Raw genomic sequence first — 144179 nt, forward strand, 5'->3', positions numbered from 1 at the left:
CACTTGAGACGCCTCGATTCCCCTTAACAAGGTGCAAATCTGGGAGACGATGCTCCACTCGTTGGCGGGGCTGCAAAGTCCTCTCTGAGACTGTGGGGCTGTGAGCTCAGGTGTGTTGGAAGGAGGCATGGGCAGTCACACAAGTCAGCACCACCTCCAGCCAATGACGCCACTTGACAATCATGTCTCTTTCCCACCTGTGCACCATCAGATTGGCTCATTGTTTTCAGGTTAATTTGAGGGTTTCAGGTAAGTCACAGACAAAAAATATTCTTTTCAGCTGCCAGGGTACCTTCAGCATTTGACAAAAACTGGATAACAATGATAAACGGCCTCGGCCCAGTATACCTGAAGGAGTGTCTCCACTCTCTTCATTCAGCCCGGACATTGAGGTCCAGCTCCAAGGGCCTTCTGGTGGTTCCCTCACTATGAGAAGTGAGGTTACAGGGAACCAGGCAGGCAGAGGGCCTTCTCGGTGGTGACCCCCGCCCTGTGGAACGTCCTCCCATCAGATGTCAAGGAAATAAACAACTATCTGACTTTTAGAAGACATCTGAAGGCAGCCCTGTTTAGGGAAGTTTTTGATGTTTGATGTTTTAATGTGCTTTAAATTCTGTTGGGAGCTGCCCAGAGTGGCTGGGTAAACCCAACCAGATGGGCGGGGTATTAATAATAATAATAATAATAATAATAATAATAATAATAAAAACCAGCACAGCTGCCTTTGAACAGGGGCTGTATGTGTTCTGGATGTCACCCCAGCCAGTAGCCTGGCTGCTGCATTCTGGATCAGTTGAAGCAGGCACACATTGCATAGAGCGCATTGCAGGAGTCAGTTCTGGAAGATTCTAGAGCAGTGGCCAAGTCTGACGATAGCTTTCAATGGATTAATAGAGCATAAATTTAAATTGCACAAATATGAACAGGTTTTTACTAATTATTATTATTAGTTATTGAATTTGCAAACCGCCCTAAACCTGCAGGTCTCAGGACGGTTCACAAGATAAAATCACAACATAAAAACACAAAATGCGTAATCAAACCAAAACAACCCAATAATGCCCCCCCCCATTTTAAAAGGGACAAATTTGATCAGGATCAAATGCATGCTCAAATTTCATATTATTTTCTTGGAGCATAAGACTCCCATTGTTTTAATGAAAGACCACATAATGTATTTTGATTTTTTTTAAAAAAAATACACCCAAGGGTTTGAATTCTGCTCAGTTACACCCATGCAAACCCATTGAAGCCATACATTGCCACATATGTATGCCTAGCCAGGATCTCTTCCAAAAGCCTGGAGAAATTAAAAATTAAGGAAGGGAACACAGCATGCTTAGCGAAACTGGCTATTGGCCAGAGGAAGGCAAGGCATGAACACCTATCAGATCCTTGGCTTGTTTGGAGGAATTCAACAAGGCAGAGTGGCATAAACAAGTATTTCTCCTAGCGAGGCATGAAATAATTGCCTAGCCAAAACAGGAAGGAATTAGAGTGGAAGGGTGGTAGCTGTTAAAACAAGAGTAACACACCCAAGCCCAGATGGCGAGCTTCCTTAATGTGATGAAAATAAATAGAGCATGCAGCTAATAAATGCCAAGCACAGAAGCACATTAGCTTAAATGTATATTCCATACCAAAACACATTAAAAAAACATGAAGGTCAGGCAAAAATAAAGCCTGGAAAAATTAGGAATTTAAAGTAGCAAGGGAGTCTTATTAAACATTAACTATGTACTTGGGGCTGGACAAGCCAAATATTACCTTGGCTGAAAGAGCTTTAGTATAGCGTGTGTGTGTGTATTATATATGTGTGGTTTACTCCCATGCAGTCTGTGGTTAGATGTGCATAGAAGCCCAGGCATATGAATCTTGCCAGTTTTTTTCCTGGACCCAATCAGGCTGTTTAAAGCCCTAAATGACCTGGGTCCGAAATCTCTGAAGGACCACCTCTTTTCCTACATAGTGCAGACCCTCTCGTACGTTAAGATCATGAGAGGGGCCCCCTCTTGGTGTCTCCACTGCCCTCAGAGATTCGAGGGGTGATGGCCTGGGAAAGAGCTTTTTCTGTGGCAGCCCCTATTGTTGTTGTTGTTGTTTAATCGTTTAGTCGTGTCCGACTCTTCGTGACCCCATGGACCAGAGCACGCCAGGCACCTCTGTCCTCCACTACTTCCCGCAGTTTGGTCAGACTCATGCTGGTAACCTCGAAAACACTATCCAACCATCTCGTCCTCTGTCGCCCCCTTCTCCTTGTGCCCTCCATCTTTCCCAACATCAGTGTCTTATCCAGGGAGTCTTCTCTTCTCATGAGGTGGCCAAAGTACTGGAGCCTCAGCTTCACAATCTGTCCTTCCAGTGAGCACTCAGGGCAGCCCCTAAGCTGTGGAATTTCCTTTGACCAAAGGTGCATCTGGCTCCTTCATTATGTAGTTTTCGAGCCTTTAATGCTCGAGAGAGAGATTTTTTTTAGAACCCACTCTATTCCCTGTCAATTCTTTTATACTAATTTCATTATTTTATTTTTAAATGGCTGTAACCCACCCTGAGATATTACAGTGAAGGTCAGGGAGTGGCACCGCTGCTTACACAAATGGGAAAGTGGGGTAGATCATCTGCTTTGCATGCAGAAGGTCCCAAGTTCAAGCCTGGCGTCGCCAGGGAAGGGACCGCTGTCTGAGATCTTGGAGAGCTGCTGCTAGATGGGCCAATGGCCTGACTCAGTGTAAGGCATGAAGCTAGGGAGTTCCTTATCTTTTGAAGTGAATGGACTGTCCTCTGAAGGTGAATTTCCATGTATACATTGAAACTATTAGGTGAATGATTCTTACACCGGGTTGTAAGGTGTTTTGATTCAGTTCTCTGATGACCATCACATTTTCATAGGTAATTGTTCCAGCTCCTTAAAAATCGAGGTCCTTCTGCCCACTGGCTCCCTCAAAAAGAAAGGGGAATGTAAAAGAAAAAGCCAGGTGGAAGGTAGGTAGGTAGGTATTGCTAGGTGTACACAGGCTCCTGGTATGTCAATCAGGCAAGGCCCATTGGGGTTTATCTAGCAACACTTCTCCCTTCCCCTCGGGAAACTGTAATCACTTATATTTCATCATCGGTTCTTACACGTTAGAAATTAAAACATATTTATGATAATCCTCTTGGACGAAAGCCTGAAATACTGAGAGCTTAATCCCTCACTGCCAAACAAAGGCTTGCAGTGAATAAATAGCATTAAGCACTTTCTGAGTCAAGTGCTAACCGTTATGCTCTGAAAAATGACTCCTTATAAAGAAGGAATTAGGGATTCCGTATTCATTTTGTCTTAGTCATTTTCTCTCACAGTTTGAATGCCTTTTCGGAACCAGGAAATACTACCCAAAGGAAAGTTTTGCGGATTTTCACTGTAATCAAATATCTTGCTCGTAAGACATAAATCAGAAACAATCCAGCTCAGTAGTGGATTTCCAGTAGTGGATTTGTGCACTGGCTTGAATCACTCCCTGCCCCCTCTCACACACAAACACACTTCCCTCAGGGATTATTAGCAATGGCCACTGTCTAACAATCCAATGCAGACTCTTGAGGCCTGCTTGCGGACTTCTCATAGGCTTCTGACCAGCCACTGTGAGAATAGGATGCTGGACTAGATGGGCCATTGGCTTGTCTTCCTAAATTCAAGTGACTGTGACTTCTAGTCCAGAAGAACTTTCACACCTGCAGCCTTACATTCAAGCCATTCTACAACTGTGGGTAACTGTTCACCACACTACACAGCCAGTGTGGTGTAGTGGTTAAGAGCGGTGGACTCGTAATCTGGGGAACCGGGTTCGCTTCCCCGCTCCTGCACATGCAGCTGCTGGGTGACCTTGGGCTAGTCACACTTCTCTGAAGTCTCTCAGCCTCACTCACCTCACTGAGTGTTTGTTGTGGGGGAGGAAGGGAAAGGAGAATGTTAGCCGCTTTGAGACTCCTTAGGGTAGTGATAAAGCGGGATATCAAATCCATACTACTACTACTCCTCCTCCTCCTCTTCTTCTTCTTCTTCTTCTTCTTCTTCTTCATTTAATTCAATGGGAATTGTACCAATAAACTTCCAGGTATTCGTGTTTGGCAGCTAGTATCATGTTTAAGGCAGCACTAGAGGTAAAGGTTATCAACTTCTTAATTGGGTTTGTTCCTGTGCCTTTAAGAGCAGCCCATCATGCAGAAATTTGGCAGGTGATGCTTTTCCTGTCATGGAAACAGAGTGCCGGGGAACAATTTACCTGCTTTATTTCATGCCGTTGCAGAAGTTTAGGGATTCTGAAAGTGTTCCAGACCACAGGTGATCTTTTCCTGCAGAGTGCCAATACGTTTAGTTATTATAAGGCATAAATAGTAACCACAAGCAATGCTCTTAAAAGATAATGACTTTTTTGCATTTTAATTTTGAATATATCCAAGAGTAGGCTTTTGAATCTAAATGCCACACCCCACCCACTTCCAGATTAGAGACACAGGAGTGGGGCCAGTAAAAAATATATGTTTGTAACACTATACAAAACCAGGTGTAAAAACCATGAATGGAAAGCAAGATGGCCATACAGCGGCACATGCTGTTTTTGCAAAAGAATAAAAATAAGAACGAACTTCGCCTTTCCCATGTACTCCCTGATTCACCAGTGGCAAGAGTTTGCTTCCTGCAGCAACTCCCAGCAAGAAGTCCATTAGCTGTAATGTGGCTAGTTCCAAAATGACCCCTATTTTGCCACTACATTTGTTTCACGATGTATGTATCCCTTCAAGTAACGAGGAAGCCATGTTTCCTTGCTTGATCTCGTATTCTGTTTTGCAGACCGAAAAGCCGAATTTCTTTTTAAAAATGCAGACTCAGGTGATATTAGCAAAACATGCAACCCTGTGCGAAAAACTGGCATAAACTGCTCTAGCTTGATAAAGTTGTTGCCCTGGATTCATGCCGGTGCGCATAAAAGAAGTATGCCTTCTTTCCATGCGCGAGGCATTTCCGATTCTGAAACTATCGGACCCAGTTAACGCTCTTGGTGAACTTGTCCTGCTGGTGATCATTCTTGCATTTTCCATGCAATCTAATTCCCACCCAAGGCAATCACAGCCTGCAAATTGCACATTCTGTGCTTGGCGGAGGGCAGGGTGAGTCTTGGGTCACGGAAGGAGTATTCAGGAGAGAGAACAGCCCCGCACCTCCAGACCTGCCTGTGGTTTTAATGAGGACATTGAGTTCTGCATGAGTCTTTAAAAAGTGATAGCTTGATAAATAATAGATCTTAATTTGGGCTTGTTCAAACAGGGCTCACTCTTTAGCCCTGTATTGACATTCATTGGAGGTCTTTTCATACGTTTGGAGAATGCATGGCAGCAGGGAAAAATCAGGATTGTACCTGTTGTTCTTACACCCAACCTCTTAGCTGAGCTGTCTGCTTAAATAGAGACAATCATACAAATTATATGTAGGGCATCGGTTCACTATCAGTAATTCTGCACACATGCAAAAAGCAGGGAGCCAATGGGTGAGTTTCTGCTTCCTCTCCCACATACTCACTGAATAGCACTTTGCAGATGCGTGATGTCACACGCAGAAGCCTGCATGTAGTGCACATGTCGCCGCATGGTTGCGTTGTGGCGGATGGAGGTGACTCCTCTTCCTCCTCCTCTCTGAAGCAAGCAAGGCACACTTTTCCGTGGGGAGGGGCTCAGACTTGAAGGCAGAGAGTGTCTGCCTCTGTGTCTGAGGCCCCCACCCCCTGAAACAGGGTGCCTCGCTGGCAGGCTTTGAAGGGCGGAGCTGAACTGCTTCTCTCTCAGAGGTTGTGCCGCTGCCATCTGCCTTTCATTGACTTTGTGGGTGCCTGATCCCCACAGTTATATTATTGTGGGTGCCCAGGCACCCACTGCCCCCTGGAGTTGGCTCCTATGGATATTGGCATGAGCACATGTTTAGATATTAGAGTCTTGGGCAAATTAAACTGAGCTATCTTGTAAGTGAACACTGATGGTGGTGCCCCAATTGTCCTCAGTGGTCTTCCATTACCCCTAGCTGTGCTTCTGCTCTTGGATAAAGTGTGAGATGCTCACCATTTCATGTTCACTGACTTCCTTTGCTGTTTCAACATGTGCCTTGCAAAGCCTCCTTCCTTCCTTACTTCCTTCATCTCTAGTACCTTCTGATTTGTGTGCTTCAATTAGCAGAAGAGGTGCTGTTGGTTGGAGTAGTGAGCAGGACAGGATCTTCTCAGTGGTGGTGCCCCATTTATAGAACTCTCTGCTAGGAGACATTTGGCTGCCCCCAACATTAGAAGTCTTCCAGCACAAGCTGAAGAGATTCTCACTTACTGAGTCCTTGGACCCAAGTAGGAGTAGTCCTGAGAGTTATGTTTGTTGCTGCTGAGTTATATTAGCTGACTACAATTCTGTGATTTTAAGTTAGCTGTATCCGACTAAATCGTTGTGCATGCAGGATGACTTCTGCTTGCAAAATGGGACTTTATCCCCTTTCCTCTCCTCGCAGATATCCTGTGCAGAAAAAATAGGGGGGGGGGGATAGAGGGGGAGAAGACCATTGTGCAAGTGGAAGTCATTCCACACACACAAGGATTTACTTACCGCTAAGCTGAGGGACGCGGGTGGCGCTGTGGGTTAAACCACAGAGCCTAGACCTTGCCGATCAGAAGGTCGGCGGTTCGAATCCCCGCGATGCAGTGAGCTCCTGTTGCTCAGTCCCAGCTCCTGCCCACCTAGCAGTTCGAAAGCATTTCAAAGTGCAAGTAGATAATTAGGTACCGCTCTGGTGGGAAGGTAAACGGCGTTTCCGTGCACTGCTCTGGTTCGCCAGAAGCGGCTTTGTCATGCTGGCCACATGACCTAGAGCTGTACGCCAGCTCCCTCGGCCAATAAAGTGAGATGAGCGCTGCAACCCCAGAGTCGGTCACGACTGGACCTAATGGTCAGGGGTCCCTTTACCTTTAAGCTGAATACAAACCCATGTTTTTATTATATTGCCACCATTATCAGCAATAATAATAATAATGTTCTACCCTTCTCTCTTTTTAGAGCGTTCAGAGAGACTTAAGTGGAGCTCCCAGCAGTGCTCGATCTAAACTCTCCTCATTAGGTCTATGCCCACCTCCTTCGCTTTGAGATTGTGTGCTTCCATCCCAGAGCCTTCGTACTCATTTTAAATGCTGACTGCTGAATACATACAGGTGAGGCAGCTCGTGGCAAAACAGTCCAAGTCTCCACAGTTTCTGTATTAAAAAAAGATTTAAGAACTAGGAACCTTCACTAACTTTTCACTGATTACGGAAACTTTCCAATAAGTCACTACATATTGTCTTTGGGAAACAAGCAAATGAATATCTAGAATTTAATCAATCAGGGATATAATATTTGTCAGAAAGGAAGGACTCTTTTTCTTTCTATTTCACAAGTCCGCCAGCAGGGATGTCTTAATCTCATTTTGTTTTATTTTGCTCTAATCTGCATCTGGGTTAAACCACATAAACCTCCCTATCCTTAAGAGCTCTGTTGTGCTCATGTTCCTGGCACTTTGACAGCACGGGGTGGCACACAACCTTTGGAACTCCCTGCCTATTGACATCAGGCAGGTACGTTCACGGTACTCTTTTCAGCACCTACTAAAAGTAGAATGTTGACACGTATTTTAATCTGGCTTTGGGTTTATTGTCAACATCAATCAGTGCTTTTTTTGGAGGTGGGGAAACTCACCATGAAGTTTGTTTATTGTGGGCCCAGTCACAGTGCCACCCCCCCCCCCCGGCAGTGGCCAAAGATGTGATTAATAAACTCAAGCAATGATCTGGATTGGAAATGGCCACAACTTTATTGATTACAGATATAGGTGGATTTTTGACTCAGTTCCCCCAGATTCCTGCTCAAAAAACACCCTGACTTCAATTATTTTTCAAAGTTTTACATTGTTGTTTTTACTGAAAATTTCATTGTTTTATTCTTTTCGTAAACCACTTTGAGATCCCTCCCCCAATAATCAAGTGGTACATAAATTCTATCAAATAACATAAATAAATAAACCGAGGCATCTGTAAATACTAAATAAAGGGGCAGGGCTGAGCAAATTCTCTCCCTCCACTTGATTAAGCGATAATAATTCCACCCCTTTATTCACAGCAGCCCTCCCATGGTGGTAAAAATATCATCCTATACCAGACAGACAATTTGCTGCCCTTTGTGTGTACCCCATAACATAAGGTTACCAGATTTTTTTCAATGAATCCGGGGACACTTTTCAACTTCAGTAGGAATGATAGGATTTTGTCAGGGGACTGATTTGTAAATCCAGGGACTGTCCCCAGGAAACGGGAACGTCTGGTAACCTTACCATAACATGCCCCTTGGGGCAAGCCACTTTTCCATGCCCAATTGAGAGCTTGTTTCCCCCTGCCAGTAGTTGGTGCTTAGACATACCCAGCTCACGGACACTTCCAGTTGTGGTCTGCAGCAGCTGGCTGAGTTGTGGGCTTTGAGAAATTGCATTAAAAATGTTAGAATGTAGTTTCAGCAGTACAATCAGCCACCTGTATCACTCAACCTGATCGGGGTTTCTTTTTCATTGTGGGGGTAAGATCAGACATGTAATTGCCTTTTCTTCTGACACACAGTTGTAAACTCTAAACAAATCTGGGCGAAGCCAAGTAAATGGAGTCCTTGGAAGAATTTCAGGTTACCTAGATTGCGCTCCCACCCTTTTCTCCCTTTTTGTATCTTTTCTTTTATATGGTTTGCAAGGTGACCTGCAATCCCATGCACACCCATCTGGAACTGATTCCCACTGTATTTATCTCAGCTTACTGGCAAGTAAACACATATAGAATAGTATCTGTGTCCTCCCACCCTCTGACTCAGACCCTCACCTGAAAGCTTTATTCAAGAAATCAGTGCATGGTCTCAACATCAGTTCAAAGCATCAGATGCACACGTAAAAAAAGTCTATAGGCAGAGCTCTAAGATACATTGTTGGGCATTAGCTAAGACCTTGTCCCAACACACCAGTCCTGGTCCACTTTTAAAGAGTGGCATGGGACTTATGATTCGCATGCTTCTCTTCCCAAGCAAGAAGACTGTGCTTGCAAATGTGTGCTCCTGCAGGGAGGACACCATAGAAACATAGAAACACGGAATTATAGAGTTGGAAGGGACCATGAGTCTCATCTAGTCCAAGTCCCTGGAATGCAGGAATCTTTTGCCCAATGAGTCTGTTCACTCCAGTGCAGATAGTGGCGCATCCTTGGAGACGGATCCTGAGTGTCCAACCCTCTGGCTGTCCCTACACCTCTGATTGGCTGGCCCTGCCAATGGGCCAGCCACCCACTCATCCACTAGGGTGGGATTCACTAGGATCGTCACCATCAGGAGGAGGGCTAAGGACTGACTCAGATGGCTGCCCCCTCTGCCTGTGATGTCCAGCAACAAAGGGGTGGAATCATTTCCCAAGTCACCACTGGAGGTCTCCCCACCTCTAGCCTCCACCCTGCGCTCTGTCCATGAGCATTTCACCAATGCAATTTCTTTTCTTCTTAATTGATGGTGAATGGACAGGGGAGAAAATGCAAGAAGATGTTTTGTCACGGCACGAGTCAGCGCTGCTGCATCTAGCTGTTTTTTTCTGTAGCTACTGGACGTCGACTCTGTTTCTGGGAGAACATAACATTGTGACTATGTTATGCCATCATTTGCCCCGGTGAAATAGCTGCCCAACATATGATCACCCTGGCTGGCTGCAATCCTATGTACACTTCATTGTTTTATTTAACTAGAAAAAATTATAAACACTTACTAATTTAAAAAAACCTATCCAAGTAGTGCACATTAAATAATACAAACTATTATCAATTATACCAAGGTATATTGGTAAATATTAAAAAGAAGTATATATAACTAAATAATGTGTCTGACGAAGCTTGCTGAAATAATGAAAAACAAACGTTTAGCAGGTATTTCAAACAGTACAGAAAGGGTGCTTGCATAGGATTAATAGACTGGGAGTTCCAACCTAGCTGCTTACTTGGGAGTAAGTTTGATGGAAGTCAGTTGTCTCTAAGTAAACATCTATAGGTGTGGGATTCAAATCTTAGCTAAGATTCCAATCCTACAGAAGAACACAATGAAGCAGAAACTTTGGCCTACCAAATTCTGCAACCTTCCTTCAGCATTCACTAAATCTCAATCCCTGTTATTTCTCAGAATCTTAATCTATTTAAGGATAAGAATATCTCATTCCTGCACAATCAATACTGTGCTTCCCCTCCTGTCTTTGATGACTGTTACAGTGCACTTGATGGGTCATCAACATTTAATTTTCTGGCTAATTGAAAACTGTGCAGTGATGTCAAATTAATGGGAAAGCATTCAAACTGAGAGCTTTTGGCTTAATTAGATAATTAACACAATCAGTACAGCATCAATTGTTATTCATATTAATATTTTAACTGTAGGTGGTTTTCTTTCAAAGCACACAGTTGGCTTGGAATATCGTTTATCTTGTCCCCGTTCGTAAAACCACAATGCCTGGGCTGAACCAGAAGGTTGTGTCAACTCCACTCCCAAGACAAGACCCTCCATGTCAGATAAATGAAAAAGAAGACGCTTTAATTTCCTCCAGAAAACAAAAGAAAAGAAAAATCTGCTAAAAGGGAGAGATAGGTTTGACCAAACTGTGGGAGGCAGTGGAAGACAGGAGTGCCTGGCGTGCTCTGGTCCATGGGGTCACGAAGAGTCGGACACGACTAAACAACAACAACTTTGTTTCTGATTTTCTCTCAGTACAGCTCCATCTGTTAGTCACTGATTGCTTTGTAGGAGTAAAGTTCTCTTTCCCCATTACAATGATCACCAACATGACATCCATGACTGCCAATGCACCTATCAGTTCCTCCTATGTCACCCACAAAAGGTCTATAAAATCCAGAATACTCAGTTCCTGTTTGCACGGGCTCAACCTCTTCCTCTTCTACACTGAACACCTCCCCTCCTTAAATGTGCCCACATTTCAGCGTATGCCAGGACAGGTCAGCCACCTTTCCATCCATTCTGAAGGGATACAAAGAGCTTCTCTCTGTGAGCTGATATATGTGCCCTTTCCTCCATTGATAGGGTGGCTGATGACACATGCCTGCCTCATTTTGCAATTCTGTCTCTTTTTCTGTTCTGACGGATGTGGCAGCCATTTTGTATTGTGCCATATCCTCCCCCATTGCAGCCATTTTGTGACTGGTGCCCACAACTCTATATCAGTTTTTTGGATGTGCCCAATGGCCTGCGTTTGGCAATCCCCACCCTATTAGCTACTCAAATCCTCTTCCAGGATCCCCATAAAACAAGGAGAGCATTGGATCTAAACAAATAACATTGTGGCACTGTGATCTATACCAAGGTTGTTGTTGTTTCCCTATCCCTTCATATTATTTTCTTTTTAGAAAAAAAATTATTTTTAGAAAAAAATACACTTTATGTTTTCTAAGAGTTACAAAAACGAGAAAATCAAGGCAACCATGATACATTTCACAACTTGAGTCTGATATATGCCAATCCACGCAATCAAGCTGCAGCCCTCCCAAATTGTCTTTCTGTAAATGATTGCGAATTGTGGGCAGTTTAGCTCCTTCTTTTCCTTTACGCAGCACTCTCACTTTATGTGTGAGTTTCTCCATTCACAACAAGCTCTGCGTTTTATGGTACCGGCTGTCTAGCAGGTTGGTGCCTAGTACCTTCTAGTTTTGGCAATTATAAACCTGCAACAACTATCGACATTTTTATGAGCTCTTTAGGCAGTACATTTTCTAATAGACTATCAAGTAACATTACTAGAGTCAATTGAGGACCAAGGTATGTTAACTGATTAATGATTTTGGTTTTTTGTTTCCTGAAAGATTAAGTTCTGGAATGGTGCCTTCTCATCACATGTCCACAACATGCGAAGTAATGTGCTTCACTTCTCACAACCTCTCCAGCAAATTTGGGAAGACAAATCGATTATCCTGGTGAGAATGTGGGGAGTCAGATACTAGTGGAATACCGCCAATAGTCTTCCTTCTAGGAGGAAGGGGAGAGGGATCGGAAGAAATCATTATATACTAGAGGAGACACTTGGCAGGGGAATGCTCTCAGGAAATGAATTTCCTCAATTCCCCATTTTAGCTATGAATTGGAGAGATACATGAAGAACAAACATGCCTGCCCTATCAATGGGTGGTTTGGTGCTTAGACCTGCTTGGCTATGGTTACCAGTATCATGCTAAAGGAAACCTGTAACACGTGGAGTACTGCTTGAATGGAGGGACAGGGGGAATCTCAGTTCAACAGCCAGTCTACCGGAGGACAAATAAGTTATTGCTCTCCCTGCTCTCAAATGCAGTGACCAGTTGGACTGGAGGTAGAGTATATTTTTTTCTGTCCAGGGCTGAATTCTCTGAGGTGTAATTCTGTTTGGGGCTGCAAGATAGCAGTGGGCAGGGCCAAAAGTGGTCTGCTTGCATAGCTCCCTCTCTTTCCCCACCTCTCTCACACCTCTGGTGATTGTCTGAAGAACCATCTCAAGGAAATTATACCGGTGGCTGTAAATTGGAACTTTAATGTAAAAAGAAACCTCACATATGGGTTCTCCATAGGAGAATGCTTTTTCTAAGTGCTTTTCTGCCGCTTACATTCCGTACAACTGTAGTTCACTGTTATTAGAGGGGAGGGGGGGGAAGCCCTAATTGAATTTTGTAGGTCAGATTTGAAATTCTAAATGAAACCATACAATGGAATTCAAAATGTAGGCAGCCCCTCCGCCCCTTCACTGAACATCAACCTCAGGGCTATTGACTTGCTAAAGGTGATATATAATTCTTACCTTATGTGGTCTATCTACAAGTAATTTCTTTTTAGGTTGTGGAGATAAGAGTAAACAGGTTCAACTCAAAATAAGAAATTCTCCTAATAAAACCAATATTAATATTCTAAACCATTCAGCCACATATGCATGTAAATAATTGAGAATCTTAATTAATGTGAAGTGTACATCTGCCTCCTCTTAAAACCAATCCTGTGCATAAAATCCAGCTCTGGGATTTCACCAGAGGAAGAACAACAACAACAACAGCAATTGTATTTAGAGTGCAAACATTTTAAGACTTAAACTCTTAAGCAAATCTGTCACAGGACTTGATTAGGATCTTTTTGGGGAACCCACTTTTCTTGGGTAAACCAATCAGCAGATGCTAATTAATGCATTAAAATGTGTGCCTTTCCTTGAAGGTTTGATACGATGTAAGCAATTAGGAGGGTTTGCTTATTTTTGCAATGGAAGCTGCATCTCATTATGAACTCTTCAAGAGACACATTATTCTTTCATAAAGAAAGCAGTTATCTTGTTTATGGATTCTTGAATTCAGAAAGCTGAGAAGCATTAAGTATTTATGCAGGCACTTGAAAGCAAACTGCTATGAAGTTGAGCTCATTTTTAGGGGTCTCTCATCTTGTTGGTTTTTAAGCAAATATCGGTCATGCATACGCTGCCATACAAATTGCTGCGATAAAAGCGAACTAATGCTTCGTTTAGAAAAAAATCACAGAGTGCCAAATTTGTAACGAGGTTTTGCTTAGACATGGTGCACATTGTGCGGCTTACACGTGGCGCCATCTTTCAACTGCTCTCTGTGGCAGTTGCCTCCATTTGGAAAGTCAGTCACACACAGTGGTCTGCCATGCAGATTGGACCAATTTCTCTGCACCCCTGATTCTTTGGTAGTATGGAGAGAAAAATAAGTTAATGTCCAGTCCATGTAGTGAAATGGGTACATGCAAACGTATTTCCCAAAATCATGACATTGGGAATGATTTAAAAAGCATCTCTATATCAGCTGTATCCTGTACAGTGGTACCTCGGGTTACAGACGCTTCAGGTTACAGATGCTTCAGGTTACAGACTCTGCTAACCCAGAAATAGTACCTCGGGTTAAGAACTTTGCTGCAGGATGAGAACTGAAATGGTGCTCTGGCGGCAGCTGGAGGCTCCATTAGCTAAAGTGGTACCTCAGGTTAAGAACAGTTTTAGGTTAAGAACGGACCTCCAGAACGAATTAAGTTCTTAACCTGAGGTACCACTGTACAACAGTCCTTAGGCATCATGCCTCTGAAACGCTCTTATTGTATGTCAACATGGTGACAACTCAGAGCCAGCTGGGTCCCCTGGAACTTTTTATGGAAGTTGACATTGCCATAGGAATATTCTAGATATAGTACAATGGGTGGCTGAGAGCGATAATCATGGAACATCACAGGCACTGAGTTGCACCCAACATGGGGGGGTGACGTCATGTGCGCAATGCGTGACATGTGCGTGTGATGCCATGTGCATTGCAACATGTTGTGTGTTGTATGCATGACGACTGTCACATCAGGAGAGGCTGACATTTGCGCATCTGGACGGGAGACTCTGCGTGTTCTGGGGTGACATCCTGCCAGGTCACGCCCTGTCTCCCAGTGCTGTGTGGCATATGGCGGCATCCCACCAGGCCTCCTCTGCTCCCTCAAGGTTGAGGGGGGAGTTGAGCACCATCCTAGTGAACATAGGAGGGGGCTGTAGAGGCCTTGGCCAGCCTGTGGGACATTATTAGCTACATATCAATTCTTTCACTCTAAGGTTTACAAAAGGTACCCTGGAGTACAAGCGTATTTCCCTCTCCCCGTGCCTTCAGGCAAAGGGTGGGGTTGGAGTCTGCCATTGCAATGTTGCACCTACCCACTTACACTTTCATTTTAGGGCAGATAATGCCTATAGTATTAAAGTTGCAACTCAGAACCAAAATATCCAAAAATCTGTGCGCCTTTCTCTCTCAGTCCCACAGATTAAGAAGTTAGGACTTTGAGACTGCAATCATATCCCTATCTGGGAGTAAGTCTCATTAAACCCATTGAACTCAATAGGACTTACTTTTGAACAGGCGTACAATTGTACCTGTACTGTAAACCAGGGCTTTTTTCTGAGGGAACTCACAGAAACTCAGATCCAGCACCTCCAGCACCATTGCCGTTCTAAGAAAACGAGGGAGGTGTTCATTATGAGTCCTGGCACCTCTTTTTCTAGAAAAACAGCACTGCTGGAAACTAATGAAGTCTTGCACCATGTCTGTGTGCACACACACATATAGCAGAGACCCCAAACATAAGCTCTAGAAAGAGGAACCACTGTCTCAAGGCTGAGTTTACATATTACAGTGTAGCAGTGAATGAAAAATTGCTTTCTTTTTCAGGTTGCCATTTCTCCCCCCCCCCCCAAAAAAAATTTCTGGTGCAGTTCCCTTCTCAGTTATTGACTCAGCACTTCCCTGCTGCTAAAGCATTCACATCTGGGACTTGAGTTCAATAAACCTGTTCAATCAAACAGATTAAGTGCATTTGTAACAAGCTGTTCATTTGAACAATAAATGGAGCTGCCCATCTCTCTCTCCTGAAGAAAGAACTACTCTTCTGTTTACGTACCCCAGATTCTCAACCAGCAACTATCCAATTGTACTCCTGTAAATAAACTTTATGCAAATGTATTTATTTTTAAAACTATTCAAATTTTTAAAGAAATATTAAAGAAATATAACAAGATACATTGCTAAACATGTATCAAGCCACACACAGGAGTTCTGCATCATATGTCATGCCATAATCTGGAGGACAGGACTGAGACAAAAATGTAATATACCCGGTGGTGTAGGAAGGGGGGCGCGGTGGGTGTGGTCTGCCCCAGGTGTCATCACTGAGGGGGGTGACAATGGCAAAAATATGTGTTTTTAAAATACAGTGGTACCTCTAGTTACGAACTTAATTCGTTCCAGAGGTCCGTTCTTAACCCGAAATTGTTGTTAACTAGAGGCATGCTTTCACTAATGGGGCCTCTTGCTGCTGCTGCATTGCCGGCACACAATTTCCGTTCTCATCCTGGGGCAAAGTTCTCAACTCGAGGTAACTCTTCCAGGTTGGCAGAGTTTGTAACCTGAAGCGTTTGTAACCTGAGGCATTTGTAACTCGAGGTACCACTGTAATTTTTTTTTTTTTGGAGGGGTGCTCACAACACTTTTTTTTTTAAAAAAAATATTATTTAAAACGAGTTTAGCTACTTTGTCTGACAATTAATTAACCTCAAGAAGTCAACACAATACGTATTGAACCTTTTTAGTTCAGTCAACAAACACTATGAAATGCAGATGCATAGCAGAGGCTGCGCTGCCCCTCTCCAATGGTGGGATCCAAGGCTGCGAGCTGGCCGCGCCTCCAAGCATTGTGAGGTGGCACTGCCCCTCTCTACAATGCTGGGATGATCCCGGGCAAAAGCAGTGCGGGGTTGGCGCATGGAGCTGCTGCGTCCCTCCGCATGAGAAGGACGCAGTTGCTTCAGCGGTGCCCCCCACCCCCACAGCGCCCCCTGCCTCCCTGGCATGGCGCTCTCTCTCTGGCGTGTGCCCACCTGTCCCGGGCACCGGCAGGGCATGCTCCGCCACTGAATATACCTTCAGAGAAGTTGCTCTAGAGTCAAAATTGTGTGGCTGGAAGACAACTTTATTATGAATAGATTTTTTTTAAAAAGGAATGTTGTCATATACATTGCCAGCCGTGTACTTGACTGAGAGATCGGGACAGATCTTTGGCATATCTGCCGTCTTTTTACTTCGAGCAGCATATGAGCAGATTGGCTTTGTAACAGGAACAGACAGAAACACGCCCAACAGGCACAGGAGAAACTGGCAAGCTGTTCCGCCTCTGTTATATTTAGAGAGAGGCTGCCCTGCATGTCGCAGGCTGAGTGCATAATGGTCAGCTGGCCACAAGGGAGTGGATTGTAGCTAACATGTTTGGCTGGCCTGGGCTCTGGGGATTGTGATGACCCTTCCCAGCAACTGGTGTTTATGAACTCAAAGTACTATTGTTTTCCTCACATATGTTCTAGCCACTGACCTGGGTGACCGGGGAAAATAGAAAGCAAACGCTAAAGTTAAAACTAACCATTTGCTCTTTAAATAGAGACCTTTAGAAAGACTTGCAAAGTGATCAGACCTTGACTTGAAACCCCCTTTGTCTGAAGGAACGTGGGTAGGAAAAACAAAACAAAAAAGCCATCTCCAGCAGCCAGTCTGCTGACAACACTGATGCAAACTGCACCGTCACGTAATTTTATTAAACCAATTGCTTACTGGGGTCCTTAGCCGTGGTTTGTAGCATGAAAAATGCAGTGCGCTTAGAGTACATCCCATGTCTCCAGGGGAGAGTGAGGAAAGGTAGCAACCCAGGCCTTGACTTTATGCGGCCTCCATCCTTCACTAGCCAAGTCCAAATACCCTTGGCGCCAAGTCCTTCATAATAAAAGGGATTCATCACTTTCCTGGAGAGCCCTTCCAAAAGCCTACTTAGCTCAGCTGCTGTAGGATAGGGCTGGAACAGAATCGATGCTTCCATAAGAGGGGCTGTTATCTTATGGTTATCTTGAAGGAAGGAAGTGGGTGGGGAGGCAAGTGACAAGCGAAAGGTCTTTCATACCTGGGGTGGGCATTTCTCCCGCTCTCCATGGCCATATAACATTTCTGCATTTGCTTCTGAGTTACGACTTCCTTTTGACATTCAAAGGCACAACCCTGATCTCGCTGAGAGGGAATATTAAAGGTGCCTTCATTATACATCTTTAGGTGCCAGGCAAAAACATTCTGCTTCAACCAGGCCTTTGGCCAGTGCTTTTTTCTGGGAGGACGCAAGGATATGCATAAAGGTAAAGGGACCCCTTACCATTAGGTCCAGTTGTGGCTGACTCTGGGGTTGCAGCGCTCATCTCGCTTTATTGGCCAAGGGAGCCAGCGTACAGCTTCCGGGTCATGTGACCAGCATGACTAAGCCGCTTCTGGCGAACCAGAGCAGCGCACGGAAACGCCGTTTACCTTCCCACCAGAGTGGTACCTATTTATGTACTTGCACTTTGACGTACTTTTGAACTGCTAGGTTGGCAGGAGCAGGGACCGAGCAATGGGAGATCACCCCATCACAGGCTTTCAAATTGCCGACCTTCTGATCAGCAAATCCTAGGCTCTGTGGTTTAACCCACAGCGCCACCTGCATCAGGATATGCATACCCCTAAACATTTTGTGAATCTAAGTTTGGCCTCATTGAGGGGCAGTATTTTAATACAAGTAGGAAAATGAGAGTACCCCAAAACGTTTTTTTAAAAGAAAAAAAAGCACTGCCTTTGGCTGATTAGCATCTTCTTCCCCTTTTAAATGTGTTTGTGGGAAGGGGTGGGAGGTTATTGGTTTGTGTGGGGTTTTTTTGTTCTTTTTTGTGTGTCATGTACTTTGTGTTTTTATATTGTACATTTATGTTGTGAACTGCCCTGAGATCTATGGATGAAGGTGGTATACAAATTTAATGAATGAATGAATGAAAACACAGCTTGGGGAAAAGGAGGAAATAGCAACAACAGCAGGTCGGAGGAAAGATTTGCACTCAACTAATACTTATTTTGCAGTGTCTCCATATTTCCAAAGAAGATATCACCCTATTTGAAAAACCTGCTGGAGCCATAGCTTGAACTCCCAACCATGTATAAAGAGCATTTTGCAGAACAGTGAAGGAAATAGGACTTAATGGTGTGCAAGAAAATCCTATTTTGCTTCCGCAGAACTCTGTTGTGCTCTGTGGTTTAGATGGCAGGGAGAGATTCCCAGCTCGGCTTTCTGTATGAATAAAATAGGAGATGGTCAATTACATTTCAAACGATACAGCACTGGCTATATTTTTCCTGATGAAAACAAGCTGACTCCTGTTTTCAGCACTCATGCATAAACGAGGCTTGCACTGTTCATTTCAGAGGAATTGCTTGTGATGTGTCCTTGGTTATGGTGTGTGGGGTGGGAGCTATGGAACAGTAACCAAATTTTCAAAGCCTTGCCAAACTATAATTCCAATGAACCTTTGGGGGAAGCCATGGCCATAGGTATAAAACCTGCATGCATCTATAGTGGCATGTGCCCACTGTTGTTTTAGTGATGCAACCAAGAGCATAAGACAGAGATGGGGGACCTGTGGTCCTCCAGGTGTTGCTGGACTCCAACTACCATCAGCCCCAGCTAGTATGTTTGATGAAACGGAATGATGGGAGCTGGAATCCAGTAGCATTTGGAGGACCACAAACTCCCTATCCTTGGAAAAAGAAATGCTGTGCTTTCATTGGGCATTATTTTTTCAGCACTGGCCAATCAGGTATCCTGGATGCTCATTTGTTCCAAGGAAATCTTGAAGATGATAGCCATCTTTGTCAGCTGCAAATTGGTACTCAAAGGCCTAGCCCAGGCTTCCTCAACCTCAGCCCTCCAGATGTTTTGAGACTACAATTCCCATCATCCCTGACCACTGGTCCTGCTCGCTAGGGATCATGGGAGTTGTAGGCCAAAAACATCTGGAGCGCCGAGGTTGAGGAAGCCTGGCCAAGCCTAACCATTTACAGTGCAATCCTACCCATGCCTACTCAGAAGTAAATCCTACGAGTTCAATAGGGCTTACTCCTGACAGATAAGTGAGGACCGTATTACGGGCATTGGACAGGATCCACCTAAGGAGCCCCATAAACAGAAGCCCTGTGCAAGGACGTCTGCTTGTGCAATGGGACTTCCCCCTACTTTGGTATTCCTGGCTCAGGGTTGTTTCCCAGACCAGTGGGCAGGAAGAGATGGGATAGATCGGTTTGGCAAGCTAAAATGCTTGCACAAATGGAAAGATCATTATAGCGCAATGTTGAATTCCAGCTTTTGTTATCTTTGCTAATTGCCACGCATGGTCCTGTCCTCCACGAATGTGTCTAATCCTTTTATTAAAAGGCCACCAAACCTAGTGGACGTTACCACGTCTTGTAGTAACGAAACCCACAAATTAGTTACTTCTGATTCTGTTCTGAAACCTGGCCTGAATCCAAATGGATGTGGATCCAGATAATCAGTGCCATCCGGGAACACTTGCTGTTTCTGTGCCACCCTGCTCTCCACCATTCCCAAGAACGACCCTGTTACTTTGGACGACCCTGTTACTAGGTAACTGCTGACTGTGTCAGTCTCTATCCTTCTAGCAGTGAATTTGCTCTTTTCACTGCTGCAGCACACTGAGCTGATTTTTCAGATGTTCAGTATGAGTGCAGGATCTCTTTAGGGGGTAGTCACAGCCAATTTAGACCCCATCAGCACCTCTTTGAAATTAGGGCTTCTTTCCACCCTGGCTTGTGTTACTTGGCATTGCTTACATTTCCGCAGCAGCTTAAAGCGCATCTTTTCACCCCCAGGGAGGTGGAGTGCAAACCCTGTTACATGCATTTTTATATCTGCTGCTGAATTGTTGGTATGGTGCAATATTCCCAGTGAATTTTAGTGGTTTTAAACTGTTGTAATTCTCAGTGCTTATGTTGTTGGCTAGGGTTTTGCGTTTGCTTTGGTTGTTCTGCACATCACCCCAGGATCCCAAGGGATGAAGGGAGCCATCAATAAACATGTAATAAAAATTGAAGCTCATCAGCAGGGGCTGACACCTGTGGACCTGCCTTCATGGCTAGTCACTGCAATTCATCACCCCCCCCCCCCCGCTTCCTGGGACCCTGAGAGACTATGCAGAGAAGTGTGAAAAAGGGAAGTCTGAGTCTTCTGCCTTTGCAGCTGGCGAAACCAATATCTTTCTACTTCTACAAAATTCCAGCAACAAAGGGAGCAGGGAAGCAACTGATCCTTCCCTTCCCTCAGCTTTAAATGAATTATAGAGAACTCAGGCTGTGAGAAGTCATGCCTGATTTTGTTGGCGCCAAAGCATGCAAAGAAGCCAGCCAAGTTCTCTATAGATCATAGAGAATTTACAGGTAAGGTAAAGATAAAGGACCCCTGGATGGTTAAGTCCAGTCAAAGGTGACTATGGGGTGTGGCGCTCACCTCGCTTTTCAGGCCGAGGGAGCTGACGTTTGTCCACAGACAGCTTTCCGGGTCATGTGGCCAGCATGACTAAACCGCTTCTGGTGCAACGGAACACCATGACAGAAGTCAGAGTGCACGAAAACGCCGTTTATCTTCCCGACGCATTGATACCTATTTATCTACTTGCACTGGCATGCTTTCGAACTGCTAGGTTGGCAGAATCATAGAGTTGCAAAGGACCCTGGGGGCCATCTCATCCTCCCCAACCCCTGCTCAATGTAGGATCTCCAGTGAAGGATGCAAGGTCCCTCTCAACCATGAAGCAAGGTCAGGCAACTGCCTCGGGTGGCAGAATTCACAGGGGCAGCAGATTCAACCTCCAAGGAATGCATTGCCTGCTGCTGCCGGTGCCACAATGGCTGTGGTGAGCTCTTGGAGGCTGGCTCTGCCACTGCCCCGGCAAACCCTCCCAATGTTGCCTCGAAAGTGGCCTCTTGGCGAATAGGAAGTGCAGCTCCCCTAGTGGTCAGGCTTCAGGGAATTCTATCCCTCCCCCAGTGGCAGCAAGAAGCAGAGAAAAACAAAGAAGAGTTCTTGCTAATGCATTTATTCAATCATCACAGTGAGAAACAAAGGAATGCAGTCAGTCTCCCGTTAATGGCAGTGCTCCAACCCCCGCTCCTAGCAACAGCACTTCCCCTTACGGTGGCCGCCAGGGGCTAATTGTCTCTCTTTGTTCTTGCACTCTCAACGAACACTGAGTTCTGGGAGAAGGGGGATCAGAAATACTCTCCAGTGATAAAGTGTCAGCTAGCTGCTCTGGCTCTGCCTTCTCTTTATCTTCTCCCAACATCTCCCAACTCTTCTGTTCGCCTGTCTCTGAGCTGTGACCTTCCTCAAACCACTGCTGTAACTCAATATTGCCTTCCTCTTCTCTGGAAGCTTCAGGAAGAGAGAGGGGGCGATTTTCACCATTCCTCTTCAATCTCTTCCCCTTCAGTCCAGTCCCTGACTCCCAATGATGGGAGCTGCCCATTGGGGTCTCCTGGGCTCTGCATCCACCAGGCGACATTCACAGCAGGTCTCTCCCTCATCCCCGATGGCCTTTGAATCCCACTTCAGCTGTCAGGTAAGGTTGATTTGATTCCCCCTCTTGTTTCCAATGTACACCTTCAGTCCCCTCCCCTTGTCACCAGTGTAGATCTTTATTTGCCATTTGTGCTTGATGTAGATCTTCACCCACCTGGCTGGGTGACTCACCATTTTGTGGTTCGCCTCAGGCGCCAAAATATATTGGGCTGGCCCTGGGTGCATCCTTAACAGATGTCTCTTTAAATCCGTTCAGCAAAGATGAGCCCACCTCTTTCCAAGAAAGTTTGTTCCACTGTCTAACAGCTCCTGCCACTAGGTTTCGCTGAGCATTTAGCCAAATTTTCTTTTCCTTCCGCTTTTCCCCATTAGTTCAAGTCTTGCCTTCTGGAGCAGTGGAGAATAACTCTGCACTATCTCTGGTGTGGCAGCCTGTCAGTATCTGAAGACTGCTATCATGTCTTCCCCTTAATCTCCTCTTCTCCAGGCCAAACATATTCAGCGCTTTCTTCATGGGACTTGGTTTCCAGACTCCTCATCAGTCTGGTCACACTTCCCTGGCCATGTACCAGTTTTTTAATGTGCTTCTTGAAATGTGGTGCCTTAGATGTGGAGATAGCACTCAAGATGTGGTCTGCCGAGTTCAAACTAGACTGGGATTATTACTTCTTGTCATGTGGACGCTATGATTCAGTTAATGCAGTGTAAAGATTGCATTAGCATTTTTTTTTTTTAAGCAGCCATATCACCCTGCTGACTCATGTCCAGCTCAGGAGATAATCTTGGTGCTGAGTAGAGAGATGTTTTGTCCAGTCCATATTTTAAAGCAAAATGACCTAATTCATTGTTTCCAGATTTATACACAGATCAAAACACAGTTAACAACTGAATTTCACACTTCTCTGAGTTTTGTACTGCAGTTTTGCTTAAACAAATTGTAGAATAATGTTTATTTTATGGGGAAGTTACTGTCAGTTTGCATTTCTTAGTACAGAAAATATTGATCTGATGTGTAGAGATCTTTCTTATTCTAGTTAATTCAAGAGGGTTCTGGAAGCTTCTGGAAGCTTCTCTGTGTGAAAGAAGGTTCATTATGTTTGGGTTGTTCCTTCAGAGAAGATGAGTACAGCTAGTTTAAACTGGTTCTGCTATCTCTTCTGTCAAGGTCATGCTGACTATAATAATGGGCCAGAAAGAACCTGAGTTTCACACTCTTTATCTCTTTTCCTTCTGGTGTGATGTTCTGTATATAGTGTTAAGTCTGCTGCAACTGGATTCCTTATGGACAGTGCTAATCCTGAATGCACAGTACAGTGGTATTTTGGGTTAAATACTTAATTTGTTCTGGAGGTCCGTTCTTAACCTGAAACTGTTCTTAACCTGAAGCACCACTTTAGCTAATGGGGCCTCCTGCTGCTGCCATGCCGCTGGAGCATGATTTCTGTTCTCATCCTGAAGCAAAGTTCTTAACCTGAAGCACTATTTCTGGGTTAGCGAAGTCTGTAACCTGAAGCATATGTAACCTGAAGCATATGTAACCCGAAGTACCACTGTATTGGATTTGTGACCATTATGCTCATTTGCCTTCAGTAGCAGTAAAGCTCTGCTGGATGAAATACAATTGCCTCTGGTCTATTTTATGGGAATCCTGCAACGTGTTTAAGTTGTTACTCTGCTAACTATACATTGGAATCTATTCTGGATCAATGGAATTGTGTGATATATACATACAAATTACCTAGAAAAAGTATAGAAAATACATAGAAAGACAATAAATAAAAAGCTATTTTGCAGGTAAAATGCATACGTTTGGAAAAATGTGTAGAAAAATGAGCACAATTTTAATGGGAGTTTTCTGTGGTTTTAAAAACCCCACACAGAAAACAGGATGAAATGGGGTTATGATTGAAGATATGTAAAACTGACATGAAATGAAAATAACCCGATCCATCTATAGCGCTGGTTGTGTGTGGAAGAGGCAGGGGCAGTTGCCACTGGAGACTTGACAGGTATAAATCTGTGGTAGCTATCTTCCAGTACTTTCCCCATTCACATAGTCTACAGAAACCTGTTTGCACAGATTTGTACCCACATTTCATTCCTGCCTCGAAATCATTTATGTATAAGTTAAATCCACAAATCCCGCAATGCCTACTCATTTCCTAGTAGCATTTCCTCATTCATCTAATTGAAATATGTAGTACAGCTGTACTGGACCTGAATATTAATTCAAGTGGCTTCCTAACATGGTGACTGCAATGTTGGTATTTGCTCATATGCCAGAACAGTGGCCCAAAATACACTAAAGACATTTAAGGATCAAAGACATTAGCAAATCGTTTCAACACAAACAATGAAAAAAGAAAACTTTCCAGGATGAAAACAAAATGTCATAAAATGCAAAGCCAAACAATATACGTACGGCACAATTATATTTTCCCAAACCCCAATGATCACCACCACCCATTTAATTAATGTCATTTGCTTGGAACACTCTCCAGAATTAAAATGAATCATGACTAAGACTAGCATATTGGTTTTTATTTTATTTTATTTCACAGAACCTTAATAAATGCTCAGATTTTTCATTTAAATGGGCAAATATCAGTAAAGCCATGAGAAATATAATTTATGCCAATTAAATCCCATGCAAAAAAAAATTAAGAGACTCAGGAATTGTGAGCCATTTCTTTTAATGAATAGTTAAAGTTAATATTTTGAAAGATATCAGCACAATGCAATCAAAGTTAAACATTTTGAAGTCCTACTTATTTCAGAGGGAGATAGTTAAACAGGTGCTGTATTTTTGTCCACTTGAGACCAGATTGAGATCAATGGAACTTAAAAATGCTTAATCTGTTTGAGAGCTTATGTATGATTATAGGCGAGTGAGTAGTAGGCGAGTGGAGGACTCCCTGGTCCTGAATGGGGTAACTGTGCCCCTGAAGGACCAGGTGCGCAGCCTGGGAGTCATTTTGGACTCACAGCTCTCCATGGAGGCGCAGGTCAATTCTGTGTCCAGTGCAGCTGTCTACCAGTTCCATCTGGTACGCCTGCTGAGACCCTACCTGCCTGTGGACTGTCTCGCCAGAGTGGTGCATGCTCTGGTTAAGTCTCGCTTGGACTACTACAATGTGCTCTAGGTGGGGCTACCTTTGAAGGTGACCTGAAAACTGCAATTAATCCAGAATGCGGTAGCTAGACTGGTGACTGGAAGTGGCCGTCAAGACCATATAACACTGGTCCTGAAAGACCTACATTGGCTCCCACTACGTTTTCGAGCACACTTCAAAGTGTTGGTGCTGACCTTTAAAGCTTTAAACAGCCTTGGCCTAGTATACCTGAAGGAGTATCTCCATCCGCGTCGTTTAGCCCAGACACTGAGGTCTGGCTCCGAGGGCCGTTTAGTGGTTCCCTCACTGCGAGAAGTGAGGTTACAGGGAACCAGGCAGAGGGCCTTCTCGGTGGTGGTGCCTGCCCTGTGGAACACCCTACCATCAGATGTCAAGGAAATAAACAATTATCTGACTTTTAGAAGACATCTGAAGGCAGCCCTGTTTAGGGAAGTTTTTAATGTTTGATGTTTTATTGTGTATTTAGTATTCTGTTGGGAGCTGTGCAGATGGGCAGGATATACGTAATGAATTCTTCTTCTTCTTCTTCTTCTTCTTCTTCTTCTTCTTCTTCGTTCTATACTCTGCTTTTGATGGCGATCTGGGGGGCTCACATCAGGCAAAGTGCTTAGTACCCAGGTCATCTGTCTGCCCCTGCATATATCTGCGTGGGGGCAAGCCATTGAAGCGACAGCAGGTCAGCGTATTTCTCTCATACCCCGGGAGGTTGCAGGGAATGATTTAACCCCTTTCATTCCCTTCTCCTTCAACTGTGCCTCTCTCTGGTGTTGAGAGAGCCGACGCTATGGTGTGGGAAAGGAACTGGAAACCAAAAGTGCTCTACTATTGGTCATATTGCACTACTGGGAATCCATGGCCAAGATGTCTTAATGGAACCAACAGAAACTTAACACTGAATGAAGAGAAGTGTGAGCAGATAGAAGGAATAAGTTTGTGCTGGGAATGAGAGGCCTGAACATGCAGGAGGCATAATTTTGTGTCAGAGTTTGTTGTTTTCTTGGGGGTAGGGGTAGGAAACACGACTTTATAAACCACTTTATAAAACATTCAGGTTGACACAGTTGGATGTCAGGGGGATATGCAAATGCCGTTTTGCTGCTAACGCTGCTGAACCAGGCAAATAAAACTGTCAAAGTCACTTACAATTAAGGTATCAAAAGAGCACCTAAATCGAATCCAAAGCGATGTAACAGCTTAGCTGCTCGCCCCAATTTATTACTAGAAGTGTACTTCTGAGCCAATTTCCATTTGTGAACATTGCTAATGGTGCACCGGAGGATGTCTGAAGGTTTATTGATAAATGACAGTTGAGATAAAAAAGAAAGAAAGAAAGACGAATCTATCAACAGGATTCAATGAGGCTGCAGCTCTTAAACATTCAAAACAATCTGAATATTTCTTTAGCTAAAACAGGAGAGCCTTGGGGTTTGTTGCTGGATTTTTTTAATTTTTTTTACTTTTAGTCAATACTAAGGTAATAAGCTTGAATATTTCCTAATACAGAAAGTACAGTTAGTAGTGTAATATATGGCTGAGGTTTAAAGGCCATCCCTTTCTTTCTTAATAGACTTTAGAGCACATAAAATGTAATTAATTGGTTATGGGGAAAAGTCATTTTACTGCCTGGCTTAAGAAGCGTTAAACCAAAACCTACCAAAAGCTAATTAAATCAAAAGGAAGAAGAATTAGGAAACTACAAAATGAAGCTGAGACAGCTGTATAAATCTTTTGATTGTACAAGATTAAAAGTAGTAATCTAGAGGTTTTTTGTCAGCTGTTGACCAACTTATCCAGCAGGAACATGTACTATAACTGAATAATTCTTTTCCATTCAAATACCCTGCCCCATAAGTCATTTCCAGGGCAGGATTCTAATGCTATTACCACCACGCCAAGACCTAGTGCAGTAGCAATTCATGAATGACTATATATACTTTTAAGGGTCCAGTGGCTGGAATGCTAAAATTCCCAGATTAAATGCTCCTGCTCTACTCAGAAGCTGTTTTGCAGCTATTCTGAAGCTTTTCTCCATCATGTCACATTTCCCCATTTTTATTCCCTTCTGTTGAATGTGCTACACTGTGTTAGGCTGCAAAAAAAGGTCCAATGAGAAACTTACTGTAATTGGTTGCCTTGTTCCTCCTGCCAAACTTGAGAGCAAGCCCACTGTTTCTTTAACTTTTTGAATTTGGGTCCTCCTTTTATACTTACTCTGGGTTCTCCTTTTATAATTACGATATGCTCTGTGCCTCCCACGGTGCCTTCTATATGTTCAGTATGAACCTTCTTCCTGACAGACCCTCTTGGGTGCTAAGATCAGCAAAGGATTCTCTTGGTTGCTCCACTGCCCTAAGAAGTGGGGTAGCAGCCAGGAAGAGGACATTCTCTGTGGCAGCTCCTCAGTTGTGGAACTCCCTCCCCACAGAACTGCACCGAGTGCCTTCATTATACTGTTTGGGTTTCCCCCCCTAAAAACACTTTATTGTGGATTTTGACACCTATTTAGGACACAGCCTATTTCTGCGATTACTTGTCATTTTAAACTGGTACCCTGGGATGAAGGGAAGGTAATACGTCATCAGCAGCAACAGCACCACCACCACAGAGAGATTGTTGTGCTTGCAAGTGCACTGAGGACCCATGAGCAACAAGACCCTTTTCTTCCCAGTCACTTTCACTCTTTCACACATACCAAGTTCACCTTGAGAGGAAGCAGTGGATCACATTTATCTGGGACTGGTCTGATACCAGGTGAGCTCAGCCCATTCCCTTGGAAAGCCATGACACTACGGTGAGGTGTTTTATCACCTCTCCTGGTCCCAAGGACCCCAGACCCCAGGTTAAGAACCTAGGAGAGAGGAAAAGACCATTCAACCATGATACGTAGTCTTTAGGAGACCTCTCTGTAAGATACATGGATTTTGGTGTGTGTGTGTGTGTGTGTGTGTGTGTGTGTGTGTGTGTGTGTGTTGGCATCTGGAAAGAAACTCTTCCCTCAGGTGTGCAACTAAATCCGAAACCTTGAGTTTCGATGAAACTGACGGTTTTATCATGTAGTCAGTTTTGGTTGGCATGAAAATGCACTTCTCACCTCATTCCAAATCCCCAAAGGGTCTATCTGGAAAGGGAGGGGAAGTTAGGGATACAACCTGGTGTAGCTGAATTAAAGAAACTTGTATGTGAGTCTTTAATTTCTGAAATGGGCCTCAAGCTTACCTAATGTAATGCACAGTGCACCTTACCTCAGATGTACACTTGGCGTGAGCTGTCAACTGATCAGTAGTGAGGAAAAATGACCATGTGCATGCTTGTGTAGTGCTCTCTGTTCATTTTGTTACTTCACATATGACTTTATTTGAAGCATTATTTGAAACTTGGGAAATGCCACTCATCTGTTAATAGGGTTGAGTATTACCAGCTGTAATATTTTGTATTTCAAGGCAAGTAAATACAAATAGCATGAATCCTTGCTTGCCAGAATGAGGGGCATTTTGTGAGTAACAAGGGAATGCAAGACTTACTAAGAGCCAGTTTGTAAGGAGAGATGAAGACTCCAAAAGCACTCCAAAGAGAGGAGATATCTAATCTACACTGTCCTTCCATTGGTTTTGTTCCAGGCCTCGATTAAATTACAAGTCATGTCTCAAGTTTACCTGGAAATAATAGCAATTGACTTGGGAATGTTTCCTCCAATGAATGGCTGTTTATTGGGATTATTTGGTGGTGAGGGATTAGGGAAGGACGAATCTGTTGATTTCATTTTCTCTCAATTTCTCATTTTTTCTCCTCTTGAGTTCAGTCTTCCACATTTCCACATCAGTTTGTGAATTAAAAAAGAAAACAAAACTCATGAAAATTCTTCAGCATTTCAGTGAGACTTTCTCTTAACATACACAATCTTGTATGCAATTTTGCCACACACACACACACACACACACACACACACAAAACATCCCCTAATAAAATGCATATTTGTATGCTATTTTCACCAATATATGTTTACTTAACCCCAGCGCTATTTTCCTAGAAAAAGAGGTGCCAGAACTCACCACGAGCGCCTCCCTTTTTCTCTTATAATGGCAACGGTACCGATCTGAGAGGTGCCAGAACTAAGTTCCTGTGAGTTCCAACTGAAAAAAGCCCTGCTTAATCCTAGTATATGCATTTTTAACATATTGCTTGGCTTACTTGGCTGGAGAGCCGCACTGCAAAATTTTGTGAATTGCGAATTTTGACGGGAGTTCTGTGTTTCAGTTTGCACATTGTTTCTGAAAATGCTAATTTGGTAGGTTCACCTTTAAAAGCAAACGGAGTCAAATATATCCCCCATCCCTACTCCTGACCTAGATATTCTTATTAGTACTGTTGCATACCTTCAAGAGATGAGTTCTACCATGGAAAGGACCTATGGTTCTAGAATTTGGTCTGTGTTCTGGGGATTAACCCTCCGGTTCTGCTGGGTGTTGTGCCCAGAAGCAAGCCAGCTAGGGAATTGGAGAAAGAGCCATCAGGGATTCCTGTGATGATACAGACCCCAGATTCCAGTAGGGACTAGGGGTCCACCAGATTCACCTAGCAGTAAGGGTCATTCTGGGGATCTGAAGGCTCCCCTAAGGAGGTGGTATGCAACACCTTCATTTTTCAGATTAATTATAGGTCAGTGTCCAGTGTTCTATTCTTGGCTAAAGTAGTTGAGTAGGTGATGGCTGAGTAGCTCCATGCACTACTGGATGAAATAGATAGATAGATAGATAGATAGATAGATAGATAGATAGATAGATAGATATAAATAAATGAGTTGTGTTCAACTAAATTTTATTCAGAGGAGACTGATTTAAATTAATGGATGTCACCTAGTCATGCTCATTAATTTCAGCAGGCCTACTTTGAGGAAAACTTAGTTGAATGCCACCCATTTTCTAGATCTATTTTCAGGGAGGCATCAAACAAGTCTGCTTTGGTTACTCCGGTGGTAACCAAAAGAGGTACTGAGATTGGTTTCTGTGGTCTATGACCCATGCCTGGAGAGATATATGGAGAATTTGATGTGAGTTTTCTTGGAGGCTTTTCAATACTGTTCTTCTGGGGAAATTCATGGGCGCCGTGTTCTAGTGGTTCTGCTATTTTTCAAGGTGGTTCCAGAAGATGGTTTTTGGGAAGTGTGGCTTTTTTATTTGGGAGCTTCCTCATCAGTTGCCTCAAGAGACCATCTGCTGTGGAGTGGTAGGAATTCCTACTCTGGATGGGGCCAAACTCCCATAGAATAAACAGGCAAACAGCTTTGTAATATATCCTAGTCTCCAATGGTTGACTGGTTGGGTTGTGATTAGGAGCATGTCTTATGAATGTCAGATTAATTGTCAGCTTCCCCACTTATTCAGAAGAGCAACACTGAATAGTGTACTGTGATGTATGTACGTCACACCTGGACGGTAATACTTTATGTGTGGGGCTGCCCTGAAAACTGTAATTGCAAATAGTTACTTGTCTCTCTCGGGGACGCGGGTGGCGCTGTGGGTAAAAGCCTCAGCGCCTAGGGCTTGCTGATCGAAAGGTCGGCGGTTCGAATCCCCGCGGCGGGGTGCGCTCCCGTCGTTCGGTCCCAGCGCCTGCCAACCTAGCAGTTCAAAAGCACCTCCGGGTGCAAGTAGATAAATAGGGACCGCTTACTGGCGGGAAGGTAAACGGCGTTCTGTGTGCTGCGCTGGCTCGCCAGATGCAGCTTGTCACGCTGGCCACGTGACCCGGAAGTGTCTGCGGACAGCGCTGGCTCCAGGCCTATAGAGTGAGATGGGTGCACAACCCTAGAGTCTGTCAAGACTGGCCCGTACGGGCAGGGGTACCTTTACCTTTACCTTACTTGTCTCAAGTGCAACTTACCTCAACTTTCAAAAGTATGCTGTCAGAGATAAAGGCATTTTTATTACTATAAGACCTCAAGACTAATCAGCAACACAGAGAGATGACAGGATAGAACTGAAGAAATGCTAAAAGGGCAAAAAATTGCTGCAAGAAATGCACTTGCTAAAACTGATATGAATAAAAGGGGCAATGCTTTAACTTTCAGGTGATTCTTAGAGCACTGAAAGGCCTTGCCATCTTCAGCTATAATGATCCTGAATATTACTATTGAACTAAGTGGGGAAGCTAACCAATAATTCAAAATTCATAAGAAATGCCCTTGGTCACAGCCCGACCACATAATCCATTGGATGCTAGGATATATTACAAATCTGTGTTCCTTTCTCTAAACAGCAGTTTCAAGAAAGGCATTGGTATAAAAAGATGGATAGGCAGGTAGACAGAGACTGTAGATGTGGAGAATTTTTTTAAAAAAAATACCCTGCACACATGATGTAACTAAAGAGGTTTTGAAACTCAGTCTTATTCTCCGTCCCTTCATCATTGATCCAAAGAAAGGCACCTGAAGATGGCAACTGAGAAGTACCCTCCAGGGGTTAAATAAACAGTACGGCCCTTATGTTGAGATGTGGATTAGATACTTGAACTGCCTGTGACTTTCAGGGGAAAATAAAGTAAACTCCATTGTATGTTGTTGTGGAAGCTGTCCAGCTTCCGATAGGGCAGTGCTGTGAGATATCAGGCAGCTGCAGATTTCAGCCTCACACGGTTACAATTGAAAGAAAGGTTTCTTTGTTTGACTTCGATAATTAAAATCAAGATTAATGTGTTCCCAGCCTGATCAGTGACAGCCACATTTGGAACATAAATATAAATGTAAATGTCTTACCAGTTTATCCAGATCATAAAATGGAAATGGAAGGATTTATTGGAGCTGCAAAAACCAGGGTACATGTATCTCAATACCGTTATAGTCATTGTTACTTAAAAATTGGATAGTTCCTAATATAATAGGTTTTTATGAAATCAATGCTAATGCAAAGTGGCTGCATATATGGAGCGTTATGATTATAATTAATTGAATTTATAATGTTAAGCATGCTTAGCAAAGATTTATTGCAATTTAGCAGTGAACAATAAAGAGACACGGTTATTTTGGAGAGAAACTTTCTCCCCATTCACTAATGATTTAAAAACATTTTCTTACACTCTGGCTGCAAGGCTACAATCCTTGTGGAATAGGCCCTGGAGTCAACTCAGGTTTAGACTGGGAGAAATCCTTGTCTGAACCCCTGGAGTCAGTGTAGACTAGGAGTTCCCCAACTGTGGTCCATGCACCATCAGAGGTCCAGGAGCCTCATTCAGGTCTGTAAAAATATACAGTAAAAAACCATACAGCATCTAGCTCAAGATATTAAAATTGCTACAACAGGCAGAAAAATAATAAAGTGTTCTGCCAGGAGCTCCAGCAATTTTTCTAGTGGTAAATGGGAACCACTGGTGTAGATAATATTGAGCTAGATGGACCAATGAATTGACTCAGGTGTGAAGATCAGCCTTGACAAACCTGAAGAAAAAGTGCATAAAAAAACCCACAAGTTATCATTAAAACCAAAGTGTTTCCCTAACAGTATGTCTTTTATGTTTTAAGGTGACACTGTGTTGCTTTGATAGAACCGCAGAATTAGCTTTTGAAATAAGCTAATTGAGACAATGGGAATTATTGGCCAAATATGACTAGGCTTCTACTAGCTGTTGAATAATGCTTTGTGGCTTTGAACTGTTTAATTAAAATAAGCAGGAGAGCTGACACGGCAAAATTCTTTGTGTGTCTGTGTGTGCAGAGGCAAGACAATGATGGGGTTTAGAAGAGATTTGTTTTGTTTAGTTATGGCTCCATTAGATCGAAAGGGGTAGCTTTATCTTCTCCATCTCCTGTGAATAAGATATATGAAAGGATGGAGATTTCTTCTTCAATAGGAAGGTGAACAACAAGCTAAAACGTTTGCTGTGTTTTAAAAACTATTGAGAGATACAGTGGCACCAGCGGTCGATAATAGCTTGCAAAATGTAATGTGGGGGTGAGTGAAGCGGAAGACAGGCAATCCATGGGGGAGGGGGAAAGTTCAACTAACTTTCACAAGACCTGACAAAATGTCTCACAAGACTGAATAAAAATAAATGCAGAAAACCTATTGGCCTGGAAAACACACCATTAATGTTGTCAGTTTCCCATAGGAGAATGAAAAGGCTAATCTCTTTGGATTTATTTAGCCCTTTCATTAGGTCATGTTAGAAGAGATTGTGTTCATTTTGAGTATGGCTAATTCACAGTTACATTCGTTAAGATGAAAGCAAAAACTGGAAAGACAATAGATGGTCATATTTCGGATGATAGGCCAGCTTCTCCATTTTGGAGTAGAGTCCAAAGTTGTCACTAAGGGGATTTGCATCTGGTAGTAACCATGATGGAAGTCAGTGTCTGATGTTGGTTAGCCTTTTCACCAGGTAGGATGAAGACTCACCTTTCAGAATATAGATCAGCAGCTCCACTTTGAGAAAGATTCTCCATGATTTGTCATTGTGGGATTTACATCTGGTACTAGCACATTGGAAATCAACTTCTGAACTTTTTCAGCAGATATATCTTCTTTTATTTTTCTGTGAATATTTTATACAGGGTGTACTTTATTTGGAGCCACTGAAACCCCGAGGACTTTCATCCAAGAAAACAATTAATCATCAGGGTACTAGGAGTTGCTGTATTCTAGAAAGCCAGGGTAATTTCTGTTCTTCTGATTCTGTGTACAACCAGGATATTACCTGTAATGGGAGGGGTTCATTCAGAGAGTGGGAGAGAATATGGTCTAATGGTTAGAGAACTACTGCCTTTGATCAGGGAGACTTGGGTACACACCCAATATGGCCTTGAATAAGTCACTATCTTTCAATGCAAATGCATCTGAAAAATGGAAGCAAAACTAACTATTCCAAAAATTCTTTAGTGGGGAGCTGACAATTAGATATGTAAGCTTTGGGAGATGCCCAAAATGAGTAGTTGATTGGCCCAATTATCAGAATACTTGGTATTTTTTTCTACTTTGACCACATTTGTATATTTTCACATTGCATTAAAGTGATACCTTATTTTCCTGTAATATTTAGATGCATTTTGCTTTTGCTTTTCTACTCAAATTAGTTTTTGAGTCAAGCTGTGCAGGTGAACATATCCTTTCTTGTGTTGTATAGGAGCAGCTGTATTCATTCAGACAATGCTTTTTTCTGGGGGCACACAGGGGTACGCATACCCCTAAACATTTTGTGAATCTTTGTACTTTTGTCCATTTACTGTATTTATTTTTCCTGATTTGAACTATAAAATGGTGATTTTCTTGAGTCATATTGAGATCACCCCTAAACATTTTTTTAGAAAAAAAAGCACTGCATTCAGAAGAAAAACTGGTTGAGACAATACTGCTGGAGTAAAATTGATTAGAAAAAGCCTGGTGGCCAACCACTCTGGGCTCTTATGAGAAGATGGGCAGGAGACAAGTAATATCACCACCATCACAATAATTTCAGATGCCGATTGGAACTTTACACAGGTTGGACATGGCCCAAAGTCAGTGGCGTAGCGTGGGGGATGCAGGGGGGCCCGGCTGCACCGGGTGCAACATCTGGGGTTAGGGCAAATCCACAAGTTAGGGGGCGCAAATCCACGGGTTAGGGGGCGCAAATTACTTGCCTTGCCCCGGGTGCTGACAACCCACGCTACGCCACTGCCCAAAGTAAGTGGTATTGGTGATAGATCGCAAGTATAATGAGTTATAGATCGCAAGTATAATGCCATGTGTAAAATAAATCAACATAATGAAGTTCATGGAAGGAGAATTTCCAGGCTCCCCACCCCCTGCTGCCCTGCTACAGTTGTCCACTGTGCACCCTGAAGAAGAAGAAGAAGAGTTTGGATTTGATATCCCGCCTTTCACTCCCTTTAAGGAGTCTCAAAGCGGCTAACATTCTCCTTTCCCTTCCTCCCCCACAACAAACACTCTGTGAGGTGAGTGGGGCTGAGAGACTTCAAAGAAGTGTGACTAGCCCCAGGTCATCCAGCAGCTGCATGTGGAGGAGCAGAGACGCGAACCCGGTTCCCCAGATTAGGAGACTACCGCTCTTAACCACTACACCACACTGGCCTACTCATCTGTGGAATGAGGTCTGGGGAACTACTGGGGGACAGACAAAAATACAATTCCTCATGTCTACCAGCAGTCCCCTACACCTCATTTCATTTTTGCCCTTCTGAGCCTCTGGAGAAGCTTTTTGGTAGCTGTAGGGGAGAGGAGGAGGAATGGAGATTTTCCCTCTGTGAACTTTCTAAAGGCTGCAGTCCTATATCCACTTACTTGTGAGTAAGCTTCACTGAACTTATGTCCAAGTAATCATATATAGGATTGCAAAATTTAGTTGGCTTCCCTTAGGAGCCAAACCATTGATATGTTTTATTAGCAAACACAGAAATTAGAAGGGGTCAAGACAGAGAAGTCGTGGCATATATGTTTGTTGCTGCCAAGTGCTGGAAGCAAAAACCATTTGCCAACAACTGAGGAGAAATTGAATAAACAACGGGATTAGACTGCTGTGTCGGAAACAACAAATGCTGCCAAACAGAGCCAACCAAAGATAGATGCATTTTGTTTCAAAGCTGGTCTTTTTAGACTGCTGCATTTTGTAAATGAGAATTGCACATGGATGGTACGATTAAAAATGCCTTTCACACATTCTGCAATGAACAGCTGTAAAAAACGAATTGCTCACTTTTACAATGAAATACATTCACTGTCTTTTGAATAGAAACACACAAGTTCCCCAAATTGTTCTCTTCTGGTTAAGTGGGCCAGTGTGGAGCTGTGGTTCAAATTCAAATCTCTGCATGAAGGCTACTCATTCTCTTTCGGTTTCACCTACCTCTCAGGGTTGTTGTGAGATTAAAATGAGATCATGTGCACTGCCCTGTGCTCCTTGGAAGAAGAATGGGATGAAAATATCATAAATGACAATGTCAACTGATGTGCTAAATTAACTGCAATATAACTTTTCTTTGCCTGCTATTAATGTATTTTATATTCATACAATGAAATAGATCAGCGATGCTAAAGGTGTCCCCTCTTTTTAAGAGAGAATGTTTTGCTTACAGATATGAAGCTTTAAAATGCTTGATTTCTTCTATAGGCTAACATATATAAAGCAAGAATAGGTGTGGGAATGGTACCTTCACAGGAGTTACAGCCTAGGAAATGCTATGACTTGGAGATGTCCGACTGGAGTCAATTTCTGACTATAATATGATTCTTTACTGAGCTGTATGCTGTAAGGTCCGTATAGTTAAAGCCATGGTTTTCCCAGTAGTGATGTATGGAAGTGAGAGCTGGACCATAAAGAAGGCTGATCGCCGAAGAATTGATGCTTTTGAATTATGGTGCTGGAGGAGACTCTTGAGAGTCCCATGGACTGCAAGAAGATCAAACGCATCCATTCTTAAGGAAATCAGACCTGAGTGCTCACTGGAAGGACAGATCGTGAAGTTGAGGCTCCAATACTTTGGCCATCTCATGAGAAGAGAAGACTCCCTGGAAAAGACCCTGATGTTGGGAAAGATGGAGGGCACAAGGAAAAGGGGACGACAGAGGATGAGATGGTTGGATAGTGTTCTCGAAGCTACAAACATGAGCCTGACCAAACTGCGGGAGGTGGTGGAAGACAGGAGTGCCTGGCGTGCTCTGGTCCATGGGGTCACGAAGAGTCGGACACGACTAAACGACTAAACAATGCTGTAAGAAGAGTTTGGATTTGATATCCTGCTTTATCACTCACACAGGACCTTCACTGCCTTCACTGGTTCCAATTTAAAAGAGAAGTAGAGCTGGGTATCATCCGCATATTGATAGACACCCAGCCCAAACTTCCTGATGATCTCTCCCAGCAGCTTCATGTAGATATTAAAAAGCATGGGGGAGAGGACGGTGCCCTGAGGCACCCCATAAGTGAGGGCCCAAGGGTCTGAACACTCATCACCCACCACCACTTTCTGGACATGGCCCAGGAGGAAGGAGTGGAACCCAGTGGTATAACAGTGCTCCCAGCTCCTCTAGACAGTCCAGAAGGATGTTATGATCGATTGTATCAAAAGCCGCTGAGAGATCCAGCAGAACTAGGAAAGCTTTCACCATTGTCCCTAGCCCACCGGAGATCATCAACCAGCGCGACCAAGGCAGTTTCAGTCCCATGATAAGGCCTGAATCCCGACTGGAAGGGATCCAAATGGTCTGCATCCTCCAGGCATGCCTGGAGTTGTTCAGCAACCACCCGCTCAATCACCTTGCCCAAGAATGGAAGATTTGAGACTGGGTGATAGTTGGCCATACTGGCCGGGTCTAAATTTTATTTTTAAGAAGCGGTTTAATGACTGCCTCTTTCAGCGGGTCTGGGAATGCTCCCTCACAGAGGGAAGCATTCACCACCCCGCAGAGTCCATTGCCCAGCCCTTCCCGGCTTGCTTTTATTAGCCAGGATGGGCAAGGATCAAGGAGACAGGTGGTTCGTTTCATGTGTCCAAGCAGCTTGTCCACATCCTCAGGGGTAACGGATTGAAATTGATTCCATGCAACTCAACCAGACAGGGCTCTAGCACTCTCCCACCCCGGCCCTGCTCCCACGGTGGTGTCTACCTCCTTCCGAATCTGAGCGACTTTATCTGCAAAAAACTTTGCAAAATCGTTGCCGGAGATCTTGGGGTCTTTACAAGGATTTGGATTGCTGGTACTGTATAAACTAAAAGTAGCTAAAAGGCAAAGCTCAGATGACCATATTTTTTTTGTCCCCTCATTCTCAGGATGCATTGGAATTCATTCGCATGATTGTAGGGTTGAGTTTATCTCCTTACAAGGCCATGGCTGAGTGTGGTGCTTCCCCCCCACCTCCTCCCTCCCCCCCCATCAAACATTTCTCCAGTGCTCTGTAGCTGTCCTGGCTGCTTCCTGATCTGAAAAAGTATCATGCAAGGAGTCACTTGGTGACATCTTTCACCAGATTTCAGCTGAAGCACAGGAAGCTGGGGAAGCTGGCGTCCAAATGTTAGGAATGTTCAAATGGGCGTCAATCCATTCTGAGATTCCTTTGAACATTCCACCAAATGGTATTTTCCTTTCCATTCCAACTAGTTTGTTTTGCACAAGACTTTCTTCCACTTTGTCGCCCTGTGATTCAGCAAGATACATTTGCTTGTTTATATTATAGTGTAGGATAGGCATGTCTCATAGGACTGGCATATCTCAGCCATCAACTAATATTTACAAATCAATTACCTTCTCTTTCAAAGTTAATGAATTTCAATGAGTAGCCCTGTTAGTCTTCGGCAGCAAAACCAACAAAGAGTCTTGTGGCACCTTAAAGAGAAAGTTAATGAAGTGGCTAATGGCCCATCACAAAGCCATCTATCTCACTTTCTTGATTTCACACTTCAGCATAAACTTGCCAACCTGTCCCATTTCCTTCACTTAGGTATCAGAGAAGAACCGTTTAGCACCTTGTTGACATTTTGACCTTTGTGTCCTGGATTATATGAATTCCTGTGGGCATATTAAACATTTTATAGGTGCTCCAATGCCCGTGCAGAGCCACTTATATAAATCCTTTTTGTAATGCAACGTTCTGTTTAATAAATGACTAATTTATACAGAAAATGGCCATATATGTTCATCTGCAATTCCCTTACTCAAAAGAAAGCTTCGCACATACAAAAACTCTGCATCCCTTCTGTGAGAATTTTGCAGAAATTTTCTCTCCCCTTTCATAATTTTGAAATATAATTTCTTTTCTTGAAATTTGATGGAAAATGGTTGGAAAAAATAAGAGATACAGTGCTACCATTGTTCTATGCGTCATTCTTCCAACTTGGCAATGTCTATCGCAGGTCAGCACAACTTGTGACCCACCAAATTAAATGCACTCCAGTAACCAGATGTAGCTCTGCCAAATGTTCATTATTCTTCTGAGTTTTGCGGACCAAATAATCCCAACTTTGAAGATAAATTTATAACATTAAATGCATTTTAAAAAGTTAGAATAAACTCTTAGGTAGGGAGGTGGATTTATCTTAAAGGTAAATAACATATTCCAGGCATCTATACCAGTTGGCAATGAACTGGCTGCTCTGGCTTCTGTAATTTATCATGCCTTGTCATTGTCTGTTGGAAAGAACATGTCACCTGATTTGCTGTGTCTCAGTGTGCCATTTTTTTTTAAATGAGACTTTAATTTGTTATTCCTCTTCCTCTGTTTATTTAGTGAACACATAAAGACTTTACTTCCTGCTGTCTTCCCATAGTTGAAAATTTGTGGCCTTGGTAATAAAATCAGCAGTTTGTCAAGAGGGGGGAGTGTGTACAAGTGGCAGACAAGTGCTTTCCTTAGACTACTGTCGCCCTTCCTGTTTATTTCCAGAACTTCGACATCAACAGGAAGTTGTAAAGCTGTGAGGAAATGCCTGAGTTATGTAGGAACATGATGAGGAATGTTATGAGAATCTGGGTAGCTAACTAAGGTATTTTCATGATTTGTGTGACTTTTGGGAAAAACTTTAAAAACAAATTCAGGCCAAGTAGCTTGTGAAAATATAGGGTGAAGTTAAGAGGGAAGCAACTTAACACCCTCCCCCCCATATTTTTAGGCAGGGATAAAGTGTTTGTGTGTGTGTGTGTGAGAGAGAGAGAGAGAGAGAGAGAGCGCGAGAGAGAGTGAGAGCGCACAAGGATTCCTTGGAGCTGGGGGCAGCTAATATTTGTATGGTGTTTGTCAAATTAGAGATACAGTTTTCTGTGGCTACACCTGATTTACACAGGTGTTTGTGGCATTTAGACTTTATATTTGCAGATGTTCTCTTAAAATGTCTCAGGTGCACACTTAAAAGGTATAATAATAATAATAATAATAATAATAATAATAATAATAATACCTTTATTGTCAATGTACAATGTACAGTTATGGCTTGGATCATGATATCCCAAGAGCAAAACTTTACTCATAGGATGCTTGTTGTTTCCCTTATAGTCCTCTGAAAATCTGCTCTGGAGATTACCAGGTCAATGTTCCAGGACAGTGTGTCAAAAATGGCCTCCTGCTCTTCTACCAGTGGAGAGTTTTGCTTCCATGAGTGAGAGGAGCCCGTACATTTGCAGAAAGGTAACTTAGAATCCAAACCATAGTGTGTGAAAAGGCATTTAATTTCTAGTGTCCCAAGAGAAGCTACACAATGATGGAATGTGTACAGATATGCTGAGCCAACTTGTGCTAGTGATGGCTATTTTCATTTTCAGGCCCAATTTAAGGCCCTATGAACATTAGTGTTTAAAGGCCCAAAATGACTTGATTTTTAAAGTCCCAAATATGTGAAAGACCACCTACACACCCGATCAAACGTTAAGATCAGCAAGGGGAGTGCCTCTTGGTAGCTCCACCACCCTCCAAAATTTGAGGATGGTCACCAGGGAGAGAACTTTCTCTGTGGCAAGCTCCTAGGTTGTGGAATTCCTTCCCCACAGAGATATGTTACATAGTTTCCACCATATGCTTAAGATCCACTACTTTACACTGGCCCTGAGATGGTTCCTGATTGTAATTTGTTTTAAACTGTTTTTAATATTGAATTTTAAATTGCTGTAACCAGTTGTCGGAATCTGATGGTGATGGGTATGAAAGAAACTGAAATAGTAATAGTAATACACAAACAATAACTAAAGAGGGCTGACTTACTCTGAACCCCTCGATAGTATGTATTCTGTGGGCGATACAAAAATTTGTTGCATGCGAGCAGCCAGGGGGCAGAGTCGAACAGCCTCTGAACATTGAAGCGGCTTGGCCCCATAAAAAAAAAACCTTGGGGGAGGGAGTCCCAAAGTGCTTTGACTTCCAAGGAGCTGGCATCTATGGGTACATATATCTCAATATTGTCTACATTGACTGGAAGCAGCTGTCCAGGGTTTCAGGCAAGGAGTCTTTGCCAGCTGTACCTGGAGAATGCTGGGGATCGAACCTTTAACCTTCTGCATGCAAGGCAAATGCTCTACCACTGAGCTATAGCTTTTCCCCTGAGATCACACAGGAGGCTTTTAGCATAGAAGATCAGTCATGAATTCTTCCCAACCAAATGGTCTTATTACCTGGCCTAGCTCTAGTCATGATGGTTGTTTAACCTGCCGCTTTCACAAATTCACCTGTCAAGCTCCGATGGTCTTATAATCAGCCATTATTATTCCAAGCTTCCGCAACGGTAAATAATGTGACGCAGAGACAATTTGTGCCTCAGTTCGGCATTTTCTCTTTCTGTTCCATGCCTTATAATTACTTTTCAAAAAGTAATTGTTGAGAAGTCGTTTCACCCAAAGCTCGTTTGACATTCCCAGAAAGCTGGCTTCATCCAGCATTTTTTCCCATTTCTTCGAGAAAAACAAGCCTTTTGCATGATGCAATCATGCAAGTGCAATGTATGCAGGGACTGAGATGAAAGCGCACACATATTGTCTGAACGGTTCCCATGAGAAAAGAAGGAGGACGTACCACCGAGCAAAGTGTACATCTCTGGTGTCAAAAAGAACAGAACGTTCCACACCAAACAGTTGTTTTCGTACAACGTCTTGCTTTTCCAGAGACAAAGGAATGCAGGTGGCATTTCATCTCATACACTATTAACCAGGAAATGGAAAATATCTGAGTGCCAACAATAATTAGGAAACTATAATTAGCAATCAAGAATGTCTGGGAGGGGTGGGGTGGGGGAAGAGACTTTACTTTGTGCCTTTTGAGAAGCATTGTGGATTGCAGTCCCAAAGGAGACAACAATGTTTTGTTCACTGAAGCCCAAACAAACAGCTTTATGCATGGCCTTCATCAAAGTCCCCTTGCCCACCTTCCCATCCCCTCACATATTGAACTGATTAAGCAGTTAATTCTTTTCCATGGGGACTCTGGTTAAAGCTGCCTTTTATAATTTGCTTCTTGTACAGTGTCCGCTGAAGCTGGTCCAAGGCAAAAGTGAAAGCCGATATCTGTTTTCCAGTAACTATCTAGGAACAAAACAGCGTTCACGGCCATGTGAAAGTTTATACCCAGAGAGATAAACACAACGTGTTACTAAACCTGCATTCCTTTTCCCATAATAATAATAATAATAGAATCAATCGACTAATTAATTTAAAGGATTTATACTCAAACAGTTAGGAAAACTTCCCTGTTTTTTTAAATTCTGCTCTTTTGTAGTCACACCCTTCATGGCTTGCAGAACATACAGAAATGCACAGACCCACTCATACAGTAAAACATCCTTTTAAGTTAAAAGTAGGAAATCAATGCTGCCCTGGCAAATCCTAATGCTGCTGTCCCACTCATGAAGCAGCTTTTGATTTTACGGAGGTGATGTTCTCCCCTTCAACAGCAACCTCTTCCATGCTCCTCAGAAGGGCCACTGAAAGGATGCCATAGATTTTTTTGGGGGGTGGGATATACAAGGAAGGGGGAACAAGAGAAAGTGGTCTCTCTTACATAACAATTAGGGGATGTCTCTGCTGAATCAAAAGCTCTTTCAACCCATACGTCACAAATAGGGAACTTCAGGCCCAGGGGTCAAATCTGGCCCTCACTATCTGACCCATGGACCTCTCCCCAGGTGACACCTCCACCACACCCTGGCCATACCTCTCAATGGCCTTGTTTCACACCCTCCTTGAGTGTTTTTGCCTAGCTAGCAAGTGTCTTAGAGCTCTGACAGTGCCTTTTGCTTGCCTGCATGGAGAAAGGAGAAGTGTTTGTGAATGTGTGCAGAAACCAACCTGCTGTGCAAAGGTAGGATTTATATTCGTCGCTCTGCCCACTTTTAACTTTGGCCCCACCTACCCTTGGCATGTGGTGCCTTGGAGGTTGCCAAGAAAGGAATTCAGCCTTGAGCCCCTGACATACAGAGTATAACTTTGTTTCTGCAATTGCCAGTTTCTACCACTTAGTTAACCATTACAGGCGTGCCCAAGCAGACATAAAGATGTTTAAAGAGGGGGGTAAATGCAACTCGGATAAGAGGTGTGTTTCAGATTCAGGGCACTGGGTCCCATTTCTCATGCTCACATCAAAACACCATTCAATGGCACTGAAAGCAAGGCCTCTGAAACCCCAGAGTTCAGACAGGTCTATCTGGAAGCAGTATAAGTACTTAATACCAACCTGCGGGCCATTTAGGGCTTTAAAGGTCAGCATGGGGACTTTATGCTGAGTCAGGAAACAAATAGGTAATAAAGGAAGTTGCTATTGCATCAGAGTTAAATGTTCCCATCTGCCAGTGCTGCTGCATTTTGGATCAGCTAAGGTTTCTGAAGTATTAAAGGCAGCTCCATGTGGAGATCATTGCAGCAGTCCAACCCAGGGGTATCTACAACATGGATAACTGCTGCCCCAAATACGCCTTCTCCAGGAAAAGCTGCAGCTGGCAAATCAACCAGAACTGATAAAAGGGACTCCTGGCCACTGCAGCCACAAAGGGAGGGCATTAGATTCAGGTACATCTCCCCAAATGCATACCTTTAGGGGGAGTGCAATCCCATCCCAAACAGGCTGAATGGACTCCCCAGAACACCAGATTCCTGCAACATAAATGAGCTATTAGCACTCAAAACCCAACATGGGGAAATACTATTTTTTGGGAGTGGGGATGAGGCCTGAAGGTTGCATGAACTTATTTTAACTCCCTCCCCCCTTTAAAATACCTGGAGTTTCTGCATGAGAGAGAATGAATGTGCATGAATGCATCCGGAGCAATCAGCGTGAAGTGCCTTTGGCTACATGAGGGGATTCCTGTTAGTCATAAGTTTAAAAGAAGGATCAAGGAAGCAGCTGAAACAGAGCCCAGGGCTAGCTCATTGCATCATTTGAAGATAGCTCAGACTCATTCCTGTGCAGGCTGGAGGCATTCTTAGCCCACTCCTCACAGTGGGGACATCAAGAGAGACCATGCCAGAGTCCTCTTTCCATTGCCTAGTCCTTGGTTTGTAGAAGAGAGTCAACAGCCGAAGCATATAAGGGAAGACCTCCAAGAAAACCCCTGTCCACCCTGGTGAAGCAGCAAGTCCACAGAGCCTTAGGAGAAATGGATTGATTGCCAGAGTGCCACTTATCATGCTCTCATGTTCTCCAAATACATGGCTGGTGTAGGTTAAGCAGCTATCAGGTAAACCAGCTGGTGTAGGTCGGGCAAAATGCGGAGCTAGCTCACATCGCCCCCTCACTCATGCTTTGATCCCTGTCATGTGATTCCCATTTGTAATGTGAACCCATTCAACCCGAACATCTGAACATCCCATTTTGGCTGTGTGGATCTGCCCTGGGTGTCTAGGGAAGCAAGATATGTGGGGATGGCTTTCTTTGAGAATAAAGCAGAATGTGAAGAATTAGGAAGGAGGATGACTGCCTTTATGTATCCATTCTCTAAAATCTCATGCGATTTTATTCCAGTGATAGGCAGGTAGTCCTTTTTGTATTCCTTTTTCAATAATAAAAAAACCCTCTCGATGTGAGTCAGAACTATAGGCAGTAGCAGCCCTGACAATTTATGACATGCTGTTTGCCTGAAGCTTTTCAGGAGTGCATGTAGATAATTTCCTAATCCATTATTACCAAGCAGAGTTGACACTTTCCGCTGCATTAATTAAGCAGATGCAACAAAAATGGGCTGCTTGTCTATACAACAACATTTTCAGTGCTTGTTGGTGACATTACTCTTCATTTGAGAAGCAAAGCAATGGGGCTTTGGGAAGTTGCTTTTCTTTATCTCTTTCTTGTTTAGTTCCTGGATCAGGAGGACATGTTCTTCGTATTTCACAAAATGCTTCCTACTTTGTTTTTTAAAAGCAGAAACACTCTTTATTGCAAGCCTGCTTTTCAAAAGAAAAGAAAAAGATGGTATAAATTAGATTGTTACATTTTAATTTAACCCATTGCATCTTACAAATCTTGGAGCCATTGAAGCAGAAGGGTACTGGGTTTGAACTGGGTTGACACACATTTTCTCAGATCCTAGGTGAGATAACCACAGCAAAAATAATGTGGGCCCTTGCTGGGCTCCCAGCTCCTTCAAACAGACAACTACGAAGGCACCAGAATAAAACACTGCTGGTAGTTTTTAATGTGATACTACCCTTCTGAATATGGCCACTCCAGAACTGTTGTGTGACTTCAACAGTTAAAACAAAATTGGCAATATCTTCTGCCCCATAGCAAACTGCTCCTGGAAGATTGATTCATATCTCTTTAATGAATTTGGTCTACCTGGGTTTGCAGTGGACAGGTGCAAAACAGGACAGGGCTCCCCCACCTTTTTGGGTAGGAGAGGAAATTTCAGCAGGTTATGCTAGTGATACCTGCCAAGTTTCTTTCTACCTTGCTTATGGATCCTACTACCAGATGCAGACACTGAACATCATAAACCTGGGTTACAGTTAAGCACTTTCTCCCTTAAACTTTACTGAAATCCTAGGTGATGGATTGCCCTCTTCATCATATGCTATTGGGTGGAGAATTTTAGCATCATCACCCCACTTGATGTACTTCTGGGTCCAGAAAAGGAGGTTGTCTCTTTCTCTCTCAGGTCATTGGGCAGGAAAGGCTGTTCTTGTTTGATTCTCAGGCTTTCGTGGGTGGTGGTGGGACTACTTCCCATGTCAACTCTTTCCCCCTTGCTACTTCCCCCCCTACTTCCTGCTACCTTGGAGTTCTGCCTTCTGTTGCAGCTGTCTTACTGTTCATAGTAGTGATGACAGAAAGGGGTAGAGGGCTATGAACAAGGACAGAAGAAGGTAAGAAAAGCCTTGTCAATACCCATCTAGCCCATCATCTTGTTCTCAAAGTGGTCAACCAGATGCTTATGGGAAGCAGTGGAACTCAGGGAAGAGCCAACCCATGGCACTATTAAGAACTGGAATAGGGCAAATTCACTCACCCCTACTCCTTTTATGAACACACTGCTCTGTTCTTTATTATTGGCACGTTGATGTTGACATTTCCTTTTGGTATGCTAGCACTTGCATGTTCTCCGACTCTCCACCAAGCACTCATAGCGGAAACTCAACCTGGTAGTTTTAATTAGGTAGTAAGCCATGGTAAATGCATAAAGGCATAATTATTCAGGTGTTCTGCCCTGTGTTAAATCAACATGGGAGGGGGACAGGGAGAATGAGCATGCTTGCTCTGAGCCCTCTCACCATTCCTACTGACCTCCACGATTTGGAGGGATATCTTCTGCAGCAAGGAGCCTGTGCTTTTAGGGTAGACTCTCTGCAGAATGTAGAACCATGATTTCCCTGAATTCTAAATTACACAGGTAGCTTAAGTGAGAAAAACAGGCTCCCTGACTCAGAAGTTATCCATCCAACTCTTGAAGGGAAATGGAGATAGCGACAGAGGATTGGAACTAACATGCCTATACTCACTGAATAGTGCTAGTGGTGTGCAAGATGTATGAAAATTGTCCTGAATAATTTTATCAGCCATCTGCTAAAATCTTTGCTGGCCTTCTCCACCTCACCTTGAGCTGCATCAATCTCTTGGGCAAAATCAAGGGAAATTGTGGGCAGATACTGATAGAGCAGATGGTGGCTTTTTGTACTTGGTCTATACGGAGCGGTGTGCAAGTAGCCCAGTTGCATCTGTCAGTGGACTTCAGAAAGACTGGTGGTTTTCCAGTTCTGCACCTCTGTACCTCTTCATGTGAGAGGTTCTATACGGTATTGCACATGAATGATGAGGTGTGTGTGAAGATAGCATACCTTTAAATTAATTAGCATTTCTACTATATTCAATGCTGTAAAGACCTTTGAAGTCTTTACCAACTTGACTGTTCCTGTCCCAGCAAGTAAATTGCACATATGAAGGTGCCTTAGTCAGAGGCCAGTGGTCACTCTAGGTCAGGCATGGCCAAACTTGGCCCTCCAGCTGTTTTGGGACTACAACTCCCATCATCCCTAGCTAACAGGACCAGTGGTCAGGGATGATGGGAATTGTAGTCCCAAAACAGCTGGAGGGCCAAGTTTGGCCATGTCTGCTCTAGGCCAATGTTCCAGGTCATGCAAATCTAAATATTTCTGGAGCAGTGTGGAACTATGTTGTGGGAAAGTTATAACTACCACTTGGCTACCAAGTCTTTCACCAAGTTTGCAGTTGGTAAAATTAAAATAAACACCTCAAATCTATTTTATCAGTCACAAACCACAAATAGCCACAATGAGAGATTTGCATTACTTAGAAAGGAAAAGATTTTGGGCTCAATTCAGGCAGAGTTGCCTTTGAGCAAGAGGTCACTGTGCAAGAATTCAAAGGGGCACACATTTGCAGCGGGTACCAGGAGGGACGCGGGTGGCGCTGTGGGTTAAAGCCTCAGCGCCTAGGACTTGCCGATCGAAAGGTTGGTGGTTCGAATCCCCGCGGCGGGGTGCGCTCCCGTTGCTCGGTCCCAGCGCCTGCCAACCTAGCAGTTCGAAAGCACCCCCGGGTGCAAGTAGATAAATAGGGACCGCTTACTAGCGGGAAGGTAAACGGTGTTCCGTGTGCTGCGCTGGCTCGCCAGATGCAGCTTGTCACGCTGGCCACGTGACCCGGAAGTGTCTGCGGACAGCGCTGGCCCCCGGCCTATAGAGTGAGATGGGCGCACAACCCTAGAGTCTGTCAAGACTGCCCCGTATGGGCAGGGGTACCTTTACCTTTACCTTTTACCAGGAGGTGAGCACTCACTTGTTGCTGACAATACTATTCTTTATTGCATCTCTACCCTACCTTTCTTCCAAGGACCTCAAGGTAGTGTACCGCTCCCCATTTTGCCCTCAAAACCACCCTGTGAGGTAGGTTAGGCTGAAAGTGAGTGACTACCCTAAGGTCACTCAGTGAGCTTCATGGCTGAATGGGGATTTAAATGCTGATCTCCCAGATCCTATTCTGATCCTCTGTTACACTGTCTCTCCATTTGCTCATTTATAGTTTCATCCTTCATTGGTTGACATGCCCAGAAGACCACTCATTAACCCCTTTCCCTGCATTTAACAGGATCTTCAAAAACTCCTGCTGCGCCTGGAAGCTTATTGCCTAATTAGGCAATCTATAGTTAATCTACAATTAACCTCAGAAGATTTCACAAAGGAGTCTATAGTTTCAGAGCAGATGTCAAACAACAAAATGAGATTGAATTTAAGGAAACTGAACATATAATATAAACCTGTGGAATTTGGACAGATTTCAGAAACTTCATTCAGGAAATGATTTCTGTTAGAGGAAGTAAGTCCTCTGCAGAGCAAGCACCTTACCTCTGATTAATTTCTCCCCTCCCCAGAAAAAAATACTGAGCAGAGATCGTGAAATTCGGTAATTAAGTAAATTATAAGCAGATGAATATAAAGCATACGAAATCCATACTGTTCCTAATAATCTCTCCTTCTGCTGCTGCTTTCAATGCAGATGTTTGCATTGGGAACAGCCGGTACCTTCAGGGACACATTACTACATTACTGGAAAATTTGGCAAACGGGAGAGGTTCAAAGGGAACTCGTAGATTTTGGTCTTGTGCTGGCAAGTGTGAGAATGAGCCAAAGCAAAGTATTTAATGAGTGGATCAAAAGTACTGAGATTTAATACACCACTTACCATTTTATAAGGAAATAAAACTCTTGGTCTCTCTGCCCCCTCCCCCTCCCCAGGGTTTTTCTCCAGGGTAATTAGAACCACATAACCGACAAAATATCCAAACTCAAGAAAAGCTTAAGAGATTAAGGGGAACAAGCTAAAATCCTTGTTTTTACAGATGAAGTTTTATAAGAAAATAAGTAAAGCTTCAGTGGACTCAATCTGGCCGGCTAATGCTGCTGCCCACTTAGAATTGGGGTTGCCAATTAAGTAACTTGAAAATAATAATAATAATAATAATAATAATAATAAGAAGAAGAAGAAGAAGAAGAAGAAGAAGAAGAAGAAGGAGAAGGAGAAGAAGAAGAGGCTGGACTTGAGCTGAGTGGCCTACAGGTGTTATAGTTATCTAGAGATTCCTAAATTATCTGGTCCTTCCACTGGGAGCATCACACAGCAGTAATATTTAGGATGTGTAAGCACATAGTGGCACAGCAATAAATGCCTGTCAAGGAAAGTTACATTTTTTTGGGGGGGGGGTCATAAGTGTGTGATTAGGGTCACATTAGGAAATCTATGAAACTGTCATGGCACCAGAAAAGATCCACAGAAGAAAAATGGGTTACCCCCAAAACAGTAGGCAACTTGTTCAGCATCGTGGACATCCCATGATGCTGAATGTTAGAAGATTCTGTATAGATGAAAGAAAGTACTTCTAGGTGGAATGCCTAGTTGGACTATAGGGAACTTGCTCCCACAGGAGGCAGTGATGGCCACCAACTTGCGATGGCTTTCAAAGAGGATTGGACAAATTAATGGTGAATAAGTCTATCAATGGCTGCTGCTCTGCCTCCATGGTCTGAGTTGTCATGCTTCCAAATACAAGTTGCCAGAAACCGCAGGAGGGGAGAGTTTTCTCGTGCTCGGATTCTGATTGTAGGTTTCTCACAGATATCTGGTTGGCCACTATGAGAACAGGATGCTGGCTTAGATGGGCCATTGGCCTGATCTAGCAGACACTTTCTTACGATCTTATTTTTTGCGTTCAGCACTCTTAACAGTACAACAACACCCCCCCCCCAAATTGGGAGGAGCAGTAGGCACCGTCTGAGGGCACATGGGTTAATATACACCATGTGTATTTCATGGGAAAGTGCATAAAAGTGCACATATTTATGCAACAACACACAAAACATTCATATTAGGAAAAATGCCCACTGAAATGCTGATTTTAAGGGCTTTTTCTAAACAAAAAGCCCCCCCCCCCAGAGTGCAAAGTGATGCAGAAATGGGACAATTTAGGACTGGAAAAACAAGACAAGGGGTGGGGGGGAAATGGTTAAATTTATTCCTCCTCATCATGCCACTTTTTTCCTTGGGCCAAGTTCAGGAAGCGGTCCAAACTGGGAGTCATTTATAGTGGTTTATTTGTGTACCTGACTGGATACCCCAGAAAGACGATTCACCTTTCCAGATTCATTTTGCCTTGCCGATAAAGCTGCTGCCTTAGTTGACCCCCAAGGCTTGTCTCTGTTCTTCCCTTCGCTATTTGCAGCTCTTCTTTCATGGACAAAGCCTTGCCAGAAGATGAATGAATGCGGTGGAGAGAAATGCTATGATTCATATTCTATTCCTTTCCCTCTGTAACAAACAAAATACATCATAAGGAACCTGCCTTGAAGTTGTAAGTGAGAGTGTAAACCGTGCCGAAGAAAATGGTCTGTAATAGCTTTAAAAATGTTAACTTTCCCAGAAACTCGCAAGAAGAGGTAGGCAGAAAGTTGTTCACTGTTTTTATTTTCGTAGGTTTTACTTTTAAAGGTTTTGAATAGCATTGAGCTGAAATGCCTCCCCCATCGCCCCAATTTTACCACCCTTTTCTTGGATTTGAGGTGCAGGTGCTTAAGGAAAAGCAGTGGCCTTGCTAGATTCTTAAAAATCTCAGGGCACAGGCCCACAACACAGGGGAGATTTGGTGAAATGACCACTCCCACACCCTACTCCAGATAGGATGGAGAACTTCAAGAAGTTACTTGTGACCACATATAGCTTTGCCCATTTCTTTTAGTGCACTATATCGGTTGAATTGTAGCTGGGCTGCAACTTGACACATACCAATTCCTTGTGTGCTGAATATTACTGTATACTTGTTCTTTCGTTGCATGGTTTATATTGGGCGTCCCCTCCCCTCTTTTGTGTGAGGGATTTTGAAAATTAAAGAAACAAAAACCCGCTTGTCAGGTACACACAGAGCATGGATTGCCAGGTGCACAGATTGATGGTCTCCACTAAGGAGCGAAACCCGAAGGTCAGCTAGATGGCAGACATTAAATTAGATATTAAAACAGATGGTGTGAGCATTTACTATTCCTCCAGGATTGACGAGTGTATTACTGAGTGTTATGTAAAAATGCCAAACCTATCCTTTGGAACTGAAGGAAAGCTTAACTTCCCTAAACCTGCATTTGTCTTAAAATGAAATATTCATGTTTTTGTTGGATTCTTTTTCGAGTCTGCGAGAGTTGTTTCTTGCAAAGCCACTAACTCCCTCCATGGGAAATGTGTGTGACATTCTACTTCCAGCAGAAATCCAGGAATGTTATGTTGCCTTCTGTAAAAATTTCACAGGGTCACAAACCTTCAAATGTGTCCCTCCTCTGCTCCTGGGATTAATGGACCTTTTCACGGCTCACTCTACTGCCACCATCCCAGAAGTATTTGCCAAGCAAAGCAGAAAGCTTCCTGCCCCATGCCTCCCATCTTATATTTCCTTCACTTCCCCTATGGATGTGAAAAGGAATCAATATGAGAAACCCCACATGGATCTGCTTTACAAGCAGAACAAAGGAGAAAGAAACAAAGGCATGCTCTTGCCCGGAAAAAATACCTCCTAGCGAAGAGTGAAAAATGGAAACCTCTTGTGTTTGGGGCAGGGAAAATAATAAAGCTAAGCAAAAGTTCAAGGTGGGAGCCTGCAGACGGTCACTGTTTTGTCGGAGAGATTCATGTGCATATTGGAAAATTTTAGGTTTGCAAAATTAAAGTGGATTAATGTGCTCTGTTGCCCTAGCACTACAAATCCACCTTAAGAAAGAAATGGAATTTTTCTCTGGTTAGGAAAGTGATGGGGGAAAGCTTTTTCAATGTGGGGTGAATGAAGGATCATTGGGAAGATGTATAAGCACTCTGCAAGCAAACTAGTATAAAAGCAAGGATACATGAATACTGCCTTATAACCTCCAGCCAAGCAGGTCAGAATGAATAAAGACTGGATATAACATAACTTCTGCATAAGCTTTGTTCAAGCAAATCAAGATGAATGCCCAATTAATAGGTTGTCTGGAGGAGAGCTGTTTTACAGGACATTCACAAAGGTGGATCTATGAAAGCGTGCCCAGTTTGGCCGCACTGGGCGCAGAGCTCCTGATTGTTAGGAGTGTCCTATTCTCATGTAGGACCCTGGTAGAGACACATGCCCAACTGGCATGTTCTCTCCCTCCTGCTCGTTCATTCGGGAGCTTCAAAAGCTTTCTTCTGCCTGAACATCACAGCGACTAATACCAAAAGGCATTAGCATGCTTAGTGATCCGTAGAGTATTTGCACTTTGCGTAACAGTAGCACAGCATTTTGGCTAATCTACTTTTATTTATATATAATGCACTCGGAACATTCTGCTTTAGTTCCATCCTCTTTCTCATCAGACAGCAAAGAGAGAAAGAACAAAGGACAATAGTCCCACTTCACGGAACACAGTAATACCAAAACATCCTGTCTCCGTCACTTCCTACACTGTGGAATGAAAACATATACCGTCATGTGATAGACAACAACCCCATGACTGCAGACACAGGGAATGAATCTCCAACACTGATATGCCTCAGCAGGCGGTGCAACTATGAAATCCAATGGAAGGCGAGAGGCAGGGTGTGCATGCTGGATTTTGGCCTCTCACAGGGCGCCACTGAAATTTGAGATGCCAACTGAGATTCAGTATTGTTTTGAGGGATTTGTTAACATGCAAACATAAAATCTGTCTTATGGTTATGTTATCCCAGGTAACTCCCTTTTGAAACAACACAAAATGGTGGCTAGTCCTTGTGCAAAAGTTCTGGCAAAAGCGAGAATCAAGAAAGGACACACCCTTCCCATATCAGGGTTGTTGAGGGTACAAGATTATCCCCATTCTGTTCTCACTTTGCCAATCATACTTCTGCCTCTTAAAATAGTTTTCAAAGTTCACCAGCAGACCTGGAAAACCCCAGAGCTGCTTCTCAATACACCTAAGGAATTATTTCGCTGAGGAAAACAGACAGCCTCCGAATGTTGTTATAATTCAGTCTAACAGTTCCTATTTGCTCAGGTCAGCTTGTGGGAAGGGGAGGTGAGTCAAAGTCTGAGGAAAATAACGTTCCCTTGGAAGTTATATTTATATCTGTAAAACTTAAGTAAAAAATCCAAAGAAAGGGGTCTTCAGACACTGGATCAAGTGATTTGATGTTACACAAGGCTTACAAATGCTAACATCTTACCTGAATGTAAGACCTGAATGTAGATGCTCAAATAAATAATGTAAGGTTGATGTACTGTATTACATAAGTGTATGAATAAAGCGTAATTTCTGATGTAGAATAATTATTTGGTACTTGCATACTTTTCTCACATGAAGAGAAATCACATTATAATTATTTTTTCCGGAATGCAGAAAATGTGCAAAACTAATATGAATGTATTGAAATCTTGCCAATTCTTGTCTCTGTGAGGTTGTTCTGTTTTATTTGGCATAACTGCCAAGTTTTATAAAAAGATGTTGACAATAGGCTCTGGCAATCATTTGAAAGCAAGTAGTCAGTTTGAAATAAAGCAATTGTGAAAGGGGGACAAAATATATCACAAATTTTATTGGGAATACTAAAAACATTTCCCCCTGTTTGTTGTGATGAATTTGTTCTTAAACACTGACTCACCGATGGGCTTACTTACTCCAGTTTCTAACTGGACAATCTCACAGGATTCTGTACCATGTAATGGTTATTATAATGCCTTGCAGTGCTTATAGGTCTACTCAGGAGTCCAAGTTCAGGGATACATGCTCCTAGATAAGAAGATACAGGATTGCTCTGTAAGATTTATCAACCTTTCCTGCATGGAGATGTCAGCTTTTAAACATGGTTTAAAGGCTTCCTGCCTCCCTGCACCCCAGCGCACTAAAGTTACCATTTAGAATCTAAATGTAGGTTGGGAGTTTGTGGAAAATAAGTCTATTATGACTTTTTTGTATTGGATCGGATACTTATAAGGTGTGTGACCTTCATTATATAATGGTGCCTCTGAAAAATGTTACATATCATTTTAGAAGACCATAGAATCATAGAAACATAGAGTTGGAATAGACCACAAGGGCCATCGAGTCCAACCCCCTGCCAAGCAGGAAACACCATCAGAGCACTCCTGACATATGGTTGTCAAGCCTCTGCTTAAAGACCTCCAAAGAAGGAGACTCCACCACACTCCTTGGCAGCAAATTCCACTGTCGAACAGCTCTTACTGTCAGGAAGTTCTTCCTAATGTTTAGGTGGAATCTTCTTTCTTGTAGTTTGGATCCATTGCTCTGTGTCCGCTTTTCTGGAGCAGCAGAAAACAACCTTTCTCCCTCCTCTATATGACATCCTTTTATATATTTGAACATGGCTATCATATCACCCCTTAACCTCCTCTTCTCCAGGCTAAACATGCCCAGCTCCCTTAGCTGTTCCTCATAAGGCAAAGCAATGATTCTACAACATCAACTTCGATGGACTGTTCATGTTGTTTGGATGCCTATCGTCTTCCAAAGCAACTACTTTATTCCCAACTTAAGAATGGAAAGTATAATGCTGGTGGACAGCAAAAGAGGTATAAAGATGCTCTTAAGGCAAATCTAAAAAAATTTGATAAACACCGACAACTGGGAAACACTGGCCTGCGAATGCTGCAATTGAAGAACAGTCTCTACCAAAGTTGTCATGAACTCTGAAGAAGCACAAACTCAGGACGAAAGGGAGAAATGAGCTAAGAGAAGCCATGTTTGGCAAACCTTCAGTGTGATCAACTCCTGCCCGGAAACCTATGTCCCCAGTGTGGAAGGACGTGTGGCTTCAGAATTGGCCTCCACAGTCACCTAGAGTCACACTGTTAAGACCATATTCATGGAAGACTATCTTACTTGGCTACAAGTGATCCCAAAGAAGATATTTTGTTGTTGTAAACTGCCTTGTGTACTGTAATATACAAAGGCAGTATACAATTTAAAGGTGAAATAAAATGAAGTAGCTTGAATATGACAGGGAAGCTTATGAAGCTGTGGATGCCTTGGGTAGGCGAGGACTACTGTAAAAATGATGTGGGGTGTGTGATTTTACTGTAACAGACTTCTGCTGCAGTTGCATAGTCTAGGGTTTCCCCATTTCTGTAGTGTTTGAGCTTACAACAGAGCAATGAAGTGGGCCATCATTTTTGCACTTTATAAAGGAGAAACTGAAGTTGAGGGATTGCAGTCTGTCTGACACAAATCAGTGGCGGCAGAGGCAGGACTTGAACCCAGATCTCACACCTCATTAGCTACCAGACTCCTGTGGCTCACAAACCGAGACGGATAACTCTGGAAGCAGACAATTTGAGGGCAGGTAGCGCACAGCTAGGGATGAAGCAGACCAGTTGCTGTGGCTCTGACAGCAGAGAAATAAATCTGTTTTCTCTCCTGTCATAACATCTGCACAGTGTTGCCCAGAGGAGCTCTTCAGGATGGTGAGTAGCCTAATTAATCCAGGCTGTCTGGCCTTAGACTCTGAATCATATTTGGTTTGCGGGTGTGGGGGCTGGGCGAAACCACTCATTCATTTCATTTTTGCTTAGTTTGGGATCACCAGTGGTAAAATGACATAGTTGCCCTGTGTATTTCAACTAGTGGATGCTGCCAACTTATGTAGAAGGGATGACCAGAGTAATGCAATTAAGTAATCTACACCCATTGCCATTTAGTATAGACAGGCAACTGGTTTGGTTTACAAACATATCCCTTTGGGAGGCTGTACTGTTCAAAGACCTTAACTGTGTGGCTCTCATTCAGAAATCATTTTGTGCCTGATCTTCAGCTCTCCCTTTTCAGATAAGCTGCACCTTCAGAAAGATCTAGAAAGTACAAACTAGCTGCTTTGGCTTCTGTTACCAAACATGGAATGCAAAGTATTCGGAGCTCATGATAGCTGCTTAAGACACTATTGATCATGAATTCCGTTGGCCTGAGTTGTGCAGTCTAATGTTCCAATCGGAGGGCAATCTCTGAAAACCCTGTATCAGAACCGTCTTTTTCCACGTTTCACAGTTCACTGCCATGGCTAAGCAATTCGTTCATAGGCTCCTTGTAGCTGAAAAGGGAGTTAACTGAAGTTGCAACCTGTGTATGGATATTGTACTAAGGTACGCTGAAGAAACAGTATACTGGGAAGCCTGGCGTAAGATTATCTCTGATGAGGGTTCATTGTATTCCTGAGACATTATATATCTTATTGTTCCCTTGGGGAAATGTGTAGTTCCTCCATGTTTGTCAAGTAGAGTGTGCCTTTCAGGCACAAGCAGAACTGTTATTAATAATAAAAAATGCACCAATTATCCTTAAAAGCCTTGATATGTTACACATTTATTTTTTAAAAAGCAATACCTGCCACCAAGTGGAAACCTTTTATCATTTCACCAATAGTTAAAGACAATTTTGTGTATTAGATACACGACTGTGTATTAGATACATGACTTTTGTTCAGTCGTCAGATAGTACCAAAGAAATGGGGGATGGGGTGGGGCGGGGGAGAGGCACAAGGGAATTTGAGCACAGAATTTTCTTCTCTTTATTTATTGTCTCCCCTCCCTGTTCTTATAAAGCATATCTGATGAAATTACTGAGGGACAGTTAAATCCCCTGCCCCCTTTTGTATGCATTTTATTCAACATACTGTGGCAAACTTTTCCAGCCAAAAAATGACACAGAGCTCTTTTTCTCTTTCGGATCTTGTTAGCTTAAACATCTTCTGGCATAGAATCATAGGTCCTATGTCTACTCCCAAACCTCTTAGGTCTTATCAATTTCAGTGGGAATGTGAAGCACACACTTAACCCTCCCACTGAAATGGGGCTTTAAAAAGCTTAACTTTGGCTCAATTCTGCAAGGCATGTTGATGATGAAAGAGTGTTGCCTCCAAAGCGGAAAGTGAACTTACACAACTAGCTCAAACTCACCTTAATTTTCTTTTTACAACAACAACAACAACAACAACAACAACAACAACAACAACAACAACAACAACAACAACATTGCTTCCAAGTGAACTACGGGATCAATTTTATTCATTTATTTGAGTTTTATACCACTTTGAAGGATCACATATCTCAGGTGGTGCCAGTCCCATCTGAGAAGAGAGTCACATTTCTGTCTCTGCTGTGTAGAGTCCCATGAGACCATCAACTTTACAAGCGACACAGGCCAAGTCTCGGGACAAGAAGATGACTTTAGGTCCTGCTGGCAAAAGCAGCCACAGAAGATATTGTCTTGCAGGGGCCTACAGCTAACCGAAGCCTTACATAAGCTGACAAGACCCAAAGTGTGGTAAGCTCCATCTCTCTGGCGGAGCTGGCTGGCTGGTTAAGGGGCTTTTACCCTAGGGTTGCTATATTTCAAAAAGTGAAAATCCGGATACAAGTTGTTTAGCTTTTTAAAACTTTTTTCTGGGAAAATGGGCAAAACTGACACGGCCGACATGGATTGCCATATCTCTGGATTTCCCTGGACCTTTTGCTGATTTCCACCTGGACACTGCTTCCGAATGCAGCATTGAGGGTATGTCCAGGAAATTCCAGATGTATGGCAAACCTATTTTACCCTGTAGTGCAGACTTTGAGATCTGTGAGGCTGGGAAGGCAGAAGGGAAACCACAAGGTACCACAGGCAGAGGTACCACAAGAGGATGTTGATAAGACTGTGACTTCCAGCCAGGAGCACCCAGAACAAGATTTTAACAGCCAGCCACCCTCGGCAAAAGTCCACCCTTGCACATAGCAAGGTCTCTAGGTCATGACCTGCAGTTGCTTTGTTTAAAGGGGGCATGTGAAGAGGGCCAAAGAGAAAGGCTGCACCCTAACACAGTGCTCACATTATTGGGAGGAGGAGAATGGGAAATGCAGAAGCCTCACCCCAAGACTCTCCCCCCTCCCCAGCCATATCATGCCTCTCTTTTTAGCCTTGTGAAAACAACTGCTATGGAAAAAGTACTTGGGCTTGAATTCAAGCCCTGACCTCTGACCAGGAGTGGGTGGTGCTGTGGGGTGGAGGTGCTTACCTGACCTCTTGACAGCTAAGTCTCTGCTGCTCGCTGGAAAGGAGAAGGTTGGTGAGACAGCAGGGAGGTTAGCATGGTGCAAACCCCCCAGCAGAGCTAATCCAGCACTCCAACCAGTGCATTTGCACCATCCTAACCTCCCTGACAGCTCAAGCCCAGTAAGAAGTAGCAACTCAGCTGCCAGTAGGTCAGATAAGCACCTCAGTTCCACCATGCTATCTGATACTGCTTCTGACTCTGAGACCCATGGCTTAGGTTTTCAGTGGGCGAACTGGGCTGGAGCAGAGGCCTCATTCCTAGGTTTAAGACCCATCACTTTTTATTATAACTATGTAGCAGGTGGAAGGAATCATTGGGGACGCAGGTGGCGCTGTGGGTAAAAGCCTCAGTGCCTAGGGCTTGCCGATCGAAAGGTTGGCGGTTCGAATCCCTGCAGCGGGGTGCGCTCCCGTTGCTCGGTCCCAGTGCCTGCCAACCTAGCAGTTCGAAAGCACCCCTGGGTGCAAGTAGATAAATAGGGACCGCTTACTAGCGGGAAGGTAAACGGCGTTTCCGTGTGCGGTTCTGGCTTGCCAGAGCAGCGATGTCACGCTGGCCACGTGACCCGGAAGTGTCTTCGGACAGCGCTGGCCCCCGGCCTCTTGAGTGAGATGGGCGCACAACCCCAGAGTCTGTCAAGACTGGCCCGTACGGGCAGGGGTACCTTTACCTTTAGCAGGTGGAAGGAGTATGATGGAGAGCTGAGATCCCTTGCCAATATGTGTGATTCTAGCAGTTATTTAATGGATTGGAGGCCAAGGCAGCAGCTTTACGTGACACCTCAAATTAAAACAGAATGGAGTGTATATACGCTTCTGAAATTCATCTGTTATATCTTGATAGTGTGACACTGATCATATCAACATCTACCTAGCTTGTAAGAATTTTAAGGCATAATCTGTTTTATTCTGCTTGCCTGATCTTCCACGCTGGTCTTTGTGTTTCATCTTTTTTGTTTGCTGCGGTGAGTAAAAATGAAGGTCTACACTTGCCACAAAAAGATGACATATTAAAAGAAAGGGTTGACAGAGCATATAAATAACATGAAAATGAGGGAAGTTCCTGGGCAACATAAAAAATATGAGGTGGAATAAGGCAATTTGATAAATACCACACTTCAACAGAAAAATGATTTTGAAGGAATCGGATCCTTAAAGTAGCAGATTTGACTGCCCTACCAATCTTCAGGCATTATAATTTAAAGTAATGCAAACAAAATAATTCATTATCCATGTCAGAATACCTTGGGTGCTTCGATGTGCCATTTTTACTTTTATTTTTAAAGCTGATTTTCTACAACACATTTCTCCATGAATTACACATGGAAGGCCCAGAGAAGATTTTGGCACTATTTCATGCCAAGTGTTGCTTTTCTTTAAACGTTTCAAAACTTTAAAGAGGTCTAGCATTAGAAAGCAGAAGGGAGCAATGGCTGACCTTAAAAATGAAGCATTTTGCATGCTGCACCCAGGATCAAGCTGCAGGGCATCTTGTTAAGAACTATTCAGTAAGCAAAACAAGCACTTTGTGTCAGGATGGCTAAATATGACTTTATAGCGTGTTGTATTGCTGCTATGAGTCAGTGGTGATGGGGGAAAGGGATGGGGAACTTCCAATTATTTGCTACCTATCTCCTCCCTGGATCCTGACCATACCATTCAAAAGTAGCACCCTATATTCAAGGAAATTCTCTCTCCACCTCTCTCCCCCTGCCCCCACCATTTAAAGTATAAAACAGAAATAACCCCATAATTGACTGCTAATGTCTAGTAAACCCAAGTATGATTGTTTATCTTTATGGTTACTGAAATTCCAGGTGCTCATTGTTTTTGGTGAGGCTGCCTTGAATCATCTGTTGGCCATCCTTGGTTTCAAGGAAAGATTGAGAACCAAGCTACAGCTGATGCTAAAGACATAGTCAGGAAGACATCTCTTTCAAAATGGCAGCATGTCTCCCACCCCCCTTATTTTCTTCCTTCCCTGGCATGCTCCCAGCAAAAATTGGCCTACCTTTAGTGCATTGGCACCAATGGGAGCTTTTGTCTTGGGCTAACAGAAGTACAGGAGTGAAGTGGGTGAATTTAACTCAACTGTATCAGGGGAAGAAAGCCTTCTTGCATGCTGTGGACCTGAGGAAAATCACCCCCTTGTGCCTGTTGTTAATTAATTAACAAGAAACATGACTAATTCTCTCATGATGTGATTAGCAGCTTGTAACAGCTCTGAACAAGCATTTCTCAGAGATGTTTTAGGAATATCCACTGTAGGCACTGTATCGACACTTTATTGGTGTCAATAAAGCTCTATTTTCTGCTGAGAGCTTCTGGGTTTAGGTCTGATTCATTTTTGTTTTTCCTTCCCTTGTTCCCCATTAAACTTTCTTCTACCAGAATACAACAGTGTGACTCCACCCCCAAACCGTAATTTTATTATGGTGGATAGAATGATAGTCTCTTAACCAATGCAAGAAAACATATACATTATTATCTCTCTTCATCTAATTCTAAATGAGTTATATAGATTAGTAGCTTTTTAAAAAATGGTTTGTTTGTAGATATGATTTAGTCACCTAAATTTGGTAGTAGTTCTTATTTTTACAATGTGAGACATGATATAAATGGAGAAGCAGCAAGAATTCCTTTCACATGCAAAAAAGTTCATTAAAGCAGATCAATATGTTGGGTTGTTCTATAGAGTACCATTAGTATTACAGCTAAATAAATATTTTATGTAAGCACGGCCTTTTCCGACCTAATATTTTGAAAGAATCAAGGGGATTACCAGAATATTTGCTTGTAAAGCAGGAATCTACATGTGCTTTCAGCAAAGCAGTTTTAATCACCGACTGTCAACTATAATATTTCAACATATGTACTCCTTCAATGGCAGGAAATTACAGGATTTTAAGGTCTGGGTGTGGGGTAGGTAGTGACTGAATATATGAACATTTTAGGTGTGTGCCTCCTGTTACAACATGCAGAAAGTATGCTTACATTGGCTCACACACACACACACACACACACACACACACACACCTTGGAATGTGCTTTGGGACTCTGGGAAAAATAGATAAACCGTCTAAACGGTGAAATTCATTTGCTGTTAAGTCACCTAAAGGTACTAACTGTGCATAGCACTTTGGGAAATGTAATGTGAAAGCAGAATGACACATAAATTATTGGATTTTCTCCCCTGATTCTACCTAAATGACCTAGAAGTGCAAATCATTTGTGTGTATGTGTGTGTGTGTGTGTGTGTGTGTGTGTGTATCTCACACCAATTGGTTCTTGCTTGAAGACTGTACCACAACACGAAAAACTTCATCTGTGCTCAGTGATGTTTTGCCCTCAGCAAGTAGTGCCAGTTATAAAGTCAGGAAGAGACTGTGGTAATTAATGATAAACGGAGAAAAATTAAGGAGGGAAGGTTCGCCATTCATATGAGGCCTGCTATAATACTGTAAACATGTAGAAAAATATTGCTGCAAGGCTTTAAACGTACTCATTTTCTAAAAAGAGAGTACAATGCAATCATTTGCATGTGTATTCAGATGCGAGTTTGATTCATGCTGTATACAGGCATCTCTCCCTCATGAGTTTGCCATTGTATGAAGGAGGAGAGTGAGGGTCTAGGTACAAAACCATACGAGGTGCCTCCATGAATAAAGATCGTCCCTGGTGCAGATATTCAGCTCCAACTCATGGAGGGCAGCAGGGCCAGGTCATCAGAAATGTGATAGAGGAGAAGGAACTCATAACCAGCCTTCATTTCTTCCCCTCACATGAGGTGAAATGGCGGAATAGGGCGTTGCTCCCAGGCAAGTGGTTGCAGCCTTAAAGTAGAAGTGTCACTCTACATCCAGAGTTGGAGACAGCGTGCCACTGAATGGCAGATGCTGGGAGTCACAGGTGGGGAGAATTCTGTTGGACTCAGGTTCTGCTCACAGCCTTGCCATAGGCATCTGGTTGGCCACTGTGAGAACAGGCTGTTGGACTAGGTCAGCTTTTCTCAACCTGTGGATCCCCAGATGTTGTTGAACTACAACTCCCATCACCCCTAGCTAGCAAGGCCAGAGCTCAGGGATGATGGGAGTTGTAGTCCAACAACATCTGGGGACCCACAGGTTGAGAACTGCTGGACTAGATGGACCTTTGGCCTGATGTAGGCGCAGTATCCAGAGGACCGAGGCTCGCTGGGCCCCCTCAATTTTTTTTTTTTGAGGGGGCTGAGTCCCTCCATTTTTGAGGTTGAACACAGAGCTGGGCATGGAGCGACATCAGGATATCGTGTGACGTCACGTCAGGCCCCCTTAATATTCTTCCGAAGATGGCGCCTCTGTCTAGCAGGCTAGTCTTATACCACCTTACAACCTGGACACCTTCAGCTGAATAAGTCTAAGTCTCTAAGTCTCTGATGAAACAGAAGGCATCTGTGGCTCCTTCTTATCCCCACCATCCTGGCCCTGTCATCTTCTCCCCAGCCCCAGATGTGTGGGACACCTTGCGTTATGTTGGGCAGGGAAGTGGCGGATGAGAAAGGTTGGGTAGAAATGGGAGGAAGGAATTGTCCCTGGATTGTTTCTCATTGCATGAAGAGATTGAAAGGTGTGAGTCTATTGTGCAGCTTACCTGTCAAGCCTACTTTAAAGCCACTGAATACACTGAATCCAGGCAGTGTCCTCAGGTAATGCAGTTAACTGTTCATGTAACAATGCTCTATACAAAAACAGTTAACTGTTGCTCCGACTACCTTCAGGTCACTGATGGCTAGCACGGGGATAAGGCTCCTATGTACCTCTCCATCTTCCATATTCTGAAATGTTTTTAGTGGTTTTGAATTTTATAATGTTTAAATTATATTGCTCTGTTTGTGATGCAATGCAGTCCGTGCATTCTGAAATTTGCAGGCATGCAATTTCTTGGGTGCAATTGGTTTATGGAGCTCTGAGGCTTTAAGTATTGTTAAGACAGGACTTGCAGTTTAGTTTAGCTGTGCTGTACTCTTATTTGCATTCTTCCTATGGGATTAGTGAGTACTTTTTGCAGAGTCAGAACAGATAAAAGGTGTGGAAAGCTTCCTTCCTTCCTTCCTTCCTTCCTTCCTTCCTTCCTTCCTTCCTTCCTTCCTTCCTTCCTTCCAACTTCGACATGTAGAGGATGGAAAGGGAACCTTGAATGGAGTTAAATATACACTTCTGTTTCTGTGGGAAATAGCTTTATATGTGATTATATGAGTCTGTGTATATGTTAAAGGTGCACAATTGTGTGTAGGTTTGCCCATTACTCAGACTTACTAAATTATATTGCAAGTCATCTGTCACATGCTGCCAAATAACCCTACTGACATTGCTACTCTCAGGACAGTCAAATAATGTCAAATCACAACTGCTTTGTGTCAAGATACTGGCTGAAGCTGCAAGCCAGCAGTTGGATACTGTTAGATGTCTGCAAGGGCAAATTATTTTCCTGATGGCACAGGCTGATGCCCAGTAGTAAGGATTCACAGAAATGCCACTGAATATTCAAACACGTGGAACCAAAACTGAGCTAGATGGGTGGAAGGTATTTCAGCTAAAGGGAGTGTGCTTGTGTGTACATGTACACGAGGAACACACCAATGGGACAGAGCAGGGGGAGAGAGCAGAAAGAGAAGAGTTCCATTGACCAGCAAATTCGAGATCTGAGAGTGAGCTGCTGTATAGATATTATTACCCAATATTACTTGGATGAGCTTGTTTGGGCTTTCAGATGAGCCTCTAAGGTCCAGCCAATAGATAAGACATGACTTGTTAGTGGGATGACCCCCAAATTCCTTTCCCTAAAGAAAATACATATGTCCCCATCATTGTTGACATAGTACTCTTAAATGTGTTTTGCATTCAATTGGCACTTTACTAATTGCTGTGTTCATGCAATATGTCCTGAATGTCAGTTTGGAAATCCATTTTTGAAAGTGCAGTAGGTAGCAATGAAGCACATGCTCACAAAACTGCACATAATGCAAGGCTTTGCCTATTCCTAGGCTGCATTTCCACGTATGCTTGCCACCATTTGATGGGCACCTCACTATCAAAACCACAAAGGGACACATTGATCTTCATATTGCCCTCTTAACGGCGTTCCCTTCTCATTTTCCTCCTGCCTCAGCAGAACCTTAAAACTAGTTACTGTTGCCGTGACCCTTTTGAACCGAAAAGGACAGGCTTCTAAAGAATGAATCTCCCAGGGTGCTGGTGGATGCTATTCTCCTTTTTTGTGTTAATCGGCAAAGCGATAGGAGGGTGTCAAAGCAAAGCTGCCAGCATTGCTTGGCATTCCTACCCGGGCTTTGCTAAAAATTCCAGTCCTCAGCGGATTACAAGGATGGCATTAGAGCTTCAAAGGAGAGCTGGCTTAGCACTGAGCTGCATCTCCTCAGAAGCTCGATCAACTGAGCAGTGCTGGAAAGACCTGCGTCACGCCGCAGCCTTTCATAACTTTGTCCTGATGTGAGACATCTTAATGTGGGAAAGGAAGGTTTAAAAGAAAAGGGAATAATCAAGTTTCCTGGAAAAAGACAGTAATGATGATGATCACCTATCCCCTGCAACCGACATTGTAAATATGAAGATAACATGGTATATAAATCCAGTGTTTGTGGTAGGTGATGCAGCAGACAAAGCATTCAAGTTTTAACTTTATGAGTAAAAGCCAAAGCACATTTTTCAAACAGAAAAATGAATCCAAGCAAGGAATTTTTCTACCTATCAGATGCATCTTTTTAACATGGCAACATTGCCTCCCCCCATTAACCAAATATTGCCGAGGAAGAACATCTCACTTAGTGGTGGAGGAGACCTAGAAGCTTGAGGTCCTCCTGTGCAGTTTGTGAAACCTCTGTGCACTGTGCTCACTTTTTCAAATGTACTGCAGTTAGAAAAGACGATGCAGGTGGTTGTCAGGAACTCTGTAGCAGGACCTCAGGCAGTAGGTGCTGCCACATATGTTCACAGCAGAATCGGAGATGGTGGGACCCTCAGGAAATATAGTTGCCATGGCTTCCAGATTCCATGGTTGCTGCTGTGCATACCTCCCCCAGGCACCAGTCTCTCCCATGGAATTCACCTAGGAGTAATTACATCCATCCTGGATTGCATCAGATAACCCTCAAATATCTAGTGTGGGAATTGTGTGGAGAGACTTTCTGTAAGCAATTGGTCCCTCAACCTGCTACTCAAGCCTGATACCATCTCCTCCTGTTCCTTTCTGGTATTTAGGGTGGGGCAGCCAGAGGTATGAGGGGTGTGCAGGGTGACTTGGGACTAGCTAACACCTGAAATGGTGTGTAAGAACAAAAACTAATGTAGGGTTGCCATATTTCAAGAAGTAAAAATCCGGACACACCCAAAGTTGTGGGCTTTTTTTAAAAAGGAAAACTCAAAAAATATACAAAAATGCCAAATATGATTTCTCGGTTTACTTGCCAAAGATCCAGGACAAACCACACCTTACAGAAATTCGCCCCAGATGTCATTTCCACCTTTGAAATCCCAGTAATGTCCTGGAAATCCTGGATGCATGGCAGCCCTATACTAATTACATGGTTCTGTTTACGTCTTTGCTACTGTAGCTCAGTTGGGAGAACATGAGACCCTTAATCTAAGGGCCATGGGTTTCAGCCCCATGTTGGGCAAAATATTCCTGCAATGCAGGGGTGGGGTGGGGTTGGACTAGATGACCCTCATGTTCCCTTCCACCTCTACAATGCTTTGATTTTATGAATGGAAGAGTTATGCCACCTCCAAAGTGCTTCCCAGTGACAATCAGATCCTATTACATAATTGGTGTTCTTGGCTGAATTTTGTGGCTATTTTATATTGTTGCCATTGATTTATCATATTATACTTTAGTATTAAGACATATTAATGTGGTTCACCACTTTGAGGGCCTTGGATTCAAAAAGCATTATACAGTGGTACCTCGGGTTACATACGCTTCAGGTTACATACATTTCAGGTTACAGACTCCGCTAACCCAGAAATAGTACCTTGGGTTAAGAACTTTGCTTCAGGATGAGAACAGAAATCGTGCTACAGCGGCGCAGCAGCAGTGGGAGGCCCCATTAGCTAAAGTGGTGCTTCAGGTTAAGAACAGTTTCAGGTTAAGAACGGACCTCCGGAATGAATTAAGTACTTAACCCGAGGTACCACTGTATAGATAAACCAACCATGCCATATTACAGAATTTGTGCTGTCTCCTCACCTGAGGATCTTAGGTTTGCAAATGCATGTAGGCTCTTTCATGCAATCAGGATCATGCAGGGCTCCCAGTTTCATGGAGATGCCTCGGCATGTTCAGCCAAATGTACATAGTCAACCCATTTAGACCTTCTATCCCTGTAATACTTGAAGTTCTGGAGGCTGAAGCAGGAAGGAACAGTAATATCAGGGCAAGTCTAGCACTACTAGTCCCCCTCTCCCATCACACATTCTTGGAAGACGTGCAGAATAACCTCAGGGTAGGGGCTTCAGTCTAGCTTCCAATCTACAAGATTGGGATGAAATATTGAACTGCCCTGTAGGTTTATTGTACGCATGAATGAACTTGGAGCTATCCAAGCTCTTTTATAAATGCGGAGTATTATTTAAACAGTGCTTCCACAAATGTGAGCTTCAGACCTGAAATAAACTGAGCTAACCTGGATTTCAGTTCAATGCAGTGTGATCGAAAGATCTGTTCAAACAGAATTCCCTGTCATGTCGGCTGTCAGATTCCATGTGTTGCATTTATTATTTACTATATTTGCTCACAGCCTCGGGGGGGGGGGGGAGGAGGAAGGGAGTGGAGGTAGGAAGCTTGGAGCTCCTTTCCTTCACAAAACAACTTTAGCATGGAGGTAGGCCAAGGCCACTGACATTGTTTCAAGGCTGAGCATGTACTTAAAACTGAACTTTTCCCACAAACAAGCGTCATGCTTCAGTGTCCAGCAACTGCACCACACTCTGCGGAACCAGAGTGTATTAGAGGTCAAAATAGATGACCCTTCGATGCACTTTTCATTAGCAGGCTGCGTGCAACTGAAAAAGCACACACCCTCAAATCCTGTAAATGTGGAGTCGTTTTCACACTCTTGTCAGTGAAATGTGACTCCCGCACACTCTGTGGGAAACACAGCTAGATTTAAGGGAATCTTTTAAGCTTCTCTTGAAAGTCCACAGCTTTTTTGCCTGAGCAGAAACTTCCAAAACTGCTCCACATTTTGCTTTAGGGGGAATTCAGTGGCAACTGGATAAAATGTGTACTGAGAAATCTGTTTAGCATTCCTCAGAATTCCTCACATAGTTTGCCCAAGCAGGAATTTCCAAATTTCACTGTAGGCAATGTTTGGTGGCAGCTTGGAACAAACTATTTATTGTGAAACTACTTTCTGATGTTGCAAGCTTTTGTAGTATTAGCATTGCCAAACTTTTTTCTCTCTCTGTCCCCAGTAAAACCTATCACTATTCTAAGAAGGAAGAGGTTTGTAATACCTAGAGAAGAAAAGAGTATCAGATATTGGTATGGGTATTCGAGGGTATGTGAAAGTCTGCTTCGTTGATCATCAGTTTTTTATTTTATTTTTGTTACTGGTATATCTGCTGCTGTTGATCTTGTTAATTTTTATGGGGGACATGAACTTAGTATTATATAGAGTCATTGTGGTTTGTTGTTTGGTTTTAAACTCTGTATATTTTCTCTGTTTTATATTTATGTTTTATGTTTTTACTTTTATGTAAGTTGCCAAGGTCATTTTAAGAAAGACAACTAGTAAATTTAACAAATAAGAATAATGTGACCACACAATGATAGCCGACTTCCCCATGGTTGCCCTGCCTTTAGAAAAGTGGTCCCCAGATTCAAGGCCTACTCTCTAACAGGACTAGAGCAGTGGTTCCCAAACTTGTTTCCACGCGGACCCCTTGAAAATTGCTGATGGTAGACCACTTAAGGAGGGCCCCCCCCCCCGGTCCACTGAAGCAATTGTAATGTGCTATGCTAGATACTGTATGAATTTTAATTGTATTTTAATTGCATCTTTTATTTATTTTATTGTATTACAATTTGAATTTCATAGAAGAAGAAGAGGAGTTTGGATTTGATATCCCGCTTTATCACTACCCGAAGGAGTCTCAAAGCGGCTAACATTCTCCTTTCCCTTCCTCCCCCACAACAAACACTCTGTGAGGTGAGTGGGGCTGAGATACTTCAAGAAGTGTGACTAGCCCAAGGTCACCCAGCAGCTGCATGTGGAGGAGCAGAGACACGAACTCGGTTCCCCAGGTTACAAATCTACCACTCTTAACCACTACACCACGCTGGCTCTCCAGTTGTAAGTGTTCTTCACATACACTCTGCAGACCACTTGAATATGGTCCATGGTTTGGGACCTCTGATCTAGAGACTTTTCTAGAGGCCATACATCTACCATGACTCCTCTCTTCTCCCCAGTTCTATGCCACAAGCTGGTGCTAGTTATTGCTGGCTGAATATGATTGGCTGGGTTGAAATTCCCCCTCCATTTTCCTGGCAATATCCTGCCCCTCTGAAAACAAGGGCTGCTACTGCCTTTGTTGTGGTGAGGGAAGAGAAACAGCTCTGAAGTATTTGGGGGTGGGGTTGCTGCTTACCTTACTGCAGGGGTCGCCAGCTTTTTGGGCCCACGGGCCCATTTGCAAACTCAAGAAATTGTTGTGGGCACCCCTCACACATCGCAGCCCAAGCACACACCACAATCTATTCCATTGGCTTCATTTGAATAATTATTTCAAGCCTAATTTCAGCAGGGGCAGGGAATGGGATACTTTGAGCACCAGGGAAAACCTCTATGGGCACATGATGTGTACCTTCAGGCTTCAGGTTGGTGACCTCAGGCTGCTCTTCTCCAGCCACACTTCCAGAAAGGCTTCCAGAGAGTGACATGATATGGAATCCATCCAAGGCAGTCCAGCAAGTGCCAGCGGGATATAGCAAAGAGAGGACATCTGTAAGCAGTGCAGGGCTAAATAAATAAGTACAGTGGTACCTCTGGTTATGAACACTTCAGGTTATTATAAGTAGTTGCTCCTGGTTGTGAACTTTGCCCCAGGATGCGAACGGAAATCGCGGGCAGTAGGAGACCCAGTAGGAGCAAAAGCGCACCTCAGGATCAGAACGGTTTCAGTTTAAGAACGGACCTCCAGAACGAATTAAGTTCGTAACCAAAGGTACCACTGTAAAATCAGTTAGAAAAATTGAAACACTCCTGGGCATCTTGTAAGATAAGCAGAAACCCCCACCCAAATTTTTCAAAGAATCCACCCCACCATAATTTTTGGAGGATTTTGTTTTGCTCCCACCTAGCCAAAAGATTGTTGATTCCTTTTTGGGGGGTGGGGGTGGTGTCAGTTCTACTTTAAGGCACAAGCATAACACTACAGAACATAAAACAACAGAAGGGCAAGAACATAAGAATAAGATGAGCCCGCTGGATCAGGCCAATGAGTCCTGGATCTAGTCCAGCATCCTTTTCTCACAGTGGCCAACCAGATACCCATGGGACATCTGCAAGCAGGATCTGAGCACAAGAGCACTTTCCCCTTCGGTGGTGTCCAGCAACTGTTGTTCAGAAGCATTACAGCCCATCCTAAACACGGTTGTACAAATCTGGAAGAGACTGTGTAGAAGCTCAAACCATTAGGTAGCTAATGATACTTCAGATTTTAGGGTGGGTTCAATTTGTATTAGGTTATGGGGTGAATTTATTCCACTTCCATACAAATTACTGAGCTGTAACGGATCTATATTATTATTTTCCTGCCTCGTCTAACCCCTTTTCCAGTTGTTTTGATGTATGAAAAATTATGGCTATGGCTCAAGAGAGTGGGGTGCTAGATTAAAGATATAGGTCACCATGCTGAAGTTCTCATGAGGCTGTCAGTCTTCTTTAGGATTCTGCTGCCATTTGATTGCATTCAGGGAAAGATTTGAGTCGAACAGATAAGGAAAGAAAACTGGCACAGAGCATACAGTAACTCATTCTGTCAGGGATTTGGCATGGCATTCAAGAGAAACCAATTATGATTTATGTCAATACAGCACAGATAATTTCCTATTGATTGACTGCCAGAGCCTTGATAAAATAATGAGTTAGGCCCGGAGCCAGTCCCACAGGCTGCAGTGGGCCCATTCTGCATGCCCTTGCTAAAGGTTCCCTCAAATCTTGTAAATAATTTGGACTGATGAATGCTCTTGTCAAATATGGAAACACAAATAAACAAAAGTAGCCATTTTCATTTCCTGTGTTCCACTTGTCTACCCTTTAACAAGCAGGCTCATTTAGTTGGTTCTAGTTGGAAGGCAGGGCTAAAAGACTAGGTTTTAAAATTTGATTCTGAACCAAGGCTGGGTGTGCAGTGCAGATGGTCAGTAGGAATTTCTCAAAGAATCTCATTTCTGTCTTTTTGTCCTGTCCCGGAGCAACGCAGACCCAATCGGTGAACTCCAATAAGGCTACAGTACGCTCCCTCTCCCTCTCTCAGCTATAATTACAAAACGACAACTTTCAGATCAGGTAATTTACCAGCAGTCGCAAGCATTTCCTGTGCCCAGAATGTAGAAAGGTTCTTGACACTTTGTGTAGGTGTCACCACAGTACCCAACTGAATGACGACATGGACACAACCCATCATGGGAGTTCGCTGGATAGGTCCACATCAATATAAGTTCTCTGAAACTGCTGATGGCACTGTCTCTTCAACATCAAACTCCAAATAAATGAACTCTCTTCAGATAACTGCTACTTCTTCTTCTGTCCTGATGATAAATCACATGGTGAAGAGAAACTCTAATTCATCACTAAGGAGAACTGCAAGGGCTCTTGTTCCCTGTGAGGTTTTCCTGTGACTATCAAATGTGGGCTAGAGATTATTCGAGGTGGGGTACTCAACCGGCATTCCCAGAAACTAGTATATTAGCCATCATGATTACTAGCCACTGATTGGCTTACCTTCAGTGATTTTGTCTAATTCCCCTTTAAAGGCATCTAACTGCTCAGAACCAAATACTATGGTTGCTTTTATGACATCCTGTTTCATTCTTTTTACTGTTTTCCTGGCCAATTGAAATTCATTCAATAGCTTTTATTGGAAATCCGTGTCTGCAAATCCTCTGGTTTTCCGTAATAAGGGTGAACATCTAGCTTTATTTATCACTGCCAATTTGGGAAGAATTGCTTTAACAGCGTTAGCAAGTGGCTAGGCCATTACAAAGTCCATGATATGACTCAAGTTCAGCAGCAGACATCAGTTTAAGGGATTCAGTACAAGGGACCCACATCTGATGCACATACAAACCATCAGTAGGCTGCACAATAGGCAATTAGAAGGTCAAGTTGCATCATCATCCTTGGAAATAATGTTTTGTTTTGAAAGTGGTTAGCCACAGAATAGTTAAACTACATTAGAAATAGAATATATCTTTACTACAGCTATGACTTTGAATAGGAGTCTATTCTAGGCACAAAGAAGAGATGCACTCACAGAAGGTGCTGTAAAGTCAAAGGTAGCTGTTGGGAAGATGGGTTGTTGTCTGAAGAGTATGGAATAAATCAATCTGATAAATCAATGTCATCACCACTGCACTTGATGTCAGGCATAAACGGGAATGTTTGTGGGCTACAAAAGAGCTTCTCCTTGACTTTGTTTTTCTGCATTGCTGAGCCAACAAATATAAATATACATTTTCTGTAAATGAACATCGTGATAAGACATGGTGTTCTCTGAAATTTTAAAGGGCAGGAGAAGTTTGAGGTGGAGAAGATATATAATCATTCAGTTGCATGTGATGTATCTTGAAATCACTGTTCTCACTCCTGGTTGTGTATTTGATCCTTTGTGTATTTAATTATACTAATTATGCAAGAAGTTGCAAAAAGCTGTTCAGAAGGACACTATTCTTTATGCCCACCACAGCTCTTTCCCCTTAAGCACCTGCTCCAGTGGAATCTGAAAAGGAATACTTGCAGCTTCTTGGTCACCCTGCTCATTTGGACTCTTTTGAGTGTTGATTAAACTGTTCTCTAGTCTAAACAGTTTACTTAATGACCAAAGGGAACAAAAGGCAGTCTTTCTCTATTTACTACACTGCACCACTCCCCAAAGTAAAATTAAAAATAAAAATAAAATCCCATCTTGGGGAAGAGTTGTGGCATGGCAGCCTGCAAAGGGCTGTGATGAAGACTAGAGGATCTGGTGGGCTGCCTGCCCAGTGCCAAATGATGCAGTGAACACAATTCCCTCCATGGAATGAGGAGGCTTGTAGTCCAGTCCATGAATTCTCAATAGGAAAAGGAGGAAGAGCAGCGAGTGGAGGTCTAGGCATGCATACAGAATTGAGCTGGGGAGCTGTGCCCATCTCAGCCCTGCCAAAAAGTCAAGAAGTTCTGCCTCCAAAATCTTGCCTTGTTCCTACTTCCCAATGGAAGCTCAGAGATCTGAGGTTCGTCCCCTGGCAATAGGGAGCAATTGATGGGAAAGACCATCATATCTCAAGGACCGCCTTTCCCCATATGAAGCAACATGGACCCTGCAATCATCATCCATGGCAACTGAAGCAAAGTGAGATGCAACCTTACACAAGAATATAGGAACATAGGAAGCTGGCTGATATTGAGTCAGACCATTGGTGATTAAATCTGGGACCTTCTGTAGGCAAAACAGACTCCGCCACTGAGCTATGACCCTCTACCAACCTTACACAGCGTGGAATATCACCATTTATTTATTTTTCAATTTGAAAACAGGTTTCTTTTCCCAATGAGTGAAACATTTTGGATGCCTCCCCCCACCAGATGAATGAGGGGCCCATTTGCTTAGTTTAGGCTCAAAAGCCATTGCTACTTTTATGATATATTAACCTAGGTTTTCACCCACTGGAACAGGGTGCTGAATTTGGTGCTACTTACTAGGGGTTGACTAAAAAGAATCTCTTATCCAAGAGCTGAATGTATATAGGAAAACTGTTTTGTTTCAAAGAGCAGGCATTGTCTCCCCCAAGAGACGTGGTGACATTCAGTGGAATTAATCTAGAGGATGGGGGAAAGCAGCAGTGCTAAAACTGCCGAGTTCTGCTATCAAAATGCAATTGCAGCATGTGCTTTGTATGGTAAATAATTGGGATACATTTATCAATAGTCTGCCAAGGGAGACATAAGATATATACAAGCTATTACCTCGGGTGACAGAATGGCAATGGGCGCAGAGACATTTCCCCCCCAAAAGAAATCTTCAGAACCTAAAGTAAGTTTATTGTAGGATCTACTTGTCAATATTAGGATGCCCACGGGTGGCTCAAGGGCTTATTTTTGCAGCGTTCGGATGAGAAAGGCTGGATCTATTGGTTTTATGACAAAAAACAGATTTAATCCAAATATGCACAGATAGGAAAAAGCCTTGAAGCATTACAAGAGACTGAGGTTGAATCTCTCTGGGAGTTTTCCCAGCTGCAGTTCAGTACATTAATGCTGAACTAGAAGTTACAGGATGTGGTGGCATCAGAGAGCATGCATGTTTACTGCATCATTTTCACACCAATGATTTCAGAGTAAGCAACAAAGCAAAGCAAAGCAAAGCAAAGCAAAGCAAAGCAAAGCAAAGCAAAACAAAACAAAACAAAACAAAACAAAACAAAACAAATAAAGGGAGCTAGAAACAATGGCCACCAATTTTTATCACTTTAACAGAGTATTAGATAAATGGAGAGCAGTGTTTTCACTGGCTACTAGACGTGGTGGTTCTGGCTATGCTCTGTCTCCAGAGTTGGAGGCAGCATGCCTCTGAATACCAGTTGCTGAGTATCAGAACTGGGGAGAGCTTTGTTGCATTCAGGACCTGCTTGTTGGCTTTCCAGAGGCATCTCATTGGCCACAGTGAGGACAGGATGAAGGAGTGTCTCCACCCCCATCGTTCAGCCCAGACACTGAGGTCCAGCTCCAAGGGCCTTTTGGTGGTTCCCTCACTGTGAGAAGTGAGATTACAGGCAGAGGGCCTTCTTGGTAGTGGCACCCTTCCTATGGAACACCCTCCCATCAGATGTCAAGGAAATAAACAACTTTTAGAAGACATCTGAAGGCAGCCCTGTTTAGGGAAGTTTTTTATGTTGGAAGTATTACTCTGTTTTTAGTACTCTCTTGGGAGCCACCAAGACTGGCTGGGGAGGCCCAGCCAGATGGGCGGGGTATAAATAATAAAATCATCATCATCATCATCGTCATCATCATCATCATCATCATCTAGATGGGCTTAATGTCCTTAAAACAAAACAAAACAACAACAAATCCAAACCAGAAGCCAACAGCAGAAGCAGCACACTCCTGATTGGTGTTACTTTGAAAGGACTTGGTTCCACACCAACAGGGTTTCCAACAAGCGGATGGGCACAATAGCCAGTGATTCATCAGCTGCAGGTGCATAGTCTTCTAGGAGACACCTGGGCAAGGAGACACCTGAGCAACCTGCATCCCAAGGACTACCTGGCTCTTGCCCTGGTTTCATATGGGTGGCATGGAAGGGGAAAGGGGGACAATAGGGCAGGGGAGAGAAGAGGGTGGGAGAAAAAGGAAGAGAAAAGGGGGTGTCCCACTCACATTAGGCTCCAGTCATTACTGACTTCAGCTCCACTCACTGCCCCCAGCAGGTTATCCCCAAGGGAATGTGGCCCTCTACTGAAAAAGGTTCCCCACCCTTGATATTGCTAACTAGTTTTCTATCATGCCACCTTTTTCAGGGGATGGGAATCCTGGCAAATGTGCTAGGTTTATTTAGACTTGCCACAGAAATGGGTAAAACATAGATTCTGGATAAATTTAGGGATGATGTCAATCAGTTTCTAAATTGTTTCGAGGGGTGGGATTTTTTAGCAGGCAAGTAGTAGATACATTTTATGAAATAAAACAATAAATGAAGTTTTTGAATTGGGGATGGATGGCTTAGAACCCCCCCCCCCAATTTGGAAAATACCTATGAATTAGTAGTGGGCTCTTGGGATTCTATTACCTCAGTCAGATGCTCCATTCACCAGTGTAATTATTGTTGATACAATATAAACAGAGCATGCATTTTTTTTGTACTTAGGAAATAAAGCTACTAGGCTGCCTGGTTTCTGATCTGTCGAGCTCTATTAAATGTCTTTTAAACAGCCTCAGACAAAAGTGCAATCTTGCTGGCTTGCTGAACCACACAGTCAAAGGAGATTCTCTCCGGACTAGACCTCGACACTTTTCTGGCACTCAAAATCTATAGGAGACACATAAGGAAGAAATTCAGTGTTATTTCTGATCAGAAGCCACTAACTGAATTACAGGCACCAGTGGGAAGATATGAAATCTGTGGGAGTGCTTGTTCCTTCCAATGAACCTCTGCTAAGCAGGCAATGAATGGAGTCAATAGTTCAGCTCTCCTAAGATGACTGAATGGTTAAAGGTGCTCCTCCTTTGCTGCTCACTGCTAGAATGAAAGTGGCTTTTGGAATAATTAAGGCAAAACATGGTTAACTCTTCTGAAATGGCTCACACGCTTTTTAAATTTTTTTAACTAAAGCATTTTCAGAAATACAAGTTCATAATCCCAACAGTAGTACAGTGGTACCTCAGGTTACAAACACCTCAGGTTACAGACTTCACTAACCAGAAAGTAGTACCTCGGGTTAAGAACTTTACCTCAGGATGAGAACAGAAATCGTGTGGCAGCAGCAGGAGGCCCCATTAGCTAAAGTGGTACCTCAGGTTAAGAACTGTTTCAGGTTAAGAATGGACCTCCGGAATGAATTAAGTTCGTAACCAGAGGTACCACTGTATGAACTATTATTTTATTTGTTTTGACAATTTATATAGTGCTTCATTGCAGATGTCTCTGAGCAGTGTACAAGAAACTCAATGCAAACTGTAGCACCCCCCCAAAACCCCCTATAAAATCACACTAGGTAGTTTGCTGTTGACCCAAGCCCAATTCTGGCATTTCCCCATATGCAATAACAATCACTTGAAGGGAGAGAGTAGGACTGTGCTTCCTGGCCTCATCCACTCTGTTGCACCTTCATAACCTGGAGAAATCAGTGCTTCTCACACGGAGAAAGGGTGACTAGGGTAGGTCTGTTCGTTGGTTCTCTGCACATTTTAGAACTCTGATCTTCCAACTTTATACTTTCATCTGCCTCAACTGAACCAAGTGCTGAAGTTTAATTGCTAGAGGTGTTTTTCCCGAGGGAGGTGTTTTTCCTAGATCAAAGTTTTTTTTTAAAAAAACCATATAAAGACTGCAAAAGCACCATACAGATGCATTAAAAAATCAGATTTTAAAAAGCTATTTTACAGTTATTTCCAAGAGACACTTGTATCTATGCTTAGATCCAGCGAGAGAGAGCTCTGTGTGGAAGCTGATGCATGAACCGAATGTGGAGGTAGACGCTCATCTTAATGCACATTTACATCTGCATTGCAAAGCTTATCTGGTACCCACTGAATATGAATGTGGATGTATATTCCCACTGAATATACTTGTTGTTTCATGCAACTGGTTCCAAGCAACTGGGGCTGGATTGGGCCTGCACTATAAAGATTGGTGGGAGGGAGGGAAAGACTGCTAAACAAGGTGCGAGACTGGTTACATTACTTTCAAATAAGAGAGGTTTATAACCTAGATAAAAAAATTGGTTTCCAGGTGGAAAAATCAAAATTAGAAACAGAATTGTTAGAACCCAATGCTAAGATATTATCAAGAATGTACAATTTGCTGTTGAAATGGAGTACTGAGGAAGAAACGGTAAAATCTGCGATGATTACATGGGCACAAGATATAGGACACAATATTATGTTTGCTGATTGGGAGCAGTTGTGGACCACTGGGATTAAATTTACGGCATGTAATGCCCTAAGAGAGAATATTATGAAAATGATGTACAGGTGGTACATGACCCCAGTCAAGCTTGCAAAAATTTACCATTTGCCCGATAATAAATGTTGGAAATGTAAAGAAACTGAAGGTACATTCTTTCACCTTTGGTGGACGTGCCCAAGGATTAAGGCTTTCTGGGAGATGATTTATAATGAAATGAAAAAGGTATTTAAATACACTTTCCTGAAGAAACCAGAGGCCTTTCTCCTGGGCATAGTTGGCCAATTGGTGTCAAAGAAGGATAGAACTTTCTTTATGTATGCTACAGCAGCAGCAAGAATACTCATCGCAAAGCATTGGAAGACACAAGATTTACCCACTCTGGAAGAATGGCAGATGCAAGTAATCGACTATATGGAAATGGCAGAAATGACTGGCAGAATCCGAGACCAGGGAGAAGAGTCGGTGGAAGAAGATTGGAGGAAATTTAAAATTTATTTACAGAAACATTGTAAAATGTATGAATGTTGATGACATTGAAATGAAATGAAGGGGTTCTAGTAACAAGATATAATGTAAGACTGGATTGATAATAGATAAAAAATTGAAATTATAATTTGGAAGGAAAAACAATTAAGGATAGGATAATAGGATAATAGGATATGAATTTGCTGAACCAATTTTTAAAAAGGGATACAAAAAAGGGAGGCGTGAGGAAGTCAGGAAAATAAGTTAATCAAAGATGAGAAATTAAAAAAGAGGGATTTGTGTTTTTCTTTTTTGTGCGCTTATTTGCTTTTTCTTTTTCTTTTTCTTCTTTCCCCCCCTTGTTAGGTTAAATGTTTGTATTTTTCTATTGTGTAATTTTGTATTGTTGTGTTTTATATTTTTCTTGTGTTTTTCTTGTTCTTTGTTTGTTGTTTTTGAATTTTCTTATTGTTAAAATTTAATGAAATATTATTATATAAAAAAAGGAAAGACTGCTAAACAGTTTGGCCTACTTCATCACACACATTTCTAATTCCACTGAGTCTGTGAAGTTATTTCAGACCTTGCTGGATATGATTAGCTCTAAAAGATATCACACTTTTCTACATGGGGGGGGGGGGGGGGCGGAGCCCATTTAGGTCATGCTAATCCACATATTTCACATTTTTCTTTTAAACACACAGAAACAACTTAGCGTTTTGCCACCTCTAAGCGTTTTGCCACCTATTTATGTTTTCAAAAATTGTGCTTATATTTTTAATGTTTTCAGTCTCATCTGTTGGTCCATTTTCTTACTGCATGAAGCAATTTTTTTCTCCATACTTACCAAGCAATGTTTTTTATGCTAAATTATAGATTATCTCCCATTTTATTTTATCTTTTTACAGACTGGTTAATGCTGAGAAAAATAACCAACACAAGTAATTTGGATTTATGGCCAACTGTCACCTGAAAATACAATGCTAGAACTTGAAAGAAAGAATGAAGACAAAATGTGAAAATCCCAGCTGGACTGTTGCCTGGATTGCTACTAATGCTTGACTAATGTTTATTTTATTTTATTGTATTTTTTTAAAAAGGTTGCAATAACTCTGGCTTTTGGACAACCGTTTCATAAATGATTTGGAAGAAAAACGTTGATTTAACTACAAGACTACTGAATAAAGATTAATAGTATATTATTGTTTACAAACTAAACTGCACATAAAACAGAATACATTGGATTATGTGAATGGATTAATAAAATGGCACTAATGTAGCATGCTGTCAGCTACAGAAGACAAGGATTCATGAGGGCAAGCCACACTATTGTCAACAATAGCAAAGGCCTAGCTGAGCTTTTGGTAATAAGATGTTGACCAGGGCCTTCTTAACCGTTAGCGCTAGGGGTGCACGGCACCCAGGTGCGGGCTCTCAGGGGCACCAGGCCAAGAGTCCGGGGCCGAGTGTTGGAGTCCGGGGAAGAGCCACCAACAGCCAAGTGGAGTAGAGCCCATTGGAGCTCCGTGGGCAGCTCTCCCCCGGACTCCAACGCTCGCCCCTTAACTCGCGCCAAGCCACTGCTCTGCTCTGCTTGGCTGCCGGCTTTTGCCGCAGCTGCATGGCGGCTATTTTGGCTGCGTGCACCATGCCTGAAGCGCCGTGTAATATTGTGGGTACTGCGTGATGCATCCTATTGCATGTGCTGAGCTGCAAGTTCCTTTGCTGGCTTTTCCGCTGTCAGCGCATGCTCCCAGCACCGCCCAACGTGGGGTGCCGGTGCAGAACGACGGAGAATGCAAGCGGCAGCAGAGGAAAGTTGAACTTGTAGTGTTGATTGACTAGATGAATTCTTGCCATACTGTGTTGTACTCAGAGCAAGACATGGGTGGGATTAAGAGTTCGGACTTAGGAAACCCAGCAAGACATTTATGATAGATGAAGCAAACATCTCAAAATGTGGAGTTTGTATTTCTGAAGCTGCAATCTTGCGCAGTTTACTAAAGAGTATGTTCCATTGAACTCAGCAGGATTTACTTCCAAGTAAAGATGCAAAGACCAAAGATCTAAGAGGTAGACATGATTGATTAGCAATACATGAAAAGGAATTTCCCCCTGCCCCCAAGAACAATGAAAGATCAGAACCATGGGAAAAACTATAAGCCTTGAAATAGCGGGGGGATGTAAGGCTGTTTGATGTTCATGATTACAAATGATAAGTTGATCATTTAATGAATGATGGAAGTACTCTATAATTAGCTAAATGATTACATCTTCATCATTAATCAGGCTGCAAACCTTTCTCCCTACACATCATTAAATCCCATTAAAATTAACAGAACTTAACTGTCAGTCCTGGCACCAGCACCTGGCACAGTGGGGCAAATGTGGGTTCTGTGGGCTCTGGGGCCCCACTGTGGCTGGTGCCCTTATATCTCAAAATAAATAAAAGCATGATGATAATGTCTGAGCAAAGTGGCCCAGCCACCACCATCTCTGGTACACTAAGCCCACAACTTGTGCACATTCAACTTGTGTGCATTCAGCCTTACACACATGGCAAAAAAATTAAAAGGGGTTGGGAAGGGGGTGGGGTTTGGGGGAAAATGACTTTGGCAACCCCACCCACCATTGAACCCAATGGGTTTTGACTATATGCAATTTTGGCTTTAGGTGTGATTCCCCAGGTTGTAACCCCTGGATTAGTTGTGGACCAACTGTATAATAACGTTGACTGCAGCTAGTTTGCTTGGACGTTCTCTGCTATGCTGGGCACTTGGCTGAGCACTGGTGGGGGCAAGCAGCAGTTTAGGTGGTTAGGAGTCCTAGGACCATAGCTGTCAACGTTTCCCTTTTTTAAAGGGAAATTCCCTTATTCCGAATAGGATCCCTCACAAGAAAAGGGAAAATAAAACCCCCATAATAAAACCTCTCTTGCCCCCCCAAAAAACTTGAAATAAGATACCACGAAGCAAGACTAGCAACTAACAAACTGATTATGGCACAGGTTGTCATAGCATGCAAAGGAGGAGGAGGAGGAGGAGGAGGAGGAGGAGGAGGAGGAGGAGGAGGAGGAGGAAAGAAAAGAAATACTCTGTGCAGTTTCACAATTCTCAGCAGAACACAAACCAAAAACATATTACCGAACTTGGAAAACAAGAAAAAAAATATTCTGACTATTTGCAGTCTCACATTTTAAACTTGCTTAACTCGTAATTGATTTTTTTGTTTTGTTACTTCCTGCCTTGGACCAGTTACCCACTCTCATTGTCTCCTACCCGACATGCAGTGGCAGACCTTGGAGTCTCAAATTTCCACAGCAGCCTGTGCGACACCAAAATTCAGCACCCCCCACTTAAACCCTTCCCTTCTACATCATAGTTGTGGCACCCTCTGTGGCACCCCAAGGCTCTGTGCCCAGTGCGACTGAACTCTCTGCGCTCCCCTAAATATGCCTCTGTGACATGGCTGCTGTGAAGAAAGAGAAGGAGGAATAAAATGGAGGCCAAAGGGATTTAGCCCTTGCATCATACGTATCAAATTTTGGTTCTTTTAACCAGAACCATGCATCTTTGTAATATAAATTGCCACATATCCCTGCCCTGTAAGTTATTACAGCTCCAAGGTTTCAATCGATCTTAACCATTGTATGTTTTAGATGCATAAATCCAACTTGAGTTCAGCTGAGCTTGCTCCCAGGTTAGTTTGCACAGGAAACTGATACCTAAAAGGAGATATCTTAGGCCTGGTGCTGTTGGGGTGGGGGGACTGTGGGAAACAGAATGAACTACTTCCATTTTAAAACATGTTTGTTTTCTTTTTACTATTTTACTGTTACATGTATAAGGGTGCTTTAAATGTATCATGTAGATGTGACCTAGATCTGTTTGAAATAGCAAAATTGTGTTCATTTGGAAGCTAGTCTAATTTGTCATTATATGATAGGAAGCAGCCTTTGCTCTCTGCATAGTGAAAAGTTGTGCCTAATACAGGATATTTGATTATGAGCATGGGGTGCTCCAGTTAAAAGGTATCATCATCTGGCCTATTTCGTGTCTTTTATTCTCCTGGGCTAGCAGCATGGCAACAAAAAACCCAGTCCAAACAAAGTGAAATGCTTTCAGAATGCTCATGTTTTGAGGCCACATTTTCTATCCGCACAAATGGCGACGGTTAAAAGGGTCTGGGAAATAAGCAAATTTACCTGACACATGAGTCCACAGTCTACAAAGTACTTTCTGATCGGCTTTTGTACAGAGAAGGATCCCACTCTAGAATATATAATGGGATATATTTGTAAAATTTCTATCCCACTCAGGGAGGCTGATTCTTGGTGCTGAACTGGGCCTGCATGTGCAAACTCAAATACCGGTTTTGAGAGTGGCAGGATTTAATCAAGACTTACCCTCCAACGGATAATGTTTGTGTTATTGTTTGGACAAATTCACAAGCGATTGATTAAGTTTAGATAGAAATACCATTTGGAAAGGGCCATAGCTCAGCGGTAGAACATCTGCTTTGCATGCAGGAAGTCCCAGCTTCAATCTCTGTCATCTTCAGGTAGGGCTAGGAGAGATTGCTGCCTGAAATTCTGGAGATCCTGTAGGAGTCGGTGTCAACATTACTGAGACAAATGGCCTGGCCTGATATAAAGCAGATATCTATTCGTTCACATTGGAGAACACTGTGATCAAGAGAACCTAGGTGCCTCCTCAGTCTGTGGCCCAGGTGCTAACTTTTGATGGCAACTTCGAGGTCCCACCTTGCTCTACCTTTTCAGGGTCCTTTATCTTTAAACTGGGCTTGGACTGGACAGTCCTTCCAATAGGGAACAGGATACCCTCCTAACTTTTGGATTATGGCTCTTGTGTTGCATCAGCTCAGACTGTCTCACAAGCAGAAGCCCAACTTAATTCAAAGGAGTTTGCGCTAAGGTTTGTCCCCCACTCCCCAGAAAGCATCTGGATAGTGTGTTGCATTCAAATGAATTACCAAGATAACTAAACATAGACTGGTGCTCAATTACTTTGCCGGAACAGGCTTTAGATACCATTGCAATGAGCATAATAAAAATGCCCAGGCAAAGAGATACTAGAGACAAAATTGACTTCTGTTGTGCCATTTCCTTGTCTTCTTTAAATTTATTTTTCAAATAGCCAAGAGACTAGCTTCACCTGCGGAGTTTCAAGCAAGTCCCTCCAAGCTACTACATTTTCCAGGTGCAGCAACTATTTGCTCAAAGAGTAAACAGAGGAGATGCAAGGTTGCCCACTGCTTCTCCCTCCCCAGTTTTGCAGCATCAACATGTAAAAAGTGCACACATTTCAGCATGCAGGTAATCATGACATCTCTTTCTTCTTTGTTCAAGGTTTGGGAGCAATCTGGCACCATGACACTAGAACTGAGGGGAAAGAATTATACTGACTTGGGTGATATCCAATACTACTCAGTGTAGACCGGTTGAAATCAAAGGGCACTGGTTTCAGTGGTCTACTCTGAAGATGATTAAAGTTGGATCTCATCGATTTTTCATAGACCAGGTCTGAGATTTTTCTCAGAAGCAGAAAACCTCTGAGGAGTTTCTCCCCTAAATATTCTTCACCAATTTTTTTGAGGTAGAAGCCATTCCCCCCAACCTCCATGACGCACCACAATGCTACTGAGTCTGGTATCTCATGAAAGGTGGAAAGTGATGGGCAGGCTGCTAGCATAGCTCTTGCCACTTGCTGTGACAGCAACTGTGAAACCTACCCCAGAGAAACTATGGTGTGGGGTGGGGGAGGGATGTAGCTGGATGGAAGAACATCTGCTTTGTATGCAAAAGGTCCCAGGCTTGATCCCCAGAGTCTCCAGCTATGACTGGGAATATCCCTTGCCTCAAATGCTGGAGAGCCACTGCCATTCAGTGTAGACAAGGATGAGCTAAATGGATCACTGGTCTGCCTCGGTACAAGACAGCTTCCGATACTTCTTCCTAATTTCTCCTCCCTCTGGAGAAATTTGTCAACCTCCCCACACACCCGCATTTCACTGCCCACGAATAAATAGGGTGAGGAACTCGGAGAGGCCATTTGCTCACAGTTCTCTACATGAAAACACCATTAAATAATAAAATACAGCTTTGTCTCAAGTTCTTGGCGACGTTGTCAGTCAGTGGCCACTAGGGACACTTTCACTGAGGCAGCACTTTGTTCCATTTACTTGCTTGATTTACTTGCTTGGGATAAGAATCAGTTTGGACATAATTGCACTAAGGCAGGAGTAGCCAACATGGTGATCTCCAGACAACAAACTCTTATCAGCCCTAACCAGCATGGCCAATTACTGGAACTGTAGTCCATAGAATGTGGTGGATCCTGGCTTGGTTACACCTGCTCTAAATACTCCCTGATGTCTGAATATGTCATATCTTCCATTTCTTATGTATGTTATTGCCATTTATTTATACATTTCCAATAACATCTTCCCTCATGTTTTTGTACATATTTCAGAATTCAGAGAAGTTGGTTATTTATTGTTTTGGGAAATGAGGTAGGTTAAAATGTGAACAGAAATTGAAATTAAAATGTGAACAGAAACAAATTTCTCCCTAGGCCCAGATTTCTCCCTGAGCATATACACAGACCCTTACCAGGCTCTGTTTCTTCCTGTAGTCCCTTTTATTACATTTCTTTGTGATTTCTTCATTTGCATTTCTTCGTGATTTCTAAAGTTTTGGAGTCCTGCAGAAGAGCGCATCATATTGTCGTGTCAACAATGGCAGTGCATTAGCAAATATGTGGATTGCTCTGTTGTATGCAAAATATTGAAATGGTGCTCATCTGTCATTCTTTGGGTCCCTGGTGCGGCAGAACAGTGCAGCTGTGTGTAGCATTGGCTGCTTGGCAAATATATCCACATGTGGCAAAGAATTTACAACAATCATCATCTGCAGTAGCGTTGAAAGAAAACACAGCTCAGCACATCAGTGAATGGATGTCGAAGCATCAAGCCAGCTTGAATTAAAGAGCTGCAATACTTAAACTTATCTCTGTGGCCTTAATCTCCACAGCAGAACAGTCACCATCCTTTTGTTGACCTATATTTATTTGCTCCAACCCAGCAGGGAACAAATGCGTATTAATCCCTAGTTTCTCAAGGTACAAGATACACAAATAGCTGCTGCCTGCAGTTCTAAATAGTCATATCCAGCAACCAGAGCAGAATGCATGTAGCTTGAACCATATAATAAAGAGCCCAGATGAATCAGAGCAAAGGACTATCTGGTGCAGCTTCCTGCATTTCACAGTGGTTGTCCAATGCCTATGTCCACAAGGAGGACATGGGAGCAACAGCCCTCTTCTGCTATTTGCCAGTGACTAGGGATGCAAGGATGTGTCAGTCTTGGTTTTCTATGTTTCTCATTCCCCCAATCTTAAATTCACTTCTCCACATTTCTGAAGTAATTTGTGATCTGCTTTTTTTTTTAAATTAATAATCATGAAAATACTTCAGCATTTTAGTGCAAAATTCTCCTAAGAGACACACTTTTGAATGCAGTTTGTACGCATTTTTACAAGCAATTTCTCACAATGTAATGTATTTCTGTATGTTATTTTTTACCAATATATTCATTTTTATGCACCTAATGTAAACATTTTTGTAGACATTGTTCGGTGGGAGAACTGCATCGCAAAATTCAGGTTAGTGAGCCTTTTGAAGGCCATCTGTGTTTCAGTTCGCATATTGTTCCGGAATGTAAATTTAATAGATTCCCTTTTAAATGGAGGTTACCCTCCCCCCAAAAAAACTTGGTGTAGCCTGAACTGCACTGTGTTTCTATGTACCTAAATATGTGAGTTGACTAGACGGGCCAATATCAGATGTAAAATATTCAGGCATTTAACCAATATATCTTGATGTTCTAAAACGCACATTTCCACTTTGAGTATTTCCAGCATTTTTTCAGATCTTTTGTTCCTTTTGCCAAAAAGTGGAGGAATGGTAGTTTATCTGTAGTTTTGGACATAAGCAAAAAGCCCATTTGTCAAAAGATTATGAAATGAAACTTGCAACATCTCTCAACCATTATGCTGTTTAGTGATAGGGGTTATCTGTAGCTTGCATAGCCTAATATTATATTCCCAAAAAATGTCTATGGGAAAATTACAAAGATAAATCATTCTGATTCCCTTCCACCCATTAGTGGCAGACTTGGGGCTTTCGAATTTCAGCAGCGCTCTGTGTGGTGCCAAAATTTGGCACCTCCCGCCTCTCGCCTTCTGTTTCATTTCGTTGTTGTGGTGTCCCCTGAAACATTCTCTCTGCTTGATGCCCAGTGTGGGCGAACCAGTCATGCTCCCCTAAATCTGCCTCTGCACCTATGTCCCATAGCTTTTCCCTTGTCATCATTGGGTTTACTGTGGAAGAACTAACAGATGTATTCTGTATGTTAATTGTATGGCTAGTTTCTGCTTAGTTTGTGTAAGGATTCTATATTAATATGAGGTGGAGATGGAAGTATAGAAAGTGAAATTTAATTTTTATTAATGTCATGCTCTGCACAGAAACTTTCATAGAACTGACTGAATAGCTGATTTTTTTAAGTATTCGCTTTCTTTCTTATTACCTTATTCAAGAAAGATATTAATAAAGATGGGTGGGTGTAAAGGGCTGCTGAGTGACTCAGTATGATAGATCTGGTTCAGCATTCCTATGCCCCTTTCTCACAGATGTTGATATATTACAGAAATGTAATGTATTTCAGAAAAATGAAGGAAAGATGATTCAAATTTCTTATTTTGGACAGTAGCCGAGTTCTGTAAGGGCATGCTTCTGCAAAGATTCAGCTAATTAAAGTCACATTGATTTCTATGTGAGGGTTAAGCACATGTTCAATTCTTTCTCACCAAAGTACCACTGAGATGTTTAATGGCTGGGCTCTGCCCACTACTCCTCAAATGTGGGCATGATGAAAAATGAACCAAAGCCGTTCTTCTGAATTCTTTAAGTTGAAATGTTTTTAAAATCCAGATATGATTGCACACTTTAAACCTTGGGAAATGGGAGTAAATTAAATCTGTTTTTATATATCCGAGTTGTAAAGACTCTGCAAGTATTTTGTAGGTCTGCATTCTCAGAAATGTTTTGAAAGGCTTTTACATAATCCTACCTAGCACTGCGGTGTGGATAGTGGATCAGAGGTGTAGACTTGTTATACACCCATGAATTTCATCCTCCCTAGGGATTAGCTTCCCAGAGATGTTCTGAAAGTTAATGGACAGTTTCTTCTAAAATAAATACAGTGCTGGCAGTGATGTTCAATAGGGACCTGGAAATAAAATACAGAGATTATGCAACCACATTTAAAAGAAGCAATCTATTTGAAGTGCAAAGTGTACTCTTCAAGTTAAACGGTTTCCCCTTCTTATATTTACCTACTTTACATGCTATGAAACAAATTTTATTTCCAAACAAATTGCAGCATATATATTTTCTGTACAAATCCGCCCCTCTGGTCTTTGAACTTCCACCAAATGCTATTCCATCTTACAGGTCAGTCATCCATGTTGTTTTCTATTTATTCACACATAAAAATGGCATCTTGAGGCAGGAAATCAGCCTTGGGTGATGCTATCTGGTTTACGAGCATTTATTCTGTGATATGTTTCCCAAATGATGCTATAAAAATAGTATGACGGTCCAGCAGGGATATGTATAGTTTAAAATAGAAAGACTTTCTTTCTTTCTTTCTTTCTTTCTTTCTTTCTTTCTTTCTTTCTTTCTTTCTTTCTTTCGTTTGTCTTCTAACTTACTTTTAAAAAACACTACACTACACCCCCCCATAAGTCTATAGTCAATTACTACAATAATGACAAGAAATCAAAAGTACAAGTCTCCACACAAACCCAATGCCTGATACCATAGAAAAACACACCAAGGTATTATCTCATCCTAACCTCCCTCAGGGTTGTTGTGAGAATAAAATGAGGAGGGGGGTTACCATTGACGCCCCTTTGAGCTCCTTGGGAAAAGGTGGGATATAAATATATCCAAAAATAAATGAGGGAGGCAGTGGGGACAAGCACATTTGCTCTGCCCCACCCCACCACTGGACACCTAATGTTAGAGATGGTAGTTGCCAGTCACAACAGTGTGATGCAGCAGCAAAAAAGAAAGAAAGAAAAGCTAATGCCATTCTGGACTGTATCAACAGAAGTATAGTGTCCAGATCAAGGGAAGTAACAGTACCACTCAATTTAAGAAGGAAATTGACAAGCTGGAACGTGTGCAGAGGAGGGCAACCGAAATGATCATGGGTCTGAAAACTGAACCTTATGAGGAATGATTGAGTTAGCCTGGGAAAGAGGAGACTGAGTGGAGATATGGCAACTATCTTCAAATATCTCAAGGGTTGTCACGTGGAAGATGGAGTAAGCTTGTTTTCTCCTGCTCCAGAGGGTAGGACTCAAACCAATGGCCAAGTTACAAGAAGGGAGATTCTGACCAAACATCAGGAAGAACTTTCTGACAGTAAGAGCTGTTTGACAGTGGACCAAACTCCCTTGGGAGTTTGTATAGAGGTTGTATAGCCATTTGTCATGGATGCTTTAGTTGAGATTCCAGCACTGCAGCAGCTTGGACTAGATGACCCTCAGGGTCCCTTCCAACTCTATCATTCCTATCTATATGTCCATAAGGTAAAGGTACCCCTGCCCGTACGGGCCTGTCGTGTCCGACTCTAGGGTTGTGCGCCCATCTCACTTAAGAGGCCGGGGGCCAGCGCTGTCCGGAGACACTTCTGGGTCACGTGGCCAGCATGATGAAGCTGCTCTGGCGAGTCAGCACCAGCGCAGCACACGGAAACGCCGTTTACCTTCCCGCTAGAAAGCGGTACCTATTTATCTACTTGCACTTAGGGGTGCTTTCGAACTGCTAGGTGGGCAGGAGCTGGGACCGAAAGATGGAAGCTCACCCCGCCGCGGGGATTCGAACCGCCGGCCATATGATCGGCAAGTCCTAGACACTGAGGTTTTACCCACAGCACCACCCACGTCCCCAATATCTATATGCATAGGTAAAGAACCCTTGGATAGTTAAGTCCAGTCAAGTTTGACTATGGGATGCGATGCTCATCTTGCTTTAGGCTGAGGGAGCTGCTGTTTGTTCGCCAACAGCTTTCCAGGTCATGTGGCCAGTATGACTAAACCGCTTTTGATTGATTGATTGATCTTTATTACGGCCATTGGCCCGTTACACGACAGTTTCCCATACCAACATATTATACTTAAACCTCCAAATTTAAAATCGCCAAAACTTACAAAAGACAAACAATAATCGAAGCAAAACAAAAACAAAAACCACCATCATACAAAAACAGAAACCACCATCATACATTACAATCAATATCAGGGATATCAATGGGGATATCGCCTAAAACATAGATCATGGTTTAAGACAATGGTGATATCACCTAAAACATAGGTCATGGTTTAAAGGGGTTATCCGAATCACACAGGAGACCGTTTCTCTTCTTTAGGGATAGGACGCTGATCAGGAATCTGGCAACCATGAGTGATTTTAGGGGGTCATCATCAGTTAGTAGATATCTCAGTTTGGCTTCAATCGTATCATCGGCAATTCCCTTAAGATATTGAGCAAGAAACTTGCTCCTGGCCGGTAAGTGAAAAGCACAGTCAAAGATTATGTGATGCAACGATTCCGGTGCCCCACTATTACAATCACATAAGAGTGATATCTGTCCATTGGAGAATCTATTTCTCAGCACGTTCGATGGGAAGGTGTTGAATCTTGCCTTTACAAAGGCATATCTATGAGCTGAGGAAGTTAGGGAATTCAAATAGTTTGGGAGCCTTAAGAGGGGTAATAAACCAAGATTTAGAGGTGAGCAGGTACCATTGCCCAAGATCATTTTCTGCTGCAAGTCCATCTCCTCTAGCTTACAGGTTACTGTTCTTTTAGCTGGGACTATGCCCTGCTCTAGTAATTTGGTGCTGTGACGAGTGCCAAAGTGCACGGAAATGCCATTTACCTTCCAATACACATTTGAGGTTGTTCTACTTGTTTTTAAAGTTTATTTTTGTAAGTCACCTTCAGTTTCATATATTTTTTAAGTGAATAGCTCATTCAGTAGAACATAAGACTCCAAATCTTGGTTGTGGATTCAAGCCTTACATTGCGCAAAATATTTCTGTACTGCAGGAAGTTGAACTAAATGACTCTTGTGGTCCCTTCTAATTCTACAATTCCATGATTCTTTGTATTACTACTACTACTACTACTACTGATGATGATGATGATATTTTTTGTGTGAAATCACTCTGGCATGCTTCAAAGGAAGTGATTCATAAACAAAACAAATAGGAATAATATGTGATTAAACACAATCTGTCTTCCATTCCTTGGGCACTAGTATGACAGAATGCTTAGAACCAGCTTAATAGGTAGGCAGGCAGGCAAGCAGGCAGGAAGATAGATATATTCGTGGTCTACTCAGGTGTGACTTTATGGGTAACAAAATAGTTGCATTTTAAGTAGCAGTTGACATGGATTTGCCCTTAGCATTTTATAACATCAATAAAAAGGAAGGGATTAACACACATTACCTTGCGGCCATCTACTAATGTTTATATGCCAGTTGTTCAATACTAATGGGGCTAATCCCGTTTCCCTGTAAATCAACAGGATTTGGGCCTGTTCCATTAATGCAAAGTGCTCTTTACTACTGTCTCTCCTTTCCCTTTTTTTTTTTTTACACCCCTCATAATTCTGAGGGGCATTTTGCTTCTTAATTGCCTAATTATGGCAATGCAATTAAAAGGCCTTTTTAGATTCCTCCTCATGGCAAAATCCATCCTTGTCTCTAAGACATCATCATTTAAATGCCTGGCTGAAGAGCTGAAATAGGGTTTGATTGGCATCCGCCAAAATCATCGCCTTTATAATGACCTACACTTATTGACCTTACTTCTTTATATTTAGATCAGTTCTGAGCTTTGCTGGCAACTCTAAATGCATGACTGATTCCTCCTCTGCTGACCTCATCTAATATTGTCCAATGACACCCTTTTCTTTTGTTCAACTTCTATAGACAAGACACCCTTTCTTGTGATGACCTTTCTTTCTTCCACATGCCTTTCTGCTGAGGTACTGTGTAGACTTCCTCCTTTCTGTATTATCTGCAGAACTTTTTTGTAATAGTATTCATTGGTACAGAGTCCCGGTGCCTCTTTTGTGCTTCCCATGGCAGCCATTTTGTGCTGGTACCCACAGCATTTTGATCAATATATTTGTTTTCTTCACAAAAAAAGCCCCCCCCCCCAATTATATGGGATTAATTAAATCTGTTCTCTCCATGTTTTAACCTAACTTTGTTTCAAGGTTGTCTTGTCAGCTTTAAAAAAAATAAAATAAAATAAAATAAAATAAGAAACTCAACATTTCATCTTTCTGGATATGGGCCACTGTGGACCTTGCAACCCTTCTTTGCCTCAGACCAAATTGGACCTGGAGGCAGTCACACATCAGAATGAGTTCTTCCAGCTGCCTTAATCCATTTTCTAACATTGTGAATTAAGTGAGAGTAGGTGAGGGTGGTTTAGGAAGCTCAGGTAAGTTAGGGGAATTTCCACTGTGGTGTTATCTCTTTTTACAGAAAACATTAATAATCCAGTTCCAGGATGTAGTCTTTAATCCAAATGAATTTGGATTTGCATGCATCAGTGCACATGTAGCCAGAGGTCATGTTATATATATATATACATTGCCTCTAATTAAGGGGAAGGGCTGTGGCTCAGCCATAGAGCATTTGCTTTGATTGCAGAATGCCCTGAACCCCAGCATACCTGGAGATAAGCCCCACTGGTGCACACAGTCCCAAGGGCACTGCCAGAAAGTAGTCAGACTGTTCAAAAGGTCAAAAATTGGTCCAAGCCCAATGCCACAAGCAAAGTCCACAGGCAAACAGTAAGGCCAGGTTCCCACCTCTGCAGCAGATTCAGGGTCAAAAAATGTGGGATAAGTCCCAAAGTGGAATTCTCAAAGCAGCCAAGCTATGGTCCATCAATGTGGAAAGTTGAGCAGACACAGAGTCCCTTGCTTCCCTTTTATCCCTTCCAATCTTGACTGAGGCATCTGGCTTTGCTCCAGCTGAGCACCTGTATCTCTCCACTTGATGAGGCATGTGACCCTTACCTGTCCTGAGCCTCATCTAGCTGAGTGACCACAAACATCCTTCTAGACCTTCCATGATCCCCACCTGGTCAACTAGCGAACTGGGGTGTGTTCCCTGGCCTGCCTCAGTCTCCTAGAGTGCACCTCCTGCCGTTTCCAACACCTCAGAGCCCACTGTGTCTGCAGAGACAGGGGCACCTCTGGTTCTGGCATTGTGTGCCCCTCTCCTGGCTCCTGGCTCCTGTGAACTGTCAGCTGCCCTATTGTCATCCTCTGATGGCCCACGAGCACCTTCTAAGTCCCCAGTCTCCCTTTCCCCATTTTCAGCTTGCCCCAGTTTGTACCAGGTGTGGTTACACTACTCACTGGGATTCTCCTCCCCTTCCTCAGTGTCCTGCCAGTTCATAAGACAGAAGATCTCAGATGCAATCCATAGCATTTCCAGGAAAGGCTGAGAGACCCAACTACGTGAAATCCTGGATGGACCAATGGTCTGCTCAGTATATAGAACTGCTCCCTGTGTTCCTATATCTTTGTGTGTGGTTCTCAGAACAAGCAGGCAATCTTCTCTCTGAAGACATTTCCTCTACTAGGTTAGAATAGCGGCATCTAGATTTTTTGTTTAAACAATACAAACAATACAAATTATACAATTTTTTTTTAAAAAAAAGGTTGCAGAAATTTCACAATCACACTACCTCAGCGTGGCCAGATTCTAGAAATTTCATGAATAGATGCAGGTAATCCCCATACAATACAGCTAAGTTAATGCATTTAGCACATTAGCTGCAGAACAGCTGTAGCGTGGTATTATGATATTAATGGTAACATGTAATAATGAGTCTAGAAATAGACTTGTCACTGTAAGTGAAACAAACCACTTAGCTATGTAAGGCTATGCTTGGTGCTGTGCAGCAGCTATCTCCCATTACTAACACTCCTGCCTTCTTTATTTGCTTAAGCATTTCACAGTCCAGGTCTTCTTAACTACAGTAGGTGGACTATAATAAATCTTGTTCAGCATAAATGATTCACTCTGTGCAACATTTTCAATCTTGGTCTACATGGATTGCCAGTGGACCATAAATCAAAGGTAAATGGCCATGAACTTAGTTGAGGAGAATTATCTCACAGAGTGCTGGTTTAAGACTAAACCTATTTAAAGTGTCCATTTGCCGGCTGATAAGTGGGCAGGGGAATCCAGTGGATAACATGGCTGGATTCTCCCCTCCCTGCCCCCTGAGTAATAAGCAGATAGCGTATCTTGCTGCTTTCTTCCAGCAGTATTTACTGAAAGGAAACACACAAAGCAACCAGAAGGATTTGATATAGATATATCTGAAGGAGGGCCTTGGGTGAATGGAAGCATCATGACCTTGTGGAAGTATCACTCAAACATTTAAGTCTCACCTCTTCTCTTCTGTGATCAGTTACTGTATTGAACTTGATTTATGCCAGGGCAACAGTGATGTATAAATGGCAATCTTCTATCCTGGAAAAAGACCGTAGGGGAATGTTATATCTAAGGATTTCCACTTGCTTGTGAGTACGGATTGTGCAGAATTGGGATACCTGATTGTGCAGATGTCCCAGTCAGGGCTGAAAACATGGCTCTGATCCTCTCTTTAGACACTTAAGTCCTACATGTGAGCAATGGGGTGTTTATCTTTTAGCCTGACTATATAAAACTGTTCTTCCTCTTCTGTACATATAGTAAAGGTATAGGGACCCCTGACAGTTAGGTCCAGTCGCGGATGACTCCGGGGTTGCAGTGCTCATCTCGCTTTACAATTCCAGGATACCTTATGAATGTAATGAAGGAGGTTCTGTCCTACAAAAGCTGAAATCACTGCTTGCCTTTAAAGCATTTCTACTACAATTGGCTAATGAAACTTGACTTCTGGAATCTTCTGCTTATTATATTTCCAGTTGCACACTTTTAAGGGTTTCCAGTAAGGGACGTGTTTCCTAAGAGTACACTTATGCCTTTTAAAAGGAATGTAATAAGTCACCTTTAATTCATACATAGTCTGGCAGCACAAAGTGAAGGAATTAGGCTCTATATCTTCCTGAATTTATCTAACTGTAGGTCATAATGTTTTCAGGTTTAGTGCCCAGCAGTTACAATGACCCCAGGAAGGCCTCAACTGTTTCCCCTTCTGTCCTTCTAATTTCCCAATTAGTACCCCTCCCACCCACCTAATTTCTCATGCTCTAGTGCTTGTCTCAACTAGAGAGGTACGTGACCTCTCAAAGTCCTCTATCATGTTGGTGGTAACAGAAATCAGGAGGGTGCCATTTCACCTAGTTTCTCTAGCAGGAGCAGAAATTTGTCCACTGTTTCTCTGGAACTCACCAAAAGCAGAGGTGGAAGCACAGTTTTTCTTCTCCTTTGTCTTTTTGTGCTGCCTCTGCAAGTGACAGTGTTGGCAGCACCTGTGTTGGCAGTCCAGCTGCCATTTTGCACATACACACTCCACACACAGTGCCCGAGGCTTAGCAGCATTCTGGGACATATGGGGTGGTGGTGGCAGCCATTAGAAAAATGGTGGAGACCATTTTGGGAAAATTCTGCAAAGTGGAGTTAAAGAAAAGCATCAGAATTATTTTGTGAAAAATATCTTCTGAGAAAGCCTATTGCACATGTTCTTGCTGTTAAGATATGTGAGTGATTTTAACCATAGGTTTGTATCAAACAGCGTCAAACAGCTGATGGTAAGGCTTCCGTCCCTGGAAGGAAGAGAGAAACAATTTTCAGTGATTTTTCTTCGGGGGAGGGAGGGCTGCAGGAGGAATAGGAATAATTGGAAACTGATTCTCCACCTGGTATGCTGAGAGAAGTCTCACCATCTTGTGACACAGCTGGATATGACTTATTTTATTTATTTGAGGAATTTATATACCACTTAATGACAAACATTCCTAAATATTTTTTTAAAAAATATCCTGCAATGCATAAAATGAATTAATGTTTTTCATAAAAGTAGATGTACTGTAATGCTGAGCACAATTGCTTATTGCAGCACCCACATGTCAAATCCCTATGGTGCCTTTTAGGATGTCACCATGCAATGGATCTCAGTCCAGAGCTATATAATGCACTAGACTGACCCAGATTGTCATTCTGACCTAGGCAGTCAAACAAGATGAATCTTCATGTCACTTCGCATTGACACATCATTTTTCTGTACAGCTGCAGTAATGGAAAGGTACTGAGTGCTTAAATCACAGTGGCAGCATTTCTTGGAGACTAATCTTAGTAGCAACAATTGGCTGGCTCATCTGATGGTTATCTTTTGTGGGGGAGATGACAATTTCTTTGGGTATTTTATTTAATACATCTGGTACTGTTATTTCATACTGACTTCCTAACCTGGTGTATTCCATTTGTTTTGGACCACAACCTCACAAACGCCTGGAGACATCTACGTTTTTTCAAAATTGACACCATATTGTGTATAGCTTGAATACACCTTGTTGGCTAGTTAATTTGAATGACCCCAGCAGTTATAATGGGAGGGGGGTTATAAATAAATAGATTCATAGAGTTGGAAGGGACCTTAAGAATCATCTATTCCAACCCAAATATGCAGCTGTTTCAAATGGGGATAGAACCAGCAACCATGGTGTTATCAGCACCACACTCTAACCAACACCAACACCAACTTTCAATTTGCTGGCTCATTGTTTTTTGGACCTATAATGCCCCATGCACACAAACATTCTCAAAGGAATTAAAGGATGATAGTTTGTACACAGCCACTCTGAAGCAATGAAGCTCCATCCACAGGCACACACTTTCAGATGCTATTGAACTGGGTGCATGTTTCCTTTGATGTGCAAGGAGATATGCATACCTATCCTGGCTATTTATTGTTATGTGTTACTGGGTACATATGACGAGAGATGGGTGAAGACCAATAAGAATTCACATGAAGTAGAATGTGATTCAGCTTGTGCACACAGAAAAAATCAGAGCTGAGTAGCAAGCTCTTGGAGCAGGATTTTAATAATAATAATAATAATAATAATAATAATAATAATAATAATAAATTTATTTCTATCCCGCCCTCCCCAGCCGAAGCCGGGCTCAGGGCGGCTAACAACAATAAAACAGTACAAAAGTACATTTTCTGCTCAAATATTACTGAACAGGCTAAGGCAGCCCTAGGCAAGGGCCAGTGGTTTTCATGTTGCAAACCCCCCAAACCCCTGTTAAAGTCAAGAGTACAGTGATTAAAACAAATTATATACCCCTTGACTTGTGGAACAAAAAAAGTTTATCAAGTTTATTTTCAGGCAGTCCAGAAAAAAATAGTGTGAGAGCTACTGCCTTAATGGAAAAGTTGGAAGCACAAAAGTCATTGCTTGTGGTTAACTTCATAAAAGCAAGGTCACTGCAGAAGCACTGAATCCTAGAGTGAAGGGAGCCAATAGATTGCTTAGTTCAGCCCACTGACCAAAGGCAGTGTCTTATAACTAAAGTGTCTGTGACTTTTGATGACCTTCTCTCGAAAGCATCTAAGCGAGGAGACGTCCCATTCATTCCACTGAAAGTGTTTCAGACCTTATCTGGTTTGGTGGGGCCAGGATGTGAAATTTTTCCCATGCTTTATGTTTCCAGACAGTTACATCACACTAGAAATACAACCTTTACATCTCCCCAAAACAGGAAAAATTGTGATCGGCACATGCACACCTTTTGGGTGGGGAGATGCACCCACTTTGAACATAGATACATAGGAACAGGAAGTACAAGGAACTCTTGCACATCCAATTCCACATGGCAAGGGAACAACCTCAAGTGGATAATAGATTTTCCTCATTTTAATCCTCTACCTATGTGTTCATGTCTTAAATCAGCCTTCAGATGTTTTGGAGTACAACTCCCATCAGTTCCAGTTAGTCCAAAACCTCTGGAGGTTGCCAGGGTGCCAAAGGCTGGTTTAAAATGACTGTGCCTTGCTAGAATGAAGTACTGCTACTGCTCTTTAGCAATGGGAAAAGCCTGTATAATAAATTAGTTAATTAGTGTTATTGCTTCCAGTGCTCTTTTTTCTTTTGTAAACAATTTCAGATTTAAAAGAACAAGTTTGACGGGGAAAGCTGCAAGAGAAAACTACTTGTTCACTGAGTAATCTCATAGCATCATAGAAAAGATTACCTTTAAAATGTATGTTGCAAGAGAAGGGGTAGGTAGGAGGAAGTCCAATGGCTTAATTTTGTCTAGTAGGCTTGGGAAGGTAGTTTCATGACCATCCTAACATTAAAAGTTTGCTTTTATGCATTTTAAGAAGCAATAAAGGTTTACAGCCAGATCTTCAAAATGCTTTGCTTGTACAAGTCCTGGGTTAATTAAAATTCAGGTGGTTATGAGTGTAAAGAAACTATTTAACCATGTCTAATGTGGATTTCTGTTTTAATGCTTGATTCTTGTGGAAAGCATACAATCTTAATCCTGCGCTCAAAGGCCTTTGAAAATGAGAAGCAGCAATAGTTTGAGTGTCTGTATTTTTATACTCAGTGCTTCATGTTAATTCCTGCAATACAATATTCCTTAATTTCTTAAACGTGATGGGATCCATTTCTGCCCTGTCACAGTATTAGCAAGAATCTGATGCGTTCTTGCTTTCCGGTAATCCCCACCGCCTTGTTTTAATCATTCCTATGTTCACGTCTTTTATTATATAACCGACTTCTTGCAAGGTATTGGTACTGGATTTGCAGGCAACATTCTGAATTTCAGGAAACAGCTTTTTCTTCATACCTTCTTCTTCAAAGGTCTGCACAGACCTTTGGGATAATACACAGTCAACATCTATGTGCAATTTATTACCTTTAAGAATGACTGCTATGTTTTAAATTACATAGGATGAGACCTGCGGGTATAAGGTAAGGTTACCAGACGTCCCCGTTTCCCGGGGACAGTCCCCGGATTTACAAATCAGTCCCCATACAAAATCCTATCATTCCTACTGAAGTTGAAAAGTGTCCCCGGATTCATTGAAAAAAATCTGGTAACCTTAGTATAAGGCAATACACTGGTACCTCGGGTTATATACGCTTCAGGTTACAGACACTTCAGGTTACAGACTCCGCTAACCCAGAAATAGTACCTCGGGTTAAGAACTTTGCTTCAGGATGAGAACAGAAATTGTGCTCCGGCAGCGTGGTGGCAGTGGGAGGCCCCATTAGCTAAAGTGGTGCTTCAGGTTAAAAACAGTTTCAGGTTAAGAACGGACCTCCAGAACGAATTAAGTACTTAACCCGAGGTACCACTGTATATTATTATTATTATTATTATTATTATTATTATTATTATTAAATGCAAGGAAGTCACAGAATGAACAAGCAAAAAAGCAGATGGAGGGTCTTTAGAACATATGCATGGCTCCATTTTTTTTATATCCTGGCCTAGAAAGTATTGGCCTTTGATCATAACTAGGCATCTATGAACAAAAGGACTCTTTCTGTTCACAGACAGGACCAAGATCCAGTGAATTATTTCCACACACCCCACAGAAGAAGGGGAGACACTTTTCGCCATTCCTCCTTCTGCCTGCAATTCTGCCTACAATAAAAATATTACACACACCAGCCCCGTCCTATGTAGCTCAAGACTGGCCCCCTACTGCTAGATAACCCTAATTTCCTGAGGGTATCATAGGAGGGGTGGTAAACCAAGGTAACCAGATCTGAAATTGCAACAAGGCTTAAAAATGACTAAGCTCAGATGGTGAAGCTCTGACTTTGTCAAAAAACAAAGGTGCCCCGCCCCCCACATTGCAAGTAATGTAATAGCTCTCCAATTTGATTCTGAACAAGTTTGAAAAGAGACTTAATCTTGGAGATCTTGTCAATCATTTTTAAATATAGTGGCTGGTGCTTGGAGAGTTTGTATTTTGTAATTTTATATTTGAGACACATTCTACGTCATATGCTTACATGTATAGTTGTTCATGTTTAAATGATCATTATTTCTGTTACAATTTCATTGCTTCTTGGGTTCCTGCGACTTTGTGATTTGGTACAAGCTTTGACCTTTCCACGTTTCATTATTTATATTACCAAGTGTTGTTTTGTACCTCGCTGAATAATTAATGGGAACCTAAAACATTTTGTATTGATTTTTATATGTCCCAAGTCGTAGTCTTTTAAATACCTTCTTCAATTTATATGACTAAAAACTGCAATGAGTATTGCATACAATTGGGGGTGGGGGAATCACCTCTTGGTGCCCTTGTTCCATCCCACCACCATTTTGCCTTCTTGCCATCCCACATATAGCAACCTTAGTGCCTCATAAGGTTTGAAGAACATCACCTATCGTCTTATATCACCCCATGATGATAGAAAGGTTCATATGAATACAATCAAGACAAGACTAACTGCAGATAAGATGAATATGAAGAAAGTCTTTCTTCATATGAGCAAATGCTGTTTCTATCAAAATCAGGAAGTTTTGATTTATTTATTTTTGGCCCAATCATAGCAAGCCGAAGAGAATCGAGATAAACTTCACTGTAATAAGACCAACAAAGGTACACAATATCAAATGAAATCAAATGGTTTTGGATTCATTTGGGGCAATAGCAAAGAACAAGTGGGGAGCTGGGAAATATACATATAGAGATTAGCTCTTTGTTGTAATATGTAGTGTACGAAGCCACTCACTGGAATTTATACTATACAATAGCAACTTGTGCCTCCTTATGAGATGAATACAGAATTTAGTAAATGGCAGTGAAATGAGAGCAAATGAAAGCATTCTCTGATAGCTTGCTAATGGTGCAGGGCGGGTCTACCAATCTTGTAGGAGATGAGTTGAAATGTTTACCTCTTTATTATTCATTTCTACTGAGAGATAGAGACAGAGCAAGTGATGCAAGAGAGTTCTTTCTTAACCAGTGGGTACTTTAATACATAAGCCTCTCTTCAAATAAATTTGCTCTTGTTCTGGTAAGTAAACACTTCCACAGTGAATTAAGCTTCCCTCCACACAGAAGGATCCTTGGCATTTATTTATTTATTTGCACTTCTTTGAAAACAAAGGATTATAGTCCCAGAAGATCTCATCCAGTATTTCACATTGCTCCTAATTTTCCCCCTTCTAATTTGTTGCTTTAACTTGGCTATTCCTATGAGCTTTGTTAGAAATATCTTTTCACGATTATACGAGTTAGTTTAACATAATACAACATGCCATGGTTTGTGTAGCACTGACAAGCTTATTATCTCCTAAGTAGGATTATCTGTGTGAGACTTTAAAATCTTAGCTAAATTATAATGCTATAGAAGCGTGCATCAAGATTCAGAAGTTATGTTGATCAGGTGGCTTTTTGTTGTTGTCGAAAACAACTTCCTGATTCCTAATAGCTTGTTTTCATCTATATGAAACATGCTCTTGTTTCAAAATAGCTTGTGAGGAATTTTATATGAGGAGAGATTAAAAAAAGAGATACACCAGAAGTGTTGTTCTACAATTATGCTGACAAATCTGGAGTCTTTGATTCGGGACTCAGGCAGGTCAAAAGGTTTTGCAAGTCTGTATTCTTGCCTCCTCTCTGTAGGCCCCAGTCCTTTCCCAAGATCCCTTCCATTGCCTAGTTTTATCAAAGTTTGAAGAAAAAAAGGGGGCGCTATGAGCCACACCTGGCACCAAAGGTTGGCATGACTGGGCCACACCTGGCACCAAAGGTTGGGGGCCACATCCCAACACAGGTCCCATTAACAAGACCTCTCCTCTTCACCAGCTTATTCACTGCTGTTCACTCTGTTCCAGACAACAGTGGTTGTGAGAAGGAGGCACAGGAGATGCTGCTTCTGCATTTACTGATCGGTTTTCTGCCTGACAAGCAAACAGGTAGTAGCAGTGAGGAGGAGGAGGAACAGGAGCTGCAAAGAGCTTCTGGTAACAATAGTGGCGAGGAGATACACTCATTGTAGGAAGGGTACTGAACTTGGCACTGACATCAGCACCTGTTTTTTTGTTTTGTTTTTTAAACGCATTTGCTCAGGCTGCTAGTGGCCAAACTCCCTGAGGATGCATCTGTTCATCTCTAAAAACGCCTTGAGGTGGCAACTTCTGGCAGAGCTCTGCAATGCACTATAGGCAGCAAATAATATATACTGTGCTACGGAAGGGACCTCTTTCTGCAGCGCATCCCCACACTCTCTCTTTATCTTCTCTGTTTCCACTCTTCTCCTAAGGATTGACAGGGGTAGAACTAGAATTGTTGGGCTGGAGCATTTCCCTGCCTGAGAAATCAAAAAGTCGTCTCTAGCTCATCTCATAAAGGACTTCAACTGATCTCCAAAAGCCAGTTGTTCTAATTAGTGGATACCAGGGCAATTGGCACAGGCAGAAATGAAAGTCACAGTTAAACTAAATGATTCCAGCCAATGATATCATCCACACAATGATATCATCCGCACAATGGCACCATCCAAAAATCAAGTTCACTCTTTTAAATATTTGTGGGATTAAGCAAGGAGGCTTGAGCATATACAATTCCTGGCTGTTAACCTTTACTAGTTAACATGTGGCTGTATAAAAATGTGTTTATCGGTGGCATCTTATAAAGGCTTCCCCAGCGAGGATCTTCTTAACCTTCCCTTTGAACAAATGGGACCTTCTTCTAGAGCAGTGCTCAGAACCACATTGGCTACCCCCAGCCTATACCAACAGGCAGTGCTTTTTTTTCTAAAAAAAGTGTTTAGGGGGTACTGTCATTTTCCTATGCATATTGAAATACTGGCCCTCAATGATGCCAAACTTAGATTCACAAAATGTTTTGGGGTATGCGTCCCCCTGGAAAAAAAAGCACTGTCAACGGGCACAAAACCCTTGGAGACTGTTCCCCAAGCCGATGAGGAATCCTTATTTTGCCCCAAGTAATGAAGAGTGAGGTATTCCGCAGTTATGTCGTAATATTTTTACTAATGTTCATTCTCTTGAGCAGTATTTACTAAGAAAAATAAATTAAACCAGCAAAAGTTTTATGCTTCCCCGCCCCTAGAAAGAAAACAACAAACTTATCATATATCAAGAATACTTTTAATGAACACCTTGCTAAGTAGGGAATAGTCATCAAACACAAGCTTGACTTTAATGCTGCTTCATTGAGACAATGGGATTTGCAACATTAACTTTTTATCTTGTTTTCTGTAATGATTTAACTTCCCTAATGGAGGCACAAGCATACATAAGCAGATTTGGGGGACTGTTCTTCTATAATTAAACCGTGAGCTCCAATTATTGTGAATCCAATATGACTGAGCATTAATACATTTGGAAGGGATATGGGTTGTATGAGAACGTTTAAAAAAAACAAAACAACCTTAAGATTTCAAGCCTGGAACAATTTGCTTGAGACTCCTTTTAATTATAAGTAAGAGAGGTGAAATTTCCCCCTTAGGTATTGCTAGAATAAATGTGGTTATTCACTCTATAGTTAAATATTCCTTTTGTACTTTATAGATCATTAGTGAACATTTAGAGCTACATTCACATGGACGTGCCAGTTCCTTTGTGCTGTCCTGGTGATGCAAAGCAGTTATAAACCCTGATTAATTGTCCAGTTTAAGGGCTGCAGTTCCTCTGAGCACCCAGAGAAGGGCAAATCAACCCAGATGTACAAGTATGTTCAAAACATGCACATTATTTTCCATAGGTTCACTATTTTGCTTCACTCCACAAAGGAGTAATGGTGGTGGGAGAATGTTGCAGAAGCTCATGTCACCTGCAGGGCAACAAACAGAGCCCTTTTGCAGTGGCGTAGCGTGGGGGGTGCAGGGGGGGCCGGCCGCACCGGGCGCAACATCTGGGGGGGCGCACTCGCACTCGCAGCTCTCTGCCCCTACCTGTTAGGGGGCGCAAATTACTTGCCTTGCCCCGGGTGCTAACAACCCACGCTACGCCGCTGCCCTTTTGACAGTTTTCTGGGGAGGTCTACAACTCAAGAGTGAAACATTCAGAAGGAGGGAAGACAGGAAACATTGCCCTCACTCTGACTGTGCTTTGCAATTATGACCAGGTCTGCATAGCACAGTAAGTCTAATGATGACTTACTGGGATTGTATGAATGTGCAGGATGCCGGAGGGCAACTTGCTGCCGCTTTGCTTCTCCCCAGTCTTTCTTACTCCCACACTGTGATGAAGAGGTTTGGCTTAGCATGCCATATGTGGCACGTGGTTAAACTCTCTCTTCGCTAACCATGAGCTGTAGCCAAAAACAAACTTTGGCTGCAGCTCGCGGTTAGTCTGGCGAGAGCGTGACCATGTGCCCCAGTCTGGATGATGTAGCAAACCAAACCTTAACATGGCAAAGGAGCAAGGCGGTAGATACCCCTGGCCTGCTGGGAAATGTTCACAGGGGAGCTGCCTAGCATCTGGAGGGATCTGCCTTTTGCCAGTGACACTGTGGGGCTGCGAAAGGTCCTTGGAGACAAATTCTCCTCTTTGAGAAGGAAACTGAGCTCCAGAAAAGCAGCCGGAGGTGAATCTTCTCCTTGTTGCTGGAGATGGGAGGACAGCTAGCTCCATTGAGACTCACTGCCTGCTTATATATATATATGAGGTTAAAATGTGGGTTTTGTTAGTTCCATTTCTTCATGTTATGCCTCTCGTTCTTTCCACTGCAAGTTCTCATTAATTTATCAGAGAAAGAAGCAAGAACTCTGGTAATGCATTTTTTTTTAAAAAAATATTCTATTGAGGTATTTCCTTGTCCTTCCTGAAGCAACTCTTTGGTTTGTTTTATTGTATTTTTAATATTTTGTTGGAAGCCGCCCAGAGTGGCTAGAGAAACCCAGCTGGATGGACGGGGTATAAATAAATTATTATTATTATTATTATTATTATTATTATTATTATTATTATTATTATTGCATAAAGGACCTGCAAAGAGACTCCTCTCTGGGATCCTGCACATCCACACAGTTCTGATAAGGCATAATTTAAGACAGGGGTTGCCAACCTGTTGCCTGTGGATGCCGCGGTGCCCATGAAAACTTGTGTCCCTAGGAAGGTGCTCCAGAACTTTAAGTGTCTAGTCCTCCTAGAAAGTTATGGGACAAAATGTGTGGGTACCTTCTGAATTATTCCTGTGAAATGAGAGTGAGGGTGGTGACCTCACATACTTTTCCTGGTATGGAAGAATGTGCCCTGTTGCAATTAGCATCACTGTGTTGGGGGTGTGTGTGGGGGGGGGGTTGTCGTCTGTAAAATCAATATTGTGTGATCTCTACAATCAGGACCAGCAGAACACAGCTGACTTCCCATGCTAAGCCTAAGGTTGTGTGGGTGTATTTCTCTAATTTTGTGTTCTGTCCTTCCCTAAAAGGTAAAGGTACCCCTGCCCGTACGGGCCAGTCTTGACAGACTCTAGGGTTGTGCGCCCATCTCACTCTAGAGGCCGGGAAACAGCGCTGTCCGCAGACACTTCCGGGTCACGTGGCCAGCGTGACATCGCTGCTCTGGTGAGCCAGAGCCGCACACGGAAACGCCGTTTACCTTCCCGCTAGTAAGCGGTCCCTATTTATCTACTTGCACCCGGGAGTGCTTTCGAACTGCTAGGTTGGCAGGCGCTGGGACCGAACAACGGGAGCGCACCCCGCTGTGGGGATTCGAACCGCTGACCTTTTGATCGGCAAGCCCTAGGTGCTGAGGCTTTTACCCACAGCGCCACCCGCGTCCCTCTGTCCTTCTCTGCACAACAGCTATTGTGTGACTGGTGCCTGGTGCCCCAGCACTCTCAAATTCTGAAATTTGCCCACATATATATGGTTTAAAAGATCAAGGCTCTGGTTCTCCTGGCTATGGAGAAAATCTTGATGTGTTAACAACAGAAGCAAGGAAACAATAACACATAGTTTGGCTTACCATGTTGTATGAACCAGGCCATAATAATGTAGCCAAAACTTAACTATCTGAATTGTCCAGCTGTGGAGCTCCCTTCCATTAAGCATACAATTGCTCCCTCTTTTTCCAGCTTTTCCCCGCAAAGTGAAGGCATTTTATTTTGTTCTCCGGATGACTGTATATATTTTTGAAGTCAGGTTGTTTTATAGTTTTAATACACAGCGTTTTATTGGTTGCTGTATACCACCCTGGGATGCCTTTGCGATGATGTGCGAGTTGGAACTGTAATAAATAAATAAACACAAGATCCATGACAGGAAAAAGAAGGCTGTTTTAAAATCTAAAAATGATGCCAAACCACCAGAAAACCATCACCAGTTGTTGCTCTGTCAGTGCATACACGTGTATAATGCATACTTTGCATCCATTTGGACAAGTCAAATCTCTTGTCCTCATGGCTGTGGAGAAAATATTGATGAGTCAATAATATCATCTAGAAGCTAAGAAACAACAACTCATCTGAACAGTGATCTCTGCATGGGAGAGTGCTCAAATGTCTGGCATCGCACCCCCTCCTCCCAGGATTAAGGAATGAGAAAAAGCCTCTTTACTGAAAGCAATTAGTACAGAATTTTTGGCAGTGGGTAGGAAACTTCCACAGATCCCTCTTTAATCATAAGGTTGGGGTGGGGGCATAATCATTTTGCTTAATGTGGTGCAGTTGATTTTTTAAAATCCTGCTTTTCATCTGTCACTTTTTGCAGCTTCTGGTTTCCCAACAAGACTTCAGGATTAAGGTAGCTGGAATGACTCACAGGGTCCAGGGTGGGGCCCAAACTTTAGGACTGTAAATGAGAAAAGTCTTGGATTTATGTTTAAAACGTAGGCCTAACACACTCCCTGCTGCCACCATGGGCTCTCTTAATTCTCTCTGTGGTGCTACCACAGTGAGCAGACACCAGAATATTTGCAATATCTACATCATCACCTTCAAACTGATGGCGGTCCACATTGCAGGGAGATTACATCTGCCTGAAGAATAGCATGGTTGCTGATAGATTGATGTCTACATGCATGTCTTGTGAGCACCTGATGAAAAACAGTAACATTTTTACCACACACACATCCCATCCTTCTTTCTGTATAACTGTTTCCATAGGATTATTCCAAAAATCAATTCCTTGCGATTGGCAGGACTGTCCCCCCAGAGCTACACAACAAAGGTACACATCTCACAATACGGTGGTGTCCTATTTACTGAGTAGATGGACTGGTTTGGAAGAGCCTAACGTAGCTGGAGAATAATCGTTTCCTTGCCTCGGTGACATAGCCAAAACCACCGGGTTGTTTATACAGAAACACTACAAGCTCCTCAATTTCCTTCAGGCAAAGATTCAGCAGCTGATGACAAGAAGCCAAAAAATGTTGCCGTGACTGCAAGGTAGACATTCCATGTTTCCTAGGCAGTTTCCTCTGGCTCCTCCAGCAGACGCCAAGACTTTGTCACATCCTGTTAAAACATGACAAGTGTGAGAGCTTCCCACTTTTGGGGGGTTTGGGGGTGGGGGGTGGGGTGCCGTGTTCATTTCTCCAGGAGCCAAAACTGATAAAGATTTCATCATTTGCCATGCACAATAGCTTTGGAAAGGACCGCACTGTCTGCCTCTGTGGCCCTGACAATTATTTTGCACATCCGTTGAGAGATTTAGTAGCAGCGTCAGCCAGAGGCTGAAGGAGGAAGGATAAGGTGTGGAGCCTCTTGAAGCTGGGCCATGGCCATGAAAGGTGAATGGAAACACTTGGGGTATTATGCTGCCTCTTAAAGCCTGTGGAATTTCCGTAGCCCCGTAACGGCTCTGAAAATGTAGCTGTCCTTTTCTTCCCAAACAACAGCCATAATTCACTTTTATGATGGGTGTTAACAATGTACTGTCTGTCTTCTGTGTTCTTGCAGCCAGGTCAATATGTAAAAGCGTCCACATGCAATGCGGCAGCAATGAAACGAAATGTTTGCACTGTGGAGACTGGCCCAGGAGTGCAAATGAGGCATTGCCTCACCAACCTCAGTCTCAGCCCACACCTGCCTGCCTGCCTGCTCACAACCGGTCCAAAGAACGGCCCTGCCTGTCAGCTTCCTCCTTTGTGTTAGCATTGCCTTTGCTGGGAGGAGGATGGGAGCCATGCTAGAATCAGGCTGTGAACACACATTGGAAACACATTTTCCTCTCAAAAAAAAAATCTGTGTACAATGGTACCTCAGGTTACATACGCTTCAGGTTACATACGCTCCAGGTTACATACGCTTCAGTTTACAGACTCTGCTAATTCAGAAATAGTGCTTCAGGTTAAGAACTTTGCTTCAGGATGAGAACAGAAATCGTGCTCGGCAACGCAGCAGCAGTGGGAGGCCCCATTAGCTAAAGTGGTGCTTCAGGTTAAGAACAGTTTCAGGTTAAGTACGGACCTCCGGAATGAATTAAGTACTTTACCCGAGGTACCACTGTAGTCTTAAGGGTTCTTGGGAATTGTAACTCTGTGAGGGGCAAAGTACAGTGCCTGGAATTCTTTGAGAATTCATGTGCTTCGAATGTGCTTTAAAGGTATAGCATGAATGCAGTCTAAGTTGACTCAGCCTAACATTGGTTCCGGCTGCATTTCAAACAAACAAACAAACAAAGTTTTATTAACACTTTTCACAATACAATAAAAGAGAATAACGAAGAGAAAAGAAAGCTCAACAACTTCGGTGTCTGGATTTTCACTTTCCTGAAACATGGCAACCCTAACCTAGATAGAAGAGATAGAAGAATACAAGATCCTCTTTCACAAATATATCTGAACTGAAATATATTTTGCACTCTCTGTTGGTCTCCTAGTCCTGCAAGTTTCATTGGGCACTGGCCACTACTGCAGGGCCGTCTTTACCCGAGAGGGGTGTGCAAGGGACGTGGGGCACCCGGGCACCAAATTCTGGGGGGCGCCAGGCACCCGCCGCTGTAGCCGCCTAAGCTCCCTGGGGCAGTTGGCTCATGGCGACGCCATTCACCTGACCCTGACCTCCCCTTCCCTGGCCGCTGTCAAAGTTGACCACTGGGAACTGCGTTGCAATTGATAGATGGGAAGAGGAGCAACAGCATCCACTGCGGGGGAAGGAGGCGGAGGAGGAGGAAGAGGAGGAGTAAAAGGAAAGAAAACAGGGGGGTTGAGATCGCGCCTGTCCCAGCTGCTAGAAACAAGTGCTGCTGATCTGCGCTTAGCCCTACTCGCTTGGTGGCGGCTGTGCGCCCATAAGAGAAGCCCCCAGAAATGCTGCACTGCTGCTGCTGCTGAGAGGGAGACCTCGGCCACCCCCAGGGGCTCCTGGACGGGTCTGGGAGTGGTGGAAGCAGCCAGCTGAGCAGGGAAGGGGGGTGGGTGGGTGCCCTCTGCCACCGATCCTGCAGAGCCCTGAGGCGGAGCAGCTGATCTCTCTCTCTCGCTTTCCCTCCCACTTCCCCCCGCCTCAGCAGAGTTTCCATTTCTCTCCACTCCCCCTGCTGCTTCACTGCCTCTCCCTGCTCCTCCCGGCCTCTTCCCAATCCTCCCCAGCCATGACCATTCCGGTTTTCACCTCATAAAGATGGCGCTGTGGGATCACTGCAACCTTTGGTCTCATGACTGTCACAAACATCGCCTCCATTTGTAATATGGTATTATTTGCTTGGCCTGGCTGGGGGTGGGAGGGGCACACAAACACAGCGGCGACGCTTGTCATTCTCAATGGCGCCGGGATGGGGCTAAACTAAATTTGGGGGCGCTGGGCTTTGCACCCGGTGCTGCTAAAGACGGCCCTGCACTACTGTGTACAGAGAAAACTTGAAAATGTCTCCAATCCAGTTCTATGAGGTAGAAGCACAGAAAGCCAGCCATAAGACGGGTCTTGGCACTATGACAAAGGGATAGTTGGCATCTTTCTTAAGGACATAAGAAGAGCCTTTCTGGATCAGACCAGAAACCCATCTAGCACAGCATCCTCTTCTCACAGTGGCCAACCAGATGCCAAGGGGAATAATAATAATAATAATAATAATAATAATAATAATAATAATAAATAATATTTATACCCTGCCCATCTGGCTGGGTTTCCCCAGCCACTCTGGGTGGCTCCCAACAGAATATTAAAAACATGATAAAACATCAAACATTAAAAACTTCCTTAAACAGGGCTGCCTTCAGATGTCTTCTAAAAGTCAGATAGTTGTTTATTTCCTTGATATCTGATGGGAGGGCGTTCCACAGGGCGGGGGCCACTACCGAGAAGGCCCTCTGCCTGGTTCCCTGTATTATTATTATTATAACCTGCACAATTACTATTATTATTATAACCTGCACAAGGGGCTTAGGTGGCAGGTACAACAAGGCAGGAGCTGGAGAGTAAGGGAGCTGCTGCCTCCTGCATAGGATTGGGGAAAAGGTGATTTAAGCTATTGGTTGCAATGCTGCTAAGTGTTGTTTTCTATGATAAGGAGCCGCACAGTGCTCTGCTTTCCTGATATGTTTAGTCTGCCGCTTTGACTGTGGTGATAAATCTCTTGTTTATGCTTCAGCTGTTGAAAGTAGCCCTACTTGATCACTTCAAGTTCAAACCCCACCCCAGACAGTATGCATCCCTTCTGGTGGTCTAAAATTATTTTAATTCCTGTTCTTCACTGCCCCCCCATGCAACCCCACTCCTCTCAAGAAACTTAAAACATAATAAAGAGTTATTACAGCTGTGAGTGATTAATGAGAGAGTTGATATTTTGAGTGATTCACGAGCAATAATTATATTTCATTGGAATGATTCATGGCGAACATCAGTGAAGTCCTCACAGCTGCTTCGCTGCGAAGGGGGCACAAAGGATATCAGGGAGGGAAACGCTTAATCGCAAGACTCATGTTCTGTCAAATTCCAAACCATAGGAATGTTTAATCTTGATGGGTGTTGTGTTAATAATTTATGCAAATGCCATTCAAAAAGGTGCTTCGTGATTATGCTAATTCCTTTCTGGCAGTAATAGCCAGCAAGGGTCCTCCCCCCCACCCTCCATTTAGGAAATTCATTGTTTATATGCAGCTTGTAGCTTAAGTGATTCTGTGAGCTGGGCTTGGAAGGAAGGGTTTGTGGTAGCAATGGTGGTGGGAGTGGAGGATGCACGTTAAAGTACATGGAAGAGAAATGTGTAGGATTTGGTGAAATAAAATTCCAAATCGCACCCATTATATCCTATCCATTAAACATCAGCTTTGCAAAGATGCTCAGGCTTTCCCTTTAGTGAACCTTTAGAAGAAAGCAGTTCCATGCATAATATGTCCTCTTCCTTCAAAGTCTAAACAGATTATTTCTCTGTTGCAAGAGGAGTTACTTTGGCCTTGATATTCCCTGATCGATGGATATTGGCAACAATTCTCCAATACCTCAAGACCGGCTTACTGCAATGTGCTCTATGTGAGACTGCCCATGGGCTGAGTCCAGAAGCTCAAGCTCAGGGGTCAGCATTTTTTCCCAGCAGGGGGCCGGTCCACTGTCCTTCAGACCTTGGGGGGGCGGGGCGGGCGGCGGACTATATTTTTGGAAAAAAATATGAATGAATTCCTATGCTCCACAAATAACCCAGAGATGCATTTTAAATAAAAGGACACATTCTACTCATGTAAAAACACGTGGATTCCTGGACCGTCCGTGGGCTGGATTTAGAAGGCGATTGGGCCGCATCCGGCCCCCGGGCCTTAGGTTGCCTACCCCTTGTCTTAAACATACTGATGAGGGGGGAAATCTTACTGAATTCAGTGGGACTTATTTCTGAGTAAATATGCTTCAGATTCAACTGTGTGTGCCCACAAAACTATTGTTTGTTTACAGCCTCCAGTTCTGTTACATGTGAAACATCACTGTTTTAATAATATGAAGACCTTGGAGGCCTACAGACAGAATTCATTCTGAAGAGAGATTAGAACTGGGTTTCCTCAGCTTGTAGGATATACCCACACAATTATGTCACATTCCCTGGAACTTACAATATCTCGTAATGCATGGAGTTTTGGGACATTTAGGGTTTTCCGACAAATTATTCACAGTGAGGTAGTTAATGGTGCTGACATCCAAACTGCCATCTCAGTGATTTGGATTTAACAGCCCATTGAAATGAATGGACCAGATTGATATTCTCTTTCTTCTGGGCTGCTTGCATATTCTGTAAGACAATGTTGCAGTTGCTTTGACATGTTTGCTTTTTCAAGGTTATCTTTGTGAAGACAGGCTCAGATTTCTGCAACCACAAGTTCACTGGACTGGTCATAATTAGAGATGGAAGAGAAATTTGATTCAGTTTGCATTTAAAGGTGAAAATTCACCTTGTGTGCAAGAATACACATACAAATATACAACTCCTTCAGAATTCTCTCATTTCTGAATTTTGCAATGCAGTTTTCTAGCTAAGTAATGTGTTAAAAATGCATATGCAGTACTAGGTAAAGTGTGCATAAAATGCATATATTCATGAATATAACATTCAGAATACATTATATTAAGGGAAATTGCTTTGCAAAAATATGTCTATTAGGCTAAGTTGCCAACAAAATGTGTTCTACTAGCTAGCAGAAATTCTCACTAAAATGCTGATGAATTTTCATGAGGGTTTTTTTTTTTTTAAATTGCATACTGATGTGGAAATGTTGGGAACTCAAGAATGGAAAATTGAGAAACTGTAACTGACAGATTCACCCGTCTTTCATTGAAATAGCTTCATACCCAGTGGTGCAAATTGGACTTGCTAGTTGTACAGTGGTTCCCCTCCTTGGATGGCAATGTTCACTTGCTTCAGAATGTAATAAGCCAGCCCTGCTGAGGTTTCCTGCTCATTCTGCAGAATGGCCTTCTGCCTCAAGTCCTGCTGTGATGGCACCACTGTGCATAGCAGAAAAATCCCACCCAGATGTGTTCCCCAACACTGCAAGGGCGATGTGTGCAGAAGCTGATTTTTGTGTTATTGTACTGTGCAGGGAAATTTTGGACTTCTCCAAATATAGCACTGAAGTTCTTGGCTTTAAAACAACGATAACTCAGGATGCATAGTATCAAGTGTCAATTGTAATAAAATGTTTTAATGGCCCGTTTACTGCTAATATAGAAAGCAAGTATTCTGAGATAAAAATAAGTTTTGAAAGGAACATATCATGAGGAAAATGTTTTTTAAAACACACATTTAACTGTGTTAACTGCTGATTAACACAGAAACAGAATGAAACAGACTTATGAATGATGCAGGTGTGAAAGTGCCACAGTCCCAAAATAGATTGATCTATCTGTCCCTAGAGACCATGTCTGGGCATTCCAAGTGTGTCCTCCACACAGCCCTTCACATGACCTCCTCATTGGACACGTGGTCTTGATGTGAACAGGTTACAAAGTACCTGGGTTTCGTTTTTTGGTTATGTTATGTATTTTGTGTTTTTAAACTGAAAACTGCACTGTGATCTTGGGATGAAGGGTGGTAAATAAATTCAAACAAACAAACAAAGTACATGGTTGGAGGCCGCACACCTTGTGGTGTGGCACACATGGTCCCCCTCTGCAGATAGACTTTGAAGCATGAGAAAATGGAGCTCAGTGAGATGGCAGGGTATGATCCTGTTCTCTAATGCATTCCACAATAAAACATATGAATAGGCCTGCCCTCCCCCCCCCTCTCTCCTCTTTTTCAACATGCTAAAACTCATAGCTTCTAATTTTTGTTTCCTTGTGTTATGCCTAGCCTATACTGGATTGTTATAAATCAGCACAAACAAATTAAGAAAGGAGAGCACCAGTCGTAGTTCTGCTGGGGCGGAGGAAGAAACTTTTTATGCCAAACAAGGTGAATGCTTCATTTTTGGTTTTATTTCAGAGAACAGATGAAACTCCGTCATAGCTACCATTCCTCCCTTTACTATTTACCATGATTTAATGTATTAATTTGGTCTATTTTTAGTCGTTGCTCTAAGCACACATGGTTGCTTTAGCTCTCAGTGGCGGGAACTTTGTGTGTTTTCCTGCAAGGGGCGAGGGGAACCTGCACATTGCTGGCATGGCACAGACAATAAATAACCACAACAATTCTAATCTTTAACCCATAGTGTCCTTCAAGACAATAATCTAGTTTTGGCTTGGTAAGTGCTTGAAAGGGAGTCACCTGCATCCACCTCCAGAGGACAGTAACAGAATTGATATAGCTATTCCCACTGATTTCAATTGGCTGTGTTTATTTGCCTACTTAATTCTACAATTCTACAATTTTTTTCTTTTGTAATAGCTCTATCCCCGCCCTTTCTGCAGTCTAGCTTTAAGGTAAGGGTAGGTAAACCTTTTCATCCCAAGGCCACATTACAGTCAGGAAAATCTTTTGGGGGCCACATGTTGCTGGTGGGTGGGGCCAGAATATAAAACTTACCTGTGTACCTCTCCACTTTACCTCCATCTAGGTAGGCAAGAGGTATTGCCAGAGTTGAAGGACATGTTCTGGCCAGGCAAAGACACTCAAGGAGGGTGAGAAGCAGAGCCAATGAGATGTTTAGCTCATGACTGCATATCTGCATTTCACCTACTCCAATTATGTGTTGGTGTTATGTACTGAGTTGAATAGGATCCAAAAGGCAGCAGTCTGATTGGTCCTAGAACAATAGGGTCCAAAATGCAGCAGTCTGATTGGTCCACAGGAGCCACCCAATCCAGCTCCAGGTGGAAGTGAATCCGCAACCTGATTGGCCTACAGGTGAATCCTAGAATTAGCCAATCACGTGGGGCCCATTGTGTAAATAATGTATATAAAGCAGACATTCTGGGGGAACTTCCATTCCTCCTCACCACTACGAGCTGAATAAAGAGCATGAAATCAACTCTCAACTCTGAGTATATTTCAGTTGGGCTCCAAATCCAGCAAGGGATGCCATGAGGATCTGTGCAAACTCCAGTCTAGCAATGATGATATCCTACTCATGGATCACTGCTTCTCTGAGCACTGGACCTGGTCACAGGAGTCACATTTGAAAATGCAACAAAGAGCATCAATTGCCTTTTTTTAAAAAAAAGAAGGGAAAAAACAGCATGTCTCCAGCATGCAGCCGGGCTTTGCATGGATTCAGCATAAAAGGAAGCGTGATCGCTATTCTAACAAAACTTTGGTGTGTGTGACTTGTGGAATTTCCAAGGTCACAAGCAGCTGGGAAGAAATTGATTTCTCTAGCTGGTCTCACCTCCCTTCTCCTGTTCCCTAAATTGCTCATTAACTACTACATCCTCGTTCAAAATCGGAATCCTTTACTGATTATTTGACTTCATAGTGAAGAATAAAGAGGAGCACTGAAGAAGAAGAAGAAAAAAGTCCTAAGGACAAATAGAAATAATAAATGATAGCACTGCCAAGAAAAAATGGTGAGAACAACTGCACCTTGAAATGGTAGTTTCAGAACTGTGAAGATGATAAATATGATCTGGCTGATGTAACTGATGAGCATCTTGGAACAGAGGAGAGCATCCTGATCTTACACGCTTTGCATTTTCTCTTGCACAGAAGGTAACTTAACAGGAAATCATGTTCTAAAAGGGTTCACTTCAATGGGGCGACTAAAAGCAGGGGGCGGGAGGTCTCTTTAGTGAATGCTAGATGTTGTCTCCATTCATCCAGATTGCCACTGGGATATTTTTGGGAGAGTATTTTTTTCTACCCATGCAGCTTAGCACCCCATGCAGTTTTGTGTGCTTTGCCAAGATGAACGGAGTCTGAATTATGCATGGGATGGGGAAAGGGGATAGGGAAAAGTTTTTCTCCCTCTTTCATAACACTGGAACTCATGGGCATCCAATGGCACTGAATGTTGGAGAATTCAGGACAAATACAAGATAGCAATGGAGCACATAGTTAAGCTGTGGAACTCGCTCCCACAAGAGGCAGTGACGGCAACCAACATGGATGGCTTTAAAAGAGGATTGGACAATTCATGGAGGATAATGACTCTTCTCCTATGGAGGCAGTAATTGCTTCTGAAACCAGTTGCTGGAAACCCCAGGAAGGGGAAATGCTTGGGCCCTGCTTGTAGGTTTCCCACAGGCATTGGGTTGGCCACAGGATGCTGAACTAGATGGCCTGATCCAGCACCAGCAGGTTCTTCTTCTGACAGTCATAGGAATATGTGGAAATTGGAAGTTGAAGACCAAAGTTAAAGGAACTGCAACTTGGACACTGCAGAGGACAATACAGTCATACCTTGGAAGTTGAAAGGAATCCATTATGGAAGTCCGTTCAACTTCCAAAATGTTTGAAAACCAAATTGTGGCTTCTGATTGGCTGCAGGAAGCCAATCAGAAACCATGAAAGCCGCTTTGGACATTCGGGTTCCAAAAGAACATTTGTAAACCGGAACAATTACTTCTGGGTTTGCGGCATTCGGGAGCCAAAACGTCCGAGTTCCAGGGCGTTCAGGATCCAAGGTATGACTGTACAGCTTTCATCTTTAGGAGGCTTTAAAGCAGGAATGGAGGCTCTCAGGCCTGGGGAAGTGAATGTGGACTTCTAAGTCTCTCTATTTGGCCCTCAGGCTCTCTCTAGGCTAGAGCTGTCCAAAGTTTCCATGTTGGTGCCCCATTTTTTAGACATGCATCATTTCGCGACACAGTAGTTCAGTTTTGCTAGCAAACCGGAGGTTAAACTAACCCCTTTCCAGCCCCCGGAAAAGCATGGGGAGTGTTTGCATGACACACTTACACACGGCAGCTGGCACATTAATGTGTAGTGACACACAGTTTGGAAAGCTCTGCTCTGGCCCATGCCTTCTCCTCTGACCACATCTCACGCTGGCCTGCATCTTTGAACTGAGACAATGCCTTGCATTTGCCTGGAAGAAGGATGCAGAGATTTGTGTATGTGTTCATATGTGAGGGTAAAAACACCTGACTTTTGCAAGGCTGGGATTTAGCTTATTGTATAGAGATAAGAAGGGACGCGGGTGGCGCTGTGGGTAAAAGCCTCAGCGCCTAGGGCTTGCCAATCGAAAGGTCGGCGGTTCGAATCCCCGCGGCGGGGTGCGCTCCCGCTGTTCAGTCCCAGCGCCTGCCAACCTAGCAGTTCGAAAGCACCCCCGGGTGCAAGTAGATAAATAGGGACCGCTTACTGGCAGGAAGGTAAACGGCGTTTCCGTGTGCTGCGCTGGCTCGCCAGATGCAGCTTTGTCACGCTGGCCACGTGACCCGGAAAGTGTCTCCGGACAGCGGTGGCCCCCGGCCTCTTAAGTGAGATGGGCGCACAACCCTAGAGTCTGTCAAGACTGGCCCGTACGGGCAGGGGTACCTTTACCTTTTTTTATAGAGATAAGAGTCACATCTGAAGCTCCACCCTGTCTCTGGCCTCATTCACCTCTGGCATGTGTTCCATGGAAAGCTGCAGTGGGATTAAATCTGCATGAGCAGAGCCAACCCATGAAGTTCACAGCTCCATTTTCTTGCTTCTGAACTCTCTGTGGCTGAAATCATGGGCCATTGCAAATATCTCAGTGTATATTTGTTGTACTCCCATGCAATAAATATAGTCATTGGTTTATTTTCTGCAAATAACAATTCCCAACCCCATGCCCCAGTTATCCTCATGTGGAGGGCTGATTTGAATCTAGGTTTATCATAATGAGGAAGACTGGTCTTGATGAGAATGCCAGTGTAGACTGGCATTTACTTGGGGTAAATTAATCTGGGATTAAACATGCAAACAGACAAGATTTAACACAGGATTTTGAAGCTTTGCTCCCTGTTCAAGCCTCACTCTGCATATTCACATCTGTCCACAACTGCCTGGCATGGGTCACTGTCAGAAGTGTGCTGCGAGGTATCAGTGCAAATTCTACCAACATGGATTGCCAGTTTAAGGCAAGTTCAATACATGTTTGTTGCATGAATGGTGATGTGCACTATTGTGTGGTTTTCCATAGCAGATCTCCTAAACCTAGGAAACCTGACTATTTTTATAGCCAGCTATTGTGCCAAGTGCCAGCTTTGGTGCTCGGTGTGATCAGGGAATCATCACAGTGAGTTCACTGATTTAATTGTGACAAGCACATCGCCTGATTTCCTTATAAAACACATGTATTTTTTTTTAATTGAAAAGTGTCTATAGCAAATGAAATTTAAATGCAAAAAAGGTACACGTCGAACAGTATGATTGTTGTTGTTTGAATGCCATTGTGCGGACAGGCAGAGACCCCCTCAACCCAAGGCTGGCTCCTGTGTGGAATAAAGACACATGACACTGTGTTATGGGATTGAAATTGGCCACAACTTTATTTAAGATTCAGATGTAGGGAGACCTTGGCTTAGGTCTTGGGCGGTTATCCCTCCCAGTCCCTGGCTGGGGATCTGGGGAACATCAGGGTTATCCAGATTGAGTGCAGATTGGATTGGCTCTGGAGAACGTCTGTTCAAGCAGAGAGCCCGCCCCCCAATTCGCCGCAACACAGGGGAAACTAATGACAGCCTCTCGGCGTATGGCCAATGACTCGCCTCAGAACAACCCCTTTAACGGGGAACCCTGGGATCACTGCTGCAGGTGGGGCATGGGTCACTGCTTCACGCCCCCCTCCCCCATTTTAGGGAAGAAAGACTAAAGGATTCCACCCAAGGCCTGAAACCACCGAAGTTGTGACGTATTGCTATGGGGAAGGCAAAACCTGCCAATGCACGAAAATTCCTTTCCGGCCCTTTAACAGTGACCTATTCGTAGCAGTGCCAGCATACCTGTAAAGAAGTTAACCTGCAAAAGAAAGCTGAACTGAGGGAGGGCGGGGTGGGAGAAGCCCTGGAGCCGACTGTGATCCCCCAGGTAAGTTCCACCCTCTATTGTGTGGGTAGGGAAGTCTCACCCCCTACCTGGCCAACTCCCCTGGCAACGCCTCCCCACCGGGATTGGTTGACTGTCTGAGGTTGGGCAGGAACCTCCAGGTATCTATCCTGGGGGTGGGGGGGACGATGCTAGGCAATACTGCTAGGATCAGGGGTGCTGCGTGCATCCATGCAAAGTACGCCCCCCCCATTTGATGTGGGGAGCAGTCATTGTTGAGAGAACTGGTAGGTGAGCAGTCACTTTTCATCCGTACCACTGTTGCTGTGGTCCAGTTGCTTATTCCTCTGGGCAAGGCGGAGGGGTAAGCAAAGGAGCAGCAAGGGGAAGCAGTGGAGTCAGGGAACTCTCAGCCTTGGTTCCTCCACCTGGGAATGAGCCTTAGCAGGTGCCTGACCACAACGGCCTCAGGCACTGACCCTCAGCACAGTGGTGAGCTATAAAAACAGTGAAGTTTGCCTTGTTTTAGATGACTTGAAGTTGACAACTATACAGGGGACCAAGTTCTTGGCTTTCCACCATTCTGCAGCTGCAGAACCACCACTGAGATCATGTGTTTGGCAGCCACTGATCTAACCTCTTTAACAGATGGCACTTGAAGCAGATGTTCCCCAGCTGATCCCGGGGATCTGGAATTTAACCATATGAAGGGAAATCGGTGGCCCTCCTCATGCTGCTGGAGTACAACCCCCATCATCCCTGACAACTTGACTGATGGGAGTTGGAGTCTTACAACATCAGGAGGGCCACAAGGCTGGTGAGGAAGAAGCAGCCTTCAAGCTTACAGGATCTATTGTTTTTTCTTAAAAACTCAATGTCCACCAGTCAGGTGCCAATATTGGAATAGAAAGGGGTGGTGGTGGACACGCACTTAGAATTAAAGGACAGGACATCCCTGAGTATGCCTCAGTCCAGGGATTTGTTTTTAGGACCAGAAAGGAACTCACAGTTTGTTCATACAAAATTCCATGCCTGGTTTTTCACCAACCTTTCTTGGCTGTAGTAGCCTAAATTGAGTGGGGAGTTATTCATACTATACTATACTATACTATACTATACTATACTATACTATACTATACTATAAAAAAGGTAAAGGACCCCTGCTAGTTAAGTCCAGTAGCAGATGACTCTGGGGTTGTGGTGCTCATCTTGCTTTACAGGCCGAGGGAGCTGGCATTTGTCCGCAGACAGTTTTTCCGGGTCATGTGGCCAGCATGACTAAGCCACTTCTGGCACAACGGAACACTGAAACCAGAGCAGCGCACAGAAATGCCGTTTACCTTCCCGCCGGAGCGGTACCTATTTATCTACTTCCATTTTTTTGGCGTGCTTTCGAACTGCTAGATTGGCAGGAGCTGGGACTGAGCAATGGGAGCTCACCCCACCGCGGGGATTCGAACCGCGACTTTCTGATCGGCAAGCGCAAGAGGCTCAGTGGTTTAGACCACAGCGCCACCCGTGTCACTTCCATACTATACTATAAATCACCCAAGGTAAAAAGGTAAAGGACCCCTGGACGGTTAAGTCCAGGTGAAATTGACTAAGGGGTACAATGCTTATTTCCACTTTCAGGCTGAGGGAGCTGGTGTTTGTCCATAGACAGTGTTCTGGGTCATGCTGCCAGCATGTGGCTAAACCGCTTCTGGTGCAATGGGACACCTTGACAGAAGCCAGAGCGCATGAAAACACCGTTTACCTTCCCGCCGCAGCAATACCTATTGATCTACTTGCACTAGTGTGCTTTCGAACTGCTAGGAGCAGGAGCTGGGACAAAGCAACGGGAGCTTACCCCATATCTAATGCTGTATTGTATTAAACACTTGATTGGAAGCCACTCAGAGTGGCTGGGGAAACTCAGCCAGATGGGCAGGGTATAAATAATAAATTATGATGATTATTATTATTACTATTGCATGGATTCAAACTGCCAACCTTATGATTGGCAAGCCCAAGTGGCTCAGTGGTTTAGACCACAGCGCCATCCGCATCCCTAATCTACCAGTACCTTCTACCCACTGTTGCTCTATGGTATGGCATGCTCCAGCTTTTTAGTGCTAGATAGATAATATTCAGCACTTACTATTTTATTATTGATCTATTTCACAACACTGATATGCCAATTGAGTGCAATAAAACCTCAAAGAGGGTTACTGAATGGAAAAAAAGAAACTCCAATAAAATTATCAGTCTTGGAATTGATTGTTCCAGAATCTGATTGGTAGCCTGTAGAGATGTGTGCAATGCATTCTCTGTTGCCTGCTTTAGACAAGAGATGGGTAGAGCAATAGCAGATCCTTTCCCATTACATTCAGTACCAGTATATTACATGAATTATAGAAACATCCATTTGTGACCTTTTCCTTTGTGATTTCTCCCCCTTATCATGCAAGTGCCTCATTTCCCCTCAGGGCCAAAGGGAGGTTAATAAGGGTTTAAGTCAGAAGTGTGATGATTGGCTGGAAAGGGCTTCTGGTGATGAAAGGCTACCTCTGAATAATTTTGAATACTTACAGTAAAGATGTGATTGCTTTGGCTTCTTCCAGAATGTTGAGTGTGCAGCTGGAGACAGATTGTATATGACAGGAAGCATAAATAGGCCTGGGAACCAGATCTAATTCTGTTGCAGGCTGTCATTTGGACGTTTTATTATATGATGACGCTTTCACTTCTCCCACATCTAATACAAGATTACATTTGTATATATGTGTGTGTCTGTGTTTGGACATGGCTATTGCTGACACCAGACTGATTGGATGACATTCTTGCCATCAATGTCTTGAAATACTGCAGTTTTCCCCAACCTGGTGCCCTCCAGACTGCTGCTCCCATCACCTCAGCCAGCACATCTGTCCCAGACACCAGGAGGGTGCCAGGTTGGCAAAGATTGAGACCCAGAGTCATGCTGAAGAACAGCAGGAATCATTCAGGGATAATGGCTGAACTATCTTTGGTGAATTGTAAATCATACGCAAATAGCTCTGGGCCACAGGAAAAATAATTACCAGTGAATGTAAGTATTTGGGAAACTCCATTTCATTTATTATTAATTGTAGCTTTGTTTAGCAAATGTACTCTGCAGTAATTGGATGTTTATCTTGTTTGTCTTGTCTGTGTACATTGTTAGCAGATAGGCTGGTTAGGCAGACTGATTAGCAGAGAATTAATTGCATTTCAACCCTTGATGGAATCGCAGCAGGTAAGAAGGAGGGAAGCCACCGGGGAGAGAAGCCATCCACTCCAAATGATGGCAGTACTGGACTGAAGACTTCTCACACCAAAAGTTGGTGGTTCTGACACATGTTGCCATCTCCACATTGCCAGGTGCTCTTCGGAAGACAAGAGAACCCTGGGTGCACTACAGACCTTTGGGGTGCAATATGGGAGGAAGGAAACTCTCGCAGGATTACTAAAGTAGTACTTATCCATAAGTAGAATGTCATGGCACTCAGGTGATGTTCAGGTAGTGTTAGGCAGCAGAGGAACCAATCCCCATGGCAGGTTGCAAGGAATGGACTAGACAAGGAAAAGTCCTTACCATCTACGTTTATTCAATATCCACAGAGAGAGGTTTGAGAATGTGGCCTCTCAGAATAAGGGTGTTGCTCCAAGTGAAACCCCACCCCCTCTGTCTCTCCCACTTCCTCATGAGTCATCACTACGGGTGCTGGATAGTGCCCTCTGCCTTTGAGCTCTTTTCTCTCCTACTTTCAAGGCCTGCCATGTTCTGGGGGAGAGAGGTCTGGAATGCTTTCTAAAGACACTGACTCTGTCAGCTGTCTTTCCCCTGGTGTTTCTTCTTCTTCCTCCTCCTCCTCTCCCATTATTTCCCAGCTTTCCCCCTCATCTGCCTCTGAACTGTGACCTCCCTCAAACCCCTGTGTAATTCTGAACTGTCTCGTCCTCCTCTGCCCTGTCCCTGACAGGTAGATGCCAGCAGTGCAGTCCATATCTTTTCCTGAAGGAAGTAGCTTAGTGTGTGCAAATTTTCACTTCTTCTAGATTCTGCTTCCTCAGCCCATTAGCTGTTGCCTCTTCAGCGTTGTGCACCCTGCTGATCTGGCACTTTGGATTGGGCCTGGCCTAGCCTGGGCCAACCTGAAGCTGATCTGACCTGGATTTGGGCCCAAATAGATTCAGGGACTTGATTTGGGTTTTAAGCCCTAATTAAATTCATTCTACTCATGTAAAAACACGCTGATTCCCGAACCGTCCGCTGGCCGGATTTAGAAGGCAATTGGGCCGGGGTCAGTCCCCGGGCCTTAGTTTGCGTACCCATGGACTAGATTGTGATGTAGCTGAGGGCAAGTCAGTACAGTAGAAGTCAATAGGTGAACATTTTCACAAAAAGTGCTGAATGCCAGCCAAGGAGGAGAAACATTTCCCCGCACTGCTGAAAAGAAGTTTCAGCTCAGATCTAGGGACCACTTAGACTGTGGTTTTAAGTGGTATATAAATTGTTGAAGGGAACAAATGCTTACATACTTAATAGTCAGATTTGTCATACAACCTCAGTATCTCACGAGTATTGTAGCTATCACATAAACGGGAAAATTATCTTGTACAAGAAGTGAAGGGCTAAAGAGCTATTAAATAAACCAGTATGTAGAACTTGAAATTTAGTAATTCTTTTTATTTAGAGGCTCCTCATAAACTGAGACCCTAAACTGCAATTTACTTAGTTTACGTGTAAATCCGGCACTGCTCATAGCTCTTCAGATATTTCAAGTCAGGGATGCAGCTCCTGTGTGCCAGACTGATGTCTGGCTTTAAAACATCTGTTGGGTCTGGCGCTCCTCCCTCCCTCCTTGCATCTTTAAGATACGAGGTGGGGAAAGTACCTTTCAAGCATGTCTCAGCCCTAAACCTTGATTCCGCCAAGTGCTACGCAGGACTCAAGACTTGCTCGATTATGTTTGAGTTTCTTATTAGTGATGTGAGAATGAAAAGCAGATGTGTGTGAGGAGACACAGAATGAATTACAACGGGAAGGGGAGGTGCCGGGGACCAAAGTGCAGCAGCTGACATTTCTCTTGCTGCAAAAATAAAAGGGCTTCCTTTGGAGAGAACTGTCAAGGATCATTGATGAGGCAGTGGCGGAACTAAAACAATGGCAACTCAGTGTGGAAGTTCCACTCAAAACCAATTATGGCCACTTGCAGATTAATGAATGCTGAGTTGATTAATTATTCACCCATTAATTAATTAAATTCAAGGATAGCTGTATACCACCCCAACACTGGTACTCTTCTACGACATCGTAGGAAATGTCAGACAGCTTTTCTTTCTTAAGTTTAAAGTTCCTGTTCGTTGTTAGACGGTAGCTGGTTCCTCATTACAGTAACAAAAGGAGTGTCCGAAAACAAATAGTTTGAATTCACAGCAGCCCCATGAAGATCTGTTTCTTTTTCCTTGCATAGGTGTCAGAGTGGTTGTGCGTCACATTAAAAAAATCAAACAAACCTGGAATCCTTAACTTTCTTTACATTGTGTCTCAGAAAGAGATGTGCTAGCTAATGTTAGTTATAGGGAATTGGTTACGGCTGGGAATGTATCTCAGTCTTCTACCTTTTAGGCCACTTTGATGTGTGGATTCCTGAAAAACCCGTGACTGGATGTTGTGCTATTAATATTCATATTGTAAAATGTGGCTAGTATTATTTATGCTGTATGTCAGATGCTTTGTTATGATATGCCTATGCATTGTCTGTGAAGCTGGCAGACCAAAGATGTCTCTCACAGCTGTTAATGTGTCTCTACATCCAAACTTGGATGAGGAGAGAATTTCAAAGGGTTGAGGGGTCAAAAGCTGTCACTGAAATTCTAGGAGAATAAGCAGATAAAGTCTGTTTTGCTTCTTTCTGTCTTTTTCTTTTCTCTCTCATTTTTTTTTACACAAGTGAAGAGATTTCATTCCAGGTTGAGGTTTGAAAAGAAGGAACCACCCCACGCATATAGGATTAAAGATCTGAAATTAATAATAGATTTGGTTGTATATGCTCTCAGGAAAACTGACCCAAAATTTAAAGACATGTATTTTCTGAGAAAATGCATGAGGTTTTTTTCTTAACACACCCCTAGAAAAAGGTCAATTTGCAGTGTGTGTGTGGGCAGCCACAATTTCATCCTCATGATGGCTTGGAGTGATGGTAGATCTGGACTACTGTGGAAGGTACAAAATGGCGGTCACTCTGCCAACACAGTTGCTGCTGCAGTTGCACCCATTCTCTCTCCACCCTCCCCCATGCACCTGAGTGGGAGAAGAATGATGCTCAAAAAACTGCCACTGGTAATGGTGAGCTCAGAGCCTGAGAAATTGCTGGAGAAGTCTCCCTCCCTTGGAGAAATTTGATGAAAAGCCTCTCTCTCCTAATTTCCTAGTCCTTTGGAGGCAATTTGCACACAACTCTGGTTATGAGGAAACGTGTTTAATTTGCAAACAGAAGCTGGAGATGGAGTCATAATTATATACCACCTATTATGAAAGCATCTCAAGATGGCTAGCAATAAAAAATATGATGAGAATAATAAAATCAATCCAGCCATGTTAAAAGCCAGTACAAAATTTTAACTCAGAAAGTTATGAAGACTTTAGCCTGCCCTGTGATTGGGCCAGACTGAAGAGGAAGAGGAAGAAAATTAGTGGGGGCATAGAAAGAAGAGCAATCCTTTCATCTCTCCTGATAAGCTGAAGAATTCCAATCAAAACACTGCCATATGACCTTCACTTGAAAGTTGTTTGCATTGTTCAGCTATGTGTTTGTGCTAATGCAAGGACAAGTATTAATGTAACAAGATCCACACCCTCTCCTCCCTATTCATGTGCCCGACACCCCCCAAATCTGCTTGGTAGGGCTGGAGGAACCCCCAAAATAGTTTTGGAGGCACGGGGGAGGGGGGACTGGGATAAAGTTCTCCTTAGCACTACTTTGCATACCAAGTGAGATTCCTTTTGTGTGTGCACATATCAGTGTTTTAAATATAACAAATCGCTTTCCTTGGGTACCGTGGAACTTTCTTCTTCTTCACTTGACATAAAAGCTGGAATACGTTTTCCTGTCTCTTAACAGCTGGGGTTTAGAAATCATCGTTAAAGTGGGTCGTTTATTTCCTGCATTGCATCCCCCACCCCCACCCCCGCTGCCTCCCGTGCTTTATTTATGCTTGGAGAAGTGAGATCCAGAGAATGGAATACTCAGCAGCTACTTGATAACACAGTTAAGATTTCTGAAGTATGTGTCTAGGTCACTATGTGTTTTATGGAGATGTTTTTCATTACAGTCAGCACGTTGGCACTGCATGACTTATATTCCCAGAACTAGACTTGCAAATGAGATTCTGTTGTCCTGTATGTGGTAATTTCAATCTCGAAACAGACCCTCATGTACGACATCTGTTTGAGTTATGGCTGTGAAAGCGAGTATGAATGACAGTCTGTCTCAGTGCATTAGACACTGGGAGATTATTGCTACCACAGCACCACAGCGCAAAATCTCATCAGGAATAATGAGGGAAACCTCACCAATCTAAGAAATGAAAGGCCCCCTCCCCATTTTGGCAACAGTCTGATCGTTTGGATAAAGTGAATTAAGCTGGTAGTTTTTGACCAGATTGTTCCTAATGATTCTAATGTGAAGAGATCATTGTTGACGTCTCCTCATCTTCAGGTACACCTCTTCCTGCTGGACATGTAAGAATTGCTTGGATGTTGTTTAGCAGAATTCAAGGTAGATTAGTGTAATCTGTGGATGGGGAACCCTTACCCCTCCAGATCATAGATCACAGAATCATAGAATTGTAGTGTTGGCAGGGACCATGGTGGTCATCTATTCCAACCCCCTGCAATGCAGGAATCTTTTTACCCAATGTAAATCTCAAACCTACAACCCTGAGATTAAGAGTGGACCATAGGTTTCCTGGGTCTGGTACAATCCAAGTTATGGATGTCCTACTAAGTAGCTGTACACAACAGTCTCAGATAAACAACATAAATGAGCAACAATGTACTATTCTGTATTTGTGTGACAATAATCAGCAAAAAATGCTATGCACCATATTTCTGGAATGATGCAATCTCTCTGGAAAACACCATACTGGAGCCTTTCCACTAGGCAGTATTCTGTATGCATTCCACGGCCTTGACTTGAAGCAGTCATGTTTGCTGTAATAAAAGAAGAGCATCTGAAAAGGCCACTGTTGGCACCATCTCTCCTCAGCTGAGAGAAGCATTTTCTAAAGTAGGTAGGTTAAATGGGGTCGCAGAAGGAGAATGCTTTGCAATGGGAGAATAAATCATTGTATTCAAAGGCGCTGAATAAATGGGGGATGTGCCGAAGGAAAGAAATAAAATACATGGTCCATCCAATAATTTATACTGCATGGTTGTACCAAAATCAGGAAGCATGGAAAATGCAGCTAGGATTAGAATAGCTGTGATTGATGAGTTGTTTGCCATAACTGTCATTTGTGGTCCAATAATTTAGGTTTCCTTGTCTTCAGAGCTGTTCTCTTCCATCATCTTGCGTTTCTCCCCTGACTTTCCAAGCCAACAAAACATCTTCACTGCAAAGTCATTGTAGGATTAAACTCAGTATCCCAGTATGCTAGATTTGCGTCAAATCTCTTTATTATATAAATTTCCACACAACTGGAATGTGTACCATTCCTTAAAACCTTTCACTTCGCAGATCCTGAGAAAAAAAAAGATATTTATTAGTTCAGCACGTTCCTCCAAATTTTAAGTGTTCCTTTGACTCGAAGATGAATCAAAACTTCCTGTGCTGAATCCAGAAATGTCCACATGTTTCTCAGAATTTGGATCAATCTCCACGACATTTTTAGGAAAGAAGCACAGGTAGCATGCCACCATCCCTTTGCACTAGGAATATTTGCAGCTGAGATAGATAGGTAGTGGCCCTGCTGACATATACATGCTTCAACACCACGCGAGAATGAAACACTGAAACTCAGTTTTTCAATAATTGCCATTTCATGTGTCAGTATGGGTGGGACAAAGAGATCTCAAAGACAAGGTTCAGCCAGGATTTGGATACTTTAGAAGTTGAAGTGTCAAAAGTAGCTTATTTCTGGAGCACTTATTGCAATGACGCTTCACGTCTCACAAATAGTAATGTTCCCCACACAGGACAATCTTCTCACTGTCCCTTTTTGAAGCAATCAGGCTTGTACCTTTGGCATGCCCCCCACCTAGAGGACAGCCCACCCCATTGGCTAAATCTCAGTGGAGCGCACCACTTACCTGGAATGGGAAGGTTCAAGCAGCAGCAACTTCCTCAAATTATTAGCCCAATGACTGACACAAGTCTCACCAACCGTTATCGTTTGCACGTGCCACATTCCCGTTTCAACAGCAACACATACGCAACAGAAAACAATTTCATAGCACATAAGGCAGCATTATTGTAGCAATTGAGGACTTAATGTAGTGGTGGCTTTCTCATTTTCGACATAAGTACCTCTTTAAGAATAAATGGAAGCCGGGGATATGGTGTGTGTCTGTCGGCGGAAAGACATCAAGAGTCTGTGTTCGTTGTGGTGTGTGATCCATTAGAACAAAAGAGCAGTGGCCCTTAGTATGCAGTTTTTAGAATCAATTTCCCCCCCTGAGTGGCACGAGTCTGTTAGCAGCACCAGATGTCCCTCCCAGGCATTTTACATTTGGTTTGTGGATCCTGATTCTTATTAATTAAAACAGCACTGCATTTAAGTTTCTCTATCTTTAATAGTTGCCTAGAAAGGGGGATTTTCAGCAGCTAAAGCTATTCTCAACCCAGCACAACAAGCTGCCAAACAGCATTCTCTAGGAACTTCCTTATCCATGGCTGCAACATCATGTGACACAGCACCACATTTCTTGCTCATAATCACATCAATTTCAACAGAATCAGTTCACTCATTCATTGAGCTACCAGTAATCAGACATGGTGATATAGAGAGAGCGAGAGGAAGAGAAAGAGGGAGAGCGCTTTTAGTTTCATTCAAATTGTGGCTTATGTGACATGTCTTTCAATAGGAACTTAAGTGTACCCAATTTTCTTGAGATTGCATTAAAGATTTATCCATCAGGGATCAGAATTCTAGCCAAGTGCACATCTACAGATCTCTTTTTAAAGACTTTGGGTGACACTTTAATCTGAGTCTTCTGTAGCAAGACTTCTCTTTACAGTGGACATCGTGTATGAGGTGGACAGAAGGGTGGATCTCTATTTTCACGTGATCTCTCTTCTCACCTAGGCAGCTGCGGACATCAGCATTTGTTGCACCTCCCTATAGGCATGACATGGTAAATGTCAGGAAATCTACAAACGTTGATGATTGCTCGTAATTAAGGCCATTCGGAAATGTCAGGAATTATATTTATTTTTGTGTTATTCTTATTTTTAATTCACCTGTCGGTTCTGCTTGCTGCCTTGAAAGTTTCTATTACCCAAACAGGAAAGAATTTATAGCAATGCACAGTGCAAAATGCATTGTAATCCAAAGGGGATTGTGGAATCTCTCTGTAGGCAGGAACCCCCTGATTTGAGTCTAGCAATGGTCTGATGATCTTGGGAAATGGCCTCTGATGGAGGGCAAGTAGATCCCCTGGTGGATGTAGTTGCACAAATCTAAGGGGAATTTTGAAACCTCCCCACGGTTATGAAGTTAAAGTAACCAGTCATTACCATTTACACATTAAATGATCCTACACCACCAGCTCCTCCAAGCAGGTCTCAGATGCTTGGGACTATTAAACATCTGGAGGACACCAGGTTGGGGAAGTCTATACTAGATGGTATATAGAAAGCCGGTGGGGGGCGGGGAAGAAGATTAAGATGCTCAGCTGCCATTTGCATCAGCAGCTGCATGTATAAAATAAGGTCTAATGCTTTTATCTTGAGCCTCAACAGTGTACAGAGAAGGAAGGACCTTTATTTGGGAATTAGTAGCTGCGGGTACGTGGGGGGTGGGGGCATTTTAGCAGTCTATTTTATGTTTTTGTTACAATTTATCTTTCAGCATGATGCTGATGAGACTGAACTCCGTGAAAGCTACTCCACAGTCTCAGGGATGGGAGATATAAATTCGAATTAATGAACAGATACATAACAATAGCAAGGAGCTTGTTAGCAACTTCTGCATGTTTGCTCATTAGCAGCACATGAGCTGAACATCCCCCCTGCCTCCCACCCTAGCGATCTTGATTCACTGCTAGGAAGTTGAATTCCCCATCAGGATTAGTTTGTGTGTTAGTTAAATCAGCCTGACATCAGGCACTTATTTCATTTTACATCATTGGTTTTACAACACATGTGGGAGCTATTCTCAGTTGCTTTGGCATGGCTCACAAGCTTCCACGTCAGCCTTTAAAGCCTTGACTACATTTTTGGGTTGTTATTTGCACTAAATAAGTAAGAACAAATACATTGCTCAATAGTATATCTGCAATTACCTTTGGAAAATTACAACACTCATTAAATGTGTTTGGGGAAAGGCCATAGCTCAGTGGCTGAGCACCTGCTTAGGACTCAGAAGGTCCTAGGTTTTGTCTTGGAGTGGAGACGCACGAGGTTGAGCAGATCCCCGTCACTCCTTGAGTGAAAGTACACAACATCTTCAGTTGAGCACCAGGGAGAAGAATAAGCCAAAGAGAGTTGGGGTGAGAACCGCTCTTTATAGGGAAGGCAGATAACAGGTGGCTCTCAAAGTGAACCATTCACAGTGGGATCAGGTGTTAAACAGGGTTGTGTTATTGCCCCAACTCTATTCATTATTTTCATTGCCATGATCCTACACTTTGTCAAAGGGAAACTCCCCATTGGGGTAGAAATCATTTATCAAACAGATGGAAAGCTCTTCAATCTGAGCAGGCTGAAAGCAAAGAGTAAGGTTATTGTAACTTCCGCCATAGAGCTTCAGTATGCTGATGACAACGTAGTGTGTGCATGCTTAGAGGATGACCTCCAAACCATCCTAAATATCTTCACAGAAGCTTATGAAAAGCTTGGCCTGTTGCTCATAAAACCAAAGTGCTGCACCAACAAGTACAAAATAACCCCTCTGCAGCACCACAAATCCAACTCAATGGTGTAACGTTGGAAAATGTTGATGACTTCTCCTACCTAGGCAGTTATCTTTCCACATGGGTCAACATTGATGCCATCGCCTGAACTCTGCGAGTGCGGCTTTCTCCCAATTGAAGTGCCGTGTGTTTGAGGACAAGGACATTCACAGGGAAACCAAAATGCTTGTTTACAAAGCTATTGTACTATCAACCTTACTATATGCTTGTGAACATGGACCACTTACAAACGCTATCTCCAGCTTCTTGAAAGATTCCATCAACGGTATCTCCGAAAAATCTTACACATCACTTGGGAAGACAGGCGAACTAATATCAGTGTACTGGATGAAGCAAAGATCACCAGTGTTGAAGCAATGATTCTTCAACATCAACTTTGTTGGACTGGTCATGTTGTTTGGATGCCTGATTATCATCTTCCAAAGCAACTACTCTATTCCAAACTTAAAAATGGAAAACGTAATGCTGGTGGTCAAAAAAAGAGGTTTAAAGACTGTCTCAAGACAAATCTAAAAAAATATAGTATAAACACCGACAACTGGGAAACACTGGCTGCGAGCACTCGAGTTGGAGAACAGCCTTTACCAAAGGTGTCATGGACTTTGAAAACACTCGAACTCAGAACACAAGGGAGAAACGTGCTAAGAGGAAGGCATGCTTGGCAAATCCACACTGTGATCAACTCCCACCCGGGAACCAATGTCCCCACTGTGGAAGGACGTGTGGATCCAGAATTGGCCTCCACAGTCACTTACGGACTCATTGTTAAAACCGTGTTTATGGAAGGCAATCTTACTCAGCTATGAGTGATCGCCAAAGAGAGATAGCGAAGGCATCCGAAGATGAGCTGTCATACTGGACAGTGCTACACATGTTCTCGTGGAAGGGCACAATCAACTTGTAAAGATTAGGCGGGCAGCCTATGAGCAGTGTGAAGAGTCCCTTTGAGCTGACAAGGTCAAAGGCCTTCATCACCAATGAAGGTGATGTACAAGGGGTGTCTCTGCTTTCGGTATTTCTCCTGCACCTGACACAGTGAGAAAATCATGTTGACTGTGGACCTCAGAGCCCTAAAGCCACCTTGTGACTCGGGATAGACCCTTTCAGTACGGTATTTATTCAATGCTGCAACACTATTTTCAGTTGTCACTTTGACTGTTCATTCATTCATTCATTCATTCATATTTTTGATCTTGCCTATTACTCAAAAATTCAAAAATACTCAAAAATTTCTTCATAACAGGAATAAACTAGATCTCCTAGTTTAGTATTAAAGAATCTCATTAGATGAGAACATACAGTCACATTACATTCATGCCAACAAAAAAAGGAAATAGCGCTGATGCAGGGGAGACAAAGGCTGTCCTCCTATGCATACCATTATTATCAAAACTGACAACACAGGACATCTGTTCTGGGGTGGTCAGAGATACTTGCATGCAGAACTGTAGGCAATGCCGGCCATGCATGAGAATCTCTGGACCAGTCATGGTGCATGAGACAGCATTCTGCTGTTGCATGGCCCTCCTGCCTACAGCTGTGCAGCTGCTTGCTAGGATCAGCATGAGACAGAGTAGGGAAGTGTGTAGTTGCTGAGTGTACCCCCACTTTGCATATCACATCCATCCATCCATCTATTCTGGACCAGGCTAATGATCAACTAGTCCAGTATCTGATTCTCACAGTGGCCTCCCAGATGCCTATCTCTCTCTCTCTCTCTCTCTCTCTCTCTATCATCTATCTATCTATCTATCTATCTATCTATCTATCATCTATCTATCTATCTATCTATCTATCTATCTATCTATCTATCTATCATCTATCTATATCTATCTATCTATCTATCATCTATCTATCTATCTATCTATCTATCTATCTATCTATCTATCTATCATCTATCTATCATCTATCTATCTATCTATCTATCATCTATCTCTATCATCTATCATCTATCTATCATCTATCTATCTATCTATCTATCTATCTATCTATCTATCTATCTATCATCTATCTATCATCTATCATCTATCATCTATCATCTATCTATCATCTATCTATCTATCATCTATCTATCTATCTATCTATCTATCTATCTATCTATCTATCATCTATCTATCTATCTATCATCTATCTATCATCTATCTCTATCTATCTGTCATCTCTATCTATCATCTATCTATCACTACTTGAAACCATTTTAATTTTGAATCCTTAGCTAAGGGAAAGCAAAAGACACAAGAGTGCTGTAATTTCTATCTGAATCTATTGAATTAGCCCGGCACTTTTGCAGCTGAGTCATAGTCCCCTTGATGATACTCATTGGTCATGTCAATTAGAGTCTAGCTCTTCTGATTTATGTCTGTCTTAGTCTCTCTTTCAGCAAAGAGGCTACCATTTGTGGCATTTTCAGATAGTCATTTGTGTAGACAAATGAGAATGTTCCTGCTTTGAAAGTCTTGGCTTTGAAGTCACACTCAGCCAGCCCACTCAGCAATTCCTGTGCCACCAAAGGAATGTTGATTGATATTTTTTTTTGCACTGTTAAGAGATGAAATAAATGACAGACCAGCATTCAAAACAACACAAGCAAAATAAAAAGGAGATCCTGATTTGCTGAGAATGGGAAAAATAGCAAACATAGCAAACAAGTTACACAATGGAAGTTTTTAGGATCAGATAATTCTATTTGATGGGAACTTACAAACACACAAAACTAAACCCAGGAGAAGGGGAATGATGATGATCATGGAGAGGGAAAGGGCTGCGATCCTATGCTGCTACATTACACAGCATAAATTCCATTCTGCTGAGTGGAACATACAGTGGTACCTCAGGTTAAGGACTTAATTCATTCTGGAGGTCTGTTCTTAACCTGAAACTGATCTTAACCTGAAGCACCACTTTGGCTAATGGGGCCTCCTGCTGCCGCCGTGCTGCCAGAGTACGATTTCTGTTCTCATCCTGAAGCAAAGTTCTTAACCCGAGGTAATATTTCTGGGTTAACGGAGTCTGTAACCTGAAGCGTATGTAACCTGAAGCATATGTAACCTGAGGTACCACTGTATTCATGATTGGGATGCCCAGTAGCTATCCTTGATCGTATGAGAGGCTGCCTCATCACTTTCTACTTAGGCTGGTTCAGACATGCACATGCATGAATTCTCATCAGTTGATTCCTCCACTATGGACGATTCTCATCAGCAGTGCAAGCCCTGCCATCAGGCAGAGTGGGGCAGTAACAGCAGACAGAAACTTTTGGAGAAAATTCTTATAGCAAGAGGAATAGGATGGCAGATGCCATTAAGATATTCTGCTTCAGATTACTGGTGCTGCTAAGTTTGCAATTTCCTATTTCAGTATGCAAGTCTTGCATTACTTGTCTTCAATCTGAGATGAACATAATGATGCCATGTGTTTTCTCCAAGCCAGCAAATAATTCCCGTCTTCCCACTTCCTTGGCTTGGCAGTGGCAGCAGCAAAAGGAGAAAAAGCAGGAAGGATTTAGCTCCCTGGTGCCCAGTGGAATGTTGCTACAGCAACATCCTAGGTGTCTGGGACCCTAGGAAATGTACATCTTCCGGAGTTCCCAGGACTCCTGGTGCCAACAGCTCTAGAATATATAGTTTCCAAAGGCTTGGCATTTATACAAACTATACAAACAATATTCCTCAGGGTTCCTGATCCCAATGCTGAAGCAACATCTCAGCATGAAAGAATGTGAGAACCAGTGTGGCATTAGTGGGGAGATCTATATTCAAGTCAGTCACAAAACTCTCTGGGTGACCTTGGGCCAGTCACTGTCTCTAAGCCAAACCTTAATTTGCAGGGCTATGTGGGTTAAACCACAGAGCCTAGGAATTGTCGATCAGAAGGTTGGCGGTTCGAATCCCCGCAACGGGGTGAGCTCCTGTTGCTCGGTCCCTGTTCCTGCCAACCTAGCAGTTCAAAAGCACATAAAAGTGCAAGTAGATACATAGGTACTGCTCCGGCGGGAAGGTAAACGGCGTTTCCATGCGCTGCTCTGGTTCGCCAGAAGCGCCACATGACCCGGAAGCTGTACGCCGGCTCCCTCGGCCGATAAAGCGAGATGAGCTCCGCAACCCCAGAGTCGGTCACGACTAGACCTAACGGTCAGGGGTCCTTTAGGGAGAATAATGTGTAGGAGGGAGAGCCATGCATGCTGCTTTGAGCTCATTGGAGAAAAGGCAGAATATGAATGTATAAATAATGTACAAATAATGAACCAATCATTCTAGCCAGGACCAGGGAGGAAGACAGGAAGGTGAGATCTTCCTACTACTGCAACCACTTCTGTGTCAAGTAAGTGGGAAGGGGCCCACAGAGGAAGGTTAGGAGCTCACAGGGGGGTGTTCAGACCTCCTGTGGCCCTTCAGATGTTGTTCTTGGACTCCAACTCCCATTGCCCCAGACAGTTTGGCCAGTGGTCAGAGGTAATGAGTCAAAGGGCCCAACAAGATCGGACGGGCCATAGATTAGCCCCATCTCCACACCTCACTGAAATCAACATCCTCGAACCTTCTTGAGCTTGCAAATAAGTTCTTTTCAAATCAAATGTATTTATGTCTAGGTACACATTAGTGGCTTGAAATGCAGTGAAGTCACTTCCCTCTGCTGCATTTAAAATCACATTTTTACATTGCTGTGCCCACCAGGGAAAAAGCTGGGATGCAGTCACCTGATTCCTGTGATTAGCTGTAATTCCTGCATTGCAGGGGTTTGGACTAGATGACCCTTGGTATCCCTTCCAATTCTACAGATCTATGATTCCATGATGTGCATTATCTGAATTGTTTCCCCATACTTGCAATCCCCACCCCTACAATGCCAATTCAGTAGCACTGCCTTCTGCACATGTGCATGGCCGTCTGAAATGTACACACCTCCGTTTAATCGTGGCTTGCGTTTAAAAATTGGATGGAAGCTGGTCTGAGGGGAAAGGCATCGAACAACATTATTTCTTAAGAAGCTACAGGAGACAGAGGGATTGTGCATAATGTCATGTGTACTTGACTTCAAACCCCAGCAGCGGGAGTGCATTGGAGTCAGAATAAACAACAATGTGTACACAGCCTACTTCTCTGTAAATATATTTATGACTGAGGTGTCAGTGTTCTCAAACAATTATATGTGCCTTTACTATCAAATCTATTAGAGAATGGTAGAGGCCTCAGCTTTAGTACACAGGAAAGCTCTCTCCCGCAAATTATTCCTAAAGCATTTGCAAAGGGAAAATAATAAGTAGCTAAAATTATGGAAAAAAACACAAGCCTTTACTTTCTCACTGGCATCTGTTTCCACGGAAACAGATGCTAGATTCACAAAAATGGGGTAAGTACTTTGCAGTGGAAGAGATTAATCACCATTACAATCACTCTTATTTTAAAACATTACTGCTGGCAAGGCAGGAAGAGATGGGTTCTAAAGCAGCATAGATTTTCAGCAACTTGCACCAAAACTAACCCATGGCCAAATCCTATTTAAAACATTTGGATTAAAATGTTGTTAATCAAATCCAGAGCAAATCAATACAAACAGATCAAACCCCATAAGCGGTTGAACAGCATTATATGCATGAAAATATTCATCCCACAAAGTCAATAAACTGTAAAATTAAATAACTCCTCCACTCATTTGATTAAAGCACTAAAGATCCCTGCTGAATTTGCTAACTCTCAACTGTTCTTAAAACTTTTCGTATTTATGTCATACCCGCATGGGGCTGCCACAGAGAATGTAAATCCAAAATAAATTTAGATACATCATTATTAACCTGAAAGAGATTTTATGGAAAACACGGACTGTTTGGGGCTAGAAGACTGCTGCATCAGCACTGCATTTTCACAATTTCCTTGGAAAGCTATTCTCAGGTTTGATTTTCCTTTGGGCTGGGGTGGGTGTGAAATAAAGTGCCTTTCTTCAAACACATTTTGTAGATTTGTTATCTGCCTTGGCAATCATGCTACATATGCAATAATTTAAAACACACACCCCATCTCAACAAGTACTGCATGTGGTAAAAAAACAGTTTCAGCGCTGAAAATAAATATGGATAAGGCATCTGGTTGGCCACTGGGAGAACGGGATGTTGGACCAGATGGGCCATTGGCCTGATCCAGCAGGCTTGTCTTGTGTGGTTCTGATTAGAACATTTTATGAAAGATGCTATCTATATTTTAATCTGGCACCTCATTTATGCACCAGGATCCTCCCTCCCTTCTTGATTCCCCACTCCCCTCAGTTCTAAGATCTTGATTTATCTCGGGCATCACAGGAAGAGATGAGATGTTGAATGCAGTAGGCTTGTACAAGAGTTCTAGTAAGTTTTTTGTGGCGGTTTGTGGAGGAACTTGGTGAAAAGGCTCTTTTTTGTACACAGAGCTGTTTCTGACATGTGTGGTGTAGTGGTTAAGAGCAGTAGACTCATAATCTGGGGAACCGGGTTCGCATCTCCGCTCTTCCACCTGCAGCTGCTGGGTGACCTTGGGCCGGTCACACTTCTCTGAAGTCTCTCAGCCCCACTCACCTCACTGAGTGTTTGTTGTGGGGGAGGAAGGGAAAGGAGAATGTTAGCCGCTTTGAGACTCCTTCAGGTAGTGATAAAGCGGGATATCAAATCCAAACTCCTCCTCCTCCTCCTCCTCTTCTTCTTCTTCTTCTTCTTCTCTTACTTGTGTGATGATGGTGAGTACAGAAGAATGGAAACCCCATTATGTTTCTCTTTTCTTGGTAGGGGTGAGGATAGAGTGGGTTTTTTGCAGGTGTATTCTGACTACATATGTTATTGAGGCAATAATCATGCATGTGTGGAAGATTCATACTGGGCCATCGACACACCATTGTCCTTTTGTTGTTGTTCTGCAATGCCTTCCCAATGTTACTGCTGTCTGGATAGGCACTCTTGAAGTATAGCACAACAAAAGTAGAACAGAAAACAAGAACAAAGGAACTTTTGTGGTGTAAAAAGTTGCAGGATCTCAGCAAGGAGCTGAAGGACAGTCACTGACAGGAAAGGAAATAGTGTGTCTACCATGAAACCTTTGCAGGAGCTCACAGCATTGAAAGCAGGGTTGCTTAAAACCACCCCAATGCCATTGTGGATACAAATCATCATAGCACCTAGACATAGAGAATATTGCATTCATTTTCCTGATTATAATGTGTCCCATTTTCTAATGTTCCTTTCACACTGCAGTACCTGTTGTGTTATGGAATTGTGACTTTTTGACCAATTTAATGGGTATGTGGTCATTCACCCCACTGGGTATGGTGACACAGTGATGAATGACACTGTACAATGATGTTTCCACTGTACCCCACCCTTTCTGCACCTGCTTGCTTCTGTTTCCCCATGACCCCACTAAGAAAAGGAACAGAAAATAATAGTATACCAGTGTACTAAATGTTGTTGTTGATGATGATGATGATGATGATGATGATTTATTATTTATACCCCGCCCATCTGGCTGGGTTTCCCCAGCCACTCTGGGTGGCTTCCAACAAAATATTAAAATACAATAATGCGTCAAACATTAAAGGCTTCCCTAAACAGGGCTGCCTTCAGATGTCTTCTAAAAGTCTGGTAGTTGTTTTTCTCTTTGACATCTGGTGGGAGGGCGTTCCACAGGGCGGGTGCCACTACCGAGAAGGCCTTCTGTCTGGTTCCCTGTAACTAGGCTTCTCGCAGCAAGGGAATGTCATCACTTTGCATCTGTGATTTTCTGGGTTGCAAATGGTGGTTCCAACCCCCACCCCCCAGAAGCATTTAGCATGGAAATGGATGCTAAACTTCCACTAGATTCCACAAGAATTCCTGAAGTGGCTTTTACATCATGTGAAAGTTCAAACGGAATGTGGAACTTGACAGCTAGAGAAGCATCAGGAAAATGGAATAAACTGCTATGTGGATGCAACCAAGGTGTTTACGTAGCTGTCCTAACTAGGTGGCCCAAGATGGGCACCCCAATCCTTGCAATGTTGCGGAAAATGCTAAACAGGAGCTATCAGACTGTATAGAACCACAAGGCAGGATACATTCTGAGAAGTGAATCACACCATTCCTTACGACAGTGTTCCTTGAGCTTGGCTTGCCAGATGTTGTTGGAGTTCAACCCCAGTACTCCCAACCAGCGTGGGCAATGGACAGAACCAATGAGGATGCTAGCTTAAGAACAACTGGGAGGCGCAAGCCTGGAAATGGCAGCTGCATGATATGGCAACCTTATACATGCTGTATTCTATGAAGCATACCTCAACGCTTCTCCATTGAAACCCCTGAAAATCCCGCCCCCACAAGAAACCACTTGAGTTGTGACTGCAGACAAACCCTCTCACATACTGAAAACATATCACATTCAATCACCCATGAAAAGCCACTCAGGTAAGCAATGTGGAGATTATCCTTTGATTTATGATTAGCTACACTTTTGAGTACAGTGGTACCTCAGGTTACATACGCTTCAGGTTACAGACTCTGTTAACCCAGAAATAGTGCTTCAGGTTAAGAACTTTGCTTCAGGATGAGAACAGAAATCGGGCTCTGGCAGCGCGGCAGCAGCAGGAGGCCCCATTAGCTAAAGTGGTGTTTCAGGTTAAGAACAGTTTCAGGTTAAGTACGGGCCTCCGGAACAAATTAAGTACTTAACCTGAGGTACCACTGTATAAACAAGTATAGCCAGCTGCCACGTAACTAACATGTTTTTAATAATTTCCTCAAGGTCACTAATCTTGTGTTGGAGAAGTGCTGTTCAGAAACTGTGGGGTGGGGTGGGAACCCCAACTTCATTGATGGTGGAGAGCAGATTTGCTTCAGTTATGGTCTCTCAAACACAGCAGCCTCTCTGGGCTGAACATTACTGCAACAGGGAACCATTTGAACAACATCCATTCCCCAGGGTTAATTTCTATGCTAAATATAGGGGTGGATATGGTATGCCTGATCAAATTGTGTGGAAATTAATGGAAACAACTGAATCTCGTATTTGGCCTCTCTGTGTCATACAGTTTTCCGTGAAATGAGATATTCTAATTAGAGTTTGTCTTCTAAGAATAATGGTTAAAAATAAGAGAAGTGGCAGAGAAGGTCAACTATTTTAGAATGGCTTTGCTGATAGAGAGTTGATCTTTGAAAGGGCATTCGTGTTTGTACATTCAATTAGGAACTGGGAAATGTTTTTCCAAGTACAGGCACTGCTAATCCAACTACTCTGAACTAGGAGGGTCACCTGCAGAATTGTTCTAATCTAAGCTTCAGGATTAGCATTAACAAATTGTTGGTGTATGAAGCAATTATCCTTGTTACAGATTTTTTTCAGAGGGTTTTTAAAAAATGAAATCAAACATGAATGGCTTCTCCAACCAATGTTAGTTGCAATGAGAAAAAAGTGTGGCTTTGCTTTGTTTTCGAAGCCATGTTTTGTTTCACATTCAATTTTTGTTTTGAAAAAAAGAGGGAAAATAGTTTTAAAATTGTTTTTAGTGAAGACTCATTCTGCGCGCGCGCGCGCGTGCGCACACACACACACACACCTCCCACCATCCCTACAAGCACCCATCACTGCCACCTCCACCTTTCTGTAAGGATTTGTAAGTGCATTTTGGCTAAACATACAAGCCACACAATTTGGGTTCCTGAACAGAGGAGTGGGTGAGGGTGAGTTTGCATGTGCCTACAAGCCCCTACAGACCTTCTGGCTCAATGAGCAAAGATTGGGGGCTAAGTGGGGGGTGCCTGCATCCCCCTCCCCAGTTTAATGTCTCCCACCTTATTTTCAATGCTGGAATAGCTTTCTAGTGTCTGTTTTACTGCCCTCTTTCTCTTTCCCCCTCCCTGTGGCTTTTCCTTGACCTGCTCAGGTTATTCTAAACAGATATTGCCACCCTACAAGGAATGTCACTGTTTCACAACATTTCTTCCTGTAACATTTCTATGAACTGAAAATGGAGTCCTAGGCAATGTGTCCAATGCAGAGGCGCCATCTTCTCAAGATGGTTGAGGGGGCTGGACACGATGTCCTGACATCGCATGTGTGATGTTGTGAGGAGCCACAGGGTGGAGCTGAAAGCCCTCTGAACATTGACGGGGGCTGACCCATCAAAAAACATTTTGGGTGTGCCTGAAAGTGCCTTGGCCAGTGAGCCAGTGTGGTGTAGTGGTTAAGAGCGGTAGTGTCGTAATCTGGGGAACCGGGTTCGATTCCCCGCTCCTCCACATGCAGCTGCACCTTGGGCCAGTCACACTTCTTTGAAGTCTCTCAGCCCCACTCACCTCACAGAGTGTTTGTTGTGGGGGAGGAAGGGAAAGGAGATTGTTAGCCGCTTTGAGACTCCTGAAGGGGAGTGAAAGGCGGGATATCAAATCCAAACTCTTCTTCTTCTTGGCCACTAGGAGCCAGCACCTATGGTCCAATGCAAAGCAGTGCCACTGATGAAACATGTATATGGAAAATGAAAATGAACACACATACGCAATTATTGTAAAATGAATGGGGGTTCAGCATTTGTTTCATTTTTAATTAGTTTTTAATATGAATGCACAGTTTGACACTATTCTACTCATAAGCATGCTTGTGACAACCCTAATCAGATGAGCATTTTTATAGCATTTTAACAATCTACACTTACAAATCAGGAATACAGATGTTTGGGTGTGGACATGAGTGGGGGTTTCAAGTGTACAGATGGAAGCAAAAATCTATGGCATATTTGCACAAGATCAAATTCTATCAGTAATGTTAGAAACTCTCTTATTTAAGCTGGGATTCAGGAGGAGTGAAATGCCAGCACAGTGAACCTAGGAAATGATATAAGAGGCTACAGATGGAAAAGTCCATGCATCTTTACCTTTGACTGGAAGTGGACCTCTAAGGTCACTCCTAGCATTGCTATGTGGGATCTTTTTAACAGGGGATGGATGGGGATCACAGTTTCTCCTACAAGAGCCAGAGGCTGTGAGAAACAGCAGCAGCACCCGCTTCCTTGGGAGGAAGTCCTGGCCCATGAGGGGCAAGCAGCTACAACAGTCTGTTCCAAGCCAGGAGATTCAGCTACAGAGTGTCACATTTGGAGCATCAGAGAACTTGGGTGTGGAGACTTGTAGGCACCTTTGCTTCACTTCTCTATTTTATTGTATTTTAACTGCCTTGTTGTGGAGAAGGGGCCTGAATAATTCGGAGAAGCTATGAGCTATGCCATGCAGGGCCACCCAAGATGGACAGGTCATAGTGGAGAGTTTTGACTAAACGTGATCCACCTGGAGCAGGAACTGGCAAGCCACTCCAGTATCCCTGCCAAGAAAACTCAATGGACAAAAACAGCATCTTAAAAAGCAGAGACATCACCTTGCCGACAAAGGTCCATATAGTTAAAGCCGTGGTTTTCCCAATAGTGATGTATGGAAGTGAGAGTTGGACCATAAAGAAGGCTGATCGCTGAAGAATTGATGCTTTTGAATTATGGTGCTGGAGGAGACTCTTGAGAGTCCCATGGACTGCAAGAAGATCAAACCTCTCCATTCTGAAGGAAATCAGCCCTGAGTGCTCACTGGAAGGACAGATTGTGAAGCTGAGGCTTCAATACTTTGGCCACCTCATGAGAAGAGAAGTCTCCCTGGAAAAGACCCTGATGTTGGGAAAGATTGGGGGCACAAGGAGAAGGGGACGACAGAGGACAAGATGGTTGGACAGTGTTCTCAAAGCTAACAAGAGTTTGAACAAACTGCAGGAGGCAGTGGAAGACAGGAATGCCTGGCGTGCTCTGGTCATGAAGAGTCGGACACGACTAAACAACAGCAGCAACAAAGCAAACCAGAGAGTTGGAGGCTGTATTCATATTTTTTAAAATGAGATCCTTCCCATTGGTACCTCTTTAAAATTTGTGGTGTTGTAATTTGGGGTGGTTCGCCTTTTAAAAAAAAATAAAAATGAGGTCTCTCCGATTGAAACTAATGGGAGGGACTTAATTTTTTAAAAGAATGAAACAATGGAAATGATTATACATACACCAGGGCTTTAACACCCCCTGCCCCACCTGATCACTATGGATGCTTCAAATTCACACCCCAATTTGCCCTGGCACACTCCCAATCTGCCTCCGTCAGCACCAGTACGACAGTATGGCAAGGCTTGCAGAGGTTTCTGTAGCAGTGGAAAGAGGCGCCATAATCTCGGATCTTTTTCCAAGAGTGAACACCTTCCCAGACATCACAGGATTGCAGCCTGAATAGACCATAAGCAGCCTTGAGAAGTTAGAGGTTAGTAGGTGGAAGTATAATACCCCATAAAATTACAGTAAGTGTGTTTATGGTCCCTCGTGAGTTACCAAAAAGAAGGCAAGGTTTGCTTCAGTGACAAGAAACAATACAGGTCTGGAAGGCACACATATTAGATACTGTCAATACTCTAACATGTCAAGAGGGACAGAAGATGAAGGCAAAAGGTAGCTCAGCCTTTTCCCTAGCTTGGATTGTGTTGATGACAAGTACAAACACATCTGGGCACAAACAGTGGCAGAATGAAGAATGTTAGGGGAGACAAAATGAGCAGCTGAATAAAGAGCGAAAGGAATTTGGAGAAAGGTAGAGATAGCGGAGGCTACTGTCTCTGCACTGAGCCCTAAAGATTGGAGAAGCTGACAGACTGAGAGTCAGAGGCCCTGAGCAAAAATATCACAGGCTGATTGGGTAGCAGTGAATGATGGTGCGTGGGGTAGGGGGATATAAAAGTTAATTGAAATGGTGATAAGGCAATTGGAGAGAGGGAGTAGAAATATCAGAAAGAGGAAATGTGGTATAAACAATGCCCCATGAAAGCAATGGCTCTGAATCTGTGCCAAAGAAATTAATAGATTTCATCACAGCGAAGGAGAGCGTGTCTTTAAAGAATTGTTTAATCTGAGAAGCTATTATAACTACCATTTATACGGAACTGGGAAGACAACAGCGAGAGAAGTTTCTGAAGTGTGCTGTCCACCTAGGGCAGACTAGCAGCTTGCAGGCAGCCAGAAAGTCGGATGGTTGGTTCAAATCAGTGTATGAAGCCGAATCCTTATCCCGGCCCTCATTGCACCCTTAGGGTTGCTGGCCCACAAAACTGCCATGACAGAGGAGGCCTCAGTGACACAATTTCACTTTCATGCAACTCTTAATGGCATCCCTCTCAGGGTTTAGACCAGATATTGTTGGACTCCAATTCCTGCCAGCTCCAGCCAGCATGGCCAAGGGTCAGGGGTGATGGGAGTTGTAGTCCAAACCATCTCTAGCTGGGGGGGGTCTGATTTAAACTCGAGGCCTATCAGTCTCATTTCCCCTTGGCTCCCTTGGAGCCACAGCCCTTGTCACTTCAAACCTCCTTTGCTTGATCACAGCTCTTTCCTTTGGTTAGCCTGGCAGTTCTTAGCATCTGGCTTCTCCTTCCCACCCCTGCCTTCCTCATACATCTTCAGTGTGTATTAATGTCCAAACACCAGCTACTTCTTTCCCCCTCTGTTGTGTTCAGCAGTGTGAAACTGTGACTTGAAATGTGGCGGGCAAACAAACGTTTTCATAGAAATAATGTAGGAATAACAGATTTAAGATCTCTCCTTCTCTTCCTGAAGTTCTAGGGCTGTACTTTGACTTTGTTTTGTTTTGTTAAAGCCTTGCCCTGGAATTTTGATCTCAGGCTTGTGCCTCAGATCTCCAAACAAAAGCCTGAACATGATCTTTCAGTCTCAAGCTGTGATAACCCTTCTTCTTGTGATACGGTTTCGTTTCATATTCCTAGCTCAATATCCCCAGGTGTCACCTTGGAAATCCCCTCTTTACAATGCCACAGAGCCTCGTCCCTCTCATTCAGGCACCAAATCTTTATTGATCCAGTTGCCACCAGGCCCTCAGCTGAAACGTTGCAGGCTTTATTGGCACAGCAAAGCTGTACACGAGCTGTTGAACTGTGAAGAGAGGCAAAGGAGCCCACGGTTAACTGTCAGTATATGCCAGAGGACAAAAATACCCTTGCCCAAAAGAGGCTTACAGATATATCCTTGGTCTGGTGGAAGGAGTTTTCTGTGCCAAACAATTTTCATGTTTTCTTATGAGACACTTCATTGTCATACATTGTCAAAAAAAGAGAAAACCCTCAGAAAACTGAAATCTTACTTGGTATTGAGAGCTTATGAATCTGATTCTAAGAGTGGGAGATAATAAGATGTATTATTTCGGATGAGATGATTACCCTTTTCAGATCTTCTACTAGCTTGTATAATGAACAGATGGAGGAGTGTAATACCTACTAGGATATGATCCACAAGATTCAATTTGCATCTTTTTCTGTAGTGTTGGGAAGCCTCCCAATCTGTCTCAGAGCCACTCCATCTTTCCATTGTGACATTATTTGGGACTGAATTAGTCTTCTTAACAAAGCTGTGCTTCCCCCATTCATTACAATGGGGGTGGGTGGGAATCTTTCTTCCCTCCTTTTCACAGAAGTGAATGAAATTAGTAGGCATAGCAGCCACTCCAGAGTGGAATAAGCCTTGGCAAGTTTTAGGCAGAATCTACTGGCTGAACATATTGGCAATCATGGCTTTTAACAGGTTGGGGCCAACATATGTAAATATCTCCTCTTGTAGCTCCCTCTCTGAACTCTGATATCTTTTTCAGAGGCCTTGATCCTGGGACTGCACCAAGTGAAGTGAAAGG

Source organism: Podarcis muralis, chromosome 3 (assembly GCF_964188315.1).
Source record: "Podarcis muralis chromosome 3, rPodMur119.hap1.1, whole genome shotgun sequence".
NCBI lineage: Eukaryota > Metazoa > Chordata > Lepidosauria > Squamata > Lacertidae > Podarcis > Podarcis muralis.